At 39.7% G+C, this 144179-nt stretch overlaps 1 long non-coding RNA gene and 2 pseudogenes across 1 annotated transcript; 2 read left to right on the forward strand and 1 right to left on the reverse strand.

Moving 5' to 3' along the window:
- Positions 1-2157: 2157 nt before the first annotated feature.
- On the reverse strand, positions 2158-2807 carry LOC140518644 (origin recognition complex subunit 6 pseudogene; annotated as a pseudogene).
- A 24931-nt stretch (positions 2808-27738) lies between these two features.
- On the forward strand, positions 27739-115175 carry LOC140527147 (uncharacterized). Its single transcript, XR_011974699.1, has 6 exons — positions 27739-27815; positions 50481-50634; positions 50988-51086; positions 83623-83704; positions 113028-113214; positions 114176-115175. It is a non-coding gene; the product is annotated as an uncharacterized lncRNA (long non-coding RNA).
- Positions 48460-49709, forward strand: LOC140527138 (large ribosomal subunit protein uL4-like; annotated as a pseudogene).
- Positions 115176-144179: the final 29004 nt, after the last annotated feature.

Here is a 144179-nt window from a genome sequence, read left to right on the forward strand (position 1 = left end):
AACTTATTTAACCACCGCTTGCCTCCGTTTCCTCTTCTGTAAAATGAAGACAATAAGAGCACCTACTTCTCAGAATTGTTGGGAAGATCAAATGAGATCAGAATTACAAAGTGCTTAACATAATACCTGGAATAGTAAGCTGTTGTTATTATTATTGCAATATTCATTGGCTCCCGATTGCTTGCCAAGTTCAGACTATTCTCTCAGGCATTCAGGGTCTCCTGGAATCACTCTACTTTTATAGCCTTATCTCTGCAAGACTCAACTAAAACTCACCTTGTATCCATTTTCTATTATATATATATATACTATATATTCTATATAGCTATATGTTCTACATACTACATATAACTATATTCTATGTACTATATATGTATATATTCTATATACTATATATCTATATATTTTATATACTATGTATGTCTATCTATATATACAAATATACACATACACGTACATATCATTCATCTCTCTTGTTAAAATGTAAACTCTCTGAGGTCAGGGACTGTTTCACATCTGTCTTTGTTTCCCCAGTGAGTACATACATAGTATTGGGCAAGTAGTATATGCTTAATAAATACTTACTGATAGGGTCAGTCAGTCAATCAGCTAGTATTTATCAAGCATCTGCTATGTAGCAGGCCTACTGTGCTAAATGTCAGATAGATTGATCTTAGCCCACTACCCTCCCAGAATGCTATCATTTCTCCCTCTGTGCCTCTCCATCACCTTTTCTCTAAACACCCATGAGCTTTCATATTTCTCTGCCTCAGTTTTCACTGTCCTCCATCCTAGAATAGCCTATCTTCTCCCCTTTACCTAGGAAGTCCTCCTTCTATCACCAAAGTCAAATGTCACCTCCTCTACAAAGCTGGTTCCTTGAACCAGCCCATCCAGAGAGCAACAACTTTCCATCTCAGATCTTACAATATAGTACTTTGTAGAGCTCTCAAAAAGCACTTATTCTGTAATGTTATATATTATAGATATCTGTGTTGGTGTCTTATTCCATTGTTAGACTGTAAGATCCAGGAGAGAAGGGGCTATTTTGTCTAAATGTTACATTCCCTCCTTGCTCCTGCCTCAACATGGGGGTTTGCACAGATTAGATCCTTTAGTTTATGTTTGTTGAATGGATCTTAATTTTTACTCGTCTTCCTAACATTTTTCATTGACTTGAAGGTTCCCCACTGTTCCAGATGGTTGAGGGTTCTTTACACTTGACAGCTGATAATTGACAAGTTACTGTATTTGTAAACAGATCCAGAAGATATGTGAATTCTTAATGTGGGAAAACTTATGTTTTATACATTAGGAAGAGCACTGGCCTGGGAGTCAACAGACTAGGAGTCTAGTCCTAAGGCATTCTAGTGCCATTAAATTACTGCGTGATGTTGCACCAGGACTGGCCCTTTCTAGATCTCATTTATAAAATGAGAGGACTGGTCTTGAAGGTCTGATCTAGTCCTCACTGGTCCTCCTGACTCTATTCCAGCAATGATAAGGAAAAAAGATTGACGTGTTAGAAACTTTGATGCAAGTTTTCAATGTAGAATAAATACAGGACTTGGGTTAAAATCTCAGTTCTGATGCTTGATTAGCTTTGTGACACTGAAGAAATCATTTTGTTTTTCTTTTTTATAGAAATCAAATTTATTATCTTAAGACTGCACAGTATTTCACTTCAACTAAAAAATCCTATAAGGCTGCAAAAACATTTAAAAGCAGATATCAAATAGAATTTTAAAAAAACCCATCTTTACTGCTTTCAAATGACTAATGAATGATTAATTATGGAAAGTATATTCAAACTAGAGTTCTAAGTGTCCTTAGACTCCTTTGGAAGTCTTTGCCTAGTGCTTGCCTGATAGGCGAGGAGAATGTATGCTATGCAAAAGAATTTCAAGGTTGATTCTGACAAGCTTGCTTCCAATGTTAGGAGCCACTCCCCCCTGCCTTAGACATGTTACTCACCAAAGTACTAGGACTCAGGGTGGGGGTGAAACAGTTTTCCTTGACATGACACTTTTGGTATTGCCTAGGAAAAAGGATCCCAAACATATTAAAACAGTGCTCTTAAAATCCTTGCTCAGGAATATAAGCAAAATGCTCTATAACTTATCAAAGCTCATTGGAGATGGAAGGGTCAAGCTTTGCTTAACTAAGACGGGGTAAGAGACAGTTCAAAAGCTGAAACCATTTCTTTTGTGCTTTTGTAGAATTTTCTAAAATTTTTCTTTCCCACTCTTCATAATCCTATTCTAAATCTTCACTTTTGTTCTGCTTACATGGAGCCTGCTTCATCTCTATTGCCTTCTTGGAATATTTAATTATATAATTTTCTGTCTTCTAACTGGTTTACTAGGTCCTCCATTGACTAGCTTTTTAGTTTCTTCCCAGATGTTTACATGGTCAAATCAAATACAGCTTTCTTTATACCAGATGTGGCCACCATTTTGTCTTTATCCACTTTTAGCTTTAGGATCCTGAATGTTGAGAACAGAGTAGCTGTTCTGAAAAGGGAGTATAGATAAATCTAGACCTACTTTCTGCACCTGGGGAAGAATTGCCTCATTCCTCTGAGAGATCTTCGAAACTATATTTACTGCCTCCATGAATCTAAACTGCATTGCTAAGTCTTTTATGTTCAGATTTGAATTTAGGCCCAGCAAACACTCAGTTGACTTAGGACAACTTTTATGCATCTTCTTGTTTAACACAGAGAGCTTAACTAAGTTCTGTCTTAAAGCCCACAGCATACTACTATCAGCAAAGTCCAGACACTTGATTGAGCTATTTATTTCCATGATATGTGTTGTAGGTACTCTCCAGCTTTCCTCAATATGACAGGTTCTATGATCCCTAGATAAGGTCTGAAATGTGTGATGAACCTAGATTCCACATCATGAGGATAATGGGGCTCTCTCCTAGAGTCTCTCATTTAAAGAACAAAATGCTACAAATGACTTTGATCAACTGATGATCAACAAGCATTTAGTAAGCTCCTACTATGAGTCAGGAACTAGGGATGTAGAGAGAAAAAAACGTAGACTCTGCTTTCAGAAACCTATGAATTCTGAAAGGGTTGACAACATGTACAAATACAGATATATACACCGTACATAAAAAGTAAATACAAGGTAACCTTAGAAGGAAAAGGAAGGGAAAAGAAGAGGAATTTATTAAAGACCTATTATGTGCCAGGTATTGTGCTAAATGCTTTACAAATATGATCTCGTTTGCACTACTATGCAAAAGGTGGTGCTTCAGATGAATCTTGAAGAAAACAAAGAATTCTCAGTCAGAGGTGAACACAGAGCAGTTCAGCTCTCAATTTTGTCTTCATCTTATTCTCCTTTCCTCCTTTCCTCTCCTCTGGGGAAGGGAAAGGGAAAGCAATGAGCATTCATATAGTACCTAAATGTCAAGCAACTCTAGCCTCTTTGCCAAGAAAATCCCAAAATGGGGTCATGAGGAGTCAGACACAACTTAAAAATGACTGAACAAACAAAAAAATGTACCATAGACTGTGTGGAGCACTTTTACGTATATTATCCCATTTGGTCCTCACATCAACCTTGTGAGCTAGGTGCTATTATCATCCCCATTTCACAGCTGAAGAAACTGAGGTTCAGTGACTTCCCCAGGGTCATACAGCTATGAAAGACAGCCAGCTCAAATCCGTGGAGATGGGAGATGAGCATTGTGTAGACCAACAGGTAGGCTTATATGGCTCTACTGTAGACGGCATGATGGGATGAAATGTGTAAGATGACTGGGAACGTAGGAAAGGGTAAGGTTATACAGTTCTTTAAATTCCTGATAAAGTTTACATTTGATCTGAAAGGCAATATAATTAATTGGTAGAGTACAATGGGACCTGAACTTTGGGAAAATCACTTTGTCTAATATGTGGAGTATGGGCTAGAATGGGGAATGACTTGAGTCTGGGAAAGGAAGTAGAGGATTATTTCAGTGGTCCAGGTGAGATGTGATGAGAGCTTGAATGAGAGTGGAAGAGATACTGTGGAGATGGAAATTACAAGATTTCACAACTGATTGGCAGGGGGGGAGTAGGGAGTGAGGAGTTGAGGAGGACTCCAAACTGGTGGGCCTGGCTTACTGGAAGGAAAGGACCCCCTTGAGAGTAATTAGCAAGTTTAGAATAGGGATGGGTTTTGAAGACAAGATCATGAGTTTTGTCTTGGAAATATTGATTTGACTTAGGTTCTTTGAGTTTGAATTTTGTCATCTGTATGATGGTGGTAATAGAAGTTACACTTTCTATCATAGAGGGTTGTTAGAAAAGTGCTGGAGAGTCCTATAGAAATGCAAATTATGTAACTGACATCTTAAAGATCACTGAGTCTCACAACAACCTTGTGAGTTAGGCATTACAGTTACTATTATTGTACCCGTTTTACAAATGAGAAAAATGAGGATTAGAAAAATTGAGTAACTTGCCCAGGGTCCCATAGCTAGTAAGGATCAAATGAGAGATTTGAAACTAGCTTCGTTCTGATTTCAAGTCTGGTACTCCATCCAGGATACTAAGCAGCCTCTCAGAAAATAAGTTTATTACTGTACATATCCATGATAAATCAAATGTTGTCCTTATCCTCCTCTTCTCTTCTCCTTTACTCTTCTCTAGGGGATGGGAAAAAGAAGGGTATGAGCATTCATAAAGTATCTATTATGTTCCAGGTACTGTGTTAAACATTTTTATAAATATTATCTCATTTGATCTTCACAACAACCTTGTAAGACAAGTACTATCATTATTCCCATTTCACAGTAAAGGAAACTGAGGAAAACAAGTCAAACGACTTGCCTTGGGTTCCGCAGTTAGTAACTGTCTAAAGCTGGATTTGAATTCAGGTTTTTCTGGCTCCAGTCCCAGAATTTTATCTACTGTGCTACAAGCTACTTCCTCTACTTTCTATCCTCCATTCCCACGGAGGATCTTATTTCTTTTAAGACCTGAAAGCTTAAACTTAAGAAGATAAGCATTTCTTCTATGTTTTGGTATTTCTCTATTATGATTTCTATTTGAACTAAGTATAGTGAATCACATCTACCCCAGAATCTCTACCATGGCTACATTTCCCTACCATATTGTATATTCTCTAAGATCTCTTTCAGTTTTAATCTTGTATTGATCTATGACTCTGGACACTGTGACTCAAAAACCACCTCCACACTGGCCAGTCTTTTGTTTACTTGCAAGTAAATGTTCCTTCTGTGACCACCAATGATGACTGTGAGTGAACCTAAGGTTTCTATTCATGACACAGAACCAACAGGGAGTGTGTGAGTCATGTGGAGCACTGAGGGCCTGGCAGCAGGAATTAGCATTTCTGTGTTATAGTGTCATCGGTAATTAAATGTCAGGGGACTGAAAGGGTTCTGATGACAGACTGGGGGCTTTAGTTCAACATTGTTCAGAATGATTAGAATCTTTAAAATAAAAATGAAATGGCCATTCAACTTTTAAAACTTCGTATGAATAAATAGCTTTTGAAATCAACACAGAATATAGTTTGTCCTTGTGTGGTGTGTTACTGCATGTGACAATTCAAATGCACAAACGTTCATTAAATACCTACTATGTGCAAAGCACTAGTGTCACATATCAGCACTGGAAGGGATCTTAGAACATAGACTATTAAAATGAGATTTTAAAATATATAAAAATATATACACACATGTAAACATACATGCACATATAGGTACATGTATTTGTAAATAGATGCATATATGTATACACACACACGTATACATATGTATATGTATGTGTGTGTATATGTGTGTGTGTATATATGTGTGTGTATATATATATGTACATATATATATATATATATATATATATATATATATATATATATATATAAATGAAATTCAGTACTCTTATTTTACAGGTCAATAAATTGAGGCCCAGGGTGGTACAGTGGATAGAGTGCTGGGCTTGGAGTAGGAACACCTGAGTTCAAATCTAGTCTCAGAAATTTCCTAGCTCTGAGGCTTTGTGCAAGTCACTTAACCTTTATTTGCCACTGATGAAGGAAACGGCAAACCACTCTGATATCTTGGTCAAGAAACTCCATGGCCAGAGGTCCACGAGGTCATGAAGAGTTGGACAAAACTCAGTGAGGCCCAGAAAAGGGTCTCTTTTAAGATCACACAGTTGGGAATCCAGGGTTTTAGATCTGCTTCTGTTTCACTCTTTCAGTCTAGGGCTCTTTTGCTTACATCCAGTCTAATAAACATTTATTGTCAGACACTACACTGAGTAAGAGTAAACTCTGAAGATACAATTAATAAAGCCAAGTCCCTGCCCTCAATGATCTTACAATCTGAAAGGTGAGAAAAGAGACGAAAAGAGCTAGGAAAGCAGGATGAAGAGGATAGATCAGGGGTATTCTCTGTGTGAGATTATCTTGTTCCCTGGAGTGGAAACCAGTCAGGGCAGCAGATGTAAGATGGAGTGATCTGAGTCCAGTTTCTGCCTCTTTAAAGGAAGACCTTGGGAGTAGTTTGGCACTCTGCTCCCCAGCTCTCCAGTCAGAGGGGAGAGAAGGCTGATGGATGTGGACTTGCTTGAATTAGCAACTTGGTAGTGAGTTTAGAATTGATGAGCTTATCCTGGGAGCATCTAACTCTGTGGAAGTGAAACCGGCCAGGGCAGCAGATGCAAAGTGGAATATTCCTTTGCTTACTTAGCAAACTGAGGTACAGACCTTAAGTGACTTGCCCAGGGTCACACAGCTAGTAAATATCTGACTTCAAATTTGAACTCATAGCATATGAATCTTATGATATATTTTTCTTTGTAACCCTGAATTGTAACATAGTGCCTGGTACATAGAAATTTCTTATTATAGTGATTAAGTCAATTGATTAATTGATTGATTGATTGGATTCTGCCATGGTGTCTTGAGTAAAAGTCTAAAATTTTAAAAGAACAAGTATTAACCTTAGTACAGATTGCCAAACCTCTTTAATTTGAAAACCAACCTGGGTATTTTAGGCCTATCTACAAAGAATGAATAGAGCCCACACAAGGTTTTTTCTGGAGTCATGAGTAGGAACCTTCTCCTTGCCAACCACGTGGTCTGAATCCCAGGTCTATAAGCCTCTTTGGGGGTGAGGAGAGCAGTAAATTAAGAAACAAGGTATAGTTTCATATTTGAGTATTTATTTGCATATTTTCTCCATTATATCTTAAAGACATACGGGCACTCCCTTCATGGACTCAGATCACAGCCTATCTATAATTTGTAGTCAGACAGTTTCCCATTCTCATGTACAACTTGTCAATATTAGAGGTGGGATTATAGATTTATGGAAGTGACCTATGAGATCATTGAGTTCAACCCTTTCATTTTACAGATGAGGAAACTCAGGACCAGACGGGTTCAGTGATATGCCCGAGGTCACCCAGCTAGCAAGTGTCTGAGGAGGGACGTGAACCTAGGTCTTCTTGCCCTGGAAGCCACCGCTCTACTCACTATAGCATGTGTCTTCTTTATTGCCTCCTGGAGGTGAGTTATTAAGGTCAGAGGCAATTTCATTAGTAATACAAGTAATATCTTCAAATTGTATTGTATTGTATCATTTACAAAATGTTAGCCCTGATAACAGTACTATGAGGTGATCAGGGCAGTTATTATTATAAGCCCCATTCTAAAGATGAGCACACTGAGACTCAGCATAGTGGAATCACTTGCCAAGGTCTCAAGCTAGTAAATGACAAAACTGGGACCAGAACCGAGTGTCCTGTCTCTTGGACCAAGGATCTGTCCACTCTGCTCAATTGCATCTGTCTATAGTTACAATGGATCTAGCACATAGTAAGCACTTAGCAAATGTTTCTTAAGCTACAGAACTGAGGGAGAAGAGTGGACAAATCTTTAGAACTTAGAGTGAGTGTAATTCAGAGAATTCGCAACAAGGGTTCTCTGGGCCTATGATTTAACTCTCCATCCAGCTCAATGCTATAATGTTTTCTCTTTTGTTTGAGACCAAATTTGGCTAAGTTCAGAGAAACTCATCACCTGCTTGGCTGCAGGGCAAACTTTTTAAGCTACAGCAATTCTCAAAAATCATCTGCTAAGTCCTAGAGGATATGCAGTTCACATTGATGGAAGGAACATAGGCTCTAAAGACAAATTACAGATTTTTGAACTAGTGAAATAAGATTTGATTATAACTTAGGAGGCAACTAAATTATGCAGTAGAGAGCTGGCCTTGGAGTCAGGAAGACCTGGGTTCAAATTCTACTTCAGATACTTACTAGCTGAGTGTTCACAGGAAAGTCACAAACCTCTATAAGTCTCAGTTTCATCATCAACAAAATGGGGATAAGAACAAGCATCTACCTCACAGGATTATTGCAGGAACCCAATGGGATAAGATGTAAAGTGCTTTGCAAAACATAAAATGCTAGATAAGTGCTAGATGTCATTATTATTATTAAAGATAAGGACTCAGAAAAGTACTGCACTTGCAGTGAGGGACCTTGGGTGTAAATCTTAGCTTGAGTACTTGCTAGTTGCATGAATGCACAAGCTATGTAACCTCTCTGAGCCTCTGCTTCTCTATCTGTGAAATAGATATGATAATATTTGCATCATGTATCTCATAAGGTCATAGTGAGGAAAGTGCCTCATAAGAGCTATGGAAATAGGAGTTACCATTACTTTGTGTTCTCATCATTTAGCACAGTTCCTTACATATAGGAAAATAAAAAAGTAGATGTTGAATGAATGAATGAAAGTGTGAACAGTAACATGCAATCTGGAGCCCTAGCTCACCAAAATTATTCCTGGAAAAATTCAGTTGTGTGTTCTAAGAGGTGAGGACTGAAACGGTAGAAATGATGGTTCACTGGAGTTGGGACAGGATATTGCAGCTCAGAGGACAGTCATAGATTGGTATAGTTAGTGTAGTTTTGCTAGGAGGGGGAATTCACCTTCCAAAGAGTCTGTTTGTGCAGTTGTATTTCTAGAAGAGCACAGGGTTGTTTGTCCTTGTGAAGAAGAAGCATTCTACCTTTGAGAGGAAATGCCCTACCTTGAGGTTGACACTGAGGCAAAGCCTTATTCATCCCATGCTAGTTACAATCAGGGCAATTTTAAAAACTGTCTTCCAGGTCACGAAATTCACATCTTCAGAGATAGGGAAGGTTCTATACTCATGACAACATAAGCTTCCAAATTGTTCTGTATCAAGCTTTTTTATGAAGACAAGCAACCAAAGTCTTGATAAACAGACCTTGAGATCCTGATAGATCTAGCTTTACTTCCATGTGGAGGGCTGGCATTTCAAATTTCCTTCAAGATTGCTAGAGATTATGCTACTTCTTTGATCCTGGACCAGGGATAGGGAAGCAGCAGCCTCGAGGCCACATTTGATTCTCTAGGTCCTCCAGTGTGGCCCTTCTAGACACAACCAGAGAAACCTAAATCTGAGAAGGGAATGATGCCCAACTGTAGGAGGTGATTGAAATACTATCTCCAAAGAGGGTTACTCTTCAAGTTCGATTGGCTTCTAACAGAAATCATTACTGCTTCTTCCCCTATCCCATTGAGAAAAGCTAAATGAAGCATAAAATTAACTCCACCCCCACCTCCATCTCCACCTCCAAACCATGGCATTAACAGTCAAGCTCTATTGTAAGTGTTGGTCCCAAGGGCCAAAGCTAATGGTGTGAACTGGAGAGGGGAGCTTGACTATAAATTTAGAAATTCTAATAGCTGTCTCAATCAATTATAATATGTAAAAACTGGATCTACTCCCTTTTGGATCAAGACATCTGCTTACCTTCAAAGACAGACCACCTTGATCTTCTGCTAATTTTTACACAATACAACATCTCTGTTATCTTCATCTACGGTAACCCAACTACTCCAATAATAACTGAATCCCCTTACGTGAATGTAGTGCTTTATCATTTATAAAATGCCACGTTAAATCCATTTTCTCATTTGAGCATCTCAGCAGTCCTGTGAGATGGGAAGAGAAAAATATCTCTAATTTTATAGATCAGGAAACTGAGACTCACCAAGGTAGTAATTTGCCTGAGGCCACAAAGTTAGTAAGTGATGGAGCCACAGTTAGAGAGAAAATCATGTTCCCTGATAAAGCACCAAACCTAGTTCATTGATAGCAAGCAACAGGTGGCTGGAATGTTTAAATGTAGTGAAAATCATTCAGAACCTTTCAGGAGCTGAAGGGCCATATCTTATGAGGATTCATTGAAGAAACTGGGCAAGAAACTTACCTAGAGAAGAATAATTATTCAGTGTGTGCATAATAACTGTCTTCAAGTACTTAAGGTTAACACATGGAGAAAGGATTAGATTGTTCTCTTTGACTCTCTGGGCCCAACCAGGAGCAACGTGTGGAAGCTGAAGAGGTAAATTTAAACTTCAGGGCAGGAACAATTTCCTAAGAATTCAAGCTATTCCCCAAGTGAAATGGTACACCTCAAGAGAATGGGGATTTCCCCTCCTTTGGACTCTTCAAGTAGAAGCTGGATAATCACTGGTTAGGCATGTTATGATGGGTATTCCTTTTGTGTGTGGATTAGACCAAATAGCCATGGAGATATCTTCTGCCTTTTTTACTAGCTAAGTGACCTTGGGCAAGTAATTTTACCTTTCTGGGCCTTAATTTCCTTCTCTAATGAGAAGGATGAACTAACTAACTTCTACGCTGTCTTCCAACTCTAGAAGTCTTCGATCTCAGGGCAAGACTTTCATCTTTTCTTCTCTCCCAATATCCTTGGTCTTGGTGCCTGGCTTGTTCGCAGCTAGTTGAAAACATGACCTTTTTTATGAGTAAGATAGTCCTTTACCTTCTCACTTTTAAACTAAATAACTAGTAAAAGTCACATGGTTACTTAGTAGACAGCTGCTACAAATTGGGAGAATAATTCTAAAGTGTTTATGTTTAGACTTCAAGTTGAAGGATATTTCTAGTGGAAGTAGAGAGCTCTTGAGCAGTCTGATGATGCTGTCTGGGCTATGACAACACCACTGAAAAGATCCTGAAAGGTAGTACTGAGACAGATCTGGGAATTCACTTCAGGCCTGAATTACAAACCAAGCTAAGTCAAAACAATTCCTTTAGCTTTCAACCTTAAAAGAATGATAACATCTTATAATTGAAAGAGATCTTAGAGAGCCTCCAGCCCAATCTGTACCTAACGGGAATACATTCTATAAAGCATTCCTGGCAAGCAGTCATCTGCTCTATTTGAAGAAATATAATAATGGGAAACTCATTACCTCCAGAGAGAGCTCATTCCAATTTTTGGATGGCTCTAATTATTAGGAAGCTTTTTCCTCTCATAAAGCTTGAATTTGCCTCTCCCCAACTTCTACCCATTGGTTCTAGTTCTGACCCCTGAGGCTAAGAAAAATTAGCCCAGCATCTCCTCTACTTGACAGCCTTTTATGTATTTAAAGATATGTATCATTACCCTCTCACCCTGTCTTCTTTTTCCTAGGCTAGACATACCTATTTTCACCAATTAATAATCATATGACAGCTCTTCTGTGACATTATTTTGTATTTTTAAAGTACATCTTATATTTACTTATCTGTACATATGTATTTCCCAAAGTAAAAGTCAAATTCCTTAAGGTCAGAGATTTTTTTTAATCTTTGTATCTCTAGAATCTATCATAGTGACTTTCACATCGTAAGAGCTTAATAAATGTTGATTGAATGACTAACGATTGCATAGTTTCTTGTCCTGGTAACTTTCCTTTAAGCACAATGTAGTTTTCAGTTCTCTGCCTAAATTTGACACTTGGAACTGGATTCCCAATGGAGTGAAGAATGTAGTAGGACTGTTATCTCCCTCTATCTAGCATGACTTGCAGGATAGAGAGCTGGTCTTGAATCAAGCAAGATCTGAGTTCAAGTCTCATTTCTGACACATACTTGGGCAAGTCATTTAGCCTCCTAGTGCTCTGGGAAAATCTGTAAGACCACAAATTAAATAACTTGTCTTCTTACTCCCTTTTCAGACTTTTTTATATATCACTCGTCTTCAGCCATATTGGTCTCCTTGCTGTTCCTCCTGCTATGGCTACCAGGAATGTTCTCCCTCTTCATAATTGCCTTTTGGAATCCCTGGTTTCTTTTAAGATTCAGTTCACACTATGCCCAAAGGGATATAAAACTGTACATTTCCTTTGATCCAGCAATACCACTGCTAGGTCTGTTTCCTGAAGAGACCAAAAAAAGAGGAAAGGACCTATTTATTGCAGCTGTTTTTGTGGTAGCTAAGAATTGGAAATTAATTAGGGGAGCGCCTATCAATTAGGGGATGCCTATCAATTGGGGAATGACTGAACAAGCTGCAGAATGTGATTGTGATGGAATATTATTGTGCTATAAAAAACGACAAACAGGATGATTTCAGAAAAATCTGGAAAGACTTACATGAACTGATACAAAGTGAAGTGAGCAGAACCAGGAGAACATTTTGTGGTAGCAATATTACGAGATGAAGAACTATGAATGACTTGGCTATTTTCAGCAGGACAGTGATCCAAGACAGTGCCAAAGGACTCATGATGAAACTTGCTATGTACCTCAAGAGAAAAAATTGATAATCTGAATGCAGACTGAAGTATATTATTTTTCTTCCTCCCTCCTTCCTTTCCTTCTTTTCTTCCTTTTTTCCTCCCTTCCTCCCTCCTTCCCTTCTCCCTTCTCTTTTTTCCTTCCTTCCTTTGTCTTCTTATACGAAATGACTAATATGAATATCTTTTATGTGATTGTATATCCTGTATAGGATTTCTTGTCATCTCATAGAGGAGGGAGGGAAGAAAAGGAGGGAGAAAACCAATTTGGAATTCAAAACTTAAAAAGAAACCTCAAATGTAAAAATCATTTTAACGTGTAATTGGGAAAAAAATTTAAATATTATTAAAGTAAAAAAAGATTCAATTCATATACCACCTTCTGCAGAAGGCCTTTCCTGGTCCCCTCAGCAGTTAGTGCCTTCTCCTACAAAGTAACTTAGTATATGTTTTCTATACATGTATATATTAACATGTAGTTATACCCCCATATATACATTTTTATGTCCCTTTATATGTATACATATCATCTCCCACTTTTGAATAGAAGTTCCTTAAGAACAGATACTACAATTTTTCAATTTTGTAATTGTGTATTCAGTGCCTAGCATAGCTTAGCATATAGTAGGTAATTTATAAACACCTCCTTATTTGATACTTACTTCCCTGATCATGCCAATTTATGAGGAACTTTTTGCTCAAGCTTAGACCCCTTTCCTTGACCTGCTTCCTATTTGGCTGTTCTCTGACATTTTGCTGCATTGCTGACTATAGATTCTCAATTTACAGATGTGCCTTTGCCTCTGGACATCTTTCTGGGCTCTGTATTTACCAGGTTGGGAAGTGATCTCTACCCGCTCATAAAATAACTGCATTCACTTCTTGCCTTTCAAGGTGTCATGATGAATATACTCCCAGGGATTGTCCTATCCCACATGATTCTAGGCCCCATCGGCCCTGATCCCCATTAGACATCAAATGGTGCCCATGGAAGACCCCTCAGGATAGTGTCAGGGGAACAGGAAAGGTTTCACTCATTCTATATTATGGCAGTTTCTTATGTGTCAATCATGGCTGTAAAGAAACTGACAGCCAGTCTAGTCAGGTCTGGACATGGGCACAATCTGAGGTTGAGTCCAGACATCCCCTCCCTGTCTCAGCAACCCTGGGGTGCAGTCTTGAGAAGAAGTCACAGGAGCTTATCCCACAGCATTTCCATATCAACCTACCAGTTCCCAGGAGGGTAAATACAGTGTGATTCACCCGGGTCATGTTTAGGTCAAGAGATAAACTTCCCAGTGAATGGACCCTGAGTAAGGCTGTTCCTTTAAGACCAATTTGCTGAAGTTGGGTTGTGAAGGAGACAAAGTTGTGTGCAGTCATTTGTTTTCCAAGCCTGCAAGACTTCCCAGGGACTGAGGCAGTGGGGAAATAATGATTAATGAAGGCAGAGAGCATGAGTCATTTCATCCCAGCATATCTCAGCATACACTCTACTAGCTTATTAGAAATATTCATCAGCCAGGAAAAGGAGGGGGAGAGGAAGGGAAGGAAAAAGCATCGTCTACAACATTGCATTTTGGTTTGAAATACTGGAATGGAGGTCTAGGTCTGGAGTGGAGTTAGTGCCTAATGGAAAGAATCCTTGACCTGTCAGACAAAGCTTAATGAATGCCCCCAGGAGAGACTTATGCATAAGGGGATTATAAAATGGGAAAATTATTTGTCAGTCTTTCAACACATATTTATTGGATGCTGTCTGTGGTGCCCAGCCCTGTGCCAGACAACCTGCAAGGATGTGGAAGGATGCAAGGCAGTGGAAAACTGGGTCTCTGCCCTCTGGAATTTGGGGTCTAGCTGGGGAGACAATTGTTCTGTGTGTATGTGTGTGAGAAAGAGACAGACAGACAGAGAGACAGAGATAGAAACGTAGAGACAGAGACAGGAGACAAAAAAGACAAAAGAGAGAGAGAAAGAAACAGAGACAGTAACAAAGACAGAGAGACCGATAGAGATAGATACAGAGACAGAAAGGGAGAGAGGAAAACATGACTGTAAGTTAGAGTGGTCACAGAAGGCTTTCTGTAGGGGGTGTCTTAAAAGGAACCATTGAATCAGAGCACTAGACCTAGAAAGAACTTTAGCTGTCATATAATTCAGTGATTACTGAAGTACGTCCAGGGGCTCTTTCAGGGGACCACAAGTTCTGAACAACTTTCCTAATAACACAGAGATGTTTTAATTTTCAATATGGTAAATATCAATAGATATCAGATTATGGAAGATATCAAGAGATATCAAAAGCACTTTAAGAGGGGGTCCTCAATAGCTTTTAAGAGAATAAAGGGGTCCTGAGACCAAAAAGTTTGAGAACCATGGATCTAGTTCAGCTTGTTCATTTTAAAGATTAGGAAACTGAAGCCCAAGTTGATTAAGTGACTTGCTGGAAGTGACCCACAGAGGAAAGATTTGAACCCAGGTCTTCTGACTAGAATCAGTGTCCTCTCCCAGAGGAAAGCAGAAAAGGATTTAGATAAGTTGAGAACAGAATAAAAGCTATTTTGGTCAAGGAAGCATGAATAAAGGCACATTACAGAAAATCATTATGGCCTCCATGGAAGACAATTAGGTCATCCTGAATGGAGGGTGTGTTTTGGGGAGCAGTAAGAATCCAGGTTGGAAGATAAAGGTGCAACAAGACTATGGGACTTGAAAATCTGGTAGAGGAGTGTGGACTTGGTGAAGGATGTGTTTTAGCTTCCTGAATAGAGGATTTCTCAGCTTTTGATCAGTATTTACAGATTCAGGTTTGGATCACATTTTACTTATGTAGGAAATTCTCAATAAGAAAATTATCTCCATTGATGCAGGTGGGCCCCTCCTCTGCACCTTGCAGTCCTAAGCAATTGCTGGAGCTGGGAAAACACAGATGTTAAGTGATTTGCTCTAGGTCACACAGCTAATCGATGTCAGAGGTAGGGCTTGAACTCAGATCTTGATCAGTGTCTCTCTCTACTACAACAGGCTACATCTCTTTTTAAGGAATGGTTTTAATATTGGAGAGAGACTTTTTATCACAGTGATAATATGGCGTTGCCTTGAGGTTAAAAAAAATCATAGTCTATTAGCATTAGAAGGAACTTTTGAATTCATCTAGCCTCAGCCCTGATTTTTACAGGTGAGGAGCTTTAGTCATTGAGAGGCTATGCACCCACCGTGCATGGAGTCACACAGCTAGTTTGTGGCAGAGCTGGCACGAGAATCCCAGTCTCCTGACTTCCAGGGTAAAGCTGTTTCTACTATTCCAGCCTGCTAAGCTGTCTAGTTCCCCTCATTCCCTAAGTTGCTTGGAGATATTTGGCCTTTGTTCACTGAACGCACCAGACGGTGAAAATGTTTGCGTGCATTGTTTGGGAAATAGAACAGACAAACTCTATTTGGCTGAGATTATTTCAGGAATTTTTTTCTCCACCTTCCCATCCGTATACAGACTGTAGCTTCTTGGTGCTTTCCTTTCACATCCTTCTGGAACCATCAGATGGCCAAGTTTGCAGCTGTTAAGGTAGAAATCTGCCACTCATTCCTCTTGCTGAAAGTACTCAGGCATACTGAATTTGGAGTGAGTGAATCTGGATTCCAGTCCTAGCTTCCCTGCTTGCTACCTGTGTGACCTTGGGAAAGCCAATTAGCCTTACCCACCCTTAGCTTCCTAATCTGTACAATGGAAGAGTTGAACTTGATCTCTAACCTCCCTTCCGGTTCAGTGTCCTATGACACTAGGGCAGGGCCTTCATTCAGGACATGCAGGACTCATCTGGTTTGACACTCTGCCTACATTTGGGAAAATGTTTAAACTTTTCAAGAAAGGTGTTTGTCCTCAAGCTTTCTGGAGACATAGAGCCCTCAATTTCTCATTTTTTGCATGTATTTTTGTCCCTGATGGTCAATAAGTTTTTCCTTACATCCAAAGAACATTGCTACTCCTACAATTCATTTCCCTTATTTGCCCTATGCCAAAGCCAATTGTTTTTGAGTTTTTCATTATTTTGTTGTTGTTCAGTCATGTCTGACTCTTGGTGACCCATTTAGGGTTTTTTTGGCAAAGATACTGGGGTGGTTTTCCATTTCCTTCTCCAGCTTATTTTACAGATGAGGAAACTGAGGCAAACAGGGTTAAGTGACTTGCCTGGGGTCACACAGCTAATACATGTCTGAGGCTGGATTTGAACTTGAAAGATGAGGCTTCCTGATTCCATGTCCTGTGCACCACCTAGCAGCTCCACCATGAGGATCACCTATTGATAAAAATGTTTAAGGCTTCTCTAATATCTTTATAACTCTTCCCCTTTGCTGTTTTAAACACCCTGACTTCTTTGTGAGTACTTACTAGTAGAATTAGTAGAACAGAAGAACCTCCATTTTTGAAGGGAGTGCAGAGGCTATCTAACCCAAGCTGTCTGTACCTGAACAGGAATTTCTGATAGTATATCCATCAGATTATAAGCTCCTTGAGGGCAGGGACTATCTTTTGCCTCTTATTGCATCCCCAGCATTTAGAACAGTGCCTGGTGCACAGTAGGCACTTAATAAATATTTATTAATTTGTTAATTAATAAATATTGATTGATTAGACTGATGATCATCACATACCTCCAGGGACAAAGAGCTCATGGGGAGACAGCATTGTATAGAAGAAAAAGCAGCACCACTGAAGGACCTGGTTTAAATCATTCCTCGAATTCCAAATGACTAAGCAACCATGGATAAGTCACTTGACCTTCCTTACCCTCAATTTCCCCATCTGTAAAATGAATTTACCTAGAAATCCTCTGAGGTTTCTTCTCACTCTAGAACTGTGATGCTGTGTGTTCTCCAAAGCTGCCCATTTTCTCTTTTGTCCCCACCCAGTTGTTGACAAGCTTCTGTTCAGCTCTGAGCTGCCTTTCTACAACTTCAATCTATTCATGTAAGTATGTATGCTCCAATGCTGGTGCCAGGCAAGTGTGGCCACTGCTCTCCCATATATTCTCTCCTGTGTGTTTGGTGGTGCTGCAGAGGGGAATCTTCTCCCTTTCTCTGATCTCCAATTTTTAGTAACTGTATCAGCAAAGAACAGGGCAAATGGACCCTTCGCAGCATTGATTTGTAGCTGACTTGAATAATACATCAAATGTCTGTCACTTAATCATAGGAGACTGGAGACTCAAACACCTGAGACCTTGGATTACTAGGTGACTCTAACTTCTCTAAGTGTCTGTAATTGGAAATAAAATGGGAGGAATGAGTCTGAATAGCTCCTTACCTAGGCTGTGTAAGTGAGACCCTTTTGGAAAATTAATGAAATGGCTTGAAGTTGACTGGCTATGAAGGGCTCTCAGCTGCGGCTTAGCAATGGCTCCTGAGCAGGTCTCTCTGCAAGCAGAGGCCCAAGGAAAACCCCGTCTGGAGAAGGATCAGAGGATGAAGAAAAGAGGTGATTTCTGGCTCTCCAACCTTGGACTGCTGCTGGTCTTCCTGCTTCCTTTATCTCCTGCTTTCAAACCATGCTGCCAAATGGATTTTCCAAAAGCATCACATTGATCTAGCAATTTCTTCATCTCTCTAATGCATTGGTCAAATAATTTTGTCTATTATATTATTAAATATGCTAGCGCTTGAACCCTTCATTAGACTGTTAAGTCCACAAAGGCATGATGCTTAACCTAATTTTTATATCTCCCCAGCACCTGGCAGAGGGCCGTACACACACAGTAGTCAATACACACTCTTGTTAAATTGAATGGAAAAGAAGGGATGGAAACTGAGGGTGCCATGGTCTTTTAAGTGTCCATGTAAATCAAATGGGTTGAAGGAAATAAGTCTGGATGGGAGGTTAAGATCAATTACACAGGATCGTCATTCTGCTCAAATGAGGCTATTGACCATGGCCCAGACAAGCACCTCATATTCATTATTATACATGAAACTTTCCTTGAGTATCAGTGGCTTGAACATCATGGTCTAAGCACTGAGTCATTACTTGCCTTCCTCAATGTGAATTTTAATCATTTTTACCATCCATATTTCTCTTGTGTCATAAACTGCTGGTTATTAGGGCAGGGAATGGTACAGTAGAAATAATGCCAGACCTGGAATCAGAAAGACTCCTGAGTTCAAATCTGGCCTCAGAGACTTACTAGCTGTGTGATCCTGGGCAAGTCACTTCACCCTGTTTGCTCAGTCTCCTCATCTGTAAAATGAACTGGTGAAATAAATAGCAAACCACTCCAGTATCTCTGCCAAGAAAACCTCAGACAGGGTTACAGAGAGTAGGACATGGCTGAAATGATTAAATAACAACAAAAAATTGTGGTTATTTGTGGACCTGGTTTAACTTGCCAAACATGTGCACAGCCCCTGCAGACAGAGAATACCCTACATATCTCTGTACCCAGCCTGATCATAGTAAGTACTCAATAACTGTTTGTTAAAACAAATGAATGAATGGAAACCATTTCATAATTCCTTTATAAAAATTTTTGATGTCATTTTTATCTATGTCATAATAATTTTCTGGCATAGTCTTCTCACCCCCTTCCCTTTTAATAAGGAATTAAACAATCAAACAAAACCAATGAATGCATCATTCCTATTTTGTTCATGTGCTCTATTTAGCATCTTATGTCTCCCCATTCCCTTCTCAGATAAGGGAAAGGGGGAGAATATTCCATCATCTGTCCTATAAAACCAATGTTGGTCCATGTATTTAATCTGAATTCAGTCAAGGTTTTATATTATTTTCACTGAAGTTATTATAGATCTAGTGTGTATTATTTTCCTGGTTCTGCTTTCTTTTTTATTCATCAGTTCATATAAGTCTTCTCATGTTTCTCTGACTTCCTTATACTTATCATTTCTTAGAGCAGAATAATAATCCATTTCAAGGTATACCAAAATTTATTCAGCTGTTGCCCATTCAATAAGCAATCTACTTTGTTTCCAGCTTTCTTTTTCTTCATTTTTTTTTTTTTTTGCCACCACAAAATGTATGGCTGTGGATATTTTGGTATACCTGGAACCTTACATTTTGCCATTGACATCCTTGTAATATATACCCATAGAGATGATTGAGTTAAAGGACTGAAAATATTAGTAATTTTTGTCACCTAATTCTTAATTGTTAGACCAATGTATTAGTATGTCTGACTTCCCATAGCCTGTCCACCATCATATAATTTCTTGGTTTCAATGGATACTTTCTCCCAAGGCTTTTGAGGAGGGACATGGTGGTATTTTTTTCTTCTGGTAGTAAGTTCTACCCCGAGGTGGGAAGAATGAGCTTCAGTTTAATAAGTTTAATAAACTTCCAGTTTAATAATGGAATAAGTTTCCAGTTTAATGCCACAAATGTAGAGAATTTGAGTGGAGCAAAGCAAATTATTCTCTCTTCCCTTCCCCTCTCTAGGTAAACCTCTCCATTGACCTGCTCAAGCTGAATAATACAGTTCACAGACAGAGAAATTTTTTCTCTGAGCTCTGCCCCAACAGCTTCTTATCTCATCCAGGTCTCTCTCATCTGCAAGAGGCTTCTATTCCTTTTAAAATATATACACATTTTTTTTCTTCACTCTGATAACTTTCCAACTCCTTTTTTTGTGCTATTAGAAAAGCTGTCAGGGAGCTATTATGTGCCTGGGAGTGACTCAATTCTACCTTATCAAAGAGAGTTCAGTTTAGTTCCTAAGATTGAGTACAATTTTAAAAAGAAAAAAAAAATCTTTCAAAAAATTACCCGGTGTCTAGTAATGTGGATGCTAATTGCTGCCACACTTTCATTCCTAGTGACAGCTTTAAGTGATGTGTTATCACTCTGTTCATGCTTCCCTCTTTGCCTACCCCTCCTCAGCCAGATTGCTCTGTGTGTGTGTGTGTGTGTGTGTGTGTGTGTGTGTATAAGTGAGCCTGTGTGTGTGTGTGAGAAATTGGGGTGAGCTGCTGCAAATCGAGGTTTGGACACTTAGTGTCCTTAGGGACTAATCAGGTCTATCTTATTCATTTCCAGGCTGCAGTTATATCAAATTTACTAAGGAGCCAAATCTCTGATCATTAGTTTATGATTTAAACATGGCATAACTGAACTGTCTATTCTTTACAGGGAGGATTCAGCTCAACGTGGTTGCTAGAAGGGTTTTTGCCTATGGAGTTCTAAGGTTAGGGAAAGGGTCCCATACTGGGGCACCTTCCCCGTGCCCATCCCCATCTCCATACCTATCTGGTAATAATACACTAGCTATGAATTTCTAACCGTAGAACTGTTACAAGAATAACTACATTTACGTGCTACTTTAAGATGCCCCAAACGTTTTACATATAATACCTTATTTAATCATTGTAACAGGGAGATACCACTGGCATTATTACCTTGGTTTTACAGATGAGGAAACTGAGATTCAGATATGTTAAGTGGCTTGCCTATAATCATACAAATGTTGGAATTGAGATTTGAACACATATATGTTTTGACTCCCAAGTTAACTGATCTTTCCATATTATATCTATCTACGTATATGAATCTCTCTCTCTCTGTCTTTGTCTGTCTGTCTCTCTCTGTGTCTTTATTTCTCTCTCTGTCTTTCTGTCTCTGTCCGTCTCCCATCTCCTTTCTCTTTCATCTCTTCTCCTTCTCATTTTCCCACCTACCTCCTGGATCACCTCAGGAGCTGAACCCATGCAATCCCATCTTTTACAAGTAGTCAGCCAGTCATGCAATCTCTACTTGGATATCCTCAGTGTTGGAGAATTCACTGTCTCATTATACAACCCATTCACTTTTCAGACTCTTATTAAGGAGTTTTTCCTTTAAATTGAGTTTAAATCTTTTCCCTTATACATCCCATCCACTGCTCCTAATTCTGCCTTCTGTGATCAAGAAGAACAAGGTTAATCCCTTGTCCATATGACACCCTTTCAGATATTTGAGGATACACACTTTGGAAAAAGATCAGGAGTAAAAAGAATACGTGAAATAATTGTATGATAGGAAGACAGGGAAGCTAGGTGGCACAGCAGATAGAGCACTGGGCCTGGAATCAGGAAACCTTGTCTTCCTGAGTTCAAATCTAGCCTCAAACACTTACTAGCTGTGTGACTCTGGGCAAGTCACTTTACCCTGTTTGCCTCATTTTGCTCATCTGTAAAATGAGCTGAAGAAAGAAATGGCAAACCATTCCAGGGTTGTTGCCAAGAAAACCCCAAAATAGGGTCATGAAGAATCAGGCACAACTGAAACAACTGAACAACAAATCTAGGAAGAAAAAATCAGAAGATCACGTAGAAAGATGGACAGCTGATAGGCTGCCAGGGGGCTCAGTTGGTATTCTCAAATGTCATGAGAAAGGCCTCCAGAAAATCAGGTAGACTCTTTATGGTGAACTTTTGGGAGAACATGAACTAGCATCACACAGCACAGCTGGGATGGATGAATGGTGATCTGAATCACTGGTACCTTTGAAGGGGACTTCTAAATTTATGAGATCACAGAACCATTTGATTACTGGGTATATTAAATACTTTGGGATTAGAGACATGTTCCATGTATTTTTGATGGAACATGGTGGACATGATAATGCTAACAATGACCAGTTTCCTAAAAAGAGCAACCATTAAATATGGCCAATTCTATAGGGCCCAGCTCTGGACAGGACAATCTTTTCTTTATGGAGCCTGTCACTGTTTATGTTTGAAATCAGGGGTATAAGGAACCCACATTCAGTTAGCTAATTGTAATACCCATGACAGGTGCATGAAAGAAGAGAATAGTACTTCCCATCTGTAAAGCTCTTTGTACTTCACAACTGTTTTTACATGCTTTTTCTTTTCCCAGCAATCCTGTGAAATGGGCAGGAGAGAATCTTGGTTCTACATCTATGTCATGTATGATGAAGCCCAGGTTGCATGGCCAAACATATTACCAATGTTGACTTGGACATAAGAAATGACATCAATTACAGGATCCAGGATATATATGACCGGAAGAGTACCCAAGGTCACAAGGTCACCTTGTTAGCAGAGGAGATGGGACAAGAACTCCTGGTTCCTGGGCCATTCTTCCCCTCACCACCACCCCCCTCCCATAGCAGAGCCAATGCAGGAAATACTCATTGATTACGAATTTCCAGTATGATATGGTGGAAAGAGCAATGCTTTTAGAGTTAGATACACGTTCAAATCTATGGTTATCAAGTGTTTTGATATTTGCAAGATATTTTCTTCACAACAAGCCTGTGAACTAGGATATGGAAGCATTATTATCCCTATTTTACTGATGGGAAAGTGAATTCCAGAGAAATTACATGACTTTCCCAAGTTTACAAAAGTAGGTAGAACTCATACTGAGGTATCTTTTAAAAAAAAGCAAAGCAAAACAAACAAGAAAAAACTGAGCCTGGGTCCACCACATCATACTGCATTATAAATATAGTTCCAAACCTGAAGATAGATAGATAGATGATAGACAGACAGACAGACAGATAGATAAAAATTCACAGAATCATAATCTGAGAATCTCAGAATTGGGAAGGAACTTAGAGACTGAACCTGTCTGTGTCTAAAGAGGAATCCCACCTTACTACACTGCCAGCATGTTTTTGTTTCTAAGCCAGTACATCCGTTCCATTTGCTGTGTTGTATTAAGCTAAAATCTGGCTCTCTGCAGTTTTGTCCATTATTCCTACTACTGTTCTCTTGGGCTGACCAAAATACATCTAACCCTCATCCTCATGACAACCTCAAAATACTGAAAGACAGCAATCATATCTCCTGTAAGTCTTCTCTTTTCCAGACAGATTCCTGCCTGGAATTCCTGTCTCAGTTTCTCCACCTGTCACTCATATGACATGGTCCTCTACCCTCCCCAGAATGTTAGCAATAGCTTAGTTATCCTGCTCTATATCTATCTATGTATATGTCCTGCTCTGGACAACTTATATGTCAGGTTAACTTACACGCCTCTGATACATCTGATGTAAGCATCTGATATATGCTGATACAACCAACCTATGTATTGTGTCTATGCCAAATACCAGTTGTGGCCCAGTTTGGCCTTTGTGAGCACCCTGCTCAAGCTCTATGTTAAGAACTTTGGGGGCTGGAATGTTCTGCCCACACTGTTGTCTGAATCGGCCAATTATCCCCCTCTCTCCTCCCTCCTCTAGACAATCACTTCAGAATCAGAGGAGACAGGGACTCGGTGTCAGCGGCTATGTGATTTCCCCTGACAGGGGCTTATTCTTTCTAGGATACCCTGCCCCCTTCTCCCTCCCCAGAGACCCAGCAGGTTGAAAAGGAGGCACAGGCTGCATGCTCTGTGCTCTGCCAAGAGCCAGCCCTAGTTCTCACAGAAATATGCCTTTAATAGCTACTTTTAATACTTGGTTGATTGATAGGTCACGAACTTCCTACAGTAAAAGAGCAGAGATAATAAAACAAAGGGGGTTTTTAGAAACAGAAAGTAGAGGCATTTTTCCAGTTGGTGTCTGAAACTTCCCAAGCTTTCTGGAGGGCATTTCTCCTTTGTTTGGGGTTCAAGATCAGAGAATGCCGAGTCTCTAAATGAGGACCCCTCTCTTCAGCCAGTAAACATCTTAATAGCTTGATAATGTGGAGGGAAAAAAATAACTAGGAAAAAAAAGTACAGAGGAATAAAACATTGAATACATTTAACTATTAACCCTATAGCCTCAAAAACCAGAGAAGAAGGGGAACCAAGTGGAAAAATGAGAAGAGTTTATTTTTAAGAATACAGATGGCACTGCATTGCTTTAGGCCTATTTAAATTCAGGCTAAGGATGAGCGATATCTCAGAATTCTTCAGAGCTGATCTCTCTTTAATGCTGGAAAATGTAACCTGAACTCTGGTACCCATAACTTAAAATCATCATCTTCACCATCCTCTTCCTCATTCTTCTCCTCACAATCATCCCCATTCAGTAATACTAATAGTGATAACTTGAATTTATCTAGGGATTCCCTTCCAGGGAACTCAAAACACTTTTATAGATATGGACTCACAACAATCTTGTGAAAGGCCCTAGGTCTAAACTTGGAGTTTAGAACTAGGAAAGGAGCTCAGAGCTGAACAGTCCAAAGACAAAGAAGCTGAGTCAAAAGTGACTTTCCCCAAAGATGAACACATTGTAGGTAGCCAAACTAGCTTCTGACTCTCATTTCCACCGTTTCTCTCTCCCTGACACCATGCTACCTCCCTTAAGGACTGGTCAAACCATAGCACTAATAAAAATGAGACCTGAAAGATACCTTAGTTTCCTTATCTATAGAATGGGGGGTTGATTTGGTTTTCCGGACTGCACATATTTGTTTCTAAAGATAACATGGGGAAGGGAGTGGTAGGTTAATAGATAATGATAGATTCACCACTCTAAAAAATAAATATATTTTTTGAATGTTTAGGAGACAAAAACAAAAAGCAGTTGTATTACTACAATTGTATTATAGATAAATAGGTAGATAGAGGTGTATTCTACCTATCTATATGTATACATATATATTTATTTATATTTCTTTAAAAACAAACCTGCACATAATAGACATTCATAGTTTCTTATAGCTGCCTCTGTCCTGATTTTTTAAAGTACTGAAATATTTGTGTTGTTGATTGCTAGGCAGGTTGGATTAGATAATCTCTGAGGCCTAGAGAAGGAAATGACTTGTCTAAAATCACACAGTGACCTACGGACAAATCTAGAACTAAGATCTAGGTCTCGTGATGAACTAGAGACCAATCCAGAACTAAGATCTAGGTCTCATGATAAACTAGGAACTAATCCAGAATTAAGATCTAGGTCTCATGATGAACTAGAGACCAATCCAGAACTAAGATCTAGGTCTCATGATGAACTAGGGACCAATCCTGAAGTAAGATCTAGGTCTCATGATAAACTAGGAACTAATCCAGAATTAAGATCTAGGTCTCATGATGAACTGGGGACCATTAAAGAATTAAAATCTAGATCTCATGATGAACTGGGGACCAATCCAGAACTAAGATCTAGGTCTCATGATTATATAAGTCCATTGTCTTTCCTCTTCAACTACTCTCCCTCTCTTAGGTTTCCATTCTGGAGATGGTGAGGATGAATAAATAGGTCAAAGTCACACAGATAATGGCAGAACTGAACTGAAATTATGACTCGTATTGAAACTCTGTGCTTTCAAGGTCTTTATTTTAGCACTGGGAACACTATATCACTTTAATCATTCTAAAAGACCATTAAAAAGAACTGATGCAAACCAGATCAATGAGCATCAATTTGATGGAGAAGATAAGCTGAAAATTTACCTTCAGGAAGATGCTATAGGCTTTGTTTTGTGGTAGTTAGTTCTAGAGATTTGAAAATTGCCTCTTCACCACCATACATACTATGCCCCTTTCTCCTAAAATTTACCTTATTGACTAGTGGCTTTTTATTTCAGTAAGAAGGATGGAAAGAGCATTGGCTCTGGGGCTGGAAAATCTGGGTAAAGACTTGGGCCTCTTCCACTTACTACCTGTGTGGTCCAGGCCTCATCCCTTATAGTTTTGAGGTGGACATCATATGTTATTTTCTATATCAAGATCTAAACCTATTAAGACAGAAATAATGCCCAAAAGATATTGCAAACTTGCCAAAGAATGCATTTGAAGATTGGCTGTGCCCTGATGGAGCTGAGGTGAGACTTAAGGAATCAATGACCATAAAACTTTTGGCAAAATTCATTTAAGTCATTTATTACCATTTGTGCTTTGAAGATTTTAATATTTTTGGAAGAAGGAGATTGTGCCAAGTGAGCTAATTTTTCTCCACCTCCCAGACACTTTAACCCTCAAATGTGGAAAGAACTCGGCTTTAAGAATAAAGACTTGGCACCTAGACTTCCCACGGAAAAAAATGTCAATAAACAGATGTTTTAGCTGGGAGTGAATGAGTGCAAGATCATGATCTTACAAAAACATACACTTAGAGAATTTAAGATCTAGAAGAGACCTTAGAATATAGAACCTAGAAGAACTTTAAAATCTAGAATGTCAAGAAACATGTATAAGAGACCTTATGTAATATGTTTGGGGTGAGTTGACCTATTTATTCTGGATCAATTGATTTAAAGTAGACATAGGTGATAAAATTAAAGAAACTAAAGGATAGGTAACAGAGATAATAAGGTCTTAAATTAACTGTAAGTATTCATATTATTACCCCTTTAGAAAATATGAAGACTTTTAAAGCTAGGATTGATGGAATTAGAAAGCAACTAGTCATAGTCTGGTCAAAGGATCGATTGAACATGCCCCTGATGGCCTTTTAAAAAACAAGACACATTTTCTAGGGAATAAATCAAGACAGGAGATAGCTCTGAGAAATGTGAGCTTTGATAGCAGAGAAGAGAGCTAGTTATGAGAGAAGAGCATAGCTTTTGAGAGGATTTATCCCTTGGTTCTTGGTTCTTGGTTGAGAAGGAAGAAGATCTCACTCTCTCTCTCTCCCTCCCTTCCCATTTACTCTAACATCTAGTGAGCTATTTGTCCAGCAGAGGACATGAAACAGAGAAAGGACCAGACCCAGTTGGTCAAAACAGGAGACCAGAGGAGCTTCATGTTGGGAGAGAGTTGAGTTTCAGGGAGGAACAGGCCTGTAGAGTTTAGGTGAACGATCTGACCAGGAGAGACACTATGCCCAGAAAAAACAGGACCAATTTACCATGAGAAAGGAGTAAACAATAGTGTCCATGCTAGAAGAAAAAGATGCTTAGGATGTGTGTTCTCTGCTTCTATATCTCTCTGTTAGTATACTCTTGGCATATGTCTACTCTTCCCACTGATGCTGTAGTATTTGTGGGAGAGTACACCCCAGGTTTTTTGAGTGGATATCTTTTAGCTACTGTACATGCTTTTCAATTTCAATAAATTGTCCTGCTTTGAGCTAATAGTACTGACTGGCTGATAAATACACCATTGGAGCTCATAGGCTATACTTTTAGGAGTTTGAACCCATTAATCCTGGGGATAATCATCCTTTTAGGAACCCAAAATGTGAGTTTCAGTTGTGGGGAGTAGCTCCATAGGAGATTCTACACTTAGAACATAGAACATCAGAGCTGGAAGAAATCTTAGAACATAGAATAGAGGCAAAGTGACCTTCATCAGTAATCTAGTAAAACAGGGAAACTGAGATCCCGAAAGGAGTAAGTGTTGCCTTGCCACAATCCTCATCTTTGCTTAAGAGGCATATTAGCTTATTCATTCTGGGGAATTTTTCCTGATGGTCTTTAGTATTTTGTCTTATACCTAGTAATTATGTCAAGTCTTCTACTGAATTTCGATCATAAGTTTTGAGAATGTCTCAGTAAATGTTACCAGTTTATTGTTCCTGGGTTTTTGTTATTGTTTTTCCCCAAACTACTAAGGTAACTGCGGCTTACACAATAATTTCAGAACAAGGATAATTTCAGAACAAGGAGGGTTGCTTTGTCATTCAGGCATTGGAAGCCCTCAGGAGTCTGAAGATGGGTGATCAGCACATTGGACAAATAGTCCCTCAGGCTGTTTAAGTCCGCTGATTACTCCCATTTGATTTTTTCTTTCTCACATGAACAGAGGACTGAATATCCTGCTCTCACATTCTTTTGGTTCAGAAGTTTCACTTATGGCTTGTTTCTTAGCGGGGGAGATGGCCTTTCTCTCTTACTTACTTCCTTTTTATCCAGGTTTGTTGTGAGGAAAGAACTTTGTGAACCTGAAAGGTAATTGCCTATTACTATTATTTCTTCAGTTGGGTACGAGGACTCCTCCTTATACCAGCACCTTTTTTCTGAAGTCTAGCATCTGACTTTCCTATTCATTCAGAACCCATACTTCTGGCCATATCTTTAGCAGAGAAGGGCTCCCAAAGGTTAAAAAGTTGCTATAATAGTTTCTCTGGTGTCTAGCCCCATGCCTGGCTATCTCTCTACCAATACACATCCCAACCTTTCACACCTAAGTAGGTGGTTTTATGAGACACTATGGATAAAAAAATTCTGGATGAGTTCCTTGATACTTAGTTAGGTCAGTCCTTGAATAAGATCTGTAGTTCATTTTAGGGCCCAACTTGAAGCATTTCCAGCTTGATAGAACTTATCAGAACTTGTGTTTTATAGGCCTAGGTGTTGAAAATCCACAAACACATCTGTGTTAAAAAAAAAAAAATAGAGACTTGGCAGGGGAGATAGGATACACAGGACCAAGATGTTAATCTGACCCCTCCACAAATTTCCTTTCTGATAAACAAAGAATCTTGTGGCCCATTCCTACTGGTTCATCTCTGTGACAATATTTGTCTCTTTCATATCCTTAAGGAACTAACTCTTCCTGAATGATTTCAACCTTTTTGGTTCAGCTTTCCCTCAGCAATGATGTAGACAATTTGCATTATAACAATTAGGAAGACAATGTAATATAGTAGAAAGGACATTGAACAGGGAGTTAGGATACCCAGGTTCTAGTCTCTGCTCCTCCGGTAATTATTTTGGTGACCTTGGATACGTCGTTTAACACGCAGATACTTATTTAATACTTCTTTTTAGTCTGGACAGCATCCTAGAGACATTATCTTTTTTGATATTTCACACAATCCAATGAGATAAATTACAGGATTATTACTCTTATCTTCCAGATGAGAAAATTGAAATTCAGTGACTTGCTTATGGTCACCTAACTAATAAGCATCAAAGGTCAGATCTGAGCTCTTTGAAGTCCAAATCCAGCATTCTGGAACTTAATCTTCTCTCCAGTAAAATGAAGGGATTGGGGTAGGAGATTATAGGGATTTCAGTTTAGTGCTAGAAGGTACCTTACAGACTATTTAGTCCAAGGGCTCTTCACTTTTTTGTTTCACAATCCCCTTTCACAGTCTGTTGAAACCTATGTATCCCTTCTCAGAATGATGTTTTTAAATGCATAAAATAAAACAAAAATAAATGCATAAAATAAAACATTCAAGAAAGCGAAGGAAACCAATTGTATTGAAATACAATCATCAAAATATTTTTTAAAAGTTCATGGATATATAACCTATATAGAATTGCTTGTCTTCTCAATATGGTGGGGTGGGAAGGGAGGAGGGAGAGAATTTGGAACTCAAAGTTCTAAAAGCAAATGTGAAAAATGGTTTTTTACATATAACAGGAGAAAAATAAAATACTAAATAAATTTTTTTAAAAATTTCATGGACCACAGGTCCATGAGCTCGTGATCCAGTTCATTTCAAAGGTCAGAAAGCTGAGGCCCAGAGAGGTTACACAGTGCCAGAGGTGGAATTTGAACTCAGGTCTCTCTGACTCCAGATCTATTGCTCCTTCAACCATGTAGTGCTAGTTTTGTGATTCCATTTTTTACTTATTAATTCTCAATCTTGAATCTTTTCCTGGGTTCTACAACTAGCCCACATTTTTCTGTACGAATTTTAAAGTTTTATTTTTCCTAAGTATATTTAGCAACTCTTCAACACAGTCAACACATTCCCTGGGGCAGGGGGAAGGGTCTATGCCTTACCCTCTCATCCCAAACTCCTTTTCCTCAGTGTACAGGGGTAGCAAACCAATATATTGGTATCATGGCTTCTTGTCTCTGATGTCCATTGTTGTAGGGCTAGGTGAGTGGGAATGGGGAGGGGAGATGCCAGGTGCAATGGGCATTTAAGCTTCTCACAGGTGTCTATACCATTTATCCAGCCAGGGCCTAAACACCTCAAAGCACCTCAAAATAGAGCCACACGTTCCAATATTCTTCATCTTGGCACTTAAAACAATTAAGAAAATGAGATTCAAACTATTCAGCTTGGTCTGTACCCAGCTGCTCTTTGCAGCTTTGGAAAGGAGATTCTGAGGTCCGCATCCTCTTGCCATGCAAATCTCAGCCTTGGCCTTGAGCCCAGAGTGTCTGCCTGACCCCAGGCTCTGATTCAAAGACACTGGAGGGACTGATCTAACATTATTCTCCCTGGATGAAAGGTAGAGAATAGGATGTCCTGGTCCCCTGGCCAATTCTACCTTAGCCAGGGTGTACCAAGCCTACAAACCATTTTCCAGTGTAAAGGCTGCCTTTGGCATCCCCTTTCAATTTCATCTTCTTCATCTGTAAAACAAGGTGCCGGGGAAAGTTTTCCAGCAGGCCATGAAGAGAAAGCCATTATTTTGCTAATGCTTGCTATAGCCATGAAATATACCCAACCATCTGGTTCTGCTCCTGACATGTTGTTTTTAAATTTTCTTCTGATGTGTTCCATCAACTTTCTCAACATTTCCTGGGCTGGATTCATCCTCCAAGAACATTTTTTCATTAGATGTGAACCTGGTTCTCACTCTGGCAAATTCAACGAATCCCCTAATGCACTGAGTGAACTCACATAGCCTTTGGGAGTGCTTGGGCCAGGAGCCAGTTCTCAGCTGATGAAAACCACTGGCTTGGCCTAAGCAGTCAAATTTTTTAATCCCACAACTCCCTAGGGCTCTTGTGACCTTCCCCTATCCTCAATCTCCTAATCACAACCCACCCTCACTATGGTGTATTGAAAAGAGCATTAATCTGACGGGAAAAAGGCTGGGGTTTAAATCTTAACCTTGTCACTCAGACCCCTAGACAAATCACTTTCCCCCTCTAGGCCTCAGTTTATTCTGCTGTAAAATGAATGTGGGGTGTAATGGAGCCAGCTCAAATCTGAATGTTAAATTTTCATGGTGAGCAGAAATAGACAAACGTTACAAATCAGGCATCAGTTTATTGTACTGTCGATTGTCTGGATTTAAAAATATGGAGAAAAAGTTAAATATACAGATTAAACTTCAAAGTGCATTGTGAAAACATTCCCCCCACTGCCCCACCCCAAGCTGGTTGTTAAACATCACCGGACCATGTACTACATGATTTCCACAATTGCTTCCAGAGTTGAAATTCCATGGCTTGATGGAATTTCTATGCAATGATCATACTACCAGCCTTGCTTTCTTCCTCTGGGTGCCATGAAGACCAAATGAGAGAGCGGATGGGAAAGCACTTTTTAAGGGTAAAGAGCAGTATGAATGGAAGGGATTACTATTGTTTTATTCCCATCACAGTTCAATCTCTCTCTCTCTTTAAATGAAAATCCTATAGTTCATTTCCCTTTCAGCTTCTCAGCAGATCTTCAGGTGGTGGGGGGAGGGGTAGGGGAGGAAGGAGGGAAGGAAGGAGGGAAGTTGTGTGTGGGGAGGGACCTGATCACTCTCCACTGAACCCACAACTTTAAGCAGCACCAGTCAGTACTGGGATACTCTGAATGAATACCTGATCTCTATGGTTACCTTCAGGTTACCTTGGGGCCATACTGGGGGTACCAACCTCTAGTTAATGAATTACTGACTCACTCAAAGAATGAGGAAAAGTTATTTTTCTCTCTTCTTTTGAATGATACTTGGTCTGAAAACAAGAGATGGATATTCTCTCTGTCTCTCTGTCTCTCTGTTTGTCTCTGTCTCTGTCTCTCTCTGTCTCTCTCTGTCTCTCTGTCTCTCTCTGTCTCTCTGTCTCTCTCTGTCTCTCTCTCTCTCTCTCTCTCTCTCTCTCTCTCTCTCTCTCTCTCTCTCTCTCTCTCTCTCTCTCTCTCTCTCTCTCTCTTTTTCTCTCTCCCAACCCCAATAAATTAAGTCCCAGAAGAGTGGGTTATTTAGGATCTCCTTTTGGGGGGGGGGGAGTGAAGGAAGGGAGATGCTAATTTGAGGATAAGGGCCTGGATCTGAAATTGTATTGGTACAACAAGTTAGAACTGTTTTGGCAACTTATAGTATTAGAGAGATGCCTAAAGTGCAGAGAATTTGTGACTTTCCCAGGGTCATGTCAAGTGTGGGACTTGAACCCAGGTCTTCTTGGCTCTAAGGCTAGCTTTCTATCCACTAGACCATGTTGTTTCTGGTGTTAAGATAAAAATGGTAATAGCTAATATATAGATATGGTTCAGAAAAAACACTATATATTATTTCAACAATGCTGAAAATTCCTTGAGAATAGGAATCTGTCTTACTTAAACTTTGTATCTAAGGGCTCTCTACACATTGTGCTTGGACAGCTAAGTGGTGCAGTGGATACAGTGCTGGGCTTCGAATCAAGAAGACTCATCTTCACAAGTTCAAATCCCACCTCAGACTTGTATTAGCTATGTGACTCTAGCATGTCACGTAACCTCATTTGCCTCAGTTTCCTCATCTGTAAAATGAGATGGAAAAGAAAATGACAAACTGCTTCATTAACTTTGCCAAGAAAACCTTCAATGGGGTCGTCAGACACAACTGAAATAAGTCAACAACACACAGTGAATGCTTAATAAATGTTTGTTATGTTGCCTGCATTGTATTCAATTCTCCAACAAAACAGTCATTATACAAGTATGATCCCCTTTTTATAGATGAGAAAACTGAGGCTAAAGAAGATAAAATGGTTTGTCTAAGCTCATCCACCTAACAAGTGGCACAACTTGGCCATGAATCCAGGTCTTCTGACCCCAGACCCAGCATTCTTTCCACTCTGCCACAGCCGCCTGCTTGGCAGGCAATGACCTCGCCTTGACTCTCTGATGTTCACTAAAGCGAGAAAACAGAAGCCCCAGACGAGTCTTGGAATTGTCAGGAGATTAGCTCACTGCTGGAGTCCCTGCTGTGTGCCCTGTCTGAGTGGTGCTGTTTGCTTCATCTAGAGCTTCTAGGGACAAGGACTTTGTGTTCATCTGAGACTGGGCACGCTGACATCCCTGATAAATAATTGGAACAATCGAGAGAACATGAAAATGCCAACAATGCATCCATTGTTTTGGCCCTGAAAAATCCGAGAGAGCAGAGCTAAAGCCGTTCCAGGTTTGAGCTGGGGGTGAGGTTATCCTGAGTCTTAATTTGGACTGCACTCCTTCCTTCAACCAACCCACTCAGTGTCAGATGGAAGGCCAAGGAATGGAGGTCTAGTTCCCCCTTCTAGAGTTTGCTGCCCAAATCTGTTAAATTGGAGGCTTAAACAGCAAGAAGCAAAAAATTCCATCCTTTGGATTCTCCAAATAGCAACATTTGCTGTTGCAGACAGATGTTGTTATCTCTGCCTATACCCCCTATCCTTTGATAGAAATGAAGCCCACTGCTGTTCACCTATTAGGTATTCAATGAATGCCACCTGAATGGACACCCTGATGTAGCATGGTGGGTCTTAATAATATCAAAAAGGAATCCCACCCTGCTTCCTTGAGGAAGGTGCTGACCACATTTCTGAGACTGAGCACATAGCTGGTGACAATAAGTCTGGGAGCTTCATATGGGAACATGAAACTTGTGACTCTGGGGCAGATGCTTTCCAAGGATGGAAAAACCACACTACGAAATGAGCATAATGAATCGGTTTGATTCTTACCTCCATTTTTTGTGTGAGACCCATTTCCATAAATTGTATGGGGGAGAAGAATAATGCCTTAATGAATCCATGATTGGGGGAGAGGGGAAAGAAAAGAATGGCACTGTGTATAGATCTCTTTGGTGTGGATCACAGTGTTATTAGCTCATAGATTTAGAGTTGGAAGACACCTTTGAGGTCATCTAGTCCAGTCCCCTTCTTTGTATAAATGATGAAACTGAAAGCCACAGAGGTTAGGTAACTTAGCTAAGGTCACACAGACAGTAAGTGTTAGTCCAGATTCAAACACAAGTCCCCCAGTTTGAAATCCAACATTCTTTCCACCATGTTATGCTGCCTCTTAAACAACTCCTTATCCATTGGAATTCTTGCCCATGTTTTTCCATAAATCCTCTAGAGAAGATCAACCCAGAACAATAGAAGCCTTCTTTGGAATCTTTTAAGATTTTTATAGATACCCATGAAACACTCAGGCTGCTCATCAGTTAACCTCCACTCTTGGTGCATAATAAACGCACATTCTGACATAGTCACCCATGCTACTAATGATGCCATTAGGCCATTTCTTCTTATGCACAATTCAACCCTGGCAATAAGCTCCAGCCTGCTTGCTTATTCCCCTCTCCCTCCTCTTTCTCCTTCCCTTTGGGTTACCTATCATTTTGAGGGAATGGATATAAAGCTCTTTCTAAACTTCAAACACTATGTCAATTGAGTTGTTATTATTCTTAGTTGTCGAGTTCTTCTTATTAATTCCCCTGAGACAGTGGTGCTCCATGAGTGAGAGTTGTACTGGTATCACTGGAAGAAAATTAAATTTTTCTCTTGTATGTAATGGGGATAATAAAAGTTATACTACTGAGCAGCACTTAGCACAATTTGTGGCACATAGTAGTGCTTACTAGATGCTAGTTGACTGACTGCTTGACTTCCCAGGGCCATGAAGAGCAGTATTCTTTGTAAACCTTTACGTGGTGCTTTAGCACTATGTAAATGTAAGCTATGATTATTGTCATTTTTATTACCTGGGGTCTCTGAGGAGTCCAAGACACAGAACTTTGCAGTTTTCTTTTCAAAAATCTACCTTTTCCAAGGAGGAAGGAGCTAGGAAAAATGAGAGATTGTCACATCTTCCCCAAATCTACAGGCAGGGTCAGTCAAGAAGCATTGCTTACATGCTTGATCTGATAATGTGATTTCCTTATGCGATAAACTCCAGTGGCTTCCTATTGCCTTGATAAAATGTAAACTTTGTTGAGCTTTTAAAAGTCCTGTACAGTGTGGTCTCAACTTTTCTTTTATTTTAATTACTGCAACTTAAATACGCAATAGGAAAAGAAAAAGAAACATGTTATAAACTTAAATATTGAAATTTAAGTACAAAATAAGAAAAGGAAAAAGAAACGTCATGTGCACAGCAGAATGTAAGAGAGAATTCAGACTATATAGCAATAAATTTCCATTTCAAGAAAGCCTATCTAATAAATACTACAGGTTGTAGTGAGAGCTGTCCATCTTTTCTGTACTTCCTTGTGCTATGTACGTTTTACTTTGTTCTTTCTTCCTCCTTCCCTCCCCATTCTCCCACCCAAGGCTTCCATTAAGTGCTTATCAACTTTTCTTTCAAGCATCTGTGAACATCACTCCTCTTCCCACATGCTTCAATCCAGCCAAACTGGTCTTCTCCCTGTCTCTTGCACAGAGCCCTCCATCTACCTCTTGCATGCCTTTGCTCTGGTCATTCCATGTACCCAGAATGCACTTCCACCTCACTTCCACTTCACAGAGGTCCTCCTTTCCTTTAAGTTAACAGCTCAAGTACAGTTTTCTACCTAAAACCTTTCCTGATGCTCCCCAAGGCTAGGGCTCTCTCTCCCAAACTATCTTTCTGTATATTTGTATATATTCACTTTATATTTGTTCTCCATATATTCATATAGGCAGTTTCTATTTCTCCTATCAAAATATAAACTCTTTGTTTTATTCCTAGTATTTGAATTTCCCAGAATATAGTAGGTGCTTAATAAATGATTGTTGATTGTTGCTACTATGCGCCAGATGCTGTGCTAAAAGATGGAGATACAAAAAAAGGCAAAAACAGACCCTGAACACAAGGAGCTCAGATTCTACATAAATTACCAGATACATCCAAATATATACAGAATAGAGAGAAGGTAACTTCATAAGACAAGACACCAGTGGCTAAAGGGGGCTTGCAAAGACCTCCTGCACATGGTAGGATTTGAGCTAAGTCTTAAAGGAAACTAGAGAAAATTAGAAGTCACAGTGAAGTGAAGGGAATGGGCATATCAGGCATGGAGGCCAGCCAGTAGAAAGACAAGCGATGGGGAGAGAGTGTTGCATACGAGGAACAGCTAATCGGCCAATGTAACTAGATAGCAGAGGATATGGAGCGAATGTGTGAAGTAATCAAATTTTAAAAAGAATTTTAGATCTGATACTCAAGTTGCTGGAATTTATTGAGTAGGGGAGTGGAGGTAACATGGGTCAAGTGGGTAGAACAATAATGCTACCTTATAGGCCCTTTTACAACAAGGTGTCTCCCATCTATACATCAAAATAATTCCAGATTTCTTGAAAATGTAGCAATTTAAATAACCCACTGATAGGGGTATTTGATTGAGACCTGGAAAGGTTCTCAGAGTCTATTTGGTCTACCTCCTTCATTTTAAAAATAGAGAAACTGAGGCTCAGAGAGAGCAATCACTATAGGCAAGATTTGAACTCTGCTCCTGTGACTCCAAAGAATTTTTTCTATTTCCCATTTTGCCATGTTTCCCTTTTCTTTTTCTCTCTCGGCTTACAATCCTAAGCTGATGTTCCAAATTCATCAGGGCCCTGTCCATTGACAGCATAGCATTTAGGAAGGTAATCTTGTTCGATGGCTGTCAATGGTTGGTGCCCCCAATGTGTCATTTGTCCAATAAAATTCAAAGACTTTAGGAAGATCGATTGAGTCGATCTCCTGGGTTTTCTTCCTTCATGGAAATAAGGACACATCAGAGAGGTCAGGTTGGGAGCAGCAGCTATTGAATAATAAGAGGCCACATTTATATGATGCTTTAAGATTTACAAGACATCTTTCAGTGTAGCAGATAAAGTGCTGGACTTGCAAGCAAGGTGAGCTGGGCTCAAATCTCCTCAATTCTCAAACATCCTGGTTGTGTGACCCTTAGCCACTTAACACTATAGGCAGCTTCCTAACACAAGAAAGTGAGGAGAGGAGAGTTTCTTCACTGGGGAGCTCTGAATGCAAATGAAATCATGGGTCCAGTCTCTATCCCTTTAAAATTACAAAGCATTTTGTGATCCTTACAAAAATGCTGGGAGGTCAAGATATAAGCATGGTTGTGTCTGTTTTGGAGAAAAAAGAAACAAACCAAGGTTCAGTGAACTAAAGGTAGCTTATCCAGAGTCACACAGCTAGTGAAAGTTAAAGATGGAGTTTGAACCCAGTTTTTGTGACCCTGGGTCCTGTGATCTTTTCACTTACTATACTCTTGTTGCCTCACTCCTTGGTCTTTTTAATTCTCAACCTCCAATTGACTTCCACCTGTTATTACCATGAACTCCTGTGGTTGGCACTGTGGTGATCGATGCTTTTGGTGATCCACTACAGAACTCAGGCATTAGCTGGCTTTAACTAAATAGGAGAGGAAAGGCCACAAGGCAAATGTTTCTGTCTCTAAGAGTTTATTTACAGCAATTAGCTGCTTGGGAATGTTCAACTGACAAGAGGAGTTTATTAACTACTTTGAAGGGAAATTTACCTTTTTGGAATTACACTTAAAAATAATAAAAGTTCGTTCAGTTTTATAAGTAGTTTACAGTGAAATAAGAATGGAAGAATTATCTCATAGACAAGGAAAGGCCCAACTATTTGCTATCCTCAATAGGTATTTCTCTTGCTTTTTTAGGGTCTTAATTCTTCCATCTTTATCAGGGATGCTCTAGTTCATAATTAAAAGCACCCTGTGTTCTCTAAGGTCTTGTCACCCAAAGTGTAGTCTTGAGGAGGTCCTATTACACTGGATATTAAACAAGAATCCAGATATGGACCATTATTCATAGATCATTCTGGCAAATTGTGGACAGGCCAAGTGGTCATTTATTCTTACCCACAGCAGTTCACGAGTATCTACTAAGGTCCAGAAGAACTGCAATCAGAGTCAGTGCAGGGAATAACCATAGCTATGAAAACACAGATCCTTTTAAGTATCAGTCCCATAATAACATATGTTTTGAAAAGGAAAATTTGTTCTAATGCAATTGATACATTAGAGAACATTTTGAGCATAACACAAATTTTGAGTTTGTGTCTGTGCAATTTAATACATTTAGAGGTGGAAGGGAACTTGGAAGCCACTGAGTCCAACTTCCTTATTTTACAGATGAGGAAATTGAGGTCCAGAGAGACTAAATGTCTTACCCAGGATCACACAATTACTGTCTAAGACAGAATTTGAACACCAGTCTTCCACTGAATTACCTTTTCTGCAGATACAATAACTGATCCTATTAATTGAGTAATAGAAGGATCGATGCATTACAAGGCTGACTTCTCAAATTCTGCCTCAGACATTTACCAGCACTCTGACTTTGAGCAAGTTGCTTGACCACATTTGATCCTCATAACAATCCTGTGAGGAAGACAGTGCAAATATAAGCAACCTCATCTGTACAATGAAATGATGAGACTGAGGAATAGTGAATTTAAAGCATTTGTAACCCCAAAGGATTCTGTAAACAACATTGGAAGTAGAAGGTAAAGTTTCTGAAAACAGTGGTATTTTGGATCTCATTTTTTAAATTTGAATTTTAAAGTAAAATTTAGTTGTTAAGTAACTTCTCTTTATGCCTAGTTAAGTATTAAACTACATGGTGCAAACTCTCTTTTCAGTTGCTCAATATTATTTTGTGTGTGTGTGTGTATGTGTGTGTGTTAGTTTGATATCCTCAACTAGACTGTGAGTGTCTTAAGGGCAAGGACCATAGCTTGTATTTCTGTATGGTTCATGGTACCTAGAATGAGGGCGAATGAAAACACAGGATGTCCCAAAAGTCTTAGTGTGGTTATAAGCTTTAGCAGCAAGCAGAAGTTAAATAACTTGCCCAGGATCACACAGCTAGTAAGTGTCCAAGGCTGCATTTGAACTCAGGTCTTCCAGGCTCAGTACTCTGTCCACTGATAGAGTCTTATCAATTTAGCTGCCCCAACCTTGTATCAGCCTATGTAATTGTGGAGAGGTGCAACACCAAGTTGGCTATGGAATTATGCATTTTCTAGGTCAATTCACTTACACTTTACACACTAAGGTGTGAAAGAATTACAACTGACAACAGTGGAGATACAACCTATACCCATGAATCACATGTCCCTGAAATATTCAAGTAATAGTATAGGTATTCATTCCATCAATACCAATGAATGTTACAACTCCCTTTATGTTTCATTATTTGGAATGGCTGGAAATCCATTATCTGGTGGCCAGCCCTCTCATGAGGCATATCTTCACACTCTGAGCAAGGCTGTTCCTCAGACAATAGACGTGGTACATCAGCAGGCGTCTTGTTCAAGTCTTTCCATCTTGGAAGCACCGGCCAATTCTTGAGCTCCACTTGGCAGAGCCTTCTAGGCATGGCTATCACCATGCCATGATGAGGTGTGGGAGTAGAACTTTAGTGGAAGAGGGAAGTAAGAAAGCAATATTTTTTGGTCCTACACCTCAGTTCAATTTTCCAAGAAAGTAATATTTCCCAATTTGATTAACAGGTGCCATTTTCACCTTTGATCAAACTTAACGTAGACTAAAAATATAATCAAAATGTCTGGCTGCAGCAATCAATATCATAATAAAATTACAACTAATTTACTCCGGACTTTCAGGTACACCATGGGTCATTTATCTTAACTGAATTTTTTTTCCTTCAAGTTTCAAAATGGAAAGACGTATTTTGCTCATGAAATTTTTATGTTAGGCATTAGCTAAAGCATCCATTAATTGTGAAAGGCTCTAAGCCCTGACCCACTTAGAAAATCAATAAAATATAATGTGAGTTTTTCAAATGCTACAATGTTTTCTGGTCCTGAAACTAGAACTGGCAGTAGTAAGGTGAGGGAAATACTCAATAGTTTGTCTTGACTCAATTTGGATGGAAATTACTTCAACATTTCCATGGTAACTAAGATTATTGTTTAGAAAAATGGAATAACTATCCATGAGCAGGTGTACTTAGAGAAGAAATGTTCACAGTCAAAACTTTACTAAGAAAGACGAATTGATTCTTGGCAAACCAAATACCAATCAGAGAATGGAAAATACCCATTCTTAATGCCTTGAGAAGTAGCTGATAAAACATGTAGCCAGAACTCATTTTCCACAAACAATATTAATGATGCCAGCAGGTCACCTGGAGGACTTTCATTTTTCTACAGTTAATTAATGCAAAGACAGAAGTTCAGCCTTGTCTGAAACAGATGAGGGAATGTTTGGATGTGGAGGGCTTCTTCTCATTGCGTGACTGCTTAGGGAGACTTTTTAGCTGTTACTGGAATTGGGCTTCCTTATACTACCAGGACCAAGGACAGGAAGACTCTCAAACCTGAGTCCTGCTTTGGAATCCTCTTTGTGCCTCACTTAATTAACCTGTTGATCTTTGGCTCCCTTGTGGGGGGGGGAGGGGCAGGGAGAAATGACAAGCAAATGTTATGGGTATCTGGGATCCACAGAAAAGAGATTTTTTTAAAGCCATATTGTAGACAGGAACAGGCACTGCTTATTCACTGACCTCCTGACTCTTCCTAGAACATTGGCTAAGGGAGAAATAGTGTTTGTAGCAAACCCCAGAGCCCATGCCCAAATTGAAAACATAGAAGGGCTTAATAAAGAAAGATTGAACACTCAGAGCTGAGGGCATTTGCATTCAGATCACAGAATCTATGATTTCTTCTTTCATGATTTAAGAGCATTTGAAGATAGAGAATGATTTGGGTGCCACTCTGCTCCAGACTGAATGCACAGCAAACTTAGAAGGAAAGGTCAAGCAATCAGCCAGGATTCACATTTCAGGACTGCTCTGGATGTATGTGGTATATATTGACTAAAAAATAAAAGATAAGACAAATGAAAATTTATAGCTGGAAGCACGTGTGTGTGTGTGTGTGTGTGTGTGTGTGTGTGTGTGTGGTGGGGGATGGAATTGGTCATAGGGAAAGAGGGAAATGCATGTGAGTGTATCTGTGTGTGTGCACGTACTCAAAGGGGTCTCTGGAGTAACCTAAACCTAGCCTTAACCACTGAAAGGGCATTGTCTCAGTCAAACTGAGACCTGTTAAAGACCTTAACTTAAAAAGGCCATGGTCTCTCTTTGCATCTGGGGCCATCTCCAGTTATCCTAATCTATATCTTGCCACTGGACTCAAATGGCTTCAGAGAAGAGAGTGAAGCTGGTGACTTTGCATAACCCTCCCTCACTTAAGTCCAGTTCACTTGCAATCCACCTTCATCACCTTCATGATGTCATGGTCCTCTTCAAGAACAAAGCACAAACAATAAGTTTAAAATGCTACAATCCAGAGAATAGGGCTTATTATAATGGAGACATTGTGGGAGTTTTTGATTTTCAGCAGAGCTGACTACAGCAGTGTTGGTTTCACTGGCATCTTTCCTTTAAGAGTTGCCAGTGCTTTTGTAGATGTTACTAATGAAGAAAAATGAGTAGAACGAGGGTATCTAATAAGAATGATAGAGAGACTTTCTCGATGTCATCTATAGTGTCACTATTCTCCTAGTTACACTCACTTCACTCCAGTCTCAAGACCCAAACATTTTCTTTGATTCTCTCTGTTTAAAGAATTATGGACTCATAGCATTGGGAAGGACCTCAGAGACCACCTAGTCCGACCCATGCATCAGCAGGAATCTCCTCTGTATCTCCATCATGGACAGCCAGTCTCTGCTTGATGATCTTGATGAAGGGGCACTTATTTCCTTTTTCAATCCTGTGAGCTGGGAATTTTTCTTTATGTTGAACTAAAAATTGGCCTCTTCGTTAAATACCTCATAGACAATCTGTCATCAACTCCTGCCAATTCTTTTTTTTTAATATTTCTGATTATCAGCCACACCCCTCCTTTGTAAAAAATCATTTTCATAGTTAGCACATGGTACAGTGGGGAGACTGTTCATCTAGGAGTCAGGGAACCATATCCTAGTTCTGATTCTGCCATTAACTCACAAAGGGGTCATGGATATCTCATTTCCTCTTGTTAAACCTCAGTTCCATAATCTCGAAAATGAAAGTGTTGGACTAGATGGACTCCAAGTTCCCTTTAAATGTGGTGATTCTGTGACTGCTCTTCATACTGTAGTGTCAAAGGACATTATCAGATACCCTTTCCCTCATCCAAATCTACTCTCATCAAAGGAAAGGAGGTCACAGAGGCATTAGGGTACCCAAAGATGGAGACAAAAGGACTCTACACTGGGAGAAAGGGAATGCTGGGATACAGAAGAACCATTTCACAGCATTTGAGTATTAACTCCAGAGGGCACAAACTATAACAGAATTGCTGGAAAATGGTGGTGGAAGAACACTCTCAGTATCTAAAATTGGAGCCTAGGTAATGGTTGCTCTCCAATCTTTAAGCCCAGATACTGAAAATCACTCAAGCCTAGAAGGTGATGCAAGAGTATATGGTCCTACATGGTCACAGGAGAGTATGTACATGGCCCTGTGGGGAAAAAAAGAAAGCCCCAAAATACAATAAGTATTAAAATTGGGAATGTTTCTTTTCTTCTAAATGTTTACTTTTTTTTATCAATAGAGACAATGAAAGTGGATAATCTAGTACCCCTATTTGTTGAATGATTATCCATTCTCCTGTTTGGTCTGCACCTATTTTTATCTAAATCAATGTGGTACCCAGGCAGGATTTTTCTTCTTTTACATTGAATGGAATTCTATTGATGGTTTATGATACCTAGAAAAGTAAAAGATATTTCACAGAGTATGATACTAGGAACTTGAAAGAACTTTACTTGCCTCATTGGTATTTATTCATTCAACAGACTTGAAGCCCCCTGCTTTGTCTGAACCTCAAACAAATATAAAATTTAAATAAGATGAAATTCTCTCCTTCATTGTAGACAGAGATGAGATTTTAGCACAAATAACTATCATGTGCAAGATTACATGACAAATTAATTTGAGAGTGTTTCAAAACACAGTGTTGCTTGAGGACTGAGGGGAAAGATCATTCTAGCTTAGGTTATGGTCCTGATACTAGAATCAAGAAAAGCTACAAAAGGAAGAGCCTGGATGATATCTGAGACCCAGAAAGGAGAAATAAATTGCCCAAGCTCATACAACAATTCGGTGGCAGAATCAAGACTAGAACTTGGGTTTTTATTCATAGGTCACTGCTTCCAATTATAATATTTTGCCACTTCTAACCCAGACAATAAGCTTCTTGAGGGCAGGAACCATTTTTTTTATCTCATCTATGTTCCAACCTTTAATAAATATTTTGTGATTGATTGATTTGGTAAAGGCTGGAGGAAAAATTACTTTCCTTGCTTCTTAAGCATTACCTATCATTAGAAGTATGCATGGAGTCAAGCCAACACTGTATGATTAATAATTAATAATAAGATTAATATTAATTTTATTAATAATAAAAGAATCCAATTACAACCATGATTTATAATGTGCCTGTACTGTTTCCATTACAATTACACTCATATTACATTTCTGCTTTGACCTACTGTTATTTATTTTCTGTTTGAATTAAAATCATAGCTTTACTACCCAAAGAAAGCCTGTGAAGCAAAAAATAATAAGCAAATGTATGACTTCATAGACTGGGTGATTGCAGGGAAACTGAATGAGAGAAGTGAGGAAATGGAAGCTCTTTCCATGAAAGAAGCTCAGCAGTCCATAGCAAAGTAAGAGGAAAGGTGCTGCTTGCATGGTTTCCTAAGTTGATGTTTGACCCTGGAGTTCGATCAGTTGCAGACTTTGTTAAGCATCTGTCTCATTTCTGTGCAGGGCTGTGTTTAGTTGGAATGGCAGGTAAATTTCAATTTAACTTAATTTAATTTCAAGGTTGGGGGAGGGGCGGAGATGACCGCACAGCCTTGCTTTTTGATCTCCAAGTCAGATCCCAATATGTGCATCACTTGTTTCAAAAATACTTAGGAATCAAAGGAGGGGATTCTAATTAAGCTCCTTTTGAATATGGGATTTAAAAATCCCACCTCCCCCCTCCAGTTTCAACAATGCAAATAAGACTAATTGAATGATCTTGGGTGAGGAACCAGCATCCTCAAGGCCTCATGTATGTGGCCCTTTGACTGAATCCAAACTTCACAGAACAAATGCCCTTAATAAAAGAATTTGTTCTGTAAAACTTGAACTCAGCCAAAAGGTCTCACCTGAGGACCATGAGGGCCACATGTGGCCTCGAGGCTAAAGGTTCCCCATCCTTGATGTAGGTTTTTTCCTGACGTTGTCAGTGGGTCCCTGGGTAAGTCACTTCCACTTTTCAAGTCTCGGTTTCATTGTCTATGTAATGAGGGAGTTGGGCTAAATGATTTCTAAGGTCCTAACGTCCTCTGTTCTAAGAGGTCTTCATCCCTAATGTCCTGATTTAGGGTCCCTTTTGGCTTTCACATTCTATGCTCCAATCTCTACCATTCTACGTTCTATGTTCTAAGGTCCCCTCCATCCTTAGTAGTCCTTTACAATTCTCACAGATTTTGTTACAAGGTCCATTAAAGCACTTACATTCTACACTCTGTTCTAAGGTTTATTCTAGCTCTAATAATCTATGGTTAATTATATCTTTTGAATTTTTTTCTCTAATAATTTCAATCATGTTGCCTGTAACAAATAAGGTTATGTCTTTTGCTTTTGTACCTCACCCCCCTCATACTGTCTGATACTAGACTGGGGTTATAGTGGACTTTCAGTGAATTCCCTGCTGGTTGATTGATTTATCTCACGAACAGCCTGAAGGGTGTCTGGCTCTGTAAGGTAGCTTGATATTAGCATAAAGAACCATCCACTTTAGCCCTGAGAAAGGAGCAAGAATTGTATTTTTGACTTTCTAAACTTGGCAACTTTTTGAAAGAGCTGGGACATCCATTCATCTATTCACTTACTGAAAACACGGTAATATAAACAACTCACCCTTAAATTGTGCTTTTTGGTTAATTGGGCTAAAGATATGGCTATACTCATTTGAAACAAAAATGTGTTTCTAACAATTCATCTGATATATGGGTTTTCCCAAACTGGAAACTTTTTTGTGAGTTTCCACTCCCATGTAAATTATGCACATATTCTCTCTCTCTCCACCCCTATTTCTCCCTCTTTCTCCCCCTCTCTCTCCCTCCCTCTCTCTCCCTTTCGGTCTCTCTCTCTCTCCCCCTTCTCTCTCCCTGCTCTCCCTTTCTTCCTCTCTCTCTCCCTCTCTCTCTCTCTTTCCCCCCTCCACCTCCTTCTCCTTCTCCTCTTTCCCCTCCTCCTCTTCCTTCTTCTCCTTCTTCTCTCTTTCTCCATATGTATGTTGCACAAATATACACACTTACATATATATTTCATCATTCTTTTTTTTAAAATGGAACCAATAAATTGTTGGTCAAATGCTTCCTATGAGACTCAGTTACCTGCTGGGCTAGGACAGGGGTGGGGAACTTGCAGCCTTGAGGTGACCTCAAGCTTGCAGGTTCCCCACCCCTGGGTAGGGGTATTAGCAATTGTTTTTCAAGCATCATCCTGGAAAAAAAATATAGTGAGGAAAAAAAGTGTATGCTTGAAAATATGTTAAGAAGCATCCAATTTATATTCATCCAAGTACAAAATCAGCTTACTGCTTCAGAGTGCTTGAATGAGAGAGGAGAAATGGACTCAACACAAAAAAGGAGACATCCATTTTCAGATATGCTCAATGGGAAAAAATTTTCCCCTTGAATCTGCGTATTTAACAGTGGTTTTGTTTTTATTTTTAATTTATTTTGGGGGAAATGGAGACTAATGATAAGGTTGCCCAAAATAAAAGAAAAGAGAGTAATTGAAGTATTTTTAAATGTACAGAAGAGAAGCTAAAAAACAACAGAGACAAGCAGGACAGCTCTGAAAGTTCCATGTTGGAGTCATTATCTACTTAAAAGGAAAAGCAAACCATAACTAAAACATTCACAGTATCATAGACAATCTTCTTTTTCTGTTCTATTTTGCACATGGAAATGCTCATTTTATTGGTATTTGTTAAATTTCAAGTAAAAAGTTCTCTTAAAACTATGTCTGATTGAACAGAGAGGCAAATGTGTTACTTCTTATTCTCATGGAGCAGGCAAATGGGTTGAACCATTTTTCCATTTGTGGGAAATGTTGTACTCTTAGTCATGGAGTGACTGGAGATGGGTTGGTGAAGCAAGAATGGATAGCTCAGACAACTCAACCTCGGGATGACTAGCTGGCATGAAACCAAGGATTTGGTGCCAACCTAAATGGTTGGCATGAGGTTTAACCCTATAAACCTGACCTAATTAGCACCCAACTCAAAATCTTGGGAGACAACCAAGACCATGAGAGCCCACTGGAGACAAAGGAGGTTTTCAGTGGAATGTATGTGAAATCCAGCAAAAATAATTCACCTTTATAGAGTGTTTTAAGACATACAAACCTATAGAAAGCATAGTAAGCCCCTCCCCACTTGTTCAGGTAAACCACTCTCCCTTCTCATTCATAGGGAATCACCCAGGGTAACTGAGAAAGAAGAGAATTGAAGAAGGAATATATAGGGATAGTGGGCAGCGGGATAGTGCAGTGGATAGAGTGCTGACCCTAGAGTCAGGCTCAATTTCCTGAGTTCAAATCTGGCCTGAGACACACTTAGTTGTGTGATCCTGGGTAAATCATTTAACTTTGCCTCAGTTTCTTCATCTGTAAAATGTACTGGAGAGGGAAATGGCAAACCAACCTAGTATCCTTACTAAGAAAACCCCAAATGGGGTCGTGAGGAGTCAGATACAACTGACGTGACTCAATGATAACAACAGGATGATAGATTAAGAGCCAAAAGGATTTCTAATGGCCATCTAGTCCAACACTCATATATCGGTTAAGAAAACTGAAGCCTAGAGAGACTAAGGGTTTCTAAGTCACATTTCTTCTAGGTAGTGTCAGAAGTAGAATCTGAAGTCAGATCTTCTGACTTGAAATCCATCGTTCTTTCCATATACCAGGATGCTCATAACATAACTCATAGAAAGAAGAGCTAGTTATCCCTGAGATTTAGAGGGAGATTTGAGCATCCTCATGGCCCTTGAAGGGAACCACATGCATTGAATCAGTGCCAGATGGAGATATTGAAATAAGGACAGAGTCATGATAGGGAGGAAGAGCTCTTCAGACCTTGCCCTAACTAGTACTAGAGACATTAGCACACCAGGTTCTCTGAGCAGCAACTTGAACCTGTCTCTTTGCTGATAGCGTGAGTCACAGTCACATGGATAATAGGCCTCAAAGGGAAGTGGAACCTTCTTCCCCCTGTCCCCTCCCACTGTCCCCAACAAGGGAAAGTTAGGAAGGGGAGTTTTCCTAATAGTCAAGAAGCATGGATATGATCCCATCCTGAGATTATTTTTATTGAATTAAATAAAACTTTCTTATATCAAATGATGCCTGAGTACATCCAGAACCTAGGGCTCTTTTGGGGAGAGGAAAAATGAGTCAAATGCTAGTGTTCCCAGAACTTCTCTGGGTAAATTTTATGATACCCCTCTCACACACATACCCCTCAAAAAAAGAGAAAAATTGTCCCTGAATTCAATGAGTCAAGGGCTAGAACTCAGTTGACATTTGAGTTACAAAACAGATTTCCTCCCAGTCCTGTGAGATAGCTAGTATCATTAACCTCATTTTATTAATGAGGAAATTAATCAGTGAGTTTAAATGACTTACCAAAAGTCACACAGTACATATTGAAACCAGGATTTGAATCCAGGTATCTCCTGATTCCAAGTCTAACACTTTATAATACACCACCCTGTCTCTAAGGGATAAAAGTATTGATTGTCGGAAAGCTTTATACTTTCAAGGAAGCATGATCATGTGGTGGAACTCACCCAAGGTTCTCAGTCAGGGTTGGTAAGAACCATAGCAAAGACATAGGAAAGAAACTTCATTGGACCACTGGGGCAGATGGAAGGCATCTACTGTGAACCTCTGAGGAGGACAACATTCAGCCATCATTCTGCAGCACATGTTTTATACCAACAAATATCTGGTTAGGTTAGACCTTGACATGGAATCGTTCCACAGAAGGGGAGGAGTGGTGCATTCAGGGACATTAGAATACAATAACAGAAAGTGTTTATAGACTCTCTGGTGCCCACCATGGCTTTTGTACGTCCCTTGATATCTGTGTACTCCAAAAAGGTGGAAGTATCTGGCAAAAATGTTGCCTTGCCTGCTGTCTTTAAGGTTCCTATTCGTCCAGATGTTGTGAATTTTGTTCATACCAACTTAAGAAAAAATAACCAGCAACCTTATGCTGTCAGTGAATTAGCAGGTCATCAAACCAGTCTTGGGGCACTGGAAGAGCTGTTGCTCGACTTCCTCATGTTCTTGGTGGGGGTACTCACTGCTCTGGCCAGGGTGCTTTTGACAATATGTGCCGAGGCAGTCACATGTTTGTTCCTACCAAGATTTGGCACTGTTGGTATCGAAGAGTGAATACAACACAAAAACGTTATGCCATTGCTCTGCACTGGCAGCCTCTGCCCTTCGGCACTGGTCATGTCAAAAGGTCATCGAATTGAAGAAGTCCTAGAACTTCCTGTAGTGATTGAAGATAAAGTCAAGGGGTATAAGAAGACCAAGAAAGCAGTTTTGCTGATAAAGAAGCTGAAGGCATGAAATGACATCAAAAAGGTCTATGCCTCTCAGTGTATGAGAACTAGTACGGGTAAAATGAGAAACTGTTGTCGGATCCAGCATCGGGGACCTTGTATCATCTATAATGAAGATGATGGTATTATCAAGGCCTTCAGAAACATTCCTGGTATCACTCTACTTAATGTGAATAAATTGAATCTTTTGAGACTTGCTCCTGGTGGGCATGTAGGGTATTTCTGTACTTGGACCAAAAGTGCTTTCCGCAAGTTGGATGACCTATATGGTACATGGCGAAGGCCTGCTACTCTGAAGAGTCACCACAATCTTCCCATGCACAAGATGACCAACATAGACCTTACCAGGATTTTGAAAAGCCCAGAGATCCGATGGGCCTACCGTGCACTATGCAAAAAAAAATTCATAGACGAGTACTCAAGAAGAACCCACTGAAGAACTTGAGAATCATGGTGAAACTGAACCCATATGCCAAGACAATGTGCCGGAATACAATTCTGTGCCAGGCCAAAAATCAGAGAATGAGAGAAAATAAAAGAGCTGCCGCACTAAAGAAGATTATGGAAGCAAAGAAGGCAGTAGAAGAGAAGAAGAAAAAGAAGCCTGTGGGTAATAAGAAAGTTGCAGGAGCAAAGAAGTTTCCAGGGCTGAAGAAACCAACAGAAAAGAAGCCTCCAGCAGCCAAGAAACCTGTGGAAAAGAAGCCTACAGCTAAAAAGAAGCCTGCTGCATAAACTCAGAATATCAGTTTATCCATTGGGCCATAATCCATTATGTCAATATTGTGAATTTCTAAAGAATAAATATTCAAAGTGGCAAAAAAAAAAATGCATTTATAACAGAGAACTCCAGGGTTTGAGCAAGGAGGAAAGGGGAAGATAGGAAAGTCTTTGACACTGCTCCTGGAGGCTATTTATTTGTTGTTGTTCAGTCCAACTTGTTGTGACCCCATTTGGGGTTTTCTTGGCAAGGATACTGGAGTGGTTTGCCAATTTCTTCTCCAGCTCATTTTACAGGTGAGGAAACTGAGGCAAACAGGGTTAAGTGACTTGCCCAGGGTTAAACAGCTGGTAAGTGTCTGAAGCCATGCAAGTGAATCTTCCTGACTCCAGGCTCAACTCTATCTCTACTGCGCCACCTAGCTGCCCCATTATTTACATCCTGCTCCCTAACTATGGGAATCCCCCAAAGCTCTGTCCAAGGTCTCTTCTGTTCTCACTATCCTCTCTCATTTGATGATTTCATCGACAAACAAGGGATTAATCATCATCTCTATGCAGATGATTCCTGTGTGATCTAATTAAATTAATTTAACTGCTATCTGCCTCCATTTCCCCAAGTAAATGTCTGAGACAAATTTGAATTTAGATATTCCTGACTCCAGGCCCAGTGCTCTATCCACTTCATCACCTAGCTGCTCCAGAGGCTATCAGCCTCAGGGTAAAATCATAGGACTTTATCCCATTCCTTAAGCTCAATACAGTTTTCCTGGTTTTCTTCCACAGTTGCAAGGATATCTGGGGAATAATTGAGCCTGAATGAAGGATACCTAAGACACAGGGTACAAGACGAAGGATGAGAGCACCACTGCAGAAGAGAAGAAAAATGGGGAGGAGATCTAAGGATCTTCTACCAGAAGATTTCAATTTCTGAAGACAGGTGTCTGTGCTAAGGGGAAATTGGAAAATTTATGTATTGAAATTTGAGTGAGTCCTGAGCACAGGACAGGATAAGGTAGCACCTGTATGTGCTCTTTAATGTTATATAGGTCCATACAAGTACCAGCAGAGCTGAGTTGGGGCTTCTGGGATCTGCACTTTAGTTGCACCACATGTTTACATCACAAAATGTCCAAGTGCAAACCTGGATCTCAGGGGGTGAGAGTAAGGATGGAAAGACAAGACATGAATCCTATGAAGGACACCAAGACTAAACCTGACTACCTGAGTTAAAATCCAAGATTTCTAAGGCATAATCAATCACTCATCTAAACAACTTTTCTCATCCTTTAGAAAAAAGCAGCTGAAGTCACTCAACAGTAATGAACATGGTTAATTCACTGGGTGTGTTCAGTCCTTCAGGAAACAGATTTTCAAGCTCTTCACAGGCAGGTACTGTGTCTTTAGGCCCCTTTAGGCCACACCATGCTGTCTAGCACAATACTTTGTGCACAGCTAACACTCAGTAAATATCTGTTTCATAAGCAGAAGCCATGTGTTTGAGCCACTCATTCTTTCTCCCCTTGATAGCCCCCAAATCCACTCCTCTTGAAAGGGCTGTGAGTTGCAGAAACTCCCCCTGGCCACTGAAAATAATAGGATTGCTTTGGGGTCATCAAATTTGTTGGGAGGATAATAAAACAGTCTATAAAACAAGATGAAGATTCATTGCAAAGGGAAACCCAGGTTGAGCATGTGGGATATGAGGATGGTGAGAGGCAGAGCTGGAGCTTGTATAGGGGGATCAGTTTCCAGGTGTAAGCATCAGGAGCCATTTTCTGGGGTGGGGAGAGAGGCACTTCCTTACCCTCCCCTGCCCTCTAATACAGGCATGCAACTGGCCTTTCCTCTTTCCTAAACCCCCAGGCTGCCAGGCTAAGAGAATCCTTGGCTTCCTATGACCAATACACCCCTCTCCTTCATCAGTCCATCAGTTAGCATTTATGGAGCACCTACTATGTGCCAGACACTATGCTTAACACTAGGGATGCAAAGAAAGACTAAAAAAAATCCTAGACCCTACTCTTAAGGAGATCATAGTCTAATGGGGGAGAAAACATGCAAACAATTATGTACAAACAAGATGCTTCCATGATAAATTGGGGGTAGTCTCAGAAGGCACTATGACAGTTACCATCTACTGACTAGGGCAGATTACTATCCACTTAATGCCTCACCTGGGGTCTTGTGCATCTTGGTCAGGACTCCTAGGACGAGGGTCAGGAGAGAAAGGGGATCACAGGTGAAGGCAGCATGCACCAGCCACCACCCTCTCTCCCCATGCCACTCCCCATCCACAGCACAGGATAAACTGTGCTGACAGATTCACCCTGCCTCCCTCCCTTCAGCCCTAACCTTCCCTAGCACGTCTTCTCTACCTCCCTAGCACGTCTCTAACCTTCCCTAGCACGTCTTCTCCACTGGATAGTCTGGAATCTTGCTCTGCTATTAAACTCCTCTCCATCCTACACCTTCTCCAGCATATTCTTCCATCATCTGGAGCTCTCTGAAAGCTAACTTTCTCCCGAAGATAGCACTTCTCCTGGCAAAGCTGGTTCTAAGGCTAGATGCTCTATCTCTGTCTTAGTGATTTTCCTAAAGTGCAGGTGCAAATATATCAAACCCCAGATTAAACTTCCATGGCTCCCTATTTCCCCCTGTACCAAATATAAAATCCCATCGACATTCATAATGGGACCCCTTACTACCTTTCCAGTATTCTCACACTTTACTCTCTATCATATACTCTGACTCAGTGACAGTGGCCTCTGTTCCAAGAAAAAGGCATCCCATCTCTGGGCTTCTGGGTGCTTTCTCTGGCTGTTTAACTTTCCCTAGAATGCTCTCCCCACTCAGCACAGCCTACTGACTTTTCTGACTGCCTTCAAGTCCTAATTAAAATCCCATCTTTTATAGGGAACCTTTCCCAACCCCTTTTAATTCTAGTGCCTTCTCTCTGTTGACTATTTCTTATTTATCCTGTATACAATTGCATTTTGTCTTCCTTATTACCTTTTAAACTCCTTGAAGGCAAGCATTTTGGGTTTTGTTTTTTTTCCCATCTTAGTATCCCAAGTGCTTACCATAGTGCTTGGCATATAGTAAATGTTTATTGACTGATGGATTGATTCTTTCTCTCTCTCTGTCTCTCTGTCTGTCTGTCTGTCTGTCTGTCTGTCTCTCTCTCTCACACACACACACACACACACTTTCACACACTGGACCACCTGCTTGCCAATGCCATTTTTAGACCCTCCTTTTGTTATCAAGCAACAACACTTCTCCAAACATCCTTCTCCCACCACTCACTGCCCTAAGTGTCACTATACCTAGATCCATCCCTGGTTGATCTGGTTGAACAGGAATGGAGAATAAAGTTTCCTGATAACTTTAGACAACTTGTAAAATCTCTTCCTAGACCCATCTTAGTATTACTCTAGGTTTATCCTAGGTTTGCTGGGAATCCAGGGAAAGTGAACATACCAGGGAAAGTAATATAATATGTCCCTGGGGGAAAGTAATATAATTTTTGCCACCTTTAGGCACATTGCACAGTAGGTTATCTCCCAGTTTTTTGGGGCTCTAGAGCCAGTCTGAGCTCTCTCGAAACTCTCAAGGAGTTTTTGTTGTTGAGTTATTTTCAGTCATGTCTGAGTCCTCATGACTCCATTTGGGTTTTTTTTTGGCAAAAGTACTGGAGCAGTTTGCCCTTTCCCTCTCGAGCTCATTTTACAGATGAGCAAACTGAGGCAAACAGGGTTAAGTGACTTGCCCAGGGTCACATAACTGGGAAGTGAGACTTGAACTCAGCCCAGCACTCTATCCACTGTGCCACCTCACTGCCCAAGGAGTTTTTACATTTAATAAAACAACCCTCTCATCTTCCGTGGCCAGGAGAAGCTTCTACATTCTGAAATCCTTTGAAAATATTTGAGCTTCAGTTCTGACGTAGTGGATGGGATAATGTTTTCTTTGTGAACCATATAAATCATAAGGTCTTTAAAGACAGGAATTGTATCTTAGATTTTCCTACTCTCAACACACTATGAGATTCTGTCATACATAGGTGGTCTTCAGTGAATATTTGTTGATAAACTAAGAGAATACATTTGTATACTGTTAAAGGACTTCTATGTTTTGGTTTGCTTATTTTTTTCTTTCTTGCCCCCACAAGTACTAGAGACAGTGCCCTATAGGGCAAAGAGTCTAGACTCTAGAGTTAGAGAAGTTGGATTCACATCTCAAATCACTTAATCTCCTTGTGCCTCAGTTTTCTCATCTATAAAATGAGAGGATTGGTTTCAATGGTCACTGAGGTCCCTTTCAACTCTAGGTCTATAATTCTAAGCTATTCTTAAGAACTCGGATTCCTTGGAAGCCATTTTAGGGTGATTCTCTAATTGTGAAGCATTTGGTCTCCAGCTATTCTGCTGTAAAGTGTCTCAGTCCCAGACTCCCCATGTAACTGAATAAGAAGGAAGGAATCCCTTTTGGTGAAATTATTCTTGTCGTGATGCTGGCTCATCCCTGAGCCCACAGCTCTTTTATGTCAGTTATACTATGGGGAAACTAAACAGACAAGACCATTAGCTGCTCTGTGCTCATGTTTTTGGTATTTTCTTAATGTAGTATTCTTTCCAATTGGTAATGCAGGCATGTTTCTAATGCCAGCCCAAGAGCTTTCTTGGCTTCCAGGTGGGCTCGGTCAAGAGTCAGGCCCATGAAGGAAAATTCATTTCACCAGTAAACCCTGGCTTGTCACATCATGAGTTCCAACCCCCAAATAATATTTCTGTTGTTATTGATTTTAGTCTCATCTGTTTGGTGTTTAAAGCCTTTCATGATCTGGTCTCAACCTACCTTTTAAGGCTATATTAAACATTTACTCCTCTTCATATATTTTAAGGTCCAGTAGAACTCACCTTCTTTATGTTTTCAAATCATGCTTCATCTCCAACCTCTGTGACTTTGTACAGGCTGGGCTCCCATGCCAGGAGTATACTCCCTACTCATTTTTGCCTCTTAAGATTCATCTAAAGGCAGCACAGTGGGTAGAGTGCTGCACCTAGAGTTAGGGAGACCCAAATTCAAATCCTGCTTTAGGCCCTTACTAGCTGTGTGAACCTGGGCAAGTCACTTAACCTCTATCTGCCTCCGCTCCCTAGTCTATAAAATGAGGATAATAATAGCACCTGTCTCCCAGGGTTGTTATGAAGATACAGTTAGATAATATTTGAAAAGGGCTTTGCAAGCTTAAAGCACTCTATAAATACTAGCAGGCTATTCAAATTGCTGGTTTCTTTCAAGCACCACCTCTTCTATAAAGCTTTTTCTGATCTGCTTAGTTGCTAGTATCTTCTTCCACAAATTCTCTTGTATTTCTTTTGTGTTTTATATATAACATCATAGTTATCATATATATACAGTTGTTTTCTGTATGTGTGTATGTGTGTGTATACATACATACACACACACATACACACACACACACACATATATGTATAATTGGATACAAATTCCTTGAGTTTGGGGACTATTTTATTTTTGTCCTATATCTACAGGCTACAAGAATGCCTGATATACATTTGTCACTTACTGTGTCATTGTTGTTGTTGGGTTGTTTTCAGTCCTGTCTGACTCTTTTTTGACCCCATTTGGGATTTTCTTGGCAAAGATACTGGAGTGGTTGAACATTTCCTTCCCCAGCTCATTTTACAGATAAGGAAACTGAGGTAAACAAGGTTAAGTGACTTGCCCAGGAAGTAAGTGTCTGAGGCCAGATTTGAACTCATGAAAATTAATCTTCTTGACTCAAGGTACTCTATCCACTGCGCTACCTAGTGGCCCCATTTACTGAATGCTTGATTAATAAAGGCTTAGTTGAATGACTAGTATTTTTGTCCACATAAAATTATCCCTTATGCACAATTACCTCCTCTTTACTAATATCTATTTCCATGTTCTTGGATTCCTGATGGCTATACTAATAGTACACAGTCCCTTGAATCTTCTGCTAAACAGGAATCCAGTCCCAGGAGGGGATTGTGCATATGTCATCTAGGACCATACTTTTTCAGTTTGGAGAGAGCCTATTCCCCAAACTCTAGTCAAAGTAACTTGTGAAGTCTGCTGATGGTCTGTTAGGTGGTAGTATGGACCTACATGAGGAATACTTGAGTTCAGAGCCTACCTTGAATACTTACTAGGCAATACCCTTAACCTCAGTTTCCTCATCTATAAATGGAGACTATAATAATATCTACTTCCCAGAGTTATTGTGAGGATTGAACAAGATAATATTTATAAAGTACTTTGCAAACCTTAAATCACTGTATAAATGCTAACTGCCATTATGGTATGAAGAAGTTTTGATTTTCCTCACTGGACTGAGTACCTACTCCAATGAAATCAGAGATTCTTAAAATATTGAAACATATGAAATTCCTGGTTAGGTCTCTGGAGTATTTGAGCCTAGTTATTCCTATCTGTGGAGTTTCTTATTTTGAAAAGTTTTTGAAAAATTGTAACCCTTGATGTGCTGGTAAATCTTCCCCTCCCCTGAAAGGACCCATTAGTCCACAGAGCTTTCTCCTCCTCCCCTTTTGAATATCATTTCCTTGAAAGATGGGGCTGAGTTCACTTTTTCTTTCAATTCCCAGAATCAAGCATAGTGTCTGATCATGGGAGGCACTTAAAAAATATTTGCAGATTGGTTGATTAATCCATTGATTTCTTCACAGATTCCATCAGGCAAGGCCATTTTTAAGGGATAGAACTTAAAGAATATGTATATGTTCCCCTATTTTTACCCCTTTGGTCATAAAGGGGACCATGGGCAAGTGACATAGCTTCAGTTTCCTCATCTATAAAATGAAAGGATTAGACTTATTGACTTCTAAAGTTCCTTCCAATTCAAAATCCTCAATTTACCTTTGTTCATTGGAAGAAACCAGTTTGCCTGTTGATCTTCAGTGACTTCTGAACTAAATTAAAATCCTACCTCAGGCACTTACTAGTTATATGACCCTGGGCAAGTCACAACCTCTACCTGCCTCGGCTCTCTAGTCTGTAAAATGAGGATAATAATGTCAGTCCCCTGCCCCTCCATTTGTCTTCAGGGCTGCCTTTGGATATTCACTGAAACCTGAGAGTGAAGAGAGGCAATGAAATGAGACTCAAATGACTCTTACCTATTTAGTCTTGGTGCTTGCAAAGCTATGGGCTGTATATGTGGGTATATGAGCCTTAGGTCCTTTGTATGAGCCTTAGATCCTTTGTAGAAGTAACTTCTTCTTTCTCCTACTTGTCTCCCCAAGTCATTGCCCAGGAGCCCCCTTCAAAATCCCCATTCCCTGTACCATGTGAGTGGACCAATCACCTTGGCTTGCTCTGTAACCTACAATAACTCTCCTTGCAACAAGGACCTAGGTTAAAATGCTGGGTCTGCTACTTCCTAGATGACCTTGGACAAATTATTTAGCCTTGGGTCTCAGTGTCCATCGTCTATAAGATGAGAGGTTTCCAGCTAGTCCAACTAGATGGAACTCTCTTATTAACTTAATATTATATTAATAACGTATTATCTTTCACCTTATAAGTGAGGTGCAAAGAAATGAAGTGGTTTGCCCAGGTGGCAGCGCTGGCTCAGACACAGCTCCTCTGCCTTTCAATTGAATTCTGTTTCCACTGTACCCCCATGTAGTGTTCTGACCTTTAGAAGGATACCTCTAGGCCTGTGTGATTCTGATTCATCCAAGCAAGAATCACTCCCTGCGCTGTCTTTGCTGTGGGCATGAAAGCAGATTCTTGCTTTTCAGAATGATCCCCAACAATGAGGGATGAAATAAACAAGGATTTCCCGTTAAGGCTTAGTTAAGCAGGAAGGGCATTGTAACCACCTATTTCCTAGTTAAACGGAGGTCCCAGGGACTTTGCTGGAGATGGAACTGAATGCATATCATTCCAGGTGCTGCTACTCAGTACAGCCCCAGCCCCTCCGACACTGTCTGGAAATCATTCAGTGCCTCTGTCTAGACAGAGCATAGATGCCCGCTCCCCGACTCCCCTCCCTCTCTCTGTGTCCAAGCCTCCCAGGGCACTGTGTGTGTGTGTCTGCTAATTGCACTGGGACTTTGCTCTCCTCCCCCCAGGAGCGTCTTTCTGTGGCTATATAGGTCATCTGATTGTTGTGATTACATCCCAGAGACCCATGGGGGATGCATGAAAGGGAGCTTGTGCCTAGCCCTGCTAAGCACCAAGCCACACACTTAGCCTGAACTCAAATAGGAATAATGTTACACAGAAGTGATCTGGGGCCTGTGCAGATTCAAAGACAAGCAGATGAGCTCTGATTGCAGACAGACCCTCTGACAGTTGAGAGGTGTGGGGCAGGCTGGGGATTCTTTTTTTCGGGGTAGGGAGGATGTCGCATTAAACTATGAAATGAATCAGGACAAAGGGGTTGTCTGAGATAGAGAAGATATATTTTGAAACAATGATGTGGGGCCCCTGAATGAACTGTATCACACACACCCACACACACACACGCACACACACACACACATACATACATATACTGCTGCTACCCAGAAGGTTATCTATTATAGAAATCCCTAGCAGAGTCCTGAGGCTGAGAGAGCATTCATGTGGTCTCTTTAGAAGAATTTGTCTTTCCCCAAAGCATGATGGGGTCCTGGGATGAATTCACAGTTGGAAGAATCACCAACGTGGAATGATCATCAGGCTGCTGGGAATGAACCCTCATTACCTCAGGGGTCACTTATGGGATTTACAAACCCGTGATGAGGGAAACAGCTGCTGACCAGGGAAGTTGTTGAAAACCCCCGATAAACTGAAATTTATTGTTCACAAGCTTAGGTGTAAGCTCAGGAAGGATGCTCTATGTCAGCTTACAAGTATTCAAACAGGACATGTTTAGAGAAAGAGGAATTTAAAAAAAAAAAAAAAGATAAGCCGAAAGAAAGAGGAGAAGGGTAGTTAGCTGTCAGTGTCCTAGGATCTGTAGAGACAGCTGGCTTTCAAGATGCTATCCTACAGTGCAAATAGAAAAGCATTCATAGGGACAGTCTTATAAAACCTCACAGTTCCTAGGATCAGAGTTCTAGGGGTTCAAGGGGTCAACTAGCTCAATCTCCTCATTTTATAGCCAAGGAAACTGAGGACATAGCAGGCTAAAGTTACATAAATGTCAGAGGCAGAATTTGAATCCAGATTTTGTGATTCCAAATCCAGTGCTCTTGTCACCCTCCTATGCTTTCTCCACCCGAACTCCTCCATGTGCCTTCTCATCCTGTGCAATTTTTTCCCATGTTATTTCTTCTGGACCATATTGGAGTAGGCCATCTAGCACCTGAACAGGAATTCCTGGGGCACTGCTGACAGGTTGTTGTGGGTCTCTAATGAGGGGCAGTTTCACTGCTTCCTGAGATAGCCCTATTTTATTCTGTACAGTTTTGATTATTAACATAGTTTTCCCTTATGCTAAACTGGAATCTGTTTTTCCACACATAGCACCTAAGGTTCCTAATCCTGGGTCCAATCCCTCTTCTCTGGGACTGTCCTTCTGATGCTTGGAGACAGCCATCAGACCCCACGCACTTCTTTACTCCAGGCTAAATAATCACAGTTCTTTCAACTGATCCTCACATGGCATAATCTTGAATCACCTCATCACTTCTGGATGGTTTTAAGCTTGTTTGAGTTACTCTTAAAATTCAGTGTCGACAACATGCTTCCCCTACAATGTTTTTGATGTGGTCCAACTGAAAGCAATAACAATGGGGCAATGCTTCTGTTAAGGCAGTATTTACGTGAACTTTTCTGACTTCCCGGTCTTACTGTTGATCCATTTTAAGCTCACATTCCATCAAAGTCACTAAGTCATTCAATTATTATTTATTAAGCATTCATCGTGTGCCTAGAACTGTACTTAGGAATCCAGCTATAAGTAGAAAGTCAGACACTGCCCCCAAGGAGTTTATATTCTAATGAAGGAAGACCACACCTAAAAGAAAGCTGGGGGAAGGTAGAGAAAGTACTGAGTATAGCCTATGGAGCTTCTGGGAAGAGCCAATCATAGAGAGAGGCCAGAGGGATGGAGGAAACTTACAATGTGTAAATTCTAGGGCCATATTTCAGGAGGGGAGAGAATGTTCAGAACACAACCTGGAAAGTCCCATATCTCATCAAGTTTCTCTCATCCCATATCTGTGCAGTTCACTTTTTTAAAAATGGAATTTGTCCCTATTAAGTTTCATTCAGTCAGAGAAGGTCCATTGTTGTAGTCTGTTGAGATCCTCTTGGATCCTGATTCTCATGTCTGGTCTGTTAGCTGTCCCTCTCAGCTTGGTGTCATCTGCAGATCTGATGAGTGTGCCTGCCACCTGAGGACAGATTCCTGGCATCAGAAGGAAAACTGGCTATGGTTTTTTTCGAAAGATAATTTTGGGCATCATTTTGTGTTTCTATAGGACAGAGAAGAAAAATGACTTCACTGAACTGATGGGGGTTGTGTTTGTTTGTTTTTATCATTATTGAGTAGAATAAAGACTGACTTTAGCTCACTGGCTTCTCTTTTGCTCAGAGGTTTTGTGTGAATGTGGGCACAAAATCATCTTATACTTTGTCTTTCATTCAGGCTCTCATTTACCTCCCAACTGGGTCCCTCATTACTTAGTGATTTTGTCTTTTCCGATTTTGTCTTTTTCCAATCCGCCTAGCAATGAATACACATTCCTTGAGATTAGAGATTGCATCATTCTTTTTCTTTGTATGTCTAGCACCTAACATTGTGCTTAGTACACAGTAGGTGCTTAGGGTATTATTGTTAATTGACTGAATAAAGAGACTTATCCATCTAGGGCCTGCTCCAGAGATCCCTAGGGTAGATTCAAAGGTTTTATTTCATCTAGGGCCTCCTGTTCTTGACTGACTGGCCCTGAAGCCATCTAAGTCCTAGTAGAACCTCCAGACCAGACCCCAAATGATATTAGGGCAAAGATTGGAACAGTCATTTTTATTGCTAAATTCTTCTCCACATCTTATCTCTGACTTGGGAGAATATAGTCAATAGAATACTATTTCCTCACCCCCCACCCCCCGCTCAGTTTATCTCTTCTTCCTCCATGTTCCCACCAGGTACTAAATAAATACCTATTCCTTTCCCTTCATGTAGAAGGTGGAAGTTGAGCTGAGCTTTGACAGAAATTGGCATTTCTAAGAGACAGAAGTAGAGGCAAAGGAGAGAGAGAATTCTAGGAGTAGTTTGGAGAATTCAGTGCAAGGTCACAATGATGGGAGCTAGGCTGTGAAGGGGTTTAAATGACCAGCAGAAGAGTCTGAATTTGACCTTACAAGTGATAGAGAGCCACTGAAGTTTGTTGAATGGGGTGAGGTAACATGGTTAGACCTGTGTTTCAGGAGTATCCCTTTGCTGGTGCATAGAGGATGAGTTGGAAAAGGGAGAGACTTGAGGCAGGGAGCCTAATGGAGAGGAAATTGAAATAGTCCAGGCAATCCTCCAGATGAGGACCTGAATTAGGGTAATGGCCATAAGCAAGTTTCTCATTCTCTGAGGTCCAGAGTGTTCATCTAGCCCCAAACCTTCATTTTATAGAGGAAGAAGCTAAGGTCCTTTCTGCATCTTACATTATATGATGTGAGGAATTGCAGAATGTTGCTAGTGGGACTCTTTGGTGAGGGTGTTATTAAAGACCTATTTCCTCAATAAGTGAAAATTCTTTAGATTGGCCCCCCAAAGGCAGACTTTACTTCAGATGTCTTCACAAAATAAATAAGCTACAGCCTCCAGTGTGATTCAGACAGGAAACAAGGAAACCCCCTGCTAATATAGGTGGAGGGGAGCTGAGATGCTCTAGCGTTTGCAGAATTGAATATGTCCTTGGCACTGTGGATTAATTATAACATTACAATTAACCTTTGTCTCCTCCTCTAATGGCCCAAAGCTGGTGGTGTGGGCTGCAGGGGTTTGGGGTCATTAAGAGTGTGCTGGTAGGTTTGGTTTTTTTTCAGTCAACGGTTTCATTAAGGACCCAGTTTCCAAATTTAATGACCCCCTCTTTTCTAGGTCTGAGCTATCCACATTGTGTAGCTATTCAAAAGGCCTCTCTGGGAAGCATTTTCTTCTGAGCAAAAGCCTCATTAAACAGCAGCAGATGTTGATCATTGGGTGGGAATTGCAATTTTTTTTTTCGAGATGGGGGAGTCTCTGTGGGGCTGGACTTGAATGTAGGCAGAGTGAGTAACCCACCATGTTGTGTGATTTCAAGGGCACTGGGTATGGAACTTCTGCTTCCTGGATTCTCCTCTACCACATTTATAGTTAGAGGGAAGCCCACTTGGCCCTGTCCCATAGAAGGGTGGGCCTGTTAATCACCTGTTATTCCACAAATGAATCTGTCTAAATCTCTCAGCTTTACCCCACCAGGTGAAAAATCAAGCGAGACTGTGATTCTTTATAAATCAGAAACATAGTCCATATTTGCCTAAAGATCACCAATATTTGCAGATCCCCCCAGGAAGTCTAGAATGAGAATCTATGATCTTAGGATTAAAAAATAATTAAGCAATTTCACAGTTATCAAATTGAATCATGATAAAAATATATTGACAGGCTAAAAAATTGGGTTGATTTGGGAGGATCTGAGGTAGCTAGGTGGCACCATGGATAAAGTGCTGGATGAGGCATCAGGAAGACCTAAATTCAAATCCCACCTCAGATACTTACCAGATGTGTGAGCCTGGGCAAGTCACTTAATATGCACTTGCTCATCTGTAAAATGGGGATTATCATAGCACCTATCTCACAGGACTGCAGTGAGAATGAAATAAGAAAATATTTGTTAAGTGACTTACAAACCTTAAAGCATAATACAAATACTTCTGACTTGGTTCACTACAAGTGTATGTTACACAATTCCAAGTGGGCTTTTGCTGCTGCTGAGCAATACTGCCCCCTCTGCACAGAAGCTCTTCCAAATCTTTTCATCCTTTCCCAATCCTTCTATGGCTCCCCACCCTAACTCTCTCAATGAGAATCTTACCTCATATTTTACTGAAAAAAATTGAAGACATTCACTGTAAATTCCCACTTCTTCCCTCTTCTTTACCTCCTATCACTCAGATGCCTTCTGTTACTATTTCCTCCTTCATGCCTGTTTCACATGTTGAGGTGGCAGTACCAAGGCTAACCCCTCTAACCTGCTCAAGTGATCACATTCCTTCTCATTGCCGCTGCTTATTTTCAATCTCAGCCTATTTACTGAGTCATTTACTTCTGCCTATAAACATAGCTGTATCTTTACATTTATCCCTGCCTCCTACCTTTCCTATTACTTTTCAGGGCAACACCATTCTCCTGGTTCCTCAGGTTCCCAACCTAGAAGTCATCCTGATTCCTCACTATCTCTCACCCCTAAACTGAAAGCAACTACATTTGACTTTTAATTTCATGATCAAATAAAATCACCAAAGCATTAGCTATCAGCCCAAAGGCCAAGCATCCTTTGACTTGGAAACTCAACTCATCAGAACCACATTTTGCTGGGATTTTTTGGTGATGGTTGTGGCTGGTGTCGGTTTCTCTTTTTGCCTCTTTCTCTTAAAAGTAGAAACTCATCGACTGTGCCCCCTGGGTCAGCACAAAGAGTTTCCAGTTTTCCTATATTATGTCCATCTACTTTTATAGCTTTAGACATTGATAACTGTTGCAAGTTTTGGGAGGGCAGAGCCCGAGTCTCCTCTTTCTTCTATATCCCACCTACAGTGCCTAACACAGAAGTGGGCACACAGTAGGGGATCAATACTCCTTTGATTAAAGTCACTAAGAAAAAGAACTGTGATATACAATCAGAAAAGAGAGGCAGTTCAATGAGATCTTGAAACCCTGCAAGTTCCTGGAGGAGAATGGGATCTCTCTTTGATTACCGAGGCAGGCAGATGAACTTAGATTTTTTTTCCCCCTTGTTATCCAGGTTTGAAATGTCAAGGTCATCTTTGATTAATCCATCTCCCTCAGCCTTAACATCAGTCACTGATTCCTCTTAATTCTTACTGAATAATACGTCCAGTTCTTCCTCTTACTTACCTGCCACATCCCTAGTTTGGGTGTTCATCATCTCATGCCTGAGCTCTTACGGTAACGTCCTAACTGGTCTCTCTGCCTATGGTCCCCTATTCCTCTAAGCCACTAGAAAATGTTTTTTAATCCAGCTAAAAATCCTTCAGAATAAAGCTCTAAATCCTTACTCTAGCATTAGAGGAAGTTCATAGTCTGGTCTCAGACTTCTCTCTCTCTGCTCTCCAGTTTGTCACTTATGCTCCAACTAGGCCATTATTTTCATTATTGACTGACCTGCCTAATTCTTCTGGAAAGCCCCCCACCCAGTCCCAGAAATGTACCCTGACACACTTACGAAGTCTTTTATGGGGTAACTTATATGTAATGTCAAAGAAAACACTATTGAGCACCTACGGTTGTGAAAAGCAAAGTGCTGAATGAAAAGCGATTTAGGACCAGAAAGTCCAGTTTCAAGAATTCCTTATTAGCTGAGGATTTTAATAATGAACAGCATGACTGTATTGTGTTCCCCCTCCCCCCCCCCCCACCTTCTCAAGTCTCTGCTTTGCTGTTACTTCAGGGACACTGGTACTTTCCCATCCCCACCCCTCCTCCTGCTGTCCACCGCACTCAGACAGCACAGCCATGGATTACCCTCCTGTCACCTTACTGCTTCCTCTTTGAGCGACAGGGGGTCTGGCTACTGAATTCCACTGAGTTCATGTCTGACTCAGCTTCAACCCAGGCTCTACTGCCTTCAGTGCTTCCGTCAGTGGCTGGGCTACTTCCTTACTGTCTGGGTATAATTTAGATCCTTGTCGCTCTAAATCCCACAGATGTAGCAGTGGATAAAACCTTTGATTCCACCCACCCCACCCCACCCCCAATCTCCCCACAACCCAATGTGTTCCTGGAAAGTAACTCTCTATCCCTGCTTTGTTCTAAGACGTCTAGTGCTTGTTCATAAAAATAAAGTATCACTGGCATGCCCTGAGTGAGAGCTCAATGGATCAGTCTGTCCGCTCTTTGTGACATGCCCCTTTCATTGCTGAATTAGATTGCCACAATACAGAGCAACTTGTGTCTGTCATATGTTATGGATCAGGCTTAATTGTTCATCTTGCCTTTCATCATGTCATCATATTTCACAGACCGTGATTAACCGGAATTCTTTGGAGGTGCTGCACAGTTTGGCTTGGCTAGCTACTTAACCTCATTCCTCCATATGGCTGTTTGACTTGAGTGTCCCTCAGCCCTTTTTGGGTGAAGTCACTTGTTATGTTGGTTAATTGGGGCATTTGCTGGGGGTATTTAGCTGTGACTTATTTAATATTCATATCAGAGCACAAACTCTAGAAACCATTTAGAGGAGAAACAAGTTCCTCCTCTCTCCTTTACTTAGGTCCACAAGTATTAATTAAGGACTTACTAATGTTCCAGGCATTGTGTTAAGCAATGGGGATTCAAAGAAAAGTTAAATTGGGTCCTGCCTTCATGGAGTTTACATTCCAGTGGGGGGAGACAACATAGAAACAACTATGCACATACAAGATATATGTAGGGTAAATTGGTCATCACCCCAAAGGGAAAGCATTAGTATTGACTAGAAAGGCAGTGTGCCATAATCAAAGGAATCGTAAAGTTTTGGGGTCAAAGTCTATATCAGAGACTTACTATGTGCACAACCTGGGCAAGTTCTTTAATCTAGGTGGTTCATTTTCTCTGTCTATTAAATGAGACAGTTGGACTCAATTACTTCTAAGTTAATTTCCAATTCTAAAACCATTTCCCTATGATTCATTTCATTTCATGGGTTAAGTCGGTGCTCGCTCTCCTGTATCTACAAGATGGTGCCACTGACTACATTCCTTAAGGGGCTACTCCAACGGCACCATTGATTTTTTTTCTGGTTCAAAATGGCCACTAGGCTCAGCTCCACAGAACGGATATTTAGAAGCCAAAATGCCTGATCTTCAGAGAGTAAAGAGATTTTAGAGCTAAGCTTCTTAAGAAGACTGCCAGGAATTAGAGAAACTAAATCTGCTTTTCTGAGTTCTATGTGGTTGTTACTGAAGTTTGTCTGGCTGCTCTTGTTGGCCCTGATTTGTGCTGGGCAGGATTGTGTATAGGAGCCAAGCCAAAAAAATAAAATACAGACTATTCCCAAGTCTGTTCCTGCCACTAACCCTGCCACCCTGATGGTAACTCTGGCTTCCCCTTAAAAGATGAAAACTGTAACAGAAATCACTGATCTGAAACACATGATGTCTACATGCTGGTTTTGCTATAATATCCTTGCTCCTATAATAGACTTCTGCTGTTACCTGATATCCATAGCCTTTCTGGTGATGGGTGATGTCCACACCATTACCCAATGAATCAAACTCTTCTAGATAACTGAAGTTAGTCTTAAACATCACCTCCATCTCGGCTCCTTCAAAGCTTTGCATCATATATGATTGTTAAAGACTTTTTAAAATTGCAAAAGTTTGCCATATTGAACACAAAATTATACTACTTTATGGTATCCAGGGGAGAAAAGCAATCAATAAGCAACTAGTTATTAAGATCCTGGTATGTTCCAGGTACCATTCTTGACATCTAGGGACAAAAAAATAAAAGACAAAAATGAAATAGTCATATAATAGTTATGGAGGTTATTATTATTATTATTAAGGGAGCCAAAACATGCATAAAAGTATACACAAAAGTATATAAGCATAAATATGTAAGTGTATATACATATATAAGTATATATATACACATATGTAAGTATATACAGAGTAAATACAGGGTAATTTGGATTGGAATTGTGGAGATACAATCAGGATAGCACAAGATCTAGCAGCTTCTACATTAAGGAATTGAAGGGCATGGAATAGGATATTCCAGAAGTCAAAGGAACTAGGACTAAAACCAAGAATCACCTACCCAGCAAAACTGAGTATAATACTTCAGGGGAAAAATGGTCTTTCAATGAAATTGGGGACTTTCAAGCATTCTTGATGAAACGACCAGAGCTGAAAAGAAAATTTGACTTTCAAACACAAGAATGAAGAGAAGCATGAAAAGGTGAACAGCAAAGAGAAGTCATAAGGGACTTACTAAAGTTGAACTGTTTACATTCCTACATGGAAAGACAATATTTGTAACTCTTGAAACTTTTCAGTATCTGGGTACTGGGTGGGATTACACGCACACACACATGCACACACACACACACACACACACACACACACACACATAGAGACAGAGTGCACAGAGGGAACTGAAGAAGATGGGATCATATCTTAAAAAAATGAAATCAAGCAGTGAGAGAGAAATATGTTGGGAGGAAAAAGGGAGAAATGGAATGGGGCAAATTATCTCTCATAAAAGAGGCAAGCAAAAGACTTATTAGTGGAGGGATAAAGAGGGGAGGTGAGAGAAAAACATGAAGTTTACTCTCATCACATTCCACTAAAGGAAGGAATCAAATGCACACTCATTTTGGTATGAAAACCTATCTTACAATACAGGAAAGTGGGGGAGAAGGGGATAAGCAGGGTGGGGGGGATGATGGAAGGGAGGGCATGGGGAGGAGGGAGCAATTTGAGGTCGACACTCATGGGGAGGGACAGGATCAAAAGAGAATAGAAGTAATGGGGGACAGGATAGGATGGAGGGAAATATAGTTAGTCTTATACAACACAACTATTATGGAAGTCATTTGTAAAACTACACAGATTTGGCCTATATTGAATTGCTTGCCTTCCAAAGGGAATGGGTGGGGAGGGAGGGAGGTAAAGAAGTTGGAACTCAAAGTGTTAGGAACAACTGTCGAGTAATGTTCTTGCCACTAGGAAATAAGAAATATAGGTAAAGGGGTACAGAAAGTTATCTGGCCCTACAGGACAAAAGAGAAGATGGAGACAAGGGCAGAGAGGGATGATAGAAGAGAGACCAGATTGGTCATAGGGGCAATTAGAATGCTTGGTGTTTGGGGGGGGGGGAGGGGACAAAAGGGGAGAAAATTTGGAACCCAAAATTTTGTTAAAATGAATGTTAAAAGTTAAATAAATAAATTAATAATAATTTGGATTGGAACACTAGCAACTGGGGGTTGGGTGGTGATGGGGGGTGTGTGTGTTTATCCTTTGTTGCTGAAGAAGACCATGCCATCAGAGAAATAATGACATGACTTGCACTTGACTTGTTTTGAGTGAGGGAGGGCTGTGCAAGGTCACCAGCCTCACTTCTCCTCCAGAGCCATCTGAATCCAGTGACCAGATATTCATCAGGATGACTGGAGATGACCCAGGATGAGGCAATTGGGGTTAAGTGACTTACCCAAGGTCACACAGCTAGTGAGTGAGTGTCAGGTATCTGAGGTGAGATTTGAACTCAGGTTCTCCTGACTCCTGTACTGGTGCTCTATCCACTGCACCACCTAGCTGCCCCTAGTGGTGAAGGTGGAAGGATGGTGCACCATGTAGGAGGTAGCATTTGAGCTGAGCTTTGGGCAGAAATGAGTAGGGAATTTATTTCAGGTATGGAGGACAGCCTAGAAATGGGAAATGAAATGCCACGTGTGAGAGATTGCAAGGCTAGTTAGGCTAGACTGCAGAGTGCATGAAATAACAATGATATAAACCTGTAAGGGAAGATTGGAGTGAAATTATGAAGAGCTTTAAATATCAAGTAGAAGAATTTGCATTTAATTCAAGAGGTAACAGAGAGCGGTAGAATTTGTTGCACTGGGGAATGACATGATTATACCTGTGCCTGAGGAATGTGGGAGAGTCTGGACAGAAAGAAACCAATTCAGAGGTTATTGTAATAGTCCAGACAAGAGGTGATTGGGGCCTGATCTAGGGTGTTGACTGTGAATGGAGTGAAAGGGACAGATAGGAGAGATGTTCTAGAGGTCGAATCTATAAGAGTTGGCAATTGATTGGGTCTATGGGATAACAAAGAGACAGGATGAACCTGGGGCCATGAATCTGGGTGACTAAGATGGCTCTATCTTCAGTAAAAAATAGGAAGTGTAAGGGGAAAAATAATGAGTAATATCTGAACGTAAGAGAAGTAAGTAGGAGATTGTTGTTTCTGAGATAAATAATGAAACTAAGGAGAATACTTGCTTTTTGTAGGAAAATAAAGACATAAAAATTTCCTGAAATGATGCTAGAATAGTCTATCTATATACCTATCTATATTTTTTATATTTATATTTTATATCTATATACGATACAGTACATCCATCTATAGACTTGGCCAGCCCTTGGGCTTTTTAAAAAAAAAAATGTCCTCTAAGCAACTTTGGTTTTGTTGGGGCTGGGGAATGTCTGTTGTGTGAAGCATTCTCTCTTCTCAGACATGATTTAGTGTAGGTGGTAAAGCCTCCGGAATAGGGACAGAATTAGGACATGCACATTTTCACATTTCCCATCCTTGCTCAAGCCAGCTGTAAAACAGCTGCCTCCACTGTTTTGTTCTTCTGTCACTTGGATTTTAATTATCCCCCTGCCCCCACCCCTAGTTAGGGAAGAATAATCTACAGTCTTATAATTCACCCCAGAGTCAATCCTACATGCCAGACACTATGGTATTTATAGATTTCCAGGTGGGGTCTTTGAAAAAAAGAAACATTTATCCAGATGCATTTTCTGCAAAAATCTCTTTGAGTAAATGTTGTTTAGGCTGCCCCAATTTGGACCATTCTGATCTACGTATAAATAAATAAAAAAGGGCAGAAGAACCAAACGCTAATTATAACTGTGGGTACTTTTTAAGTAAGGATAGCACTTGGTGGAGCACAGTGGCAAATTTTAAATCATTCTCATATTTTATGTTTTACAGCTTGCCAGGTCAAGGGGAAAAAGAGGCTCATTGAATTTTACCACAGGATTCAGAGTTTTTAGGACCTCTTGGAGTTTGGAGGTTTCATTTAGGATAGACAAACGGTACATGGTTGGGTGGGTAGAAATCAGCATGGACCAGGATCTTGTCAAGGTGAATCTAAACCTTGAAAACAGCCTTGGAGCTGTTCCATTCAGGTCAACCCAACCCAACCCAACAATTGTAAAGTTATGTTACTTAGTGTTCTTCAGAATATAATTTTTAAAAATTTTGGCACAGTTCCTGTCCTCAAGGGGCTAATAGTAGGAGTAAGGAGGTAAGATTCAGATACTGAAAATAATTGGGAATGATTCTAGGACAATAGAAAAGCAATTAAAGAACATTTATGTACATGCCAAGAGAATTTGGAATAAGGGAAAGATCACTATGAATTAGGGAAACAGTTAGCCAGGAAAGGCTACATGGAAATGATGAGAGCAGTTCTGACTCCTCATGGGTCCTCTCCCTACATATAACCTAGGGGCAGCCTGAAGTTCCTGAGTCTCTATCTTAACATAAAAATAGTGTTTTGCACTTATCATGAGAAGCAGCATGGAGTAGTGGACAGAGAGTTGGCCTTGGAAACAGGAATAGTTGGGTTCAACCTCTGGTACACACTGGCTGTGTGACACTAGGCAAATCATTTAACCTTTTAGAGTTCTAAATACCTTTTGTATAAATTGCAGAGAAGGTGCTGACTTATATTGATAGAGAAAGTTTCGCAGGATCAAAGACTTAGCGCTAGAAGGGATGTCAGAAGTCAGTGAGTCCAACACTCTCATTTTATAGATGAGGAAACGGAGGTACAGGGTCATACAGCTAGTAAGTGTCTCAGGCAGGATTCCAACTTAGGTCTTCCTGACTCGACGCCTAGTATTTATCCATTATGCCTCCCATCTGCCTTCTTCCTTGTTTCTTTACCTGAGAGTGCCCTATATCAATGACATAGCAAATCCAGGCTCTCCTTATCCTGTCTTTGCATTATATTTGGTTCCTGTGAGAAAGCTGGGCATTGCGTGATATTAAGAGTGCTGGCTCTGTCCATATCAGCTGTGTGATCTTGAAAAGGCATTTAATCTCCCTGCATCTCACTTCCTTCATCTGAACAATGAAGGGGTTGGATTAGATGATTTCTAAGGAAACTTCCAGCTCTTAATCCATTAATCCTATCATTTTTTCAATTAAAAGAGGGAGAAATTAAAGTATAGACAGGATAAGTAATTAGTCAAAGGTTATATAATTAAGAAGTGGCACAAGTGGTATTTGAACCTGGCTCTTCTACCATATTGTAATATCTTTTACATAAAGAGTATGCCTAGATCCTGCACCAAGCTAGTTCTGTCCCATACAATGACACTTCCTCATAGGACAGTAAGTCAGGAAATATGGAATTTCATCATTTCTTTGTGTCCAGAGGGAACCCCCTGATCTTTTATGGTATGATAAGTAACTAAAGTTGCAAGATCCAAGATGGTGGTGTCATGGAAAGAGCCCTGGGTTTGGAGTCAAAGCACTTGATTGTGAGTCCTTCAGTCTCTGTTACCAGTTACTAGTTATATCATCTTGGCCAAGCCACTTGCCCTCTGAATCTCACATTTATCCTTTGTAAATAGGAGTTAAGACCGAAGTTCTTTATGGGTTGGCCATGTTGTTCAACTGCCAAATGTACGTTTGTCTTATGCACTATTTTATGGAGAGCTCACACAAGGCAAACATTTCTATGGAGATCAAAAGAAGCAATGCAAGCACATTTTCAAGGTCTCTCTGAAGAACTTTGGAATCGATCTGGTCTGATCAACCACAACTGGACATATTGAACCATGACCCCAACATAGTAATTTGGTCCTTTTCAAGAACAAAAGACAACAACTAATCCTTTAATCCTCACAAAACCCCAGTGGGGTGGGTGCTATTTGGATCCGCACTTGATAACTGAAGAAACTGAAGCAAATAAAAGTTAAATGACTTGTTTGTGGTCACACAGCTAGTAAGTATATGATACTGGATTTGAACTCAGGTCTTCCTGACTCCTAGCCCAGGGTTCTATCTACTGTGCCACCCTGATTTTAGTGGACATAAAGTGCAATATAAGGTGACAGTGCAATATTAATACCTGAAAATACTAGGATGATCTCAGACTGAATTAAGAGAGACATGGTGCTCAGAATAAGAAATTCTTAGCTGGTATTTGTCCTAATCAGATGATATTTGGAGAATTCATGGCGAAGGGACTAGAGACCATGGCATATGGAATTTGGTTGAAGAACTATAGATGTTCAATTTAGAACAGAGAAAACACAATGTGATTTGGGGGATATGATAGCCATCTTAAAGTATTTGAAGTGCTGTCATATGGAAGAAGGATTAGATTTGTTCGTGTTGACCCTAGTGCTTGTGAAAGAACTGGGATCGCTGGTTGTCGAGAGGCATATTTGGCATAAGGAGAATAATCCTAATAATTAGATTGTTCCAAAGAGAATGGTCTACCTCAAGAGAAGATAGGCACTGTTCATTGGAGTTCTTTAAGAACTGTCTGGATTTATTGACATTTTTTGGCATTTATTGACCATGTTGAAGAGGATATTCCTCTTCAGGTATGTATTGGACTAAATGACCCATGAGATTCTTCCCAATTCTAAGATTCTCTACACGTAGTTCTTGACCACAGCTGGCCAGAGGAAGCAGGACTACGTCCATTACAGTCAAGGAGGAGGAGACATTACTCTACCTTTCAACCTTCGTTGCATGTAGATCATCTGCCAGCTAGGGTACTAACTAGATTGTTTGAATGATTTAAAAATAGTTTTTATAAGTATTTTGTAAGTATTTGGTCATGGCTATAAATTAAAGGCAAAACAATTACTTTTTTTTTTATAAAAGAGGGAATGGTCTTTTATCAAATCTTTTTATTTATTTCTCCTTTGTTTCTCCTATCAACATTTTACAGCACTAGATTCTAAGAAAAAGTTGGAAAGCTAAATAAAAATATGATCCTGTTATAGTTTTTATCATAAAGTCATGGTTGGGCTAGAGTTATTATTGTTAGGATATGCAAACTAAACAGATGCTAACATCAACCTATACTTCAAAATGATTACCACAACGGCCACATAATGACTCCTGCTGACAGATTTAACTTCATAAACTATGGCTTTATGGTAATATAGTATCTGCATGCTTTCTTCCAGTTTTACTACAATATCAACAATTCATTTGTGGTCTTATAGTAATGATGATATTTTTATTCTTTCATCTTTCCCTCTAGGATGATGGACAATTTGTCATGGAAGAAAATAATAGGAAAATGGACAGTATGAAACAGGGCTTTTTTAGGGCCTCATTCCTTCAGGATTACCTAATGAGTTAATTGAGTTTGGCTAATTGTAGTCACAATAAAAACAAACTACAAGTATCTCACTGTAATCCCATTGTACTCTGCTTTGCTCAGGACAGCTCTGGAGTGTTGTGTTCAGTCCTAGGCATTGTATTTTGGGAAGAACAGGAAGATGCGCCAAGAAGAGTACAGTAGGTGGTGAAGGGACTAGAGAGCATAGGATGAGAGAACTGGTTAAAGGAAGGGGAGATGTTTAGTTCAAAGAAGTCTTGGAGAATGAGGAGGGTCAGAGATATGGTTTCTGCCTCCAAATAACAGAAGACCTGTCCTACGAAAGGTAATGACCTATTCTACATGGCCACACAGGATATAGGCAATGAAAAGAAGCAGATTTAGATTGGATCTAAGGAAAACCTTCCTAACAATCAGAACTGCCTGACAGTGGAATGGGTTGCTTTTGGTGTCTGAGCAAAGGTCAAATGGCCAGTTGTTAGGGAGCTATAGAAAGGGGCTGTCTTCAGTAATGGGTTGTATTATATGACCTAGGAATTTCCAACTCTGTGTGGGGAATTAGCCCAGTGGTTGGGCGGTACTGAATGGAGGTGACTCCTCAAATGAGAGGGCAGAAAAATAACATCCAGGTAAGTCTCACTGAAGGTTATTGGGGAAAATGTCAGCTTAAATGGGGGCCTTTAAAAAAAATATTCCATAGTTCAGAATTTTCAGTCTTATATTATTGTAATAACTAGAATTTTGTTAGGAAAGTATTGCTGAATATGTGTCTTTCAGGTATCTGCTTTAATGTGTAGATAAGAATGGCTTATAATTAGCCTATCAGTCACAAATAAATGATTATCATACTTGAAGATTTTTCTATATTATGATTTAAGAAAATGTTTAAACTGCTTATCAGTATATTATTCTTCTTTGCTTTATGCCATCTACATATTTGATGACATGACTTCTATGTGTTGTCATACTTGTTACAATTGGGTCAACAACAATTCATGAAGCACCTACTATGTGTTGAATGCTGTGCTGAATACTGGAGATAGGTCAAAAAATGAAACAATCCCTGATTTCAATGAGTTTACATTTGACTGAGGAGACATAACATGGACATAAGAGTTACATACAGAATAAGTACAAACATATACATAATAGGGTGAGAGGACACTAAAAGTTGATAGTATCAGGTCATTGTGGAAAAGGCACCATTAGGATTATGTCTTAAAGAGAAGGGAATTCAAGTGGAGGCGAGGAGGAAGCACATTGCAGATATAGTTAATGCAAAGGCACAGAAATGACGGGTGGGATGTTGCGTGTAAGGAACAGAGAAGCCAATTTGGCTAGACTATAGAGTGTGGAAAGGGGAACAATGAGGCTAGAGAGCTAGGCTGGGGTGAGATTACTAAGACCTGTAAAAGCCAAACAAAAGAGCTTACATTTTATATGAGACAACAAATAGATTGAATAGGGAAGGGACATGATCAGATCTGTGCTTAAGGAAAATCACTTCGGCAGCGGTGCAGAAGAGAGCAGGGAGTGAGCAGAGCCTCAAGAAAGGGATACCCATTAGGAGACTTCAATAGTGTACATGGGAGGAGACAGAGAGTAGTTCATGTGGCATTTCACTAGAGACCTCCCTCCAGATTGACATTGATCTACTAATACTTCTGTGGATTTGTGGCTTATTGAACAACCGTATTCAAATTGTACTATCACCTAATCGTCTACGGCCACCACCACTCCCAATGAATTTTAAATAAGATGAAGATATATCACAGAATGTCAAAGTTGGAAATGCTCTCAGAGTTGGTCTTAAGTAATTCTTACATTAAGCTAGCTTGTGTGAACTTGGGCAAGTCACTTAACCCTGTTTACTTCACTTTTCCTATTTATAAAATGAACTGGAGAAGTAAATGGCAGTCTACTGCAGTATCTTTGCCAAGAAAATCTTAAATGGGGTCACTGAGAGTCTGACATCATTGAAATGACTAAACAACAATACCAATAAAATTGTGGCATGATTATTAGGCCTTTCACCATCTTGGTTGCATTCCACTGGCCATGCTCCAGCTTATTAATATCCTTCTTAAAATATTGCACCAGATCTTAACATAGTACTTCAGATGTGATATGATCAGGGGAACAAACAGAGTGGTGAATACAGAGGGATAATCATATCCTTGTTCTTCTGTGAGCCTCTCAATGCAGGCTAAGATATCATTATCTTTCTTGGCTGACATATCACACTACTCCAATTGAACTTGAGGATCTCTTTCCGATGTGCTCCTATCTTATCATTCCTTCTCCATCTTGTACTCTTAAAGTTGATTTTTTTAACCGAAATGTAAGACTCTGCATTGTGCCTATTATATTTTGTGGTTTTTAAAATTAGATTTGACCCAATGTTCTAGCGTGGCAAGATCTTTTCAGATCATGACTTTATTATACAGTATATTAGGTATCCCTCTAAGCTTTGTGTCACCTGTAAATCTGACAAGCATGTCATCAGTGTCTTTATCCAGATCATCTATAAAAATATCAACAGGAATAGGATCAATCACAGAACTCTGGGGGCACTCCCATGGATACCTCCTTCTAAGCTGGCATTTAACCATTAGTGACTACTCTGGGGATTCATAGTCATTCACCCAGCTCCAAATTCACGATATGTAACAGCATACATCTCTCCACCCTTTCCTCATGAGTAACACGAGTGACTAGGCCAGATGTTTTGTTAAAAAACTAATTAAACTCATCTACAACATTTTCCTCACCTACAAATATACCAACTCTGACAAAAAAATAAAAGAAATACAGTTTATCTAGCATGTCCTGTTCTTGATAATGCCATGCCAGCTCTTTATTATCCTGCTTTCCTTTCTCAGTGTTCACCAATCATGCCTTTAATGGTATGTTTTAGAATTTTGCCAGGATATAAAGTCATCCTCACTGGCCTATGGCTTGCAAACTCCATTCTTTCTTTTTAAAAAAAAAATTAATGGGGCAACATTTGCCCTATTCCAAACCTGTGGTATGTCTCCTATACTCCTTGATCTTTCAAAGGTCTATGATAGTTGTTCGGTAATCCCATTTGCAAGTACCTTCCGGCACCTGAAGATATAGAGCTGGGTAAGCTAGAGTCATCAAAGGGAGTTAGGTGCTCACCTATGTATCCTGGGAATCAATTTTCTATTAGCCATATTTATTTTTTTCCTCCTAATACAAAAGTCATTGCCTTTAGCAAAGACCACAGAAGTCAGGTAAGAATTAAGCAGTTCCACTTCCTCCTGGTTATTAGTTATCTCTGTTCTGTCCAACTGAAGAATAGTCCTATCTCTACTTCATCCTCTTCCCCAATAAAATTACCCCTTGATTTATATCTCTCTTAGCTTTCCTTGCTAGCCCCAACTCATTCTGAATCTCAGTTCTACTGAAATGATTCTTTTTTTCCCCACTTTTTTAGCATTTGTATTTTTTTTGAAGTTTTGAGCTTCAAATTCTGTCACTTCCTCTCCTCTCCTCCTTCCTAAAAGACTAAGCAATCAGATATTGGTTATACATGTGCAATCATGTAAAACATTTCCATATTAGTCATTTTGTACAAGAAGGCTTGAAGAAATAAAAAAAGAAAGTGAAAAATAGCATGCTTCAGTCTGTATACAATCAAAATCAGTTCTTTCTCTGGAGGTGGATAGCATGTTTCATTATTAGGATTGTCTTAGATCATTGTATTGCTGAGAACAACTAAGACATTCACAGTTCTTCATCGAACAATTTTGGTGTTACTGTGTACAATGTTCTCCTGGTTCTGTTCACTTCACTATGTATCAGTTCATGTAAGTCTTTACAGGTTTTTCTAAGATCATCCAACTTGTCATTTCATATAGAACAATAATATTACATTATAATCATATGCCACAGCTTACTTAGCCATTCCCTAATTGATAGATGTTCCTTTAATTTCCAATTCTTAGTCACCACAAAAAGATCTGCTATATTTTTGTATAGATGAGTCCTTTTCCCTTTTTTTTGGATGTCTTTGGGATATAGCAGTGGTATTGCTGGATCAAAGGGTATGCATGGTTTTATAGCCCTTTGGGCATACTTCCAAATTACTCTCCACAATGGCTGGATCAGTTCACAACTACACCAAAAGTATCTTAATGTTTCAGTTTTCCCACATCCCCTCCAACATGTTACATTTCCTTTTTTGTCATATTAGCCAATATGATAGATGTGAGGTGGTACTTCAGAGCTGTTTTAATTTGCATTTCTCAAATCAATAGTAATTTAGAGCATTTTTTGATATGACTGTAATTAGCTTTGATTTCTTTGTCTGAAAACTGCCTGTTCATACCCTTTGACCATTTATTGATTGGAGAATGACCTGTAGTTCTATAAATTTGGTTCAGTTTTCCATTTATTTGAGAAACGAGGCCTTTATCAGAGATACTTGTGCAAAGATTTTCCCTAAGTTTTCTGCTTTCCTTATAATTTTGGTTGCATTAGTTTTGTTTGTACAAAAATTTTTAATTTTATATAATCAAAATTACCTATTTTACATTTTGTAATGCTTTCTATGTCTTCTTTGATCCTAAATTCTTCCCCTCTCCTTATATATGACCGATAAAATATTCTGCTCTCTTAATTTGCTTATGGTATCATCCTTTATGTTTAAATTATGTACTTATTTTGATCTTATCTTGCTTTACAATGTAAGATATTGATGTATACCTAGTTTCTGCCATACCATTTTACAGTTTTCCCAGGAGTTTTTGTTCCAAAAGTTTGAATCTTTGGGTTTATCATATATTAGATTTCTATGGTCATTTACCACAATCAGTTTGTACCTAATTAATTCCAATGATTCACCACTCTATTTCTTAGCTAGTTTTGATAATTCTTGCTTTGTAATACAATATGAGCTCTGGTATGGCTAAACCAAATTCTTTTGCATTTTAAAAAATTAATTCCCTGGATATCCTTGGGCTTTTGTTATCCCAGTTGAATTTTGTTATGTTTTTTTAATATATAAAATATTTTTGATAGTTTGATTGGTATGGCACTGAATAAATAGATTAATTTTGGTAGAATTGTCATTTTTCTTATATTGGCTTGGTTGACCTGAGCAATTAATATTTTTCCAATTATTTAGATCTGACTTTATTTGTATGAAGTGTTTCATTGTCATATTCATATAGTTCCTGGGTTTGTCTTGGCAGGTAGACTCCCAAGTATTTTACATTACCTACAGTTATTTTAAATTGAATTTCCCTTTCTGTCTCTTCCTTCAGGACTTTGTTGGTAATATATAGAAATGTTGATGATTTATGTGGGTGTATTTTGTATCCTATAACTTGCTAAAGTTGCTAATAATTTCAAGTAGTTTTTTAGTTGATTCTTTAGGATTTTCTGACAATAACATTACATTAGTTTCAAAGAGTAATAGTTTTGTTTCCTCATTGCCTATTCTAATTCCTTTCTTGTTGCTATCACTACATTTCTAGTACAATATTAAATAACAGAGGGAACAATAGGAATCCTTGCTTCACATCTGATTATTGGGAAGGCTAGTAGCTTATTCTCATCAAAGATAATGCTTGCTGATGGTTTCAGAGAAATATTACTTATCATTTTAAGGTAAGTTCCATTTATTCCTATGCTCTCTAGTGTTTTTCATAGGAATGGGTGCTGTTTCTTGTCAAAGGTTTTCTCTGCCTCTATTGAAATAGTCATATGATTTCTGTTGATTTTGTTATTGATATGGTCCATTATGCTGATAGTTTTCCTAATGCAGAACCAGCACTACATGCCTAGTATAAATTCTACCCAATCATAGTATATGATCCTTGTGATATATTGGTGTAATCTCTTTGTTGGTATTTTATTTAAATTTTTTTGCATCAATATTCATTAGGGAAATTGGTCTAAAATGTTTTTTCTCTGTTTTGGCTCTTTCTGGTTAGGTATCAGTGAAGTGATTCCTTTTATGAGTTATATTAATGTATTTTGTTTTTATATTACAAATGTTTATAGATTAATCTCATATGTGACAAATACCATGTAACAAATAAAATTAATATTATAGTGACCTGACCTGAAAATGCATATAATATTTCACATTTGTATCACACTTGCTTTTCTATTTAAAAAATTAAAACAAATCTATTTGCTCTCCCTCCTACCCTTCCCTCCTCCATCCCACTGGAAAAAGAAAAGAAAAACAAATGTCATGTAACCCATATGCATACGCAAGCAAAACAAATCCCCTCAGTAGATGTATAGTATAAGGATATGAAGAGATAGTTCTCAAGAAAAAAACCCCAATCTTATTTATAACCATATTTTAAAAAGTTATACAAATTATAGAAATGCAAATTAAAGTAATCCTCAGATTCCACTTCACACACTTCAGAAGGGCAAAGTTGACAAAAAATAAAAATAATAAATATTAGAGGAGTGGAGAGAGAGTCACATTAATACAATGTTGATGAGTATGCAAATGGACATAACTATTCCAGAAAGCGAAGTGGAATCACACACAAAACCTTACAAAACAGTGTGCACATTGACCCAGCTATACAACTGCTAGGTCTATAACCAAAAGTGATCAAAGAAAGAGGTAAAGATCCGTTAGTGCTTTGGACCATTCTTTCATAGTTTAAAATTCCTCTTTGGAGAATTATCTATTCATTTCCTTTGATCACTTATCTATTGGGGCATGACTTTTGTTCTCAAATATTTCTCTTAGTTGCTATGTATTGTTATCATATTTCTTTCAAATGAGGTCTGTCTTTTCAGATCCATATTACTCAAATCTTACTTCCCATCAAGTCTCAGTGATGCCTCTGAGGTCAAATTTACCACTTTGTGTTAAGATCTTTAGTGTATTTTGTTTGTATAGAATTGATACAGTGTATATAGTATATAATATATAAATATAGTATGTATATACAGATATACATATATATGTAAGTGTATACATGTGTGTACATATATATTATATGTATATAATATACATATATGAGAGAGAGATTATATTTGTTTTTAGGGTCTTACAGTGTCTTACCTATTTGAAGGTCATTGACAATAGCTCAGAAATTATTTCTATCAGTACTTTATGATACCCTGGGTCATATAGTTATTTGTTTTCACCTGATAACTTGAATTCGCTGAGGATCACTATGTGATCTGTCACTATTTCATCATTTATCCTGAGTTTCCATCCTTAATGGAATCATTTGTGTTCATGTCACTAGAATTTAATTCTTGAGAACATCCTTCTTGGGCTTTCTTCCCCTTTAGAATTTTAGGCTATGAAATCTTACCTATCCTTTTTCTACTCTCTCAAATTCCAGATTTCTTGTCAGACCCCCCCCACCCCCCATCTAGCATTTCCTCCTAAGATTTTCATCTTTTGCAATTTATCAAACAGTTCCTTATTTTTTTTTTTTATCACCATAAGGTCCAGGATAGCAGTTATCCTTGTCCCTTCTTGCATATTTTGAAAAATGAAATAATTGTTAAGACAATTCAAGAATTTATCAGCTGCTCTGCTTTTAGCAAAATTCAAAATGTGTCAAGATAGCCAAAATCTTTAAGGTATACTTTATCATTAGCAAATTTGTAATCTGTTTCTCAAATTCATTATGCATTTTTTTCTCCTAGTTAGGTGATTTGTAGTATACTTCCATCACAATATTTTTTCTTTTTCTACCTTTATTGATGTTCACCTGTGTACATTCCTTTGGGTAGTATATCTAATAAGAGCCCACCATATGCTTTATTGATCCTGATATCCTGTAGCTATGATATTCTGCTATAACTATCTAGTAACTGTCTAGAACAAAGGAAAGGAGGCTGGCAGAAGCCAATAAGTCACTCCAGAAAAAAATGCTAGAATAGATGTAGGCCCTGAGAAAAGCAATATTGATCACTCAGTTTGTTTAGAACATAAAGGTTACAGTTCTGAACATTGAAAATTAGCAATATCTGAATTATTGAGGTTTTGCTGGGTGGTATTAGCTGAATTTGCTGGATATGACACAGACCATGAATGTATGATTGTCGCTACCAAAATTTTACAGTATATAGTGCTGAAATTGAGTTGGTAGATAATCTATTATTCTTGTTGTTCAGTTATATCTGAGTCTCTCTGACCCCTTTTTGGGGCTCTCTTGGCAAAGATAGTGGAGTGGTTTGCTATTTCCTTCTCTAGCTCATTCTATAGATGAAAAAAAAAAACTGAGGGAAACAGGGTTAAGTAACATGCCCAAGGTCACAGAGGTAGTGTCTGAGACCAGATCTGAACTAATGAAGATGAGTCTTCTTGGTTCCAGATGCAGCACTCTATCCATTTCATCACCTAGCTGCTCTTGAGAGTAGGAACTATATTTTACCTTTCTTTTTAACCTCAATGCTTACTTAGTACAGTTCCTGAAAAACAGTAGGTATTTAATAAATGTTTATTGATTGACTGCTGAATTTCATACTTTTCAACCTAGCTTTATTTAAAGAATTCTTGGCTCTTACCAATTTTGCAACTGAAAAAAATTTTTTTTTCTTTTCCCCTCTTCTGCTCACTACTCTCTCCTCATTCTATTTTTAAAAATATATTATTTCTTTAAATATTCCCCAAATTACATGTAAAATCTTTTTTAACATTCAAGTTTTAAAATTTTGAGTTCCAAATTCTTTCCTTCCCTCTTGTACCTCCTTTCACCTATTTCTCCCTCATTCTCAATCTTACTTTGTTTACTTTGTGGTCTTTTCCCTTTTGGGTTTGTGGTGTAAAGGCCTATGTACAATGTTTTATCTCCCCTTACCTTCCCTACAAATGACCAATTGGTTTATTTTCCAACTCAGTATATGCAAATAAAATAAACCATGTGGCACTCAGAACCTCATACAATACTCCAGATGAAATCTAACCAGGGCAGAGTACAGAGAAACTATCATTTACTGATAAAATAGAATAAAGAAAGCACTACTAAAAATAAATATATTCAGAGTATATAGTGGGTTTTTGTAATTAAAGCTAGATCACCAGAATAAGGTAAGTCTGGGTTGGTGGTCAGGTCAACCTCAAATCAACCTGTACTTTTCCTGATCTTGAATCTCCTCCTATACTGATAGGCCATTAACACTAGTTTCTTGCCTTTGGCTATTTTAGAAGACACATACATCTCAGAGTTATTTTCTGCAGTTTTCTGAGATCTGTTATTGCCATCCGAAGCCTAACACCATAAATAACTGGATCATATATCAAGTTCTTTATAACCTGGTCGCTATGGGAGCTGAACCAGCTGAGGCAGTATCATACTTAGATTGCCCAAGTTCCAAGGTTCTCAGGAGTCATATGATTTTCTTTTCTCTTTAAAGGATCATCTAAATTGAGATCAGGTATTCTCATGTAGCCATCCAGAGCTATGGATGGAACCAGTCAAGGAGCTACCTGCCCCAAGATCTACTTCAGATCCTTGTTGTGATATAGTTTCCTCTAATAGTCTACTGATTTGCCTTCCCAGCTTGCCTTCCCAGTGCCTTCTTCACTCCAATCTGACCTTTATACCACTGCCAAACTAATCTTCCTTATATCAGAACTGAATCATATGATTGTTCTAAAGTTTATAGAATCAATAAGCATGAGAATTGTAAAGAACCTCAATGGTTCTCGGGTTCAACTTTAACCAAGCAGCATCCCCAATAGCTTGTCATTCAGTTTGTGCTAGAAGACAGTCATTGATGGATAGCTCACTATCTTCCAAGGTAACCTATTCCACTTTCAGAAAGCTCTAATATTTAAAAAGTTTTTCCTTCTCAGTGACCTAATGCCTGACTACAACTTCTACATCTAGTTTTGTTCTCTGGGTTAATCAGAGCAAGTTCAATCTCCCTTTTACATTACAGACCTTCAAATACTTGAGCACATCTATGGTGGGCTTCTAAAATCTTTCCTTCTCTAAGCTAAACATCTCCACACATTTCAACTAAAGCTTGCACAGCATGTTTTGGGCATTTTTTTTTTTTTTACAATTCTCATCATTCCAGTCAGTCTTCTCTAAATTTGCTATGGTTTATCTATAGGAAATAGGATGCCATTATAGTACTTCTGGTACAGTGTGACCAGGGCAGAATTCAATGAGATTAATCCTTGGACATAATGTCTCATTTATAGCAGCCTAGGGTATCTTAGCTTTTTTTGGCTACCATGTCAATCAATCAACATGTACTAAATAGCAATTGTTTCTGTTTTTCCCAGAAATCTTGAGGGTCTTCCCCTCTCAGATTGATTTTTTTTTTTTGACTAGATAAAAAAGGTCATTCTTTGCTTCATTTCTTTACCTAGCCTTCATCATGAATAGGTATTGCCTTAGACAAACTGAGACCTAGGAAAAACCTTAGCTTAAAAAAGCCAAGATCTCCCACTGCATCTGGGGCCATCTCCAGTCCTTCCAGATGGCTTGAGAGTAAGGGTGGCGGTTTTGCATAGCCCTGCCTCACTTAAATCCAATTCACTTGCAGACATGACTTTCCGGTTGTCACTGGTTCTCTTTGAGAACAAAGAACAAACGACAACAATGCTAAGTGCTTACTTTGTGTTCTAGGTGCTAAGGATACCAAAAAAACCACACACAATCTGACTTCAGAAACCTTACATTCCATGGGAGGAAGAGGAGATGTAATGATGTAAGTAAATTTAAATTATTTCCAATGTCAATAAGAGGTAGGGTTTTTTGTTTTGCTTTTTGTAGAGAAAAGGGAGCATGCTAGCTACAGGAAAGATCAAGATAAGCCTCATGTAAGAATTGAAGCTTAAACTCAACTTTAAGGTAAGCTAAGGATTCCAAGAGGTGGAGGTGAGGAGGGAATATTCTCTAGACATGTGAGACAGCTTGTGTAAAGGCATAAAGACAGGAGGAGATGGAATGTTGTGGGTGAGGAACAGTAAGTAGGCCAATTTGGCTGGACCATTGAGTGTGTGATGGGAAATGATATGTCACAAGCCTGGAAAGGTGGGTTGAAGCCAGATTGTAAAGAGCTTTAAATGCCCAACAGAAGAGTTTGTATTTTATACTTGAGGAAATATAAAGCCAGTGGAATGGAGTGCCGTGATCAGACTTTCATTCTAGGAGTATCAATTTGGCAGTTGTATGAAGAATATATTGGAGATGGGAGAGACTTGAAACAGAAAGGCCAATTAAAAAACTGTTACAATAGTCTGGGCAACAAGTGATAAAGGCTTGGACTAATCTAGTAGATGAATAAATGGAGAGATGGGAATGGAAGTAAGAAATATTTTGGAAGCAGAATTGCCAAGGCTTGGTAAGTGACTAGATATGTAGAGTGATAGAAAGTAAGAAATCAAGGATAACTCAGAGGTTAACAGGGAGGATGGTACCCTCAACAGATGGGGGAATATTAGGAAGAATAAGGGTTTAGATATAAGACAGGGAATTTTGGAGAGTTAGGGGAAAGGACATGGATAATAATCTGATAAAGGAGACTGAGGAATAGCTAAAGAGGTAGGAAGTAAAACAAGAGAGCATTAGCACCAAAACCCAGAGGAGAGAGAGTACTCAGGAAGATATGTGGCTCAATGGGGTGAAATGCTCCAAAGGGATCACAAAGGATGAAGAGTGAGGAAAAGTCATTGGCTTTGGTTTCATCATTTCACAGATTCATATTGGACTGGAAGTTCACTAAAATCCACCCATCATTTTCACATAAATTGTTGCTTACCCTCATCTGTCCCATTGGGTACTTGTCTAATTGAATTTGGGGACCCAGTTCTAGGACGTTGTACTTATTCTTTTTAAATGTTCTCTTGCTAGATTTGACCTATTTTTCTTGATGCTTTGATTAATGGTCATATTAAGTTCCTCATTTCTGGAAGACTTTCAGCAAGGGATGGATACCTGAAATGATCTATGCTTGAACTCTCTCCAGCCTCATCTCCACCTCCCATCTTCCCTTGCTTCCTTCAAGCCTTAAAGTCTCACCTTCTATTAAAAAACTCTTTTAGTGAACTGTCTTCACTTTGAGAGTACCTTTAATGTTTATGTGTGTGTATGTATACATATACACGTATACAGTTATCCCTTCTACATCCCAACTTTCTCTATTGTGGGTTTCACTATCTCATGGGTTGGCATAAGACATTAAATGGGAATTTGGGGGAAGTTTTGTAGAAGCCACAGATGGTATGCAAAGGTTAGCAGAGGACAGAAAAAGTTTAGAAGCTCAGAAATGCATAACATAAATGTATAGCATTGTATAATATCAACAAATTTTATCTTTTGTTACCATAATAATTCAAACTTCTTCTGTGGTAAAAGAAAGGGCTAAAAATTTTATGCAGATTTTCCAGATTGTGGAGGTGCCATCTCCCCTAACTGTTGCAATGTGGAAGGGATAACTTCGTATATTCACACAGTTGTTTATATGTTGTCTCCCCCACTAAATGGTGAACTCCTTGAGAGCAGGAATTGTTTGGTTTTTGCCTCGGATAACAACCAGCCAAACAACCTAGCACTTAGCGTGGTGCCAGGTACACATTAACTGACAGCTGATCATTTCTCAGGGATGCCGTTTTGAACTGCATGATGTTTGCAGTGCACTCCAGCTATGCCATGGACTCATTCATGGATTTATTCTGGAATTTAATCTGGATGATTCTATGATTCAAACTCTTCTTGGACCTGGTTATATTTTCATACAAGGAAGGTGGGGGCTCTGAGACTCTCCACCCAACAATCTGGAATGTCTTTTTTATTGTTCCTTACAGAGAAGAGTAGGGGGTGGGTGGAAGGAGCGTGGGAAGGGAAATACATTATTCCAAACCCAGGTGCTGAGGCCTTCCAGGGAAAAACTGGGTTATTTGTCCTTCAGAAGCAAAAGCTGGTGGGCTGGCAATGCCACAAGCATCAGCAGGCGCCTGCCCCATGTGGCCAGATGGTGACTGAGCTCTCAAGCAGGGAAAGGGACTTGGTTTCAGTAAACAGTACAGTCAAAGGCTCCTTGGGCTGAGGGGCAGCAGGGAGGGATCTGTCCTTTTCCATATCATTTCTCCCATGACTGTTTAGATAGGAGCTGGAGTCCAGGAAAGGACTGGGGAGAGCAGCCACACCACTGTTATTTCAGCTGGTGGGGTGAGGAGAAACGCCTGGTTAAAAGGATTGAAGGGAGTACAGGAGTAAAAAGCTGCTCAGTACAAATGGTTCTAATGTGGAAAAAAATTCTGCATTCTGAAATGGAGACTTTTGGCTCTCCTTTGGCTTATTCGGGTGCTGGTCTCTGGAGCCAAGGGTGGAAGACTAGGCCCTCCAGCACCACCTGAATTTATTCCTACATGTGGCTTCTAGAGGAGAAGGTGGGCTAGGTGGGGCTGAGCCTTCAAGGCTAAGTCAACCTGAGACAGAGATGGATCCTTTCAAAAGGAGAATCTTTTGATCAACAGAATTTGCATGAATGTGGGTGTGACTCTGAGACCTGAATCACACTGAGTCCAAATTGGAAGCAGCTAAGTAAATGGTGTGACAGGGTGGAGCCACCCTGGACCTGGAGTCAGGAAGATCTGAGTTCAAATCCAGCCTCAGACATTTACTAGATGTTTGACCCTGGTCAAGTCAACCTCTCTTAGTCTCAGTTTTTTCAAACTTTTTTTGACTGATGAAGAGAAGGCTTAGGGGAGACATGATAGTTATTTTACAGTATTTGAAGAACTGTTGTATGGACAGGAACTAAGAATTGTTCCATATGATCCTCAAAAGCAAAGCTGAGGGCAAGGGTAAAAGTTACACAGAAGAAAATTTAGATTTCCTAAAAGGCAAAACTTCCTAAGAAATAGCACTATCCAAAAGTAGAACGGATGTCCTTGGGAGACCAGTCAACAAGCATTTGTTAAGTGCCTACTGCATTCCAGGCACTATACTAGGTTTTGGGAATGTGCAGATTCTGGGAACATGCAGACTAAAATGAAACAATCCCGATGCTTGCAGGTCCTCTATTTGATCAATGAGGCATTTTTTTCTCAGGGGTGCTTTTCCATAGTAGATTTGTTGGGGATGTACAGTCAAGGTGCTGGTTGAACTAACTGACTTTCAAGAAATCTTTCAGTTCTGAGGTTCTATGATTCTGTAAAAGATAAAAAGAGAGAAGTAGCAGCAGAGATGGAGAGGAGAGAGAAGGCAAAATGAGGGTCTGAGTTGGAAAGGACCACAAAAGACATGTAGTAAAAGCCCCACCTGCTTCAGCAGGAATCCTCACCACAGCATCTCAAACAAGATGTCATCAAGCCTCTTTCAAAGCATGCTGGTGACAGGGGAGGTCTTACAGTGTTTATTCACCTGAAGCCCCCTTTTTATGGAATCATAGAATGTTGGGGCCAAAGGGGGCCTTAGAAATCAGATAGGTCAAACCCCTAATTTTATAGAGTCAGGAGACAGCAAAACAGAGGAAGAGAAGGGGGGAGGAAAAGAGAGAGAGAAAGAGGGAGGGGGAAGGGAGAAGAAAGATGATTACATAAACAGAAACAAAGGCAGAGATGTACAGAGAAAAAGGGAAACAGAAGAAGGGAGGCAGAAAAATAGGCACAGAGAGATGGTGAGTGGAGAGAAGAGAGATGTATAAGGAGACAGGCAGAAGTGGGGAGAAAGAAGAGAAAAGGAGGTGGAAAAGGAAAGAGATAAAAGAAGACTAAAACAGAAAGGTGGTGAAGGAAAAATAAGAGGAAGAAAGAGGAGGGAAGAGGTACAGAGAGAGATTTTTCTGTGGCTCAGGCATGATCTACAAGGTGATTGTCACCGAAAGGGCATTCTGAAATGTCAAACCTTTAATGAAGGAGAAAGGCCTTTACTAAAGGAAGGCCGAGCCTTAGTGCTGCTTTATGCATTGTGTTGAGCAGATATTTCTAACCGTAGAGTCGTAGGATTTAGAGCTAGAACAGATCTTAGAGGTTGATTAGCCCAATCCTTTCGTTTCACTGAAGAGGAAACTGAGGGGAAAAGGGAACAAATGTTTATTAAGTCCCTATTATGTACCAGGCACTATGCCAAGGACTTCACAAATATGACTTCATTTGATTTTCATAATAACCTGGAAGGAAGGTGTCATTATTATCCCCATTTTGGGGTCAAGGAAATTGAGGTAGAAGGAGGTTAAGTGATTTGCTTATTAAGTAATTACTTATTAAGTAATAAGTGTCTGAGGCTGATTTTGAACTCAGTCTTTCCTAACTGCAGGCATAGTTCTCTATCCATTGAATCATCCAACTGCCTCACCTGAGTCCCTGGGAGTAAAAGGACCTCTGACCCCAAATCCAATGCTTTTTTCTGCTACACCATACTGGCATGAGGGGTATTTGCCATCATCTATTCCTCCTTTTCCCTGTTCTGTTCCCCCTTTACCCCTTTTCCACCTGGAATCTCAGCCCACAAATCAGCTCTAAGGTTGTATGATCTGAAGTGATTCCTGACTATCAGTTAATGCGAACTCACTTGAGCTATGTGTAAAGGATAGGACGCTGGGTGCTGTTCTCTCATCTACTCCCTCAGTTCCAAGCAGTCCATCCTTGCCATCAGTGAGTAAGAAAGCTTCCAACCCTCAAATTCACGTCAGCAGGAGGACCAGTTACAGATGTCAAATGTCTACCCCACATACAGTTAGCATAAGACTATTTAGGTATAATTTAGCAAAGCCTAGTCATCCTGCAGACATAAACATTTTAATCTGAGAGACAATTTATTCAAACAATTTGACAATGTTCACACATGCCAAACAGATGGGCTGGGGAGGGGTGATGGAGGCGGAGGGGGAGTAGGGAGGAAGGCAACAGCATGTGCATTCATGGGGGATGTAGATTCTTAAAATGGGAATCTACTGCTCACCAGAGGAATGACCTTCCAAAGAGGGGCTTCTCTTCAATGTGACGGTACAGAGTGCGACTGTATTGGAAGTCAAGAAACCTGGAGCCAAATCTCTGTTCTTCCGTTACAGTAGCATGGTGAAATGAGAGTTTTGAATTTGGAGTTAGGAGACCAAGGTTCAAGTCTCTACTGCTATTTCTGCTGTCATGTTGTTCTAGTCACTTACTTCTCTGGGCCTCAGTTTCCTCATATGTAATCATGGGGAGTGTGTTCAATGATGTCTCAGATCTTTTCTAGCTCTAAATTTATAATTTGGTTCCTGACTAGCTAAGCACCCTTATACAATCCTTTAATTTCACTGAGTCTCAGGGAGGACAGTCATTAATAAGGAAACAGACTGGATAGGCACCTTGGTAGAAAAAGGTCCAAAACTCTTTTACCTAAAGCATGGAGCATTTCCCCATGGCTTCCCTGGATATTCAAAGAAAAATGAGTCACTGAGATAACCTCCAAAATTCAGTTTGTCAGGAGACTCATTGGTGTGAAACTGTCTATACAGGTCACATTGTCTGACTTTCCCTTATCTAGTTCAGTGTTCTGGGGTTACTGTTCAATGGAAGGTTCCCCAATCTCAGGCTCACCTGCCTAAAGTGAGAAACATCATCCGATTGTCATGCCTGACCCTTCTGGATGCCATTGTGTGTCTCTGCATTTCAACAGGGCTTGCTTACGTGGGACCTGAGCTAGAGTCATTCCCTTCTATGTGTCATGCTTTTTAGACTGCAATCTCTTCCTGATTTATCTCTGAACTTCATTTCCAGTCACCCCCTCCACCTACAACAAGCAGAATGGTTTTGCAATTTAATTTAATCACCCACTGACTTTCCAAAATTAATTTCCTGTTAGGAATAAATATTGTACTATGAAATATAAATCAGACCAGGCAGTAATTTACAATGAACCCGTAAATTAAAATTTAGAGTGAATTCTATGCAACAGATATAGACATAGAAGCACTTAGAATCTCCTCCTGATTGAATCATCTGTGGCTACTTAGAAAGGTTGCCAGATCTGAATGGACATACCATTAATAATGATGTCCTTCAACTTTGATAATTCAAATCCAAAAAATGTACTTTTGCTCCCTGAGACACTTTTCTGAAAGTACCCATTCCCTGTGGGGGTGAACAACTCATCCATTCACTCACTCATCCAACCATAGTTATTTTCTGAGCCCCTACTGTGTGCAAGGTACCTAAACATAAATAATGAGAACATCAGAATTCAGAGGAAAGATTGACAGAGGATACTTGAACTGGTACAGAGGTAACCTTGTTCAGTCCCATCCCAGACAGTCATTCATTCATTTGCCAATTTAAGAAACATTCTTCTTTGCCTCTACCTCAAAAATTACCACAGTGCTTAGTCCATGACAGATGTTCAGTAAATAAAACCTGTTCCTTGCCCTTAAAGAGCTTATAGTTTGGTAGTTAAAATAAAACACAATTATCCCACAACAGAGAATATATTCAGTGCCATAGGAGAGAAATAGGCAAAATGATTTGAGAGTCTAAAGGAGAGAAGTGTTAATTCCTGGTGAAGTCCTACTACTTTGAATGGGGAAAGACCTCAAATTCAGATACAGTCAACAGGTACAGATTAACCATTGAATCAGAACATTCCAGAGATTATTTTCAAACACTATTGATTGTGCCCAGACGCCTGAGTAGCATATCTTCTCAACCACAGACAAAAAATACCACAGAAGAAAAGAGACATGTAATATGACTGCCTCCCATTGTGTGCAATGATGTGCACCAAGAAGAGATCCAACCCCACCTCCATCAAGCTTTCCTACCAAACTCAAGTCTTACTTGCCTCGTTTTTGTCTTATATTTTGTATATTCCTCACTTTCACAAAATGGTAATGGTCTAACTTATAGATACAAGTTCTGCTTCTTCCTGCCTAAATGCACTGCTTAAACATAGTTCCAGAGTGGAAGAAAGGCTGATATACTCCCCAAGACACTGTAGTCATTTTTTGTTTTTCTGGTAGTCCAACTGCATTGCCTTCCTTAAAGTGCTAACATATTTCTTGGCCTCTGTCAAGAATCTCTGCTTGAATGTCAACTGGAATGCTAGATTTTTTTTTTTGTGAGGAATCTTTCTATATCAGTGGAACTGTTGTGTCTAGTTGCTAGTGTGCAGTAAGAAGGACACTGACAATCTAGAGTTTGTTTAGGAGAGAATAGAGACTAAAAAGTCCTGAAGACATTTAACTCAGAGGAGAGCAAATTTTGGAGAGAATATGTTCTCTGTCTTCAAAAATCTGAAAGTCTTTTATGTGGGAAACAGATTAGACCTGCCTGCTTCAAGTCTCTCCCTACTCCAAACCACCCTCTATTCAGGCAACAAAGTAGTTTCCCTAAAGAGGAGGTCTGACCATCATCACCTCCCCTACCTCACCCCCCAACTCAATAAACTCCACTGGCTCTCTATCAACTCCAAGATAAAATGTAAACTCCTCTCTTTGACCTCCACAGCTCTTAATAACCTAACTCCCTCCTATCTTTCCCATCTTTTCATACCTTAATCCCTGCCACACTTCAGTCCAGTGACACTGGCCTTCTGGTTGTTCTTTGGACATCTTTCGGCACTAGGCATTTTGTCTGGCTGTCCCTCATGCTTAGAATGCTCGCCCTGCTCAACTCTGACTGCTGATTTCCCTGGCTTCCTTTAAGTCCCAACAAAAATCTCATGTTCTACAGGAAGCATTTCCCAATCCTTCTTAATTCTAGTGCCTTCTCTCCATTAATTATCTCGTATACGTAGTTTGCTTTTATACATTTGTTTTCATTTTTCTCTCCCCAGTTAGACTCTAAGCTCCCTGAGGGCAAGTACTATGATTTTTGCCTCTATTGTGTATCTCCAGCACTTAGCACAGGGCCTGACATATAGTAGGTGCTTAATAAATGTTTATTGATTAGTTGATTTTCACCAAAGGAAAGAGCTAAGTGAAAGAAATAGAGGTTGCAAAGGGACAGATTTCCACTTATCAGAAGGAAAATCTTTCTAATAATTAGAATTCTACAAATGGAATGGTTTGTTTTCCGAGACAATGAATTCCTCATTACCCAAAGCCACACAGAGTACAGGTGCCCACTTGTTTGGAATGTGGTAGAAGGAACTCATCTTTTGGGATATGGATTGGGCTAGATGACATCTTAGTTTGCTTCCAACTCTTGAAACTGATGATTCTAGTAAAGAGCAATGTACTTAGAACTCTCATGGTTTAAGATGATTGGTCTGGGATCATTCTTGTGTCAATTGTTTCTAAGGTATCTATTTCCACTCTCATGTTATTCTACTGCACAGATCCCGTTTCCTAGTGAAGTGCCCTCATTCAGCATGGTCCCTGTCACAAATTCCTTAGCAAAATGGGTAAGATCTGAGAATCCTATGCTGAATAGGCCAAGGTGTTTCACATAATGCGTTTGACCCTAAGGACTTAGTGACAGATTGTATTTCCCCCATGGAGTCACTTACTGAGTTGTCAGTGTCTATGATGATTGATGGCAAGCAGGAGACCCCTGTGTCCCAGCCCTGGGAGAGCACCAGGGCCATGACCCATGTGGCACATGCCACATGGCAGGCAGACTTCACAATATATTCAAACCTTCCCATGTGAAGTTACAAATTTGACAGCCAGCCTTTCTCCAGCTACAAATTTCCTACATTCCTGAAATGCAATCTTTGCTTTCATCACTTATACATGGTGGAGATCAGTGGTCAGGCAAATCTGGAGAAAGGAGGAGCCTAACAGTTGTTGCTGTTGTGTTCATCCTTTATCACTGAAGAAGACCATGCCATCAGAGAAATGATGACATGACTTGCACTTGACTTTGTTTTGAGTGAGGGAGGGCTGTGCAAAGCCTCACTTTCTCCTCCTGAGCCATCTGAATCCAGTGACCAGATATTCATCAGGATGACTGGAGATGGCCCAGGATGCAATGGGAGACCTTGGCCTCTTTAGGCCATGGTCTGTTCAGGATTTTACTTAGGGTGAGGCAAAGCACATTCAGTGAATAGGCCTCTTTAAGAAGTAGCCAAGGGATAGCCTTTTTAATGAGGCACAGGACAAAACATCAGGCTGGGAGGGAAACAGCAATAGTTACGACTTGAGAAAGACCAAGAAGGGCCCTAAACTTATAAAATACCCCTACTACTATCCTGTTGTCATGTAGGTAAAGCCTCACTTCTTTGGAGTTAAGGCAATTTCCACTGTTGGAATGGAGAAGCATCATATTGTGGTTGCTTGAGAATCAACTTTGTTATCACAATGACCTGGCTTCAAGTTTAGCTACTGGCACTGCTAACTGAGAGATCAGGGGCAAATCACTTAGCCCATAAGTTCCAGAAAAGTTATTGATCAGCTGCAATGAAGGGAATTTCTATACAGTTTTTTGCACTAAGATAAAAGTCCCAGAGAATCCTTCCCCTCCAACAAACAAAAAGCAGCTGAAATATTTCTGGGCTTCACTGGTCACTAACACATTGGTTTTCATACATTTCCCAGAGAACATGTTTTGATAGGAGAGAGAATGAAGAAATGGGTTCAGTACTTGGGAAAATCAGAGATGACAGATCTAGAGAGGGTATCACAAGAGTGGACATAAGGAAGGGGAGGGAAAGTATAGACCAGGGTCAGAGCATAAAGGAATGGAGAAGGACCATTTCATGCCCTCCAGAGGTTCCTAGGTGCTGAAGGAGAAGAGGAATTTTGCAAGGGGAGATAGAAGGGCATGGAACAAAAGCTTCACATGGTTGAAATTTTGCTATTGTTGTTAGCATATGAAAGGAAATGAAATTTTAAAGTGTAGCTTATCATTATCTAATTAGACAACAGGACAAAAGAATGTAGAAAAGATGCATCCTTTATTGGAAATTAGATCAATAAATTTCCCAGAGATGTTACATTTGGTTGCAAAGATATCAAGGGGAAACATCTGGTTCTCTTACCAAACTACTTTGTTTTCTTAAGCACATAAATTCACTTGACTTTGGTCTCTTTTCTCCTTGCCCATCAGAAAAGCTAATGGAACCAAACCAAATATTTTCATGTGAAATGCTTGACTTCAACTCTCGTTGGAAACCTATTACAAAGTTCCGAATTAAAGTTGCCAGTCCCCTCTGGGCCAAATGCTTGAATTTCTGCCCCAGTCTGTAAAAACCAAGAGTAGGCACCATCTGATAGCTGTTCCCTGTCCCTATGGGAGCTGAGTAGGTGGTTCAAGTCCAGTAGACAAATGCCCAAGTTGCAACGAGTACAGCTTGTGTGTGATTCTCTTGGTAGAGGAGCCAAGGCCTGGAGAACACAGGAGCCATATTTTTGGTAAGCACTCTGAATAGTAATAGGCTGGGGGCTCGTGTGGAGTGATTGGATGACCAAGCTGTTGAATTACATGTCCAAAGCAAACTTGGCGCATGCATCAATCATTTGAGAGATCGTGTCTATGAATCTGAAGGTGCCTCTAAGTAAAAATCTCCTCGGGGCCAAAAATTTTGTTAGCATAGTCAGGTAGGCAGGATCATTTAGCTACCAAGAAAGAGAGTCAAGAGCTATGGACAATTCAATTCTATTCAATTCAGCATACATTAATTCAACATTCACTACAGGCAAGGAATTAACTCTGAATGCTGAATCAGGTTCTCTCTAGTTCTGTAGCTTCCTACAAACAGCAGATAAAAGCAAGGTAAGCCAGACCCTCTGAGCAGATCTTCAAAGCAGGGCCATGGCATTGTAATTAAATAGCTGGTAGTCCTTGAAGAAAGTAGAGACAGATAATCAAATGATAGCTCTGTGTGGTTTAGTATTATATGTAGCACCAGGCTTGGAGTCAGGAAAACTTGACTTCTAATCCAGCCTCAGACACTTACTAGCTGTGTGGCCCTGGGGCAAGTCACTTAATCTTGTTTGCCTCCATTTCCTCATCTGTAAAATGAGTTGGAGAAGAAAATGGCAAACCACTCTGGTATCTTTGTCAAGAAATCCCCAAATGGGATCATGTAGAGTCAGACATGACTGAAATAACTGAACAACAACAAAGAAAATCTGGTTTCACTAATTGACTTTTCCCATGTTTATGTGTCCCCGGGCAAATCCCAAGTACATTTGTTTTGAGGTGCCCAGTGTTAAGACTAGAAATACCAGAAGATTTAGCAATGAGGAATCTATGTCACAAGGTCAGTGACAATGGAATCCTTGACAAGGTTTTCAGAGCCTGTCCCTATTCTCCCAGCTATGTTGGTATCAAAAGTTATTGACCAGAGACCATGGGTTCCTGATAGAAAGGTTAAAATACTCAGGAAGGCTGAGTAGGGTTTTAGAAAAAAATCTACTGAGATGTTATTCCCTTGCTCTACAACCTACAATGCCTCTCTATTGTCTGTCTTTCGGGTTTGGGCATGCAATAATAGTCCAGATCCAGTTTTTTTTTTATTCCCAGTGCATAGGATAGTATCTTGCGTATCAGAAACACATAATCATTGCTCATTGATTGGTTCATTTCTCTGTCGTAGGGAACACTCTAAAAGGAAATGTCTACTATCAATGCAAATTGGCCAGTGCTTGATAATTTATAGCCACAGAGAAAGGAAGTGGCTTACCAAGGGTCACACAGGCATTATATGCAGAGGTGGAACTTGAACTCAGGTCTTCCTAACTCCAAGGCTGGCTCTATCTATCATTCAACACTCTCTCTCATACCCAGACTCCTCAGAGTCTAACTTTCAAGGATCTACATCATTTGACTAAACATAATCAACGTTCTTTTCTGACTACTCCTCAATTGATTATTACTAACACACCATGTTCATCCTGTCTCTTCTCTTCTACTAACACTGTTTACTGCTCTTGGAATATCTTCCCTCCTTCCCTTCCCTTCTCCTTACTGGCTTAGCTCAAGACTGAATTTTCTATCCTTGTTTGATTACTCCAGTTCTCAGTCATATCACTTCTCTGTGAACTTCTAGTGCATTTCTGGTCAATGTCACCCAGATAAGCACTTTAATTGTTTTCTAATTGTTTGCTGTCTGTTCCTGGCACAGCAAGACTGTGGACAAGGACTAGTCATATTTCTCTGGTAACCTGAAACTAGGAGACACAATATGGCATAGTGGATAGGGACCTGACCTTAAAGTCAGGAAGATGGAGATTCAAGTACCATCTCTGAAACAAGCTAGCTCGGTGACGTTGGGCAGGTCACTTTAACCTCTGTCTGCCTCAGTTTCCTCATCTGGGAAAATGGAAATAGCACCTATGTCATAGAGCTATTGTGTGATAATACGTGTAAAGCACTTGGCAAAGATCATACAGCTGATAAGTAAAGAAACAAAAACAGAAACCTAGATTCTTGACTCCTAAAGTATTGTTTTTCCCACCATATTTGCATCCGTTTTTTAGAGCACTATATAAATGCTAGCTATTGTTATTCTTATTTCTATTTAACCTCTCAGTGTCCTAGGCAACTCTCCAAGACTACACATTACAAATAGGGTACCACCCAGCAATGGTAGACGCAGTTTCCTCACCCATAAGTTCTACACCAATGACATCAGAAGTCCAGTCTCTATCCCTATCCCCTGTATCCCCTGGCACAGTATGGGCACAAAGTCCACGATTAGTAAATATCAGGGAGATCATTCTTTCATATGTAGAGGAAAAGTACTCTATTACTATTTATTCTTCGAGAGTGATCTACTCTTTTTTCTCTGCCATCATTGTTACAGAAAGGCAGTAAATAAGATAGGAAGAGCTATACTTCAGATGTCAGGAGATCTGGGTTTCCATGTTTGTTCCTTTAATTACTAGCTATATGATCTTAGGAAAGTTATTTCATCTCTTTAGTTTTTTCTGTATAATGGAGTAAAATATCTCTGTGTCTACTGCTCTGCCTAGTTTCTACTGCACCTTACAAGATACCCATTAGAGGATAAGCTCTTTGCTTCTGAGTTAAACTCACTACTATGCTGCTAACCTAAACTTTGATCTACACTACTCTTTTCAGCCTCCTTTTCTCTCGTTTAGAGGGCTAAAAGACAGAGTACCAAACTCCTCTCAATGCCTTCCTTTCTAGAGGGTAGAAACTGGACTTGGCTCACTCCACTCTGAATCTGTTGCACTGCCTAGTTTTAATTCCATCTAACGATGCCTCCATGCTGGGAATCCCCTGCCATTCTGTCCCTTCCCACACACCACCACTTTCTTGCCTCATTTTGTGTGTTGTCTACCCCATTAGATTGTAAGATCCTTGAGGGCAGAGACTGTCTATTAATTGTACCCCCAGTGTTTATCACAGTGCCTGGCGCATAGTAAGTATTTAAAAAATGTTTTTATTTTAATTGGATTGGATCTGAGGTACAAAGTCATTGTGAGAACCAAACTGAAAAAAAAAATGTAAATGAAAGCACCTTTTAAAATGTCTCTGAGAAATACTTAGTCACCGAAAAGGATTGTTTATCCCTCACCTATGAATGAATCACTATTTGTATTAAGAAAGTGAGGGGGCATCGATGTTCAGGTCGCTGTGGGGAAATAGAATAAGCAGAGCCTTGCTGGAATGAAGATTTGAATTTGTGCTCTTTCTAGCAAGTCATTTAGTCTCTTCAAACCTCAGCTTCCTCATCTACAAAACAAAAACTATAAGCTTTGTACTCCCTACCACATCAGACTGTTGTGAGGATAGTGCTTTGTAAAACTTTATCTATTATACAAGGGGAAGGCATAGTTAGCATTTTGTTCAGAATTAAGGACACTATAAAGTTCGATTCCTTCGCATCTCTAGTCATGAACCAAAGATTTTTACACTCTTGTTGGCTTCCAACAAAATGCACACACATGAACATGTTTGTGATTAAAGTCCAAAATCTCCCCAGTTTTTTAAATTAACTTATTTTAAAGTTAAATACACAATAAAAAAGAAAAAGAAGCAAAATATAAAACCAAATACAAAATAAGAAAATAAACAAAAGGCATCACCATGTGTACAGCAGGAAGTAAGAGAGGATTCAAAATATACTGCAGTAAATTTCTATTTCAAGAAAGCCTATATAAAAAATACTATAAATTATGTTCAGAGCTATCCATCTTTTCTTTGCTTCCTTAGAAGTTTTCGTTTATTCTCTACTGTGTACTTTTTATTTGTTCTCCTGCCCCCTTTCTCCCTCCTCTCCCCCAAGAAGGCAACAATTAAGCATGGACATACCCATACATATATACATACGCACGTATATACACAAACATATATATACATACACACATACATACATATACTTATATGCACGTACATATACTAGATACCTATAATCATGCATCTATAGACATACATTTATACGCCTCTATGTAAAACTGCATCATACTTGTTAGTCCTCTGTTTCCCTGACAGTGGATAACGTCTCCCTTCCTAAGTCCAAGTCTTTCCATATTTTTCTCAGTCCACCAACTCATCATTTCCTCTGCCACAGTAATATTCCAATCTTATGCTGTCTAGCTATTTTAAATAGTCTAAAGCAATATTGATTAATAGGGCTGACATATAGTGTAGTTTCCATATTTTTCTCTAATTCTCTCCAATTGCAAAATTAGTGGAGAAATCTGGTTGATACTCTGTCTTACAAAGGAAAGACAGAAAGGATCTGATCATTAACTAGAACTACAAAAATGTCACACCTACACTTAATAAGTCTAATAATAGCTAGTATTTAATAATGCAGCAATTTGGAGCTAACAGATATGACATTTCGTTTGTTCTAACAAGATTTAATATTGGCCAGACCTACCTAACTAATGTTGAGATTAGCTAGCTAATGTTGGCATTAACCAGAATTTTGAAGCCAGATACTATAAAAACATCAGTCTAAAATATGTTGAAACTATCTTACTTCAATTGCCTTCATGTCCTCTATTTTTTGACCTGGACTAAAAATTGAACCTTTAAGAAGAGTCACCCTAGAGTCCAGAGATCATCTGGTTAAACTATTTCCCCCAGTCCTACTAGCATTACAGCACCATGGGCAAAAATATGTTCCCTTCAAGTTTTGTGATGAATATTATCTTCCTCTCTTGTCTGAAAAATCAGCATGAAATATGTGGAGTAAAAAGAGAAATTTTTACACACACACACACACACACACACACACACACACACACACACACAAACACATATGCATGTGCCTCTGGCCAGTGCTATCCCTCCCCTGCCTTAGATTTCGCCCTTAGGAAAAGGGGCAGATGGTTGGGAGTTGGAATCTCTCACTTTGATGGAAGTGGAGGCAGGGTGGAGAGGGCTGAGAGATAAACAATCGCCTAATGAAATATCCAGGCTGACTAGTTAAGGGTATAAAAAAACATCTTCAAGTAGGTAGGAGAAGAAATCTTCCTTTAGGTCTTAAAAAGCAATGCTCTGAAATGTAAGCTGAAGGTTATGTCACCCTTGTAAACCTTCCTGCCCTGGCAGTGAGGGGAGTGGGAGTGAGGAACCTATTCTTGGCCTGTGTTTGAAAGAGGAAAGAAACACTCCAGGGATGAGGCTGGCATTGAGGCCCTTTCCCCATGGGGAAGGTCAAGGATATTGAGACCAACCCACTTTGAGCAGGAAATAAATCAACCCAAGACAAGCAGTGGTTTGAATTCAGCTGTCTGTAGGCGCAGAACGATCCTTTTTTTTTTTTTCTCCCAAAGCAAACCACACATCTACACAAAATAGCGGGGCAAAAATCTAGTGATTAACTCTTGGAGCTCTCCCAAGCGATCCTGTTGATAAGGCCCTTCACCATCCTCACTGGTGTTATTTTTCTCACTCTGGAAGCACATTTACAACTCACTGAGGTGGACCAGAGGAGAGAAAGCTAAGGCAAGGCACTGTAAAGCTAAGGCTGTAAAATTTCCAGGTCATTAAAGAGTGGGAACAAATAGCAATCCCCACCAAAGAGAATCTGTGTTTAATTTTGCAAACCATAAAAGCCTAGGATCCCAGAATTTTAGGGTTGGAATGGACCTTCAAGATAATCCAGTCCAATCCTCTCATGTTACAATGGAGGGAACAAAGGTTTGGAGGAGGGATGTGACATGTTTACCTTCACACTGTTAGTGGTAGACTAGGAAGAAGATCTTTTAACTTCTGGGACACTACTCTTAGCACCAGCCCACACTAATACTTTATTCAGAGCCTTTCCACAAATATTGCCTCATCTAACTTTACAATCTGCTTGCACAGAAAGGAAAAGTGAGATCTCTATTTTAATAAAGTTCTAGATCCACGAGGTCCTTGATCTTATTTATACTGTAGCGCAGCAACCAGTGATGGCACAGGTACTCTTTATTAAAGAAAACACACAATAATAATTTTTTAAAACCTGCAAATTGAAAGAGAAGGTCACATTCATTTTTTTTAGAACTTGGAACTTTTTCATTTCTGGAATTTGTTTCCTAAAGTTTTAATCAGGGACATCTACTGGTGAAGCATGGTGCTGTAGCCCAGTTCTATTAGACATTATAACTTCGGGAGAGTACTATACTGCTGGAAAATCAATTAAAAAAAACAATTTACTAAGAAATTCAATTTAACTGAACAAATAATTATTAACAATCTATTAAGTGCAAGACACTGTGCTATAACCTGGGGATGAAAAGATAACTATGACATATTCCATGTTCTGTAGGAGTTAATAGTTTGATAGTTGGAATTGGAAAAGAAGGCAAATAACTGACAGGAAGAAGATGAAGATAAATATGAAGGATGTCTAAGTAAAGTGCCAAGAGATATTTAGAGAGGGGCAAAGAATTTTAACCTAGAGGAACAGGGAAAGCTTCATGAAGGAATTAGCATCTGAATAGGACCTTGAAAGAATGATTTGGAGGACAACAACAGATGACTCTGGGTAGGAGAAGCTCATTCTCAATGTGGGAGATGGCATGAAGATAGCAGGACAATATAAAGGGGGGGGGGATGTTGAATTGAATCAGTTGGATGGAACATAGACTACTCTAAAAGTAATATTAGATAAGTTTTGGAGGTAGATTAAAGCCAGATTGTGGAAGGACTTAAATATAAAAATCAGGAATTTTTACATTATTTGCTATGTAATGGTGAGCAAGGGCAGCTAGATAGTGCAGTGGACAGAGAGCCCAGGCTGGAGTCAGGAAGATCCTTCTTCTTAAGTTCAAATCTGGAGTAACTGAACCGTGTTTGATTCAGTTTCCTCAGCTGTACAATGAGCTGGAGAAGGAAATGGCAAACCCCTCTAGTATCTTTGCCATGAAAATCCCAGAATAGGCTCAGGAAGAGTTGAACATGACTGAAACTACAAATGATGAGCAAATGAAATTTTTTCATTGTAGAGAAATGACAGTTATTGAGTAGTAGGCAGTGGGAAATGTGTTCAATTTTGAGTCAGTGGACCAGGACTTGAATCATGACTCTTCTGCTTATTAAGGGTATGACCTTTGGAAAATCACACAACCTCTCTTGGTGTCTTTTTCCTCATGTAGAGAATAAAGGGTCTGGAGTCAATCATATCCAAAGTCTTTTCTAAATCTAAATCTTTGGTCAATCAATTAATCAAGTTATCAATGAAAAAGCATTTATTAAGTGCTGACGATGTGCCAGAATTGGCAAATGTAAGAAATTTACATTCCCATTAGGGAGACAACAATTACATGCACAAGTATATGTAGCATAAATATAGTTATAAAAACAAACTCATATAAAATACCTAAATGCTAAGTAGTTTGGGAGGGAGGGCACTATCACTTGGGGGGCAGGGAAGATCATGGCCTTACTTAGACTACATCTTAAAGGAAGGGAAGGACTCTGTGAGTTGAAGGCAAGGAAGGAGAGCATTCCAGGCATGTGGAGTGGCTAGTACAAAGATGTGGAGAATTGTGCCAGAGGGAAGGCCCATTTAGCTCCACCACAGAGTACCATGGAGGTGGAGGAGTGGTGGAGAATAACATCTAATACAGCTGGAAATATAGGTAAGGCCAGTTTGGAAGGGCTGTAAAAGCTGAATACAAGAGTCCTAGGGGCAATAAAAAACATTTTGGATAGGGGAGTTACATGGTCATATCTAGACTTAAAAAAATTACTTTGACAACAGTGTGCAGGATGGACTAGAGTGGGGAGAGACTTGAACTAGAGCAAATTAGAAGCCTCTTGTAATAATTTAGGTGAAACAGCAATGCAAGGACTGAAACATTCCCAAAGGATTCTTGAGGCAAAATGCCATCTGCATCCAGAAAAAGAACTATGGAATTGGAATGCAAAATGAAACAGACTATTTTCTCTTGTATTATGTTTTGGTTTGGTTTTTCTCATGATTTCTCCCATTCGTTTTCATTCTTCTATGCAACATGACTAATGTGAAAATGGGTTTAATAAGAATGGATGTTTAGAAACTATATAAGATTGCATGCCATCTTGGGGAAGGAAGGGAGAAGGAGGGGGAGAAAATTTAAAACATATGGAAGTGATTGTTGAAAACTGAAAACAAATAAATTAATTAAATTTAAAAAATAATTTAGGTGAAAGGTGACAGCAGGTCACCTATGGTGGTAACTGTAAGAATGATGAGAAGGAATCAGATTCAAGAAGTTTGCGCAGGGAGAAAGGCAATGTTGGGCAACTGATTGGATATGTGAGGTGAAGGAGAATAAGGAATGGAGGAGAATGCCAAGGGATGAACCTTGGAGACTAAAAGGATTGTGGTGCCTTTGACAGAATATGGAAGCTTTGAAGAAGGAAGATGTTTGAGGGAAAGATAATGGGTTTTAGTCATGTTGAATTGTGTATGTGTTCGTCCTTCGTTGCTGAAGAAGACTATGCCATCCAAGAAATGATGGCATGACTTGCACTTGACTTTGTTTTGAGTGAGGGAAGGCTGTGCAGGTCACCAGCCTCCCTTCTCCTCCAGAGCCATCTGAATCCAGTGACCAGATACGGGGACCGCAACCCATTCAACCACATTTACTAACCAGCTCTTGTCCATGTCCTCGTATAATGAGCTGGAAGTCTTCCTTAATTTCTGGTACATATAGTTTGAAATGTCCAGTAGACAGATGGTGATCTAGGTCTTAAGTTTAGGGGAGAAACTAACAGAGCCAATGACTTTCCTATGTTTTCTGGTACCACATGAAGGCAAGAGATATTGAAATACTTAAGAAATATCAAGACCTTCCCTACTGGAAATGCTTCAGTGCAAACAGTGCTGACCACTAATGCGGGCAAACCACAAATCACATGAAATGAACTGATGACTTTGAACGCTTTTATTATTTGGCCATACTATGTCATTACAAAATTGGAAACAGTTCTCACAAGTTTGGGCCCAGGTCATCATACTGTTTTTTTTTCCCCCAATGATACCCACAGTTCCAAGTACAGAAGAACATATCACCGACCAGTGCAAATGAATCATCAAAAAAAATATACTTCATCCCTAAGATAAAATTGAGGAGTTAAAAAAAATATGAAGAGATAGAACTTGAAGACCCCACTTCACAAAATCTTTACTTAATTCAAATTCCAAAAGTTGTATCTATTAATAAAACAGATGACCAATAAAGCACTTCAGTTTCAAATGACTTTGAAAAGAAGATGGGCATATGTAGACTGGAATTTCAAAATTCCCTCTTTGAGTTTAATATCATAATCCAAGTAGCAGACCAAGATAGAATAATTTAAAAGACTGGTATCTTCAACGTTATGAATAAACACATTCTATTACAGTACCTGACAAAAATGCAAAAACATTTCAGGACTTACACACAATAATATATATGGTGGTTGCTGAAATGTCAAGAATTCTATAGGGGGAATAATGGACGTATTAGAGAATATTCCTGAAGATGGGCAATGAACCTCACTTTGACAAAAGTGCTTTAAGGGAGTTACTGAAGATATGGGGAAAGGAATTAGAAGATGGCATCAATAACTAGTTGGTATATGCATTTGAACACCAAATTACTTAATTAAAGGCACTCCAAAATAAACACATGTAAAGGAATTTGGAGAAATAGAAGTATTTCAGGAATTTGATAAAAATTAGTAACAAAACAAATGCTGAAAGATTAAGGCAAGACAGGGAGTCAAAGCAGGCAAAGAACCAAATTAAAAGTTGAACATCAATCAAAAATTTAAATATAGAGGTTTCAAAAATAAAGAAATCAGGGACAAGACAGAACGTCTGAAGAAAGAGGAGATGGAAAATTTGTGGTCATTAATTTCTGGACAAGATATCCAAAACAACAAAACTATACATTGAAGTCAAAGAGAAACGAAAGATTGTGCACCATTAATATGATGAATAACAAAACAGTTGGATACATCAAGGAAAGTGACAAAAATTCTAGCTTCTTTGAAAAATTGGGCCATGGAGGGGACAGATAAAATCCATAACCATTTGATTCAAATGCTTTATATTTTTCATGAATAACTAACAAATCAGCTTCCCCTCAAGTATACCTGATCCTACCTATCTTCACAGAAAACCTCACAAAAGATGAGAACATCAGTGATTCCCTCCAAATCTAGGCTAATTGTGTGTTTATGCTCTTTACAGCTTGTATGCCCCCCCCCAAAAAAACTTTCATGAACACTTGCAAGAAAATAATATATTGGCTGAGAAGCAGAAAGTCCTAGGGTGTAAGGAACAGTAAGTATTGAATAAGTCATCTGAAAGTACCATAACATATGTGCTCCCCCCTTGATTACTGCAAAGCCCTTGACTCAGTTCCACAGTCACTGCTTATTCAGATACTCAAAATATGTAAAATAAACCTAAGCAGAGTTAGAACATCAGGATATTAGATTCCCACATGGAACACTATGCACTATTTAAACTATTTTACCAATACAATAATGTCAAAAACAATTCATATAAAACATGGCATTTTTCATGGAGGTAGTTTAAATTCATTATCTGTCTGTTTAACTTTAAATTCATTATCATCTCTCCCAATAGAACTAAGCATGGCTTCCAAATTAAGAGACAAATTAAAACTTCTTATTAACTAATTACATGCCATGGATGGATAACATCAAATTATGTGACTCCACCAAAAACAAATCTCTTGGAATCCTTTTGCAGTGGTATCAAAATGTCATTTCAACTGGATGACTCCACAACACAACGTATACCACAGAACCATAAAGACTAACGACTTGAGGCTTGAAGCTGTAGGTCACATTGAACCAATGAATTAAGACGATACCTACATAAGATGATACCTACAAATACCTTGATCTTCTCTGGACAAGATGTTACAACTAAAAAGATATAAAGAGAAGGCTATAACTGAATATGATGGGAGACTGGCTGGCATTCTGAAATCAAAGATGAATGAGAAAAACATGCTTAAAACAATTAATATAAGTTATCCAATACATTTTTAGAGTTGTAAAATATAGCAATAGATTTGGAAAACATCCTACCAAAATATGGCATGCAATATTAAAGATAGAGCATAACACTGGTCTAAGGCATCTGTGGAAAGATTAGTACTTCCATGCCTAAAAGGAGTAAGAGGACTGATAGGCATTTTTAGAGTACATGATAAACTGGTCAAAAATATACCCAAATACTTTAGAAATAAGCAGACACCATGTAACCAAGAAATAGCAAATGCTTATAATAAACTTTAGTTTTTGGAGTTGTCAAGTGGAAATTGAAAGTGAAATATAAGGAACCTATGAAATTATTGAGATAAAAAAAATGGAATCCAAAGACCTTCGATGGGCAACATCCACAGAAACTCAACCAATATGTCAAAAAAGAAGCCTCGATCAAATACTGAGTCCCATTGATCTATTTGTAAGAATGGAGGGGATTAGGACAGTTCAGGAATTCATTACCATAAGAAACTATTTAAGGGTTATCCTTAAGGAGCCTGGTCTTCATGATCAGTGTAGATTATGCAGAATAGCTATAAAGCTACTACAACATATCACTGCAGACTTTAAAAATTTAGCACCTAAATGCCTAACATGAAATAATCTAGTGGCTAGAGTTACACATCAGAAGCTTGTTATTTTTCATGGACTAGCAAATAAACACATCCTCATACTATAAATACAGATCTCAAAATATCCTGGAGGGAAGGTAATAAGCATTTATGTAACACTGACTAAATGCTGTAAGCTAAGTGCTTTACAAAAATTATCTCATTTAATTCTCGCAACAGTCTATGTCTTCAAGGAATTTATCAATTAATCATAAAGAAGGTAGAACATATACAAACACATCTAGAAGATAAGGCATACCTTTGAGAAGGAGCTGGGTACAGGAAAAAAAGCACCAGACTTGTAGTCAGGAGACCTGGATTCAAATCTTGACTCTGACACTTGTTGCATGAACATATAAAAGTCATTCAAGCTCTCTGAGACTCACATGTAGATCTATGTAACATCTATGTATATATATATATATATATGTATGTATGTACATGTAGTCAGGAGGACTTGATTTCAAATTCAGCCTTGAACACTTATTAACTGTGTGACCTTGGGAAAGTGACTTCACCGTTGCCTACCTCAGTCTTCTCATCTGTAAAATAGGCATAATAGCACCTACCACCCAGGGTTGTTATAAGGATCAAAAACAAGATCATATAAACCTTAAGATTCTATATAAATGCCAGTTAATATTATTGAAAGCTATGTTGACTCATTGACGTAGTACTGCATGTCAACCAGTGTTCAGAGAGGTACTGTCAGGGAAGTGACATCAAGACTGAAGCTTTTTGCATTATTTGTTTTTTGTCAAGCAACCTTACCTGTGATATCTGTGTCCCTACCTGAAAGTTGTCACATATGATCTACCTTGGGAAGGAACTGATATTCAAGGACCTAACCTCTTTTGCTGATGTTGACCTCTGAATTGTCTTTATTTTCTTACAAAGGTTACTGAAAAAAGCTGGCCCCATCTGAAGCCATCACTGATCTCCGGTGGTCAGTCTATCATCCTGTTGCTACCTTGATTTACTTAGAATAAACTCCATTTAGTTCTCTTTGTCCTGATTTTTCCTCATTATTCAGTGTAAAAACTCAAACAAAGAATTTTCTTTTCAACAATATTGTTGTTCTTGTTCCAATTATTATTCTTATAAAAAGCCTGTTATAGCTTCAAAGCTAGCTCTGACGGCGACATCTATGCACTTTAAACACATCAACTTGATTAACTGTGTAATGGAAGGAAGCAGGGGCATCCCAAGTGCTCCACTATGCTCTTTTCCCCGTTTCCTGCGTCCTATGATTTGGGAGGGTGTTTTAGTATTTACATTTGCATATGTGTGTTTCTCATAGTCTGATTGGTTGTGAGGAAAGAATTCTATAAATACATTATGCATTATATACATTTAAGTTGATAGGATCATAGATTAAGGATTCAAAGGGACATTAGAGGTCATCAGAGTCAGACCCTTTATTTTATAGATAAAGCCCAGACTGGGTTCAGTGATTTGCCCAAGGTCATCTGGGTAGTAAGCGCCTGAGCTGGGGTACAACCTCAGATCTGACTTTAAATCCAAATCATTTTGTACAGCACTAGGTTGCCTCTCTGGTAATACTTGTCACTGTAGTGATATGTGTCAAATGACTGGTTCAAATGAAATGTTGTACAAGCTCAGAGAAGAGAGAAATTGTGGTTTCATTGGAATTAGGCCTTGAAGGATGGATAATATTTTCATTGGTGAAGATGGAATAAGGAGGACATCTCAGGTGGAGGGAATGATAGGAGGAAATGTATAAGTTCTCATCAAGTTATTTCAGTTCTTTTCCATTTCTATGTGCTGACACTTACTAACAGGAGGGTCTTGGTTGGCAATTTGTTTGTCTTTGGACTTTAGAGATAATCTAGTTCAACCACGTCTCTACACATAAAGAAACTAAGGACCTTTACCATCTCCCAGGGGCCCAATAATGCCTGGGACAGTGTTTTGCACATGATAGGTGCTCGGTGATAGTTAAAATGAATGATTGAACTAAGGAAAGAATGACTAAAATCTATTTGTATAGAGGGATAGGTTTTATCTAGCTGTATTATCCTCATTAACCTGGGCTGCTCTGCATGGGATGAGCAAGTAGAGATTCAGTAGCTGGAGGAGGATAGAAATCATGAGCTGTGTTTGGGTTTGTTACCTGATGAAACCTTCAAAGGAAACCAGGCAGCTGTGTTTCCCCAACTACTCTTGTTTACCCCCGATGGCAACTTTCAACCAGCAGAGAAACCCAGGAGTCTGCTCCTGCAAGCCCCTTTCTGTTTACAAACTCAATGGCAAGAAGGAATTTGGGGGTTATAAAACAGACGCTGGGCAGACCTGCTGGGAGGCAGACCAAGACGTCCAAATGCACAATCTTGCTTCAAGGTTTATGTTGGCAGAGAGGCCAGAGTTGGAGAAATCCAAGTCTGGGTTGTTTTTCTTTCCGCATTGAAATCACACAGGCAGGCATGGCCCCAGTGCTTCCAGCTGGCTCAGGAAGTCTGTTTCTATGCTCCTACAAATCAGGGATCTTTCTTGCCCTTCTGTGCACTGCACATAGTAGGAGCTACATGCACAATTGCTGACTGTTTGAGTCTAATTCTGGCAGTCCCACGAGATCCTTTTCTGAAGGCTGCATGTAACGGCAGATCCATACAAGGCTAATATCCAAACCCTAAGCTCCTGAGGATAAAGCCAGAGGGAGTTAGTTATTCTTTTCCCTGTGTGAGAGACACTCAGCAATCTCATCTTTTACACCAAACCAAGGTGTTTATTAGCACTGTAGAGCAATATTCCAATTATTTCACATGAAGGGGTTATCCACTGTGATTCTGAATTTCTAAAATCCCTTTCCAAGCTACTTGGAATAATATCAGCCTCATTTCCTCCGGGTAGACCCATTTATTAGTGATTCCATCTAGCATGTGCTATCTCTTTAATTCCATTATATAACTCTTTAAAAAAAGAAGTTTCTCTCTTGGAATCATGGCAGATAAATAGAATGTCACAGCTTGAAGGGATCTTAGAACATTGATCATAGAATTTTAGAGCTACAAGGGACCTTTCGCTCTTTATTTCACAGATTGGGAAACTGAGATCTTGAGAGAGGGAATGATACACATCAGTTTATAAAACTAGTTAGAGAAAGAGCTGGGACTTTTATGTCTTTTTTTATTTCCTTTACCACACCCACTCAACTAATTCAATTCAATAAGCATTTATTAAGCTATTAAACTTCTGGGCTCTGTACCCAGTAGGAGTTTAATAAAGATTGTTAACTGACTGCCCTGGGGATCAGAGCTCATCTGGGGAGTTGTGATCCTTAGAAAACCAACATCTTTAAAACCGATCAAAATGAATGGGTAAGAGTGACCTCACCTCAGCATGTGTTGGATCCACACACTGGAGGCTTGTTAAAGTTAATTGGCTTGTATTTGGTGACCCATTCCACCAGACCCCCTTTAAAGACGCACTGTACTCACAGGGGCCACCCGAGTGCAGCATTCCTATGTGCTTAGATGGTTGGTCCAAGAGTGACTTCACTACAATTGATTAACTACATGTTATTTCAAATTTCTTCCTTCTATGTGATGGAAGATTAGTTGGATCTGGGAATTACAGTCATCTTTCAGAGTGTTGGCACTAACAGAGGAGAGGGAAAGTACGGATAATCCAAAGCTGTGGATAAGCCCCTACTCTTTTACGTTTCTCTTTGGAATTAATTGGTCAATTTTTTATTCCAGCAAATTTCCCTTCCACAATTATATTTGGCTGGAATTGCTTTGAAGATGAATTTATATTATCTGAGCACTTGCTGGCTGACGGGGTCTAGGAGTGGGAAGCAAAGTGAGAAGTTGCATGGGTAGTGTGCTCGTTGGTGTGGGAAAGTTGACCCAGGATTCAAAACTGTCAATGGATAACATCTAAAATAAATTGTTTCCATCTATCCACCTTTCTCTTTTCCAGACAACTGTGTTCTGGAGCATAATGGAAGTCTGGCATGAAGTACAACTTCTGTGTGAGAAGTTCATCTATCTGTATGAAATAGTGATACTTTCAGAGCCCAGTTATCTTTCAGAGGGATTTCAGTTTAAAAAATGAGGGGCTTTCTGCATTCACAGAAAGGCCTTTGAGGACCTAGAAAGCTGAAAAATTTATGGTGTTCTGGATAGTACTTAGAAAAAAGAGGCCAAGAGAATCAGGAAAAACAGGGACTACTAAACTTTGTCAGAGATCCTTCCTCCCTTCCTTCCTTCCTTCCTTCCTTCCTTCCTTCCTTCCTTCCTTCCTTCCTTCCTTCCTTCCTTCCTTCCTTCTTTCCGCATTACCAAATGCTTACTGTGTATCAGACGCTATGCTAGGTGTTGGGTACACGAAAGCAAAAAAAAAATGAAAACACTTTCTTCCTTCAAGAAACTTACTTTGTACTAGGAGAAACAACATGTACTCAGATAATAAATACAAAGTATTTTCAAGTGGAGAATAGATAACAAAAGGGGCAATCATGAAAAGCCTCATGTAGAAGGTAGCACTGGAGCTGAACTTTGAAGGAAGCTAGGCATTTTAAGAGGTAAGGACACAGGATAATGGGGAACACACCCTGCAAAGGCACAGGCATAGGAAAAGTAGGAGTCAGAGAGGTAGGAAGTTTCACCTTGGTAATTTGACAGGTTTAGCATTAAAATATATATGTCAATTTTGGTCATATTGTCATTTTTATTATATTGGCATTACCTAGCCACGAGCACTGAATGTTCCTCCACCTCTGCTACTTACTATGTGTGTGGCATGGGGCAAGTAATTATCTTTGCTTCAGTTTCCTAAAATGAGAATATCAGACTATCCTAACTCCAAGGTCCCTTCTAGTTCTATATCTCATGTATATTAGAGTTTTAAGGAACCTCAAAGAAGAAACTGAGACCCAGTGAGAGGAAATTATTGGCCAGAATCATACAACCAATGTTAGTCGTTATCTGGTTTATATACTCTGGATTTTAGATCCAGAGGATAACTAAGGGACATCAGAAGTGATGTATGATCAAGATGATCATAGCCAGGTAGAGTTAATAGAGAAGTCTTTTGAAACAGCAGGCTGACATAAATTTAAGACTAGACCTCTGAGAAGAGGAGGTTAGAAATCTAGAAGTGGAAATTAGCTGCATAGAGGTGACCCCTGGAGCCTTGGGAGTATATGACATCACCAAGGGAGAGAGAGCACAGAGAGAGAGAAGACCAACGTTGTCTCCTTAGGATACACCCAAGTGTCAGGATCAAGAGGAGGAATCTAAGACAATAAGAGACTGGGAAGTAGCAGAGGGGATAGGGAATAAGGATTTATATAGCACCAACTATATACCAGGCACTGCAATAAATACAAATATTATATCATTTGATCTTCAAAATAATCCTGAGAAGTAAGTGCTATTATCATCCCATTTTGCAGTTGAGGAAACTGAGGCAAACTTAGGTTAAGAAACTTGCCCAGAGTTACACAGTTGAAAATGATCAGAAGACATATTTGAACTCAAGTCTTCCTGACTCTAGGGCCAGCACTTTGTCTATGGTAATAATAGGTGAATGTGAACGGAGCCATGAAAGTCAAGATAAAGCTGAAAAAGCCTTTGTAGTTGTTATCCCTCTCCACTTCTGTTCCTTTGTGGGTGTATTCTCCATACCTGGAATGCTCTCTGTTCTCACCTCAGCCTCTTAAAATCTCTAGCGTCCTTCAAGGCTCAGCTCAAGTGCTACCACCTAGGTGAGGCCTTTCTTGATTGCCCCTTTATTATCACTTTGTATTTAGTTTCTATTTATTATCTGAGTACTGGTTGTTTCCCTCAGGACAATGTTTCTTGGAGGAAGAAACTTTATAGAACTTGATAAAATAAAATAAAAAGAAAATTCATTTGAGAAAACAAAATATCAAGAATATAAAAAAGAATATCCAAGGAAATGATGAAACAAAGGTCAAGGGGGGAATAACACTTCCAGACCTCAAACTATATTATAATTTAGCAGTCATAAAACTCATCTTCAATTTGTTGAAAAATAGGTAGATCAATGGAAGAGATTAGACAAGAATGAATCAAAAACAATGGGATTAATAACCCAATGTTTGATAAAGTGGGAAGTATACATTACCTAGGGAAAAGTTCCTTACTTGATTAAAACCTGCTAGGAAAACTGGAAAAAAAAAAAAACTAGAAGAAATTAGACACCAACACCTTACCCTATATTCCATGATACATTCTAAATGGGTACCTGTCCTTAATATTTAAGAGCATACTATTAAAAAATTAGAAAAGAAATATATTATATACCTCTCATAGCTATGGGTAGGAGATATATTCTTAGCCAAATGTGATAGAGGCAATTACAAAAGATAAAATACATAAGTTTGATTACTTGAAACTGAAAAACTTCCACCCAAAGTAAGAAAGTGGTAAAATAAGAGAAAAAAATCTTTGTATCAAATTTCTCTGATAAGTTTTGATATACAAGATATACAATCTCTCTCTCTCTCTCTCTGTCTTTCTCATAGCTAGTTAGCTAGCTATAGATAAAATATAGCTTTATCCTCAGATATACATTTATTTAGCTAAAATCTAGCTATGTCTATAGACATAGATGTATGGATATTTATATAGATATAGGTAGCTATATCTATATAGAGTGCTAATATATTTTGATATCTATCTACATATGTAGAGCTCATATAGAGAGCTATGTCTGTCTATCTGTCTATCTATCACCACTTCCCACTAGATAAGTGGTCAAATAATATGAGCAAACAGGTCTCAAAAGAACTACAATATATTCACAAATTCATGAAAATGCTCCAAATCACTAATAATAAGGGAAATGCAAATAACATTTGCATTGAAGCCCTTAGGCTTCACCTTACACCCTTCAAATTGTATATGTACTCATGTAAAGGTGTATGTATATGTGTATATGTATATATATGTGTATATGTATGTGTGTATGTGCATGTTTGTATACATATATATGTATATGCATATATGTATCCATTATGGAGTAACTCAGTGGGATTTCTGTCCAAGTACATAATTTTGAAAATATTCATTCTTCACACCTTTGCTTTTTTGGTGGGTAGGTGCCAAGCTCAATCTCTTTTGAATGACTACAAATCACATCAAAGAGGTCCTGTAGTGATCCTGGGCTCAGTGTCCTCAGCACAGAGTCCTTTGCAAACAGGAGCGCCTGGAAGATCAGACTGTTTCTGGGACATCCTCCTTTCATGGGGACTTGATGAAGGAAAGAACCTTATACGACCCTGGGAAGTATGGACTTTTCTGTTGTAGGCCTCACTTGAAAGTGATAATCAAGGGATTATTAGACAAAATTCTCTAAGGGTTTATATCTCTCAAAGAAATATGTAATCTTAACTTTTGTAAGGGAGATGCCTTGTTGGAAAGGGTATGTTTTGTCTTTTAGGCTGTATTTTGTTCTGTTAAGTCAAATGATTCTAAGATCTCAGAATTATGTAACCTAAAGTTACTGGAGCCTGGCTCTTAAAACTCTGAAGTTCTATTAGAGACAGCTAAGAAGCAACAGAAAGAAGGATAAAAATTGTCTCTAATCCTCTTTTTTCCTTCAGGAGGATTCTGAATTTAAATCTCCGGCATATGTTTTCTTTCCGGTTGAAATATCTAGCAGGAACTTGTGATTCGTGTCTTTTTTGGAACTCTAAATCTCCCCAAAGCAATCCCCAGATGCTTCTAGCCTCATAGGCAACTCTCAGCAAGCCTCTCAGCCTCCCTTGACAACTTGCCTCTCTCCTTATTCTGTTTTTAAATAATATATTTATAAATAAAATATAATTAAATAATAAACTAATAATAAAAATCGTTCCCATTTCTATGAAAGTACAAAGTACTTTCCCCATAATTATCCTGTGAAATTGGAACATGCAATCAATACCATCCCAGTTTTATAGAGGGGGAGACCGAGGCTCAAAAGAGAAGTCTCTAGTCCAAGGCCACATAGTCAATGTTACAGTCTGGATTTGGACCCGGACCTCATGGTACCCAGTTTAGCACTCTCTACCACCCACCACACTACCATGGGAAATGGAGGCTATCCAGTTACAATGAGCTAATCAGGAAGGTATTTGAGATCATTAACACCAATAAGGCTTAGCTGTTACTGAGATACCCAATTCTGTGCCAGTAAACTCTGTGTCACCTGGGGTTTCAGGACCAGAGCCTCTAACCAGCCCCATTTTCTTCATTCCATCCACAGGTTTCCAAGTCAACCCACTTGGGGGAAGGAAGAAAAAAATGCATTTTTTTTACAAGATATATGGGCTTTCCCAGAAGAAACAACTGTTCAAGGTGATTGAGGCAGTAAATAGGACTAGATTCTTGAAGATTTAGGGGTAAGGGTTTTTTACAGCTTGGGCTGTGGGTTTCTGGGATCGGGATAGACACCCCCATCCTAGATACACACTGCTTCTTTGTTTAAAGAGGACAAAGACCCCCATGGAGGTCACTGAAAATTCTGATGCAAGCATTCCCCTCTCTTCTCCTCCTACGCAAGCCATAGGGCAGGAATGGAAACAGAAAACCCAGAATCCCTACAGGCATTCCACCCAAATTGATGCCAAAAAGCAAAATTTCCCTAGAATATCAATCAGGTTTAAAAAAAAAAAGAAGTGCATTTTTCTCTGTACATCAGTGAGGATCTGCCTACTTCCTGACTTAGTTTGCTTCTTCCAGTCTACGTGCCTGGGCGGGTACAGATATCCTGGTGCTGCCTGGGCCTGCCTCTGAAAAGTGAGGCTGGCAGCCAACATTGTGAGAGCAAGATAGAGACTCACTAGTCCTCAGGGCCAACCTAAGACTATCACTTACAAGCTGTATGACTTTAGGCAAGTCACTTTCTCTCTCTGGCCTCAATTTCCTCATGTACAAATTAAGGAGATTGAAAAAGATGACCCCTAAGAACCCTCCAGTTCCAAGAGGCAGGGGAGTGTGCTGAAAAGAGCATTAACCTCAAAGTTAGGTAACTAGGTTCTAATCCTAGCTTTGAGATAGATTATCTGGGTGGGAAAAATCCTTAACCTACCTTATCCTCTGCTTCTTGCTCTGTAAATGGAGACTTTTATACCTGTACTAGCTATCCCATGGCACTGTTGTGAAGAAAATTCTTTGTAAATTCTAAGGTGCCATAGAAATGTGAACTGATATTATCAGTAAGTCAGCCAACAAGCATTTATTAAAGCCTATTATATGCCAGCCACTGTGGAAAGTACCCAGGATAAAAATTAATTTAAAAAAACCCCACTGACTTCCCCTCAAGGTACTTCCATTCTGATGAGGGAGACAACCTGTACATGAATAGGTAATTACAAGACACATACAGAGTAGATAGAAAGTAGCCTTAGAGGGGAAGATACAGTACTAACAGTTAAGGGAGATGGGATCAGGAAAAGTCTCCTATGGAAGATAACATTTGAGCCAAATCATGAAATAAGCCTCACTCTTTTTCATTGGAGAATGAGCTGTGATCCTTAGCTAAGAGGATGGGAGGTGTGGGGGTGATGCTGTGGCAGGCTTGAGAAGGTGATGATGATGATGATGGTGGTGGTGGTGGTGATTACCATAATTATGTCGATTATTCTAAAAGTCAATTGGTGACCAAACAAGGAAGATAACTCACTAATTTTTCCATTGGTCCATACGGGCATCCTTGGGGATAAGTTGGGACTGAGGAGTCTAAGAGATAGAGGTGAGGAGGGAGAGAAATCGAGGCATGGGGATCAACCAGGTCAAATGTACAGAGATAGGATATAGAGTGTTGTATGCAAGTAATAACGAATAGATCAGTATGGTTGGACCAAACAGCATGTACATAATGTGTGAAAAGAATGAAAAGATAGGAAAAGGTCAGGCTATGAATAATTTTACAAACCAAAGAGGAGTTTATAGTTTTTTGTAGAGGTAGTAGAGAGCTACTGGAGTTTAGTAAGTATGCTTTAGGAAGATCATTTCATTAGATCTGTGGAGGATGGTTTAGATTGTTGGAAAGGACAGTAGGAAGACCAGTTAGAAGTCTACTACAGTAGTTTAGGCAAAAAAGTAATGAAGTTTTGAGCTAGGGTGCTGCCTGTGTGAAAGCAAAGAAGGGGACATATGTGGATATATATATATATATAATGTTTGTGTGTATACATACATATACATACATACATACACACATATATTTTATATGTGAAAGATGAGATGAAAACAGTTTGGCAAGTTGCTGGATATATGGGGTGAAGTTGCAAGCCTGAGTGCCTGGAAGCATGGTGATGCCTTTACTGGGACTAGGAAAATTGCGAAGAAGGATGAGGGCAGTTTAGAAATTGAGTTCCAATTTGGATATAATGATTTTGAGATGTCCACACAACATCCACTTTGAAATATACCATAGGGAATTTGTGATGTGGAATTGGTACTCAGGGAAGTGAAGGGGGATGGCCAGAGAGACCTGCATAGAGATTACGATTAATTCTTGGGCCCTGATAAAATTACTAAGGATAGAAGTGTAGAGAGAAAAGAGAAAAGGGCCTAGGTCAGAATTTGAGGAAAGTACCCAAGTTACTTGGGTGAAACTATTCATCCATCCACAGGGATGAAAATTCACATGAAGATTCTGAGAAGAAACAAGAGAAAGCAGAGTGATAAAAACCCAGGGAGGAGAAAATAGCCAGGAGAAAGTAATCAACAACGGAAAATGCTGCAGAAAGGTTGGGAAGGGTGAGGATTAAGCATTAGATTTGGCAATTAAGTGATTATTGTAACTTTGGAGAGAGTTTAGATTTGAAGCTGTAAAATGTTTCAATTGAATGATGAGGTCAGAAGTCAGATGAGAGGATTTAGAAGAGAATGAGAGGAGAGGAAGTAAAAATTCAGTATACATTTAAAAAAAGATTTTAGTTAAGGAAAGAGATATATAGGTCAGTAGTTTGTGGGGAACATAGAATCTAATGAAAAGTTTTTTAAGGATGGGGGAGACATAGATGTATTATAGGAATCAGAGGAGGAACAGGAGAGGGAAGGTAGAATCTGCAGGAAATGGGAGGAGATGGGATCCAGAGTGCATGGCAGGGACTTCTCTTTATAACAGAAAAGGCTATCTCTTCATCAGAGCCTGCAGAAGAAGAATTTATATTGGGGAATGATGCTAAAGTGATGTGAGATGAGGAGAAAGGGAGAAGAGGGCAGTCTCAGAAAATTACTTCATTTTTTTCATTGGAATAGAGAAGATGAGGGTGCTTCCTGGAAGGCTTGAGAAGTTAAGGACAATGACGATGATGATGATAATGATGATGGTGATGGTGATAACAATAAGACAAAATGATCTAAAAGTCAATTAGTGACTGAGCTAGGATGATGACTTAACTTAACTTTTCCACTGGTTCAAAGCCTCAATCTAAGCAACCTCAATCTCAAACCCTGGAGATAGGTTGGGACTGAATAGCTCACCAATACAGTGACTGTACTTTGCCAGAAGCTCTCAGACACAAACAGATTTTGCATTGGAGTAGGAAACTGGGAAAGGTGTAGTTTAGTTATAGGATAAAAGTAGACAATTTTAAGACAATTGGTCAGTAGGAAGAGGGTGAAGGGAAGGATCAGTTGCCTTGAGTAAGCTGCTTAACCCCACCTAGTTCATGTCCCTTTATCTATAGAAAATGGAGAAAATAGTATTTTCATCACCTATTTGGCTAGGTCATCGTGATACTCCAATGACACAATGTATGTAACATGCTTTGCAAATTTTCAAGCACTCAGTAACTATTTCTAATATAACATATGCTATCACTCTTCATTATCATGGGATATAACAAACAATTCAGCACGTAGTTATTAAGTACCTGTTACCTGCAAAGCAAAAGGGATGCAGATCTTGGACTTTTTATATTATAGAACATAGAAGCTCAGGAAAAGACAGGAGAGAGAGGGGGGGACAGAGAGGGGAGAGAGTGAGAGCAAGAGCGAGAGCGAAAGAGAGAGAGAGAGAGAGAGAGAGAGAGAGATGACAAAAAACTTGACATTTACATAGCATTTTAGGTTTGCAAAGTGATTTATGTATATGATCATATTCCAGGCTTGCAAAAACCCTGTGAGACAAGAGCTATTATTACTCCCCATTTTTATAAATGAGAAAACTGAGACTGAGAGAAGTTGACTTCCCCAGGGCCAACATAGCTAGCTCATGTCTGAGGCAGGATTTGAACTTAGATCATCCTGACTTCAAACCCACTAGGCCAGCAAAGCAAAAATAGAAAAAAGTAAACAGACAATTCATTGGTCTCAGAATTGAATCAGAGTACGTGATTGGACAAAGTTGTATATAACAATTTCAATGGTTTCAAGTTTTCCCTACCAGAAAATGTCATCTTTTTACACAAATATCCTTGCAGTGAATGGCTAAGACTAAGAACACTGTGATCCTTGAAAAACCAAAATTACAGGTGAGCCAGAGGACAATGAAAGATGCATGGTAAGCCTAAACAGGCAATAATGACTAGTTCAGGAGAAGAGGTGCAAATTCTTCTCTATCTCCTGATTCAGGGTATTCAGGTCTAAAACAGGAGGGGAGTCAGTTACATTTCAAAAACAAAGGATAACAGGAGAGCCCAGGTGCCGTACTGGGATCCACAGACTACTAAAAGACCGAGAGGTTCTCCAGCATGCCGTTGCGTAGCATTGTTCTTTCAGAAAGGATGTATGCATTGACATGGACAAGAATTGCATGGGATGGGAAGACAAGGTAATTTGTACCAATGGAGGGAATCCACCATGAGAGGAGGTTCCATTGCAGCAATGAATTCTAAGTAAAAATAAAATAAATTCTTTTGTGTGGTGTGTGTGGTGGGGTGAAGGGGAGGTTAGAGGGGGAAAGAAATGTTTGCTGTTTCTTTTTTAAAAAACTTCAGTTGTTTTTCCTTTACCTGTCTTGCCTATTTCTCCAATCAGAGGTTAAAATAAATCCAAAGACATTTATTAAGCTTCTATCACACGTTGGAAGCTTTGCTAGGAGACTTTGTGGGAGAAGAAAGAAACACACATAGGGAATATGTGAGCTGACTAAATCTCAAAACATAGCCTAGTGTACTAATAGAGGGCACAGGGAATGCTGGCTGAGTTTACAGGGCAATTGGAGCTGATTAACCAGGAAAGGCATCTAAGGGAGGTCTTCTGAACAGGATTTTATAAGGGAGAGACCTGTCATATGAAAATTGGTATAAAAATATGATACCTGGAGATGTGCTTGTCTTGTGCACTAGTCAGTGGTTGATAGTGCAGTGGTGAAGTTATCTTCATGATCTGCAGCCCCAACTTTCAAAGCATTTCCACACAGTCAGACACAGAACTTTGCTGCTCAGAGGTTCCCCCCAGGAGACCTGGGAGTTGGTAGAATTCACTTGGGGACACTGGTTGGTCAATTCGCTGCCAGACCCAACAACTCATCTTCATCGTTTGCCCAGCCTCACATCCACTAATGATCAGTCCTCATAATGAAGGTATTTTTCGCCCTGCCAAGAGTCACAAGGAGAAAAATTGATTGACAGTGTTATCTGGATTGTAGTAATTAAATCAGGGCAGACAAATCCCTGTTCTCATTATATTTCAGACATGTCTGAAGCATTAAAAAAAAACACCACAGGTAAAGAGTGATGACTCTGTTCTTGCAGTTTGTTATGAAGGCAGAAGACTCTGGACAAATATGAAATATGTTCTTTAGGATGGAGATGCTGGCAATGGGTAGACAAAGAATATCCAACCACAAGGTGTCTGAATTAAGGAAGGACATTCTTCCAGCTTAAAGATGGATCAAAAGGACACAGGATTTAAATCTTTTTTTTATTTATTTAACTTTTAACATTCATTTTCACAAAATTTTGGGTTCCAAATTTTCTCCCCTTTTGTCCCCTCCCCCCACCCCAAAACACCGAGCATTGTAATTGCCCCTATCTGCTCTCTCTTCTATCATCCCTCTCTGCCCTTGTCTCCATGTTCTCTTTTGTCCTGTAGGGCCAAATAACTTTCTATACCCCTTTACAGGATTTAAATCTTAAAAGAACATTAGGCAGGGATCACCTGGTCTAACCCCTTCCTTTCATAGTAAGGGAGTTAGTAAGAAACAGAGTTAGAATTTGAACTCTGGGTTTATTTGTTTTTGCTCCATATCAAGTGCTCTTGTCACTGCACTGTGAATGCCAGCTTCCCCTAATGCCACACATCCACCCTTCAATTCATGAAAGCAATTAGCATATCAAAAATGACTTATTAAGCAAAAATGAGTAAATCCAGATTTTTTAAAAAGAGGTAATTCCTTCCAAATGGTAGCAAATGGGAAAAATACTCCATGATTTTTCATTTCTAAAATATAAAAGTGACATCATAAGTTCAACAAAAGGGCTTTTTAATAAAGAATTTTAGTAAATGCTTTAAATAGAGAATTTATTGAAGATATAGTTGTTACAATCCCTGCAAAGACTGGTTTCTGAAGCAGAGATGGGGTGTGAGTAGTCACTGGTTCAGATTGCCTAAAGAAGAATGGGGAGAGTGTTTGAACAGGGGCAGGAAGATCAGGGGTGTGCTAGAACCCCTTCAAATAGCAAGAGCAGATAGTTAAAATTTTGGTATGAGCATTTACACCTCAGAAATCATCAAATACTACAAATCAGAGTTTTATTTCTTCTTTTGTGGAATGTCTAGACTGAAGAAAGTGATGGAGAAAAAATATTAATAATGCAGATTAAATTTAAGTGTGTCCTGCAAACATGCCAATTGTTTTTTTGGAAATCCTGTTGTTAAATATTTACTAGCACACCATTGAGTAAAATCTGACTTAAACTTGACTCTTCTTCTAAGTAAGGATCAAATCATTCTAGTATCTAGTTGAAAACCCCATCCATGAAGAAGACTTTTTATCCACTGGAGAAAGAGGCCATGAAGAAAGGACATAATTATAAACTGAAGGACCTGCCTACTGTAAGAAAGCATTGTCCCCACATGTGAAGAACCCCCAATATGAAGGGAACATAAAAGGACATGAGGATATCATGGTATCATGTGACCTAGATACATAATGCATTTGTACTGTACTTGTTTTACCTGTTTACTCATAGAGAGTAGAAAATCTCAGCTATCTACTCATTGGTAGAGGAATTTCTTCACTGTAGTAACAATTTTCTTTGTAGATCCAAGTAAAAAATCATAATTTTTTATTTGTTAATATACACCAGTCTCTTGACTTATGCAAAAAAGAATTGGGGCTTTTACCATCACATATTCAGTAGAATGAATTTGGAGAGTTACCTCAAGAGTTGTATTGACCATGAGACGCTAGAATAGAAGCATCTTAGGATAAATCTTTGACAAAACCTCCCAAGCTATCTTTCTGGAAAATGTGGAAAGATGTGAGGTAGATAATAACAATTAGGTGATTCAAGGTTGGTTGAGCAGCTTAACTCAAAGAGTGGTCATTAATGTCTCAATGTCAGTTTGGAGAGAGTGAAATGAACCAGGTGACTTTGCTTTGGTCTGTACTATTGAACATCTTAATCAATCATGTGGATTAAAGCATAGATCAATCAATCGATTAGCAAGTAGTCATTTAACGTCTATTATATGTCAGGTACTCTACCAGCCACTGGGGATACAGGCGCAAATAAGGAAACAGTATTTAATCATAAGATGCTTACATTCTAACATGTGTATAAATACATATATGTCCCAAACAGAACTCGTTCTCTTCCTCACCCTCTCTCTGCCTCAAACTCCTCCTCCCAATTTTTCTATTATTAACAAAGATATCACCACCCTCTCAGTTACCTAAACTTCAAATCTCTGGATTATCCTTAACTCCTGACTAATATTCACTCCATATTTCCAATCTGTTGTCAAATCTCATTTCTACCTCTTCACCTCTTGCATCTGTCCCCTTTTCCCCACTCAGACAGCCACTTCTCTGACTTTGTTGTTCCCTAACTGGCCTCTACCAATCTGATGCAAACCCTTTTTCCCTCACATCTGGACTTTTTTAGTAGCCTTCTGGTTGACCTTCCTGCCTCAAGTCTCTCCCCACTACAATCCATGCTCCACTCAGCTGCCAAAGCGATTTTCCTAAAGCTCAGGTCTTACCACGTCACTTCCCCCACAATACACACACCCCTCCAGGACCAAATATAAAACACTCTATTTGACATTTAAATCCCTTCACAATCTGATCCCTTCCTACCTTTGCAGACTTCTTATATTTTACTTCAATCCAGTTACTTTACGATCCATCTACACTGGCCTTGATATTGCTTATACACACTCTCTTATTGCCAGACTCTGCTTTTTCACTGACTTGTCCAACACTCCTGGAATGTGTTCCTTCCTTACCTCTTCTCATTGGCTTACCTAGCTGCCTTCAAGACTAATCTCAAATCACTTCTGCAGAAGATCTTTCCTAGTTTTTTTCTGACCCGCCCCCCAGCCTCCAGCAGCTAGCATCTTCCTTCTGAGATTGTCATTATATATATATATATATATATATATATATATATATATATATATATATATATATACACATATGTGTATATAAATAATATAACTCTGTATATATACAATAATATATATAATGTTCTCTATATACATATAGTATATATAACTGCATAACTATATATGTATATATATACATATATCTACCATATCTATACAGAGTTATTTGTCTTTTTACCTGATTTGAATGTGAGCTCTTTGATGGGAAGGACTATTTTTGCCTTGTTTTGCAGCTCCAGCATGTAGCACAATGCCTAGCATAAAATAAACATTTAATTTTTGCTTATTTGATTGACTGATAATGTGAAGGATGAATTGGAAATGGAAGAGACAAGCCAGAGAAAGCAATTAGTAGTCTATTACAATGGTTTGGAACCTGAATTGGGTTGGGAGCTATGTGATTAAAGAGAAGAGGACAGATGCAAGAAATATGGTAATAAAAAAGATAAGATTTGGCAACTAATTGGAGATATGGGATGAGTGGAAGTAAGGATTTGAGAATGACAGCCAAGGTTGTGATGCTGGGTGATTGGGATCACAGTGGTGTCCTCAGTTGTAATAGGGAATCTGGGAAGAGGGTAGGGTTTGAGAAGAAAAATGAGTTCTGTTATGTACATGTTGAGTTTCAGATAGCTATGGTTCAGCCAGTTCAAGAAATCCAAAAGACAGTTGGCGAAGCAATCAATCATATATATGCCAGGCACTGTGCTGAGTATTGGTGATACAAAAAGGGGAAAAAGACAGTCCGTCCTCAAGGATCTCCCTGTCCAATGGGGGAGACAATAAACAAATATATATGAAAGTGCTATGTACAGACAGGATAAATAGGAAATAATTAACAGAGAAAATTAAGATGAGTTGGGAAAGAATTCCTGTAGAAGATGGGGTGTTAGGACTCAAAGGAAGCCAGTAGATGAACATGAGGATGGAGATCATTCCAGTGATGGGGGACAGCCAAAGAAGTGCCTCTAGTGGAGAGATGGAATATCTTGTCCATGGAACAGCAAGGAGGCCATCATCACTGGACTGAAAAATATGTGACATGTTGGGGTGTAAAGTGGAAGAATTTGGAAGAGGTAGAAAGGGGCTAAGTTATGATACAAGGCTGGAGGTCAGGAGCTAGACAAATAGAGATGAGAATCATCTGCATAGAAAGTGAGACAATATAGAAGAAGAAGAGAACTGGGCTTAGGACAGAGTCTTGGGGGATACTCACAGTTTGTGGCTATGAGCTAGAGGAGAATCTAGCAAAGAAGACTGAGAAGGACTGATTAGACAGACAAGAGGAGAACTGGGAGAGAGCAGTGTCATGAAACCTAGTGAGGAGAGAGAATCCAGAGGAGAATGAGTGACAGTAGCAAAGATTCTGAGAAGTCTATAAACTACAAGATAGTTTGGGAAGTAGGGCTCTAACATTTGGAGAAATCAGGAAAGGCTTCATGCAGAGATGAAATATTTATTAGATATATACATGACCCAACACTGGGAGGCATAGCTAACGTGTCACATGAGTCAGGAACCAGAAGCATTCCAACAGGCTAGAATGTTGGGACAAATCTAACAAGAAAAAATTTAATAAGATATAAATGTAGGGGAGGAGCCAAGATGGCAGAGTAGAAAGATACACATATGCTACCTTTGAACCCACAGCTCATAAAATACCTGTAAAGAAGAACTCCCAACAACTTCTGGAGCACCAGAAGCCACAGAACAACAGAGCAGAGGAGACTTCTGCTCCAGAGAGACCTGAAAAACTGACCCAAAAGGTCCATCGTTCATCAGACCCAGAGCAGAGCCCAGCCCTGCCTTGGCCATGTGGCACTGAGAGGAGCGGATCTGAGCAGGCTTCAGGGACAGAATCTCCAGCAGCCGTGCAGGTCCCTCCACCAACAGGGCCAAAGGTCAGTGAGAGGGTCTTTTCAGCTTGCCTAGAGGGGAGCAGGGTGTCTCCATAAGTCAGGCCCCCTTGGGAGGCAGCAGCAGAGGCAGCAGCAGACAAGGGCTCCCAAAGCAGGCAGGAGCTCAGATCCATTGTTGAAGATCTCCTCATAAACCCCCTGAGGGAACTGAGTCCCATGTGGCTGCCCTGCCTCCACCTGAACTTAATCTCACACTGAATAGCAGCCCCACCCCCGCCAAAAGCCCTGAGGCTGGGAAGCAGCATTTGAATCTCAGACCCCAAGCACTAGCTGGGTGGATCTGGAGGCAAGGTGGGTGTGGAAAGGAAACTCAGAAGTCAAGTAACTGCCTGGGAAAATGTTCAGAAAAGGGAAAAAAAATAAGACCATAGAAGGTTACTTTCTTGGTGAACAGATATCTCTTCCCATCCTTTCTGATGAGGAAGAACAATGCTTACCATTAGGGAAAGACATAGAATTCAAGGCTTCTATATCCCAAACATCCAAAATAAATATTCAATGGGCTCAGGCCATGGAAGAGCTCAAAAAGGATTTTGAAAATCAAGTTAGAGAGGTGGAGGAAAAACTGGGAAGAGAAATTAGAGACATGCAAGCAAAGCATGAAAAACAAGGAAACACCCTGCTAAAGGAGACCCCAAAAAATGCTAAAGAAAATAACACCTTGAAAAATAGGCTAACTCAATTAGCAAAAGAGTCACAAAAAGCCAATGAGGAGAAGAATGCTTTAAAAAGCAGAATTAGCCAAATGGAAAAGGAGATTCAAAAGCTCACTGAAGAAAATAGTTCTTTCAAAATTAGAATGGAACAGATGGAGGCTAATGACTTTAAGAGGAACCAAGAAATCACAAAACAAAACCAAAAGAATGAAAAAATGCAAGATAATGTAAAATATCTCAACTGACCTGGAGAGACAATTTAAAAATTATGGGACTACCTGAAAGCCATGATCCAAAAAAGAGCCTAGACATCATCTTTCATGAAATTATCAGGGAAAACTGCCCTGATATTCTAGAATCAGAGGGTAAAATAACTATTGAAAGAATCTACCAATCACCTCCTGAAAGTGATCCAAAAAGAAAAGCTCCTAGGAATATTGTAACCAAATTCCAGGGTTCCCAGGTCAAGGTGAAAATATTGCAAACACCCAGAAAGAAGCAATTCAAATATTGCGGAAATACAATCAGGATAACACAAGATTTAGCAGCTTCTACATTAAAGGATTGAAAGGCGTGGAATAAGATATTCCAGAAGTCAAAGGAACGAGGACTAAAACCAAGAAACACCTACCCAGCAAACTGAGTATAATACTTCAGGGGAAAAAATGGTCTGTCAATGAAATAGAGGACTTTCAAGCATTCTTGATGAAAAGACCAGAGCTGAAAAGAAAATTTGACTTTCAAACACAAGAATGAAGAGAAGCATGAAAAGGTAAACAGTAAAGAGAAGTCATAAGGGACTTTACTAAAGTTGAACTACTTACATTCTTACATGGAAAGACAATATTTGTAACTCTTGAAACTTTTCAGTATCTGGGTAGTTGATGGGATTACATACACACACACACACACATGCATGCACGCACACACATAGAGACAGAGAGCACAAAGTGAATGGAATAGGATGGGATCATATCTTAAAAAAATGAAATCAAGCAGTAAGAGAGAAATATATGGGAGGAGAAAGGGAGAAATGGAATGGGGCAAATTATCTCTCATAAAAGAGGCAGGCAAAAGACTTTTTAGTGGAGGGAAAAAGAGGAGAGGTGAGAGAAAAACATGAAGTTTACTCTCATCACATTCAACTAAAGGAAGGAATGCACACTCATTTTGGTATGAAAACCTATCTTACTATACAGGAAAGTTGGGGAGAAGGGGATAAGCAGGGTGAGGGGGGAAGATGGAAGGGAGGGCAATGGGAGGAGGGAGCAATTTGAAGTCAGCACTCTTGGGGAGGAACAGGGTCAAAAGAGAGAGTAGAAGAAATGGGGGCAGGATAGGATGGAGGGAAATGTAGTTAGTCTTACACAACACAACTATCATGGAAGTCATTTGCAAAATTACACAGATATGCCTATATTGAATTGCTTCCCTTCCCAAAGGGAATGGGTGGGGAGGGAGGGATGAAGAGAAATTGGAACTCAAAGTTTTAGGAACAACTGTAGAGTACTGTTCTTGCTACTAGGAAATAAGAAATACCGGTAATGGGGTATAGAAAGTTATCTTGCCCTACAGGACAAAAGAGAAGATGGGGATAAGGGAAGGGAGGGATGTTAGAAGAGAGGGCAGATTGGTGATAGTGGCAATTAGAATGCTCAGCGTTTTGGGGTGGGGGGAGGGGAGAAATGGGGAGAAAATTTGGAACCCAAAATTTTGTGAAAATGAATGTTAAAAGTTAAATAAATTTTAAAAAATAAGATATAAATGTAAATTTAATAAACGTAAGTATAAAAGTAATAAATGTAAAATCTTATACTTGGGTTACAAGAAATCTATATCATAGTTAAAAGACAGAAATGCCTAGACAATAATTCATCCAAAAAAAATAAACCAAACAAATCTAAAGGCTTTTGTGCTCTAAAATCCCAATATGGGTCAATAATGTGATTTTGGGTAAAAAAAAAAGACATTGAATGTTATAGTACCAAGGATGAAGGCAACAATAGTCCTACTGTACTCTGCCCTGGTCAGGCCACATTTGAAGTATTGCTTTCAGTTCTGAACACCATATTTTAGGATGTTCATTGATAAATTGAAAAGCCTCTGAAGATAACTAGGGTGGTAAAGGGCCTCAAGGACACACCGTATGAGGGTTTGTTGAAAGAACAGGACGTTTTTTGTTTGTTTTTTGTATTTGTTTTTGCAAGAAAAGACTAAAGGGGAACATGATAGTGGTCTTCAAGAATATGAAAAGATGTTATGTAAGAGGAGGATTAAGCATCTTCCATTTGGCGCTAGGGACAACAGGTAGAATTTGTAGAGGAATATATATATTTAGCAGATTGTAAAGAAAAACTCTAACAGCTGTCCAAAATTGCACTGAGTGGACCTCACTGGAAGTCTTCAAGTAAAGGCTGGATAAATACTTCCTGGGGAAACAGTAGATGTGGCATTTACTCAGGAATGGTTTGGACTAGGTGACCTCAGAAGTCCCTTCCAATGCCAAGAATCTTGAAACTCAATAATTCCTTATACTAAAATTTGTTTCACTTCATTTCATATCCTTTAAGCCCTAGCAAGATTCATTCTCAAAAGACTCACCCTTTGTCTGGGTTGCACTAAGGGGAAAGAGAAACAGAAAATCAACCCTGGTTGGGGGCAGTGAAGACTAGGGGGCTGCCCCCTTAGCAGAACTGGTGGGATGAGGGGAGTGAGGTCAATGCAAGGCTCTGAGCTGAGTGATGCCCCCTTTCTGCCTGGGCTCCTTCTTTACAGCTCTGCCTCCCCAAACCATATCAAGCCCCCAAGCTGAGGGAATATTTGGGAAGGGGAGGAAAGAACAAAAGTTGAGTGAGGGAGAAGTCTCATTTCTACCTTCAGCAGATTGGGCTGCCTGTCAACATATGTCAGCTAACACACCGTGACATTTTCTGTCAGAGACTTTCCTGAGCCTCATTAGTATTTCTTCTCATATCCATGGTAGGCCCTGGAAATCTGTGAACTGCTCTGACACAAATCTAAGTGAAGTGGAGGCTGGAGGGTGGTTTCTCATGTCTACCTGTGGTTTTTAAAACAAATTCGTCTGATCGGGCAGGTCTGCCTTTCTCCAGGCAATGGTGGTCTTTCAGCCAAACTCATCTAATAACCAGCCCCAACTCCCACTTTCAGGTGATACTCTTCTGACTTTTGGGTATAAAGTTTACCCTCTGATAATTACCTTGCAAACAGTCAGGTTTTCAGGGTTGTCAAAGGTGTGGCTACTTGAAAAGGCAAGAAGGGTGATTTCCCTTCTGAGAGCTCACAGCTACGAGGAAGATGTGGGGAAATCACATTGGAGCTCATTCCATCTGCTGTGAGTTCCATGGAGAGGGCTCCAACCAAACCAGGCCCCCTGCAAAAGCTTCATAGACAAATTTACATAGTAGATACATTTGGCATGATTATTCACAATAGGAAATAATATTTTACTTTATATAAAGATTCATCTAAGAATTCATAGACTTCCCAGAAGAATGTAAGTTTCCTGAGTACAGACTTTTTTTTTCCTTTATATCCTCAGAGATACTAAATGCATATAAGTAATCTGGGGCACATACAGTATAACCAAGACATTCCAAAATTCTGTAGTAAAAGAACTTGAGTGCAAATTGCACCTCTAATCCATACTATCAGAGTCACCTTGGGAAAGTCCTTTCACCTTCCTTGGCCTCAATTTCTTCATTTGTAAAATAAAGAAAGGTGGCCTCTGAGGTCCCCTCCAGAGCTAGATGTAGGCTTCCAGTGCATCCTGGGTTATCTCCAGTCATCCTGAGGAATATCTGGTCACTGGACCCAGATGGCTCAGGAGGTAAAAGTGAGGCTGGTGACCTGCACAGCCTTACCTCACTCAAAACAAAGTCAAGTGCAAGTCATGTCATTATTTCTCTGATGGTTTGGTCTTCTTCGGCAATGAAGGATGAACCCAACAAATGCATGTAGTAGGAACTTAATAAATGTTTATTGGATTGAAAGTAATGGACTTAGAGAGTGGACTTAAGTGTTTGTTTACAGATAATTACAAAAGAACCTGGGGAGCATAGACTTAAAGATGGCATTTGGATATATTTGAGCAGATGTGATATGACAGGACAGGAAACAACTAACTTATTGTGTGACTTTGGGCTAGCCATGGACCTCTTTCTGGGGTTCAGTGTCCTCATCTGGAAATGAATTGGACCAGATGATCTTTAAGGCACCTTTCAGCTCTAAGCCTTGGTATTCAAATGTCAAAAGTTAATCGCCCTGAAAGTCAATCAGAAATTAAGAAAAAGTGGTTTGGAAATAGTCAAGTTGAATTTGAAGGTAGGAGTTAATCTGTACACAACTTTTCAAGGGGACACATTTGCTGTGTAATAATAATGAAAAGAATACCTAGCATTTGTGTAATGGTTTAAGGCTTTAAAGTGCTTTACAAATATTCTCTCCCTTTATCCTCTCAGCAATCCTGGGAGGTAAGGTGTTAATATTGTTGGTCAGTTGTTTTTCAGTTGGGTCTGACTCTTTCTGCTCCCACTTAAGGTGGTGTTCTTGGCAAAGATACTAGAGTGGTTTGTCATTTCCTTCTTCAGTTCCTTTTACAGATGAGGAAACTGAAGCAAATGGGGTTAAGTGACTTGTCCAGGGTCACACAGCTAGTAAATGTTTGGGGCTGGATTTGAACTCAGGAAGATTTGTCTTCCTGACTTCAGGCCTGGTTCTCTACCCAATTCGTTGCCTGGTTACTATTATATCCATTTTATAGCTAAGAAAACTGAGACAGAAAGAAACTAAGTGACTTGCCCAAGCACACACAGTGAGTAAGGATCTGAGGGTGAACTTTAAGTACCACCTAGCTGCTCCAAATATAGCTATTTTACCTTTTTGTTGGGAGGAGGGAGAATGAAAGGAGAAAGATGGCATCATCTGGAAATATTTGAATAGATGTTTTCCTCTCAAATTTGCCTCACAGGAATGTTTCGTCAACATCAGCATCAACCCATAGCAGCTAAGTTTGCATCATCAGGGCTGACTTGATCTACAGCAAAGAGGTCTGGGTGTCTGTGCACACTGGGTCTATGGGAACTAGGAAAGCAAAGGCCTAAGTTATATACAGAGATGCAAATCCCCAGTGACAAATTCCTTGCAAACTGAACTACTTGCACACATACTCTTCTATCTGTGCAGTTAGGGCCAAAGGCACATGTAGGTAATGGTCCTGGCAACTGCTGGTGGAGATGAGTTTGTATTCTATTAGAAAGAGCAGCTGCCTTCATCTCTGGGGTCTACAGGGTGCAATCTGTTGGCAAGAGCTGCCTGGGAGAGAGGGAAAGGTTGGTGTTAAGACTTCCCAGGCAGCTTTCCCAAGTGAAAATCTCTGAAGATGCTGCCCTGGATTTTTAGCATCTTTGAGATTACCAGTCTTCCTGACACCAGGCTGAGAAAATTAAAAACTGGAGAAACAAAGAGGCTGGTGAGTCAGAAGGCAAGGGAGGAAGGACCTTTAGATCTGAAAATAGGAGGAAGTTGGACTGGGGAGGGGAGAAGAGGGGGTGGAGAGAGCTGGGAACATTTCAAAATCCTAGCCTGATAAAGATCTTAGTGCCCCATAATGATATTATCTTATCCATTTATATGTCCGTCCTCAAAGGAAGAATAAAAAAAAAACCAGAAAGGACAAACCTTTGTGAATTATGAAAGGGAAAACCAGATGCGAGGAGATAAGTTCTTCAATGAGGTTTTTATTACACAAATCTGCAGAATCAATTCAGAAGAATAGTGCCCTTCTCTCCACCACTCCACTCCCCCCTTCCATCTCCTGTTTGTTTAAGAGGAAGGAGAGTCGCAGACCTGTCTGTAGGGATGATTAATGAGAAAGAAATTGCATTCATAAGGGGGCCCTTCCTATTGAAGGATGACTGTCACAAAGCTTAAAGGGATAGAACAAGGATATGTCAAATTCGTTTCTGACTGTATTGGGCCAGAGCTGTTGTTCAAGGACTACTAGGCAGATTTCTAACTAGAACAGCAGTTGAGTTCCTGAATAGTCACAATCCCAAGTTCTAGGAGCTGGAAAGAACCTGGGAGAGTCACCGAGACCAACCTCCACCGGAATAGCTATCTCCTCCGCGACAGCCCTGGCAAGTGGTTGTCCAGCGTTGGTGGGAGGGCCTCTCCATATGGAATATTCATGACTTCTTGTAGCTGCCCAAAATGACTTTTGGAGAACTATAGTTGTGGAAAAGTTTTCTTTAGCCAAGCTAGACTCCCTCTGCGTATGGTCCAGTGCCCTCTGGGGCCAGGCAGGACCAAGTTTAGTCTCACTTTCCTATGGCATTCTTAAGGCATTATCAGAAATAAGAGAGAGAATGATAACCTCATTTCCTCTTTCTGACAAGGTTACTAGACTGGTAGATGAAAGGAATATTGTAAATGTAGCATGCATGGATTTTTAGCAAGGCATTTGACAAATTGTCACATGAAAGCCCTATGGATATGAAGGAGAGGTGTAGGCTGAATGATAATATAGTTCCATGAATTGGTGATTGGATCCAAAGAATAGTTATTAATGGGTCAATGTTCACCTGGAGGAGGGTTTCTGGTGGAGTGCTGCAGAGATCTGTCCTTAGCCCTGTTTTGCTTAATATTTCTTGGTGATTGACTTAGATGAAGGCATGGATGATATGCTTCTCAAACATATAGTTGACAGAATTGGAATACAAAGAGACCTTGCCAGCCTAGGATGATGGGTTGAATCCAATGTGTCAAAATTTAATATAGATAAGTATTATGTACTACACTTGGATTAAAATAACTGTACAATAATAGAATGGGAGAGGTATGACTCGAAGAAGAAGAAGAGGAAGAGGAAGAAGAAGAAAAAGGAGGAGGAGGAAACCTATGACAATAACAGCCTAAGGGTTTGAGTGGACCACAAGTTGTATTGAATCAACATTGGAATATAGCACCCCAAAAAAGTGGGGGGTGTGGGCAGAGGCGAAGCAAGGTTAGACTGCGCTAATAAAAGTAATGCATCCAGAACAAGACAAATTCTACTCTACTATACTGTTTGCCATGGACAGTCCCTGTCTGGAGTACTATACTCAGTCCTGAGTATAGGAGAAGACTCAGCAGGTAAAAGTGGAGACATGATAGCCATCTTCATGCATTTGATGGACTATCACTTGGAAGAAGTATTATATTTGTTAAGCTTGGTTCCAAAGGGCAGAACTAAAGACAATGAGTGGATAGGTGGGGAGCTTCTGAGAGACAGATCTGAGGAGAAATATTAATAATCAAAGTTGTAGGAAATTGGAATGGGCTACTTTGGAAGGGAGTGAGCTTCCCATTTCTGGTAATATTCAAGTAGAAGCTGAATAGCCCCTTTTCAGGTATATTCAGCATCCATCAATCAGTCAATAAGCATTATTAAGTACCAACAATGCTAAGTGCATGTGGTAGAGGAAATGTTTTCTTTCTGTAAGTAGGGGTTGGACAACATGACAACTGAGTTTCTTTCCAACTCTGAAATTCTATGATTCTAAGTTTAGGGCACCATGTGACTCAGAATCATAATAGAAATCCTCTAATCTCCTTTCTAATGTAGGATTCCTCTCAATAGCATCCCAAATAAGAGGCTACCCAATCTCTATTTGAATGTCAACAGTCATTGCATTTCTGATACTCACTTCAAAAAGTTTAAACCTCACAAGTTCCCTAGTTTTCTATTATAACATCCCATCACTGTCCACTGATATCTTCCTCCAGTGCTTATTTATATATGCCAGGCACTGTGCTAAGTTAGTATTTATTTACGGAGCACTTTATCTATTTAACATTTACATAAAGCAATTTATTTAATTTTTACAGAGTGTTCCACATATACTATCTCCTTTGATCCTCACAACAACCCAATAAGGTAGGTGCTATTATTATCCTTATTTTACAGATGAGGAAACTGAGGCTTAGAACTATTAAGTATCTGAAGCAGGATTTTATTTGAGGTCTTCCTGTCTCCCAGTCTCATCTCTGGCACTGACCAGCCCTGTGATCTTCACACTTAAGCAAGTCACTTGACCCTTTAGTGCCACAGGCAACTCTCAAGGACTCGTCTAATAAATCTCAGTTGATTGGTGATCTGTATTGGTAGAAGGAGTTCCCACAATGGAAGTTCACTCCAGATGAAATAACAGATCCTCCATGTATTCACATATCATTCTCCACCTCAAAAAATGAAAGAGAAGGGGACCCTAATGCGTGCTTTTGTTGTTTCTCATCAGTGCCAGCCCTTACCTAGGCAGCTTTCTTCTTCACCCTAGCTGCATCAACTCAGATACTTGTGATGAACTATTATCTGCACTTACTTAAACTTTATAGAAATACAATAATCGCGAATTAGAGCAGGCTTCCATTGCTGGCTTGTAGTGAAAGTGACTAAGCAACTTTTTAGTAAGATATGTAGTCACTATGTTTATTATCCCAATAGGGAAGATTAAATGTACAATTTCCATGAGTTAAAAATTAAAACGAGGCTCCCCTAGAAGAAATACAGTTGTATGGAACTTTCCAAAATGACTTCTCTATTTGCCTTTCTCCCTCCCCCACCCTGAGCATTTATTTTTTTTTCCCCTCAAGATCTTTTTTTTTTGTTTAGTCACAAACAGATGACTCTTAGAACAATCTCCATTTCCTTTGCTACAGGAGGTCTGTATGATGAATAAAAGTCTCCCCATAGTGAATGCCAAGCCAAACAGATTAATTTAAGATGCATCTGCTGTAGATTAAACATTTGGAAAAGCCATTTTATAAATATTTTTTTCCACAACAACATCCCCATATGGCAGCTAGCTCCGGTCGACGTTTCGAATGTTGCCTGTATACGCTCTCACATATGTATTTAATGTACACTCCATGCTCGCTGCTTATGTTGTCAGTCTCCACAATATTCCAGAGTGACTTTGAATCGGTTTTGAGATGACAAGGCAGACTCTTTGGAGTGGGCCGAGCAGATGGAGCCCAATTCTGGGTGGGGGAATGGGGATCGCAGAGGTGTGAGTCTCTAGGAACCCTCTGTCTTCTCATCTCACTCTCACCTCTGAACCATCTCCAAAATGCTGGCTCTATGTAGTTCCAGTGTCCAATGTCCCCCTTTCCCTGAAGCTGCCAATCTGCCTAAGCCCCAGCTCTCTTCTGTGAAGTCTCCCTGGATTCATCCTAAAGAGCTTCCAGCGAGTGAAAAAAGTCTACATGGGACTATGGATGTGAAAATTGTTGAAAATTAAAGAATAAATATATTTTACAAAACATTTATTAAGTGCTTACTATGTGCAAGGCATAGGCCTGAGCTTATACCAATATAAAGACAACATTGGGATTTAGGGAAATTATAAGCAAAGACTTACAGAATTTGGAACTGGAAATAATTTAGAGATAATCTAGTCCATCTTTTTATTTTACAGATGAGGAAACGGAGTCTCAGGGAGTTAAGTGGTTAACCCAAACCTAGACAATGAGTTGTTGAACCAGGATCTGAACTAGAACTTCTGATATTAAATCCAGTGTTATTTCCATTATAATACATTGCCTTATGTCCATTGGTATGGGACTCTCTCTTTATTGGTAGAGATCAAGGCCCTGCCCTGCAAAGGAGTAGGACAGAGTTGGTGAGAGGCTAGAGATCTATAGCTTTCCCCAGTCCACCTTGAGATTCTCCAAGACCAGTCTCTTTGGGGGACTCTTCAAGTTTTGAGTCTTCTTTGGGATTTTTCAAGCCTTGAGTCTCTTCAGATGTTTCTGGCTTCCAACTCCAGCACAGAAGATGGAAGAGTTAACCCCATGTCAGACTGCTGATGGGAAAGACTCTGCGAAGGCAGGAGGAGCCCGCAGTTTCTACCTCCAGCTTACTACCCTGGAGACTATGGGGAATTTCTGCTTAAATGAGATCATGGGCACTCTCTCTTGATTGAGCTCAGTTATCTCACTCCCGATGAGAGTTCCTTCATTCTGTATTGTCTGGTATATATTCTCCTATGTATACTTTCTCTACGTTTTGCTATGATTTGGATAAATAGGTTTCTTTGCTATTCCCTATGTATATTAATTGTGAAACTGGTATTTGGTGGGAAAGGAGTAAAGCCTTAGAACTTGGAGTCTGCTTTCCTCCCAAATTGATTAAAGCAATCAGAAATCAGATGGAATCTGATCACATCCCTTAGACTAACAATATTCAAGAGAGCAGAGAGGTATAATTCTGGCCCAGTACCCCACCTCTCAGCATAGACAAGTGTCTGGTCTCTACTTTCTGCTTCTCCTATTAGCAGGAAAAAGTCTCCTTGGGAGAACAGTGGAGGTGTAGAGGAAGGCTAGAAATGACTCTTTTTCCTCCTTTTAAACCACATCATGACAAGACCCTCTATTTATACCAGGGCCTCACTACAACATGTGGAGTTCACTTCTGTTACACTTGGATGAATTTCCCCAGCTCCCTGCCCCACCAAATACTCAATTGGTTCCTAGTGCAGCTATGTATGAGGAATCACTTCTCCATAGCCACATGCGTATGGCTGTATATGTATGTATATATGTATATGTATGGCTATACATATAAAAAATCCTCTACCTGAAACTGAAGGCCACTCTTGCTCTGTGCAATCACTGAAGGTTAGATGTAGGTGCTTCGCAGAGCTTCATAAGAAGGTGTCATAAGAGCACTTGAAGAACTGTGAGAACAGCTATTTTTTTTTAATGATGAATGACATGCTTTATATTATTTATATTTCTCTCTCTTATTTCCATGCTTCAAAAGACCCATGATTTCATCTATCTGACTACTCACTCCCATGCCATAGCAGACAGTATTTCATAGGTTGCTGTGGCCAAAAAAATAAAATAAAATGATCACAAGATGGCCAGTCTTCTGAGGACCAACATCTTATTCATCCAAGGACTGGCTAATTAAGTTTAAACATGCAATCCACTACTGGACCAGTATTAGAAGCTCTTCTAGGATGGTGGGACCTGATGAAATTTTCATTCTTTCAAAGGCTTTGAGAACCCAGGACTGCCTCCATGTCATGATATTTTTTATACATGAGAGAAGACAGGCAATTTCAGTTTGATATAGTAGATAGAGAGCTGGCCTGGGAACCGAGAAAATCTGGATTCAGTTCTTACCTCTGACACCTACCTGCTGTATGTCCCTAGGCAAGTCACTTGTCTCCAGGGCTTCTTAAACTTTTTCCACTCTAGACCCTTTTGGAACTTCTTAAACTATGGGTCACAACTACATGTGGGGTCACTATCCTATGCACTAGACAACTCTCCAAGACTAGAAGTTGCAGAGAAGGTGCTATCCTGTTTTGGTAGAAGGAGTTTTCCCATCCTGAAATTCCCTATACCAATGACATCACAGGTTCAGTTATTATCCCCTAAATAAGAGTCAGTCAATAATTATTTATTAAGCACTTATTACATGCCAAATGGGCAGCTAGGTGGTGAAGTGTTTAGAATGCTGGTCCTGGAGTCAGGAGGTCCCAAGTTCAAATCTGGCCCCAGTGACCCTTGGCAAGTCACTTAGCACTATTTGCCTCAGTTCCTCATCTGTAAAGTGAGCTGGAGAAGGAAATGGCACTCCAGTATTTTTGCCAAGAAAACTCCTAATGGGGTCATGAAGAGTCAGATGTGACTAATCCACTCAACAACAGCATACCAAGCATTGTGCTAAAGGTTGGAAATACAAAGAGAGGCCAGGAGGAATAAAATAGTCCCTGCCCTTAGGGACCTTCCATTGTAATGGAGGAGAAAACATGTAAATACCTAGGTCCATACAAGGTACATACAGCACAGACAGAAGGCATTCTCCCAGGGGAAGAAGTAGCAGTTGAAGGGAGCTGGGACAGGCTTTCTGCAGAAAGCGGTATTTGAGATAAGTCTAGAAGGAAGCCAGAAGAGCTATGAGGCAAGAAAAAGGGACTGCTTCCAGTACAGGGGTGGGGAACCTGTGGCCTCCAGGTAACATGGGGCCTTCTAGGTCCTCGGAAGAAGGCTTCTGATTGAGTACAAGTGTTACAGAATAAATCCTTTTATTAAGGGGATTTGTTTTGTGGAGTTTGGATTCAGTCAAAGGACCACATTGAAGACCTAGAGGGTCACATATGGCCTTGAGGTCACAGGTTCCCCACTCCTGTCCTGTCCTAGTCTATGATTCTTCTTCATTGTAAGGTCTTCACAGAGCATATGCTGGATCAGTGACCCTTGTTGGGGGAAAAAAATTTCCCCCTTCTAGTCCTCAACAATGAGGATATGTTATTCAATAGGTTATTCAACCTATTGCTGGTTATGGAAAGAGAAAAGTGAGTGTACACATTCTGTGTGACCACAGTCTGACCACATCACCCCCTCTCCCCACATTCAATAAACTCCAGTGGCTCACTGTTGTCCTTAGAAGCAAACAAAATTTTCTGTTTGGCTTTTAAAGCTCTTCAAAACTTAACATCTTCCTACCTTTCCAGTTTTCTTATACTCACCCCCAAACATACACCCCAATGTACTCTGAAGTCCAATGCACTGATCTCCTTGCTATTCCTTGAACGTAACACTCCATCTCTGAACTCTGATCACTTTCCCCCACTGTCCACCATGCCTGAACCTCTCAGTCTCTATGACTTCACCTCCTGGCTTCCTTGGCTTCCTCAGCTAGAGTCTTACCTTCGGCCAGAAGTCTTTCCAGTCTTTAGTCTTAGTACTTCCCCTTTGGGATGATCTCCAGTTTACTCTGAACTTATCTTGTCTGTATGTAGCTGTTTGCATGCTGTCTCCTCCTTGAGAAGAGGGGCTGGCTTTATTTATGCCCCTTTTCTTTCTTTGTATCCCTAGAATTGAGTACAGTGTCTGACACATAGTAGGTGGTCAATAAATGCTTGATGAGTGATTGATCACATTCTGTCTTAGGAACAAACCAATACTTTAAACACAGAATCTTAGAAATAGTAAAGAATAACAGTTAATAAATGCTTGATGAATGATTGATGGACCAAATTCTGTGTTAGGTACAAGTCAATACTTTAACCACAGGATCTTAGAAACAGTAAAGAATAGTAGGCATGTGAACTGAAAAACCACTCAGGTCTTTTCCACTGTTCTTTCCCACTATGGAACGTAAGATTCTTCAGGGAGAAACTATTTTCACATTCTTCTCTGTATCCCCAATGCCTGGCATATAGCAAGCTTTAATAAATATTTCTCAATTGATTGATCAGACTGGTTATTCTATATCATGTCTCCTTCCAGAAATATTCATTCTTGTTGATGTAGATGCACTTCAGGGGATAAACTTCACAGGACCCACAGGGGCCTGTCCAACTGGATTGGCAAACTGACCATGTGCTGAATCAGCAATATAATTGATCTGAAGGGCATTTCAGGGTGCAGCATTAGAAAACTAGCATTTTCATTTCCCTTTCTAAAAGCAAGAAGATGCTGTTTGACTCAAAGAGCCTCATTTAAAATGAAAGCCCTTAATTTCTCCTTCTCTCCTCCTTTTCCTCCGTGTAACACTCAGTATACTACAGATACTGTCTTGGTCCTTCTTTATGGCAAGAAGCAGAGGCTTTTTCCATGGATTTCACAGCTGGCAGAGAGGCAGAGAGATGTGGAGAGATCCCTCATGGATTTGTCACTGGAACTTGGCCATTCTCCCCTCCTCCCTCTTAAGATCAGCCTAAAGAGATGTAGAAAGTGGGCACTGAGAGGATGGTAGGGAGGGGAGATGCTCCTACTTAGTCCTTTACAGGGAGAAGCAAAATTAAGATCTTTCGAAGTTAAATAATAATTTGTCTTTTCAGACACAGCCATGAAGGGACAGCTGGTGCCTCCCACAGCTGTGAGGGGACATAGTCCCCACACAAAAGAGACACAAGATCACCTGATCCTCCTTGGGATCTCTCAGAAGGCAGGGAGAAGTGTGATTTAGGGCCCCCTCCTCATGGATTCTTCCACTGCCAATGAGCTCAGCCTGCTCCATCTGCAGCCTCCAGTAGTGCAGAAGTCTGCATAATGAGAAACCCCGGTGACTTGCTGGCCTAGTTTGCATTCCCAGGGGAAGATTAGGTTTCTGTCATTTGGGGGATGCTGCACCAGGCCACTGAGCTGTGAATTCGCAAAGGAGTCCAGGATAAAGAGAGAGGGAGGGAGGGGAAAAATGAAGACAGAAGAAAATGGAGGGGAAAAGAGAGATGGAGAAAGAGAAAGAGAAAAAATAGGGAGAGAGAATGAGAGAGGAAAAATAGAGAGAAAAAAGAAGAGAAAGAAGGTAGGGAGAGAGAAGGGCAGAGATACCACAAGGAAGACAGAGTCACTCTAATACCACAAAAATCTATAATACAGGATGGAATCATCAGGGGGAGTGTCTTTCCAGATAAAAACAGCTCATATTTGTGGTAGATCCAAGATTTAGGTTCAGGTCTTTTGACTCCAAAGTCACTTCACCCTCCAGGATCTCAGATTTGAACTGTTGGCTTTTAACTTAGTTTCTTGCCAGTTCTAGAAAGAACAGGTTAGTCAGTAATCTCGTAGTCAATTCATAACAAGGAAAGGCCCAACTTGATACTTGTAGGGTCAGTACTCTTATAAAGTGGAATGTTGCGGGGAGGGGTGAAGAGGAGTAGAAGGGACAGCGATCATAACTCAAAGAAAGCATGTACAGAGTGGAAACAGCATTGCAACCAGCACTTGGACCTATGTGAACTTAGGCAAGTCACTTATCATCTCTGGGTCCCAGTTTTCTCCCCTGTAAATGAGAGGGATAACCTTGGGGGTCCCTCCTAGCTCTAACTCTGTGATCCTATTATCCTATGAAATAATTTCTTTATTCGCTTAAGCTAAGGGAGATCTTAAGAGGGTATGACCTTCAGGGTATCCTTGGGAGTCTCTGGAGGTTGCAATCCATTAAAAACAATACAAATTAGGATTGTTTCTTATCAGGAGCTTTTTGGGTTTTTTTTAAATTTGTAAAACCAAAAATCCTCCAAAGCTTTAAAAGCCAGTGGAGAAGACTTGTGTTGACCACCTTTTACTCTCAAAAAGAACTGAAAAAACAGTAGCTTGCATTTTACATAGTAGCACTTCTTAGGATCATAACATCCTAGATCTTAGATGTAGAAGGGATCTTCAAGGCCTTTAGTCCTACCCTCTCACTTTCCACATGAAGAATCTAAGCCCAGAGAGGTTAAGTGCTAAAGTACACAGGTGGATGGTGAGGGGATTAATGCAGTATTCTTTTCCACTGTACCATGCATCCCTTGCTCCATTTGCCCCTCACAACTCAGTACCATTTGCCTTGATCGGACTACATTTGTAGTACCATGGTTAGCTCTCGGCACCACATTTTAGGAAGGACATTAACCAAATGGAACTTGTCCAAACAAAGGCAACCAGGCTGATGAGCAGACTGAAGACCATACTGTAGAAATAAAAATCTCTAAGTAGCTAATCATAATAACCAATAGCTAACATTTATATAATATCTACTGTGTACCAGACACTTTACTAAGCACTTTACAAATATTTTGATCCTCAAAACATTTCTGGGAGGTAGATGCTACTACTATCCCCATTTTACAGATGAGGAAACTGAGGCAAGCAGAGTTAAATGACTTGCCCAGGGTTCCACAACTAGTGAGTGTTGGAGGTGAAATCTGAACTCATCTTCCTGATTAAATATAGTCAGGGGAAGAGAAGACAAGAGAGTAGTTTTCAAGTACTTAGAGGATTAGCCTTGCTTTGCTTGGCCCCCTCCATGGGCAGAACTAGGAGCAACAGGTAAGTTGAAGGGAGGCAGATTTCAGTAGGATATGATGAAAAATTTTTTGCATTAGAGTTTCTAACATTTAAAGCTGCCCCAAAGTAAAATGAATATTTTTAAAGAAGTTTGGTTTGTTTTTGGTTTGGTTTTTTTTTTTTTTTTTTTTTGCCTCAAACAAGTCTTTTAAAAAGACTGGGCTATTGATTTAGAACAGAAATCATATAGCCCAGGACAGCTAGTGGTTAGAAAGCCAGGCCTGGAGTTAGGAAGACCTGAGTTCAAATTCGGCCTGTGGGCAAGTCAGTTAACTTTGTTTACCTCAGTTTCCTCATCTGTAAAATGAACTGGAGAAGGAAATGGCAAAACTGCTCCATTACGTTTGCCAAGAAAATCTCAAATGGAGTCACAAAGAGTCAAACCTGACTGAAACAACTAAGCAACAACACACATCCCAATCCCCACATTTAACGGATGATAAAACTGAGGCCAGAAAGGTCAGATAGCTTCTCTAAGGTCACATCTAGTAAGAGGTAGATTTAGGGTTTGAACTCAGGTCCTTTGACTCCAAATCCAGGGCTCTTTCCTACATGATTTTCTGGTGCAGTTATGGGTCTCGCTAGTCGTTTGTCGAGCTCTCCTCCAGCTCTGTCATCCTGCGAGGGGGATTTCCTAGGAAGAACTGCTAGCCGATCAAGTAGACTTGGATAATTGAATTCTGTGATCCCAACCATGTAACATGAAGTCTTCATTTGCTTTTTTTCCCCCCTGGAAAGTAGGAACAGTGTGAGAAAGTCTTTGAGTCTGAAATTCATGTGGATTCCCACCTTGGAGAGGCCTCAGACACACAATAGATGGAGCCAAGCATTGCCACTGCTGTCTCTTTAACTCCCTCTTCCAGGCTACTTTCTCCTCCCAAAGAAATAGCTGGATTTAATTATTTGAAGTCCTTATTCATTGCGCTGGTATGTGGGACCTCTTGTTCTAGAATTCCAGCTTTAAGCTGGATTGGAAAAATAAATGTGCTGAGTTCCAAAAACAATGCAATTTCCAGTCTGTTCTCCAGCGTTGGCACCCTTGCCGCTGTCAGGGCCAATGTACCAAAGGGGCCCACTCTGCTCTCCTGGGCCAGGTTTTCAAAACAAGGGTTTGGGATAAACCTCTGAACTGGAAAGCTCAAAACAAGTTGTTATTGGGTCTTCACCCCTGTCTGGGCACCAGGTTGCAATGGGTACAGGAAGACAGGAATAAACACTGGCATTGGCAATGGGAATGGGAAATGGACCATGGAGATAATAAAGACATGATGGGAAAAAGAAGTTTGAATCATTAGTGTGCAAGAAGTTGCCCTGTTTGGGAGCATTTAAAGAAAGCTTCAATAAAGGAGAGGAAGGTCTAGAAATATCCATAGAATCATGGAATGTTAGGACCTTAGAGACTAGACCAATCAATCTCCTTTTATAGATGGGGAAACAAAGGCTCATAGAGAAGAAATGACTTTACAAAGGCTGAATTATGAGTTAGAATGAGCAGGAACTAAGGCTCAGATTAGTGACAGGGCTGAGACTCGAATACAGATTTCCAGACTCCAAGGCCAGTCTTCTTTTCATGTTATCTATGGCACTTTTATGAAAGTACATTGAAAAACTGTACTTGCTACAATTAGCCATAAATCTCTCCTCTACCTCTGGGGGTGGAGTGTGGCACATGAAGGGGCGGAAGAGAGGGAGAATGGGAAGGAAATTCCTAACTTGAGAGTTAAGTGCTTCCTACTCTGTTGTTTCTGAAGAGCACTGATAGAATGAGGACATGCAGGGGATTTATCTCTTGGTTTTATGAGCCAGTTTTCATCCATGACATCTGACCCCATTGCTCCTGGGTTATAGGCCCTCATGCATACATGGCCCTTCCTGGCACTATTTGTCCTGCATATCTGGTCTTTAACAATTAATAGACTCTAGAAGTCCAACACAACTCTTGTGACCTATTCATTGTAAAGAAAAAGCTCATGATTATAATAGTTAGCTAGCTATACACATACATACATACAGTATGTCTGTGTGTGCACATATGCATATATATAAATATGTGTGCATATGCATATGCATGTCTATATCTGTATATGCATGCACATATATAATCATGTATACATAAGGAAAACAGTTTAGAAAGTGTCATAAACATAGTTCTAGAGAGAGAAGGAAAATAGAGAAGAAAAAAGGAGGGAGAGAGGGAGGAAGGAGAAGGGGGGGAAAGAGAAAGACTTTACAAAGTATTTGTTTGTTCCAATACAGTAAAGTTGGTGATGCAGTAGGAGATCAGCTCTTGGGGAGCAAGAACTATTCTCATTTTTGTCTTTGCCCTCTGGTGCCTAGCACAAAGTAAACATTTAATAAATGCTTCAGTGCTTTTTGAATTGAATTGTTGAACTGAAGTGTCACTAATTCTGTTTTTACAAATGAGGAAACTGAGGCTCAGAGAGATAAAATTGCTTTCCTATGGTCAAACATCTGAGGTCTGTGGCTAGACTTGAGAGAAGAGCATGCTGCTGTTGTGATGGGAAGAGGGCAGCATCCAGAGTCAGGAGTGAAGTCTTACCCTGCCTCTGCTACTCACTGTCTGCATACCCTTGGATGAGTCACTTGGATGCTAACCTTCCATTTACTTATCTGTAAAATAAGGGGAAGGAGTGGGCTAACAAAAGTCTTAGGTCTAATCCAGGCCTAAATTTTCAAGCCTGTAAATCCAGGTTTCCTGACTCCAAGCTTTCCTTTGACTAAGCTAATCCACTAATCCAAGACTGGCATGTTAGTCCCAACACCTGCCTAGGTTCCCTTGGATGACTTTTCTAGAGGGAGTCGAAAGCAGAAGCCAGTCAACCCATAGAACGCCTCATTTTTGGACTTGTTTTGGAAGAGGACAACTTTGTTAGGGAGGGCCAAGTCACTCAATGTCGCCCTTAGCACAACTGCATAGAGTGGGTCTCTCCCCTCTTTTGTCCTGCACCAAGGGCAGAATTCAACCTCCTCTCAGCACTGCAGCGAGAGAGCTGAACACAAATACCTGACAGTAGAAACTGCTGTTCCCAATATCGATAGCTTGCTTTCTTCTCCTCTCCTGGCAGAAATGGAAACAGGCCTCAGCTCGGATTTTGCCATCTCATCAGTGAGATGGAGGAAACATAGTTGTATGTCTCTTGGGCCCTGCCTTGTCAGCCCTCAGGTTTCTAGATCCAGTGATTGACAAAACATTCTCTGATCGAAAATCTGCCATTGATAAACCACTGCACACAGACAGCATTCTAAACACACG

This window comes from Notamacropus eugenii, chromosome 1, assembly GCF_028372415.1.
Source record: "Notamacropus eugenii isolate mMacEug1 chromosome 1, mMacEug1.pri_v2, whole genome shotgun sequence".
Lineage (NCBI taxonomy): Eukaryota > Metazoa > Chordata > Mammalia > Diprotodontia > Macropodidae > Notamacropus > Notamacropus eugenii.